Here is a 139,169-nt window from a genome sequence, read left to right as displayed (position 1 = left end):
CACCTCCGCAGCTATAATTAATGTCGCCGTGGATTTCTGGCTGATAATAAATTGTGCTAAGTGGTCTGGGCGCATTGTTAGTGCGAGCTGCGCTCCTTCATAAATCCCGCTTGCATAATTACCACGGACGGGCTCGCGGAGCTCAGGGCCACGGCGAGCCCAGCCAGGGAATCACGGTCTGCATCAATCACAGCAACAAGCCCCAGAGGGACTGGGGGACTTGGACCTGTCCCTGCAAATCAAAACCAGGCCAGCTCGGTGTCTGCTGCTTGGCTTCCCTGCAGGGAAGGGCTTATCAGATGCCTTTAAGAAGCCCTGTCTGCATGCCCTTGGGGCTAGGGGTCGGATCAGGAGACTCCACGGTGAAAAGCCTGCCCTTCCGTGGCTTGGAGGGGGGAGGCAGACCCTGTCCCCGGCTGCTGCCAGCTCCCAGTTTCTCCAGGGATGAAGTAGGTGACAATACAGTGCACCTCCCTGTCAGTCCGGTTCCCATGTGGCAGGATGGGAGGGGGATCCCAATTCCCTAGGCCATTTCAGGAGGCAAGGACTCACCCCTGGCCTCCCTCATGGCTCAGTCTGCCAGCGACCGAAAGGGTGCTGCTGCAGCCTGGTTCTGCATTTGCCCAGCATGCGGCACTCGGGCACTGGCGGTTCCCGGGTGCCGTGGGGAATAGAATAAGAAACAGTGATGGCGACAACACTCAAACCCCGTGCAAGGTCCCATGGCTGAGGCACCGCACGCTGCAACAGGGACGCAACGGCAATGCGATGATACTCCTGACCGCTCCTATATGGGGTGGGGGAGGTCTGGGGGTGACTGAGATGGCAGGATGCCATGGGTACCCGACACTACTTTGAGAAGCTTGGAAGCTCTTGCAGGTTGTGGTAGGGGCTGAGCGCCTCCCCGGCCACTGGACAGACTGGGAAGGCAATAGGGTAATCATGCAGCCAGCTCTTATCTCTTCCCCTTCAGCCTGTCTCTTCCCCCGTACCTCGGGGCCCTCCAGGTCGCTGCAGCTTGCAGAACATAAGGCAGGGAAATGTCTACGCTAAAAACGGGTGCAACCCATGGGCACACAGCAGCCGTGACACACGCCTGCACCAATAAACCAGACGCACCGTTTGCCAGGACCGCAGTTAGCCCGGGGGCCCTCAGTAGCCATCTCTTAACACCATCCCTGGCATCACCAGCATGACAGTCAGGCCCTCAGCACCGCAAAGACCTGAACTGGTGGCCACAGACTCAGCCCAGCCCTTCCAGCTGCCCTGCACCCCTGGCACTTCCCCTCTGGTTTCACGAGCCGCATCCCGCCCAGCCCCAGGGACCCACTCCGTGCCAGCCGGACCGTGGGCAGAGGCCAGCCCGCACTGCCAGCTGCCTATCCCTCCCCAGCAAACGTTAACAAGCCAAGCACTTGGGATACCTGCAACATAATTACACCCGAGATGAAGTGGGAAATATACCTTACATTTAATTAATAACTCCGCGCAGTTAAAAGTCCCCTGAACGCGCTTTCCCTGACGGCGAGAACACTGTGTGCTGTACCGTCAGCTTAATTACTAGCTGTCTCCCGTAGGGCAGAACAATAAGGGACAAGACAGTTTCCTTCCAAGTATAACCCGGCTCACCTCTGTCACGGCGCTTCGGCTAGCCGGTCACCAGGGCTCCACCGCGCAGCAGCCTCACTGCGCAAAACAAGCCTTGGGTCCTCCCGTCTCCCCTCACCTGGCTCCGGGCTCGCGGGTGCACCCTAGGAGGGAAGGTGGAGACGAGGGGTGGGTTTTGTTCAGAGGAAAGGGCACGAAGTGGGGAGCGGAGGAGTGACAGGCTGCCAGGATGAAGGGCAGGCCTGGGCTCCCGTGCTGCACAGGGCAGGATGGGAGGCCGTGGGGTCATACTGCAGCAAAGCAGAGCAAGCTCAGACCAGGAAAGCGTCTAAGGGCAGCAGGGCAGCTCCACCGGGGAGGTGGGGAGGCTTCATTGCTGGAGATGCCCAGCAGAGCCTGGCTGGTCGTCCCTCTGGGCTGGGGTGGGAACCCCGAAGCCTACACAGGAGCAAGGGGTTGGACTGGGGGTCCCGGAGGTCCATGGCTGCACCCACTGCTCTCCCCTCCTGGCCATCAACCCCCAGCACTCCCCCACCCCGAGTATCAGTCCCCCCAAGCAATGAGCCTTGCTATTGCCCTAAAAAGGCCTTGGAGGACTGTGCACCAGGGCTGCTGTGCAACACGTATCACCCCACCTCCAAGGCTCCTGTTCACCCCTATTTCCTCGATGGTGCAATGCACTTTCCCTTCTCACTAGCGTGTCTGCTCACCAGTGCTGCTGAACTGACTGGCACGACCGACCCGATACCCAAAGCCTGAAGTGTTACCAACAGGCATTGGAATTGAAACACAAACCGCTCTAAATTAAAAAATAAAAAAAGGTATTGCTGCTTTTTTTTTTTGGTCAGCAGCAACAAGACTCAGCGAGATGGCTTCTACGTCCGGATGGATAATTAGATCTAGGCTGAAATGATGAAAAGATATTTGGAAGCTTTGAGGCAGAACCCTTTGAAGCCGTAAATCCTGTGAAGATAGCATCACTGCGAGGGTCTACTGAGAGATATTTACTGAGGCCCGGCCTCCCAGCCCATGCTGAGCAAAGACTATAAATAAATAGGTTAGCAGGCACCATGGATTAACGTGTCCCCATAGAGGAGTCAAGGCCCCAGCTCCTGGGGAGCAGGGTTAGGGTTTAGGCATCATCATTATGTTGTTTCTTGGGTTGTGATCATGTGCGTGTGCAAGATGGGGTGGGGAACACATGTGTGTGAGGAAGCAGGAGCTGGGTGGGTGCTATCTGTTAAGACATGCTTCCAGCTGGTGTGGTGGGTGTGCGATAGCGCACGTGCATCTATGGTGCCGTATGCGTTCAGGTCTTGGTGCCTGTGCTGCGAGGCTCTGTTGGGATGTCTGAGCGCAGGGAGGCAAACGCAGCAACCCCAGGCGCACGTTTGTGCGTGGTCTGTGTGCACTGGTGCCGTGGGGGGGCTCGGAGCGCGTGCTGTGGGGCAGAAGGGGTGGTGGGGCTGTGGGCGTGACTGCAAGTGCCCGTGTATGCATGCATACGTGTGTGCACACGCGTGTATATACTTTCAGACACCATCATGCTGTTTGTGAGCACTAGTCAGGCTCCTTCCACCACACCAGTAGCGACAGGCACTGCTCCTTCAGGCCCAGCGCTGTCCCATGCCTGCCCTGTTACCCACAAAGGGGACGCGAATCCTGGTTTCAAACACCAGCACCTGGCTTCAGAGCCAAGCCAGGGAGCAAAGGCAGCCGCAGCCCTCTCCCACACTGCTTGAAGCAAATCGTCCACCTGCTCTGTCCTCCTTTCCTCTCTCTCGCTCTCTGACTGCTTCCCCCTCCCCTTCTCCTCCTGGGTTGTTGCAGCCTCCATACTGAGCAGCAGATTCACATGCTAATTGGAAATCGCCCTGAAGACAGACCAGAGCTCAGGCTGAGCCTGAGCAGGGGGTAGGGAGGGAGGAAGTCTCCGTGCACCCGGAGCTAAGGCAGCATCCAGGGTTCTCCCATTGCCCCTGGACAGCCCAGAGCACCAACAACCCTGTGGCATCCAGCCCTGACCTCTCCTTGGCCTGGGGTCTCACTCGGTCTTGAACCTCTGCATCTTGGAAAAGCCATTCCCTACACCCTCAGTGACCCCCCTCCACACTGCAACACCCCTCCCTCACTGCTTCACACCCACCCTACTGCACTGCACTCCCTCACTGCCAGGTCACCCCTTGCATCCAGGACGCCTCCACTGCAGTCCCCCCCTTTCACTGCAGTGCTCCTGATCCCCCTTGCCCCCCACACTGCCATGTCCCAGGCCGCCTCCTCCGTATCACTCCCTCTGCATGGCTGCAGAGACAGGCAAAGGCCCATCAGGTCTGCAGGAGGAGAGGTGCAGGAGGGCTCAGGGCAAGCAGCAGAGGCCCCTCAAAAATACCTGGATACTTTACTGGAGGTATGGAGCTGGGGGGCGGGGGAGTCAGGGATGCACGAGGAGACGCCGTGCCCACCAGGCAGGGGTCCCAGCCCCAGGGCCGGGCCCTGCAGGGGACCTGGCTTTGCAGAGGTGCCAGGGAGTGGAAAGGGGGCTTCGTGTGCCTGGATGCCTGTGATGGGCAGGCCGGTGGGATACAGAGGAGCACAGCTGTCTGGGACAGATATAGGGATGGACGAAGAGCTGCGGGCAGACGACGGGCACTAGGGGTAGAGGGAATGGTGCTACGAAGCAGGGTGTGGTAGACACTAGCTCTTGGGTTGGGGGCTTGCAGATCTAGGGGGATCCAACTCTAGGGTCCTGTTCATTCCCTGAGAGGAGGGCTGTTCACTCTCAGTGCAGGGGGCCAGGGTCTGGCTCCCTTCGGGCAGGGACCTCAGCACTGAAGGGCCTCTGTCCTGGGGTGGAGGCACTTTTCTTCCCCAGTGCTTTGAATCTGGCCACAGGTCCCATCTCTATCAATGAAAAGCCTTGTTCCACGTGAATCATCCCATCCTTATCGCTCTGGCAAAGAGCCTGAGCAGACAGTGCCCGTGCAGGGCAGGAAGGTAAGGGGGCAACCAGATGGGCTCAGGAATCGACAGAGCATGGCAGGCTGGCCAGGGGGATGCGGGGAGGTCATGGGTAAGAGATGCCCAAGGGAGTTTGGTCCAACAGGCCCCCCCTGCCAGGCCTGACCAGCCCTTTAGAAAGCCTTTTTACTCCATACCCCCTTTGAAAGTGGGGAACAAGGCTCGTACATCATGCATTTGACCCTTCCAGAGCCAAGCCGCATTCTGGCTGGGGGTGTCCCTTACAAAGGGGGGTGCAGTGGAGGTCTTGCCACTATGGAAACAACAACACAGAGGGCCTGGGCTCTAGGCCTGGCTTGTTTGCTGAAGACCCGAGGCCAGTCACTTCAGCACCCCGTGCCTCAGTTTCCCCTTTGCTCTCCAGATGACAGAATGAAACACGCTCAGCTTGGAGTCTGCCCCCATCACCCACCCCCTTGCTTTGCACTAAGGGCTGAGACCAGCCACCAGCCTGCTTTGGGCTGCGTCATCTAGTAAGACTCAGAGGGGCCCTGCGGGGCTGGAGGGTTATCACCACTATTTATCAGCCTTTGGCTTAACGTCCTGGTGTGAGCTGGGGGAAAGAAGCAGGCGCTGAGGCAGGAGGGGGAGAAGGGAAGCACAGTGACGGCAGAGCCTGATGCGGAGTCAGCCGCCCGCACCCATGCACAAGCCCACGCTGGAGGGATGAGCCCAGGGGTTGCTGGTGATTCAGGAGGGCTGCTCCCGATCCCTCGTGGGCCTCTGGGTGGGCCACTTGTATCCTCTCCCCACTTCTCTAGCAAACTGGGGGCAGCAGCTGTCTCTCTGGCCACGCTGAGACCGCACAGCTTTGAGGATGAAGAATAACTGCAGGGAGGACTCAGGAGACCTGGATTCACGGCTCTGCCACTGCCCTATTAAGGGCCCCTTGGTCAAGTCACTCCACCTCTCCGCAGGGGCAACAATCCTGCCCTCCTTGGCCAAGTGCTTCACAGGTGCAAAGTGCCCGGGAGGAGCTAACAACAATAACTGCCCAGCATTTAGGAGGATGGGGCTCAGCCTCTGCCAGGCCAGACAGGGGCTGCATTGATACCGACAGCTCCTTTCTACTCCATGCCCAGCAGCCAACTGGGGCTTTTCTCGTTTGCTCGAAAGGTTTGGCCTGGGATGGGAATTTCATCCACTTGACATAAAAGGGGAAGAAAAGCGGCTCGGCCCCCAGCAACAGCAGTCACTTACTATTCTTGAGAAGATGCCCTTCTCTCTCTCCAGCTTCCCTTTGCCATTCTCCTCACTAATGCCCCATAACTACCCCCTTGGAAACAGCCCGGCATGGCCAGGCTGGGACTGCAGAATCAAACGCTGCGGTTCAGCCGCTGCCGGCTGCTCCGCTTTAATTGACAGTTGAGCTCCAGCTATTTTTAATGGAAGCAGCCAGGGAATTTTATCCCCCCCCTTCCCTCCCCTTCCAGCTCCTCTTGCCGAAGCTGCGTGTGTTTGACAAAGCTTTCCCTATCGGCGGTGGGGGTGTGATTAATTTCAGCCTGTAACCGCACAGAATCTCAGGGCTTTCAGCCTCGGAGGCGCTGACTGCTCGTTTTTTGTAAGGCTCCCCAACCTCCACTAGTCCCAAAGATCCCTGGCTCAGCCACACTTTAGAGTTGCTGGTTGCAGCCGTGTTGGTCTAAGGACATTTGAGTAGATGCAATACCTTTTTTAAGACCAGCTAAATGGGTGTCTGTGCCCAAAAAGCTTACGGAGAACAATTTCCCCAACTATTTAGTTGGGCTGATGAAAGAGATCGCATCTACCCGAAGAACCTCGTCTGGCTTGGCCAGGAACTTTTCCAGGTCCCCTCCCCACCACCACACAGCACTTTCTTGATGCAGCCTGATTGCCAGCCAGGCCATTTTCATCCCTGCTGGGAGAGTTTGCGCTGATGCCCCGTCTGCTTGGATTGACAGCCCAGCCATTCCTAATAGCCTAGTGCTTCACTTTGAAAGGAGGCAGCTGGAGAAGTGCCCTCCGGGAGACAGCCCTTGTTTGCAGAACGGGTAACTAACCAGGTAATGGGATGTCTCTACAGTCTGGTGCAACTAGTTCAGCCAAAGGTTAATCCTCTACCTAGCACTTGGCTTCCCTCTCGGGCTGCCGGTCACAGGGACGGCGCTGGCCTCCTGGCCCACCCAGCTGCAAGCATCTGGAAGGGATTCCTCTGGAGGCCGAAATTAAATCAATTAGTATTGGCAGTTGTGGGATTAACTAAAAGGCCTTAGTTAAAATGAGGTGATAAATGACTTAAGAGAGATGTAAAGTCTGGGCTGGGGGAGGGCAGCACAGGGACCCGAGGTCACGGAGACCAGCGGCCGGGTCCTTGCTTGTACATGTGTATACACACACACACACACAGATCCATGTGCACACCCCTGGACTACCAGCCTTAATACAGGAGCTTACACTTGCAAAGATATAGGCAGACTCTCTGCATATATACAGAGATGCCCACACACGCCCCACCCCGGTTTCTCTAGTTAAAAAAACCAAACCAACACATTGCCATTAGTCTCAGTTCCCTGGGCACTTCCAGTACCCAGACACAGAAGCACAGTCACTTTTGCTATTCTTAACCATTCAGCATTTCCCAGCTCACATCAACTGGAGGAAGCCAAACCCCCGCCCCACCCCACCCCCAATCCCCCAATCTCTCCTGGTGCTGTACTTAATAACCGTGGGGAGCTGATGGGAAATGACAGCTCTGAATGGTGAGTCCTGCACAATGGACCAAGCCTGATAATAGCCAGGGCTGCATTTTGCTCCCAGTTACACTGAGCTGGATTGACTCTGTGGAAGTCCCAGGGCCCCTTGGAAATGAGGCCCTTTTGCACTGGCACACGGGCTTGGGCGGACACTGTTGGCCTGAGGGACATGCCCGGTGTCACACCAGCGAGGCATCGGTGGAGGCAGGAGCATCTTCTGACTGCAGGGAGCCGAAAAAGATGCGCAACCCCAGACCTGGGTGGGATCCAGTCTAAAGGAGAGGGCAGTGCTACCGAATCCAGAGCCCCGGGCACTGGGGCAGGGTTGGGACTGGACCCCTGCTTCTGGGACAAGCAGAGGCCAATAAGCCTGCCACTGGGACACAGGAAGATGGGTCGCAGGCAGCATGGAGAGCCTCATCCTGCCTTCCCTCCTCTCCAGTAGGGCCTTGCGTGCAATTCTCCACACACCTTCTCTCCCCCTCGCCCCGTTTATTGGCCAACAACCACCCTCCGGTTTCCAAAGCTCCTGGTATCCATCAGCGTTCCCAGGTGCTCCATTCTCTGCAGACAAAAGCTGGAGGGGGCGGGGGCGGGGGGTCTGTGCCGGGAGGCCGAGATTTGGCACAAATGCTGCGTCTCACGCCCGGCTCTTGTTGGAAATCCATCCCTCTCCCGGCGGAGAGGTCGGCCTTGCATTCCAGAGGCACAAAGACAGGGAGCTGGCAAGAAGAGCAGCTCAGCTGCAAGTGGGTGTTGGGGAGTGCGATGTGCAAGGGGGGGTGCAGCGATGTTTTCGCTCTTCAATGAAATCAGAAGAGCAGAGCCCAGGAGAAGGGGTGGGGGCAGGACGGGGTGATCGGACAATGGGATTAGAGAAGCAGCCGCTCAACATGGGAGTAATTAGCACTTCTCAGATTAAAGATATTCAATAAGGCTTTGGTGCCCCCCTCCCAGCCAGCACCCCCCCTGGTTTTAGTCATCACCAGCCTCCTTGCAATTAGTCGCTAAGTAACACATGGATATTTATACTGGAACAACCAATCCGGGGCTATTGGGCTGTGAGCGCTGCTCGGAGATGCCTGGACGGGCGCTACGCAGTGGCCTTGCTACTGGCTCTGACAGCGTCCCCAAGGCAGGGGATAGGGTCCCAGCTGGGGCCACTAGCACCCACCGCATCCTCTGCCTGCCTCCAGCAGGGATGGAGAGCATCAGGGGATGGCAGCAAGTTGGTGCCCCTCTTGCACGGCTGCAAGCTGGACCTGGTGGCACCTGCCACCTCTGCAGAGGCAGAGGGCAGCCTAGAGCCCTGCTAGCAGCAGAAGGGGGACACAGCCCAGCTACGGGGTGCTGAGGGAGCTAGTGCCCTGCGATTCACTGCCCTTTCCTGGACGGACGCTGAGAGCAGGATTCAGCCGCTGTGACCCCACAGCGGGGCAGGGCGGGTGCATCACCTGTAGAGGCATTGCAGGAGGAGATGGAGGGAGGGCATGTTCCCGAAGCTGGAGGGGCCCAGCTGAGCTCTGGGGAAGCAGGCTGCAGCTCTGCCACGGCCCAAGGTGCCCAGTCACCCTGGGAGCCAGGCTGGGGGAGGCAGGGAGCTGCCAATCCAGGTCGCTGCAGAGGAGAGTCAGCTCAGAACTAGGTCACTCAAGCACCAAGGCGACAGGTACCTGCTTCCCCTGTTCACATGCACTGCACCCTCCCATGTGCTCACACATGCGTGGACGCACCCCCATGCCCAGGCCTGCTCACGTGGGCTCACTCGCACACACAGACCAGCATGCTCCCATGCACACTCACCCCCAGCGAGCAGAGAAAGAGGGTGGGGGTGAGCCAACTTCAAAAACACATGCACCCCCTTATATCCCTCCCACCCCCCCAGGCTCCCCATTGCTCTACCATGCAGAGCTGATGAGGACATCTACCATCATAGGAGCTGGCAAGGGTGGGGAGCTGCCTTCTGGAGCAGCATCCTCTCCCCATGGCTGAATGAGAGGACTCAGACAGTAGCAGTATGCAAGAGCAGGAGTCAGAGACATCAGCACAGCCTGCTTAGCCACTCTGTGAAGCAGGGAGGGCCAAAGTCCTTGCACGCTTTGAGCAGGCCACCAAGAGGCAGCATGCCCCTGGGACCACTTCCACTGGGAAGGAGCCCCTGCTAGCACTGCTAAAAGGATACTCCTGTTCTCAGGGAACCTGGCTGAGAAAGTGAGGGCACTGCTGTAGAGAAGCTCACAGCATCCACCAGTCCTGTCCCTACCAGGGCACTGCTGTGAGAAAGCTCCCACCTTGGCCACCTAACCAAGGCATTTAAGAGAGCAGTTACCCCTGCCAGGATCCTCAGCTCCAAGAGCCATTTCCCTAGGAAAACCTTTCATCTTCCCTCTCACCCCACCCTAATTAATTGTTTTAATTAAGGAACTGCCACTTCCACTCTAGACTGCCATTTGCCTGCAGAAATGCTGCTAATTACAGTGAGGGAAACGCGCTGTGGCTCGTTATGTTTGTTAAACTTGCTCTCAGGCAGCTGGGGAAAAAAGTGTGGGTTTTGGCTTAAACATACAGAGAAAAGGGAAGGAAGAAATAGCTAAACCTGGGTCCGAGGAGGAAGTAGGGGGGGCAGGAGGGACAGGTTGGAGTCTGAGACCTCAACCCGTTAGAGCCACCCCATCTTCCCCAGCCCTGAGAGAGCAGACAGGCCTTGTGCTTGTGTTGTGAACAAGGGCCCCTCCTAAATGCAGGACAGAGCACCCCCCTGCTGTACAGGCCATGAGAGCATCCCTGGCCCCCACAGCTCACCAACCAAGAGGGGAAACTGAGAAAAAAGCCTTCCCCCAGAGGCCGTCACAGGTGGGTAACACGGATAGGAACAGACCTGAACTGAGATCTCCTGGCTCCCAGCCCGGTGCGCTGTCTCCTGAGTCATGCTGCCCTGTTTGCACATGCCTTCTGCATCTCCCTGTGCCCCCACTGGCGGCACGCAGTCCCTGCAGCCTGTCCCCGGCAGGCATCCTTGCCCTTCCACCCCCTCCATCCAAGAGCTCCGAACACCAGCCCCTCTCAGCTACTGACAGCAGAGGCTCAGCCCAGTCGGCGGGGAGTGGGGAAGACAGGACACTGGGGCTGGGGAATACCTTGTTTCCCCAAGCAAAGACAAATTCCACCCTGCCCCCTGCTCAGCTATACAACCGGGCAGCTTGAGCCATGCTGTGGCTGTGAATACCGCATCACCCCAGGATCACAGAGAGCCCTCTCCCTGCCAGGATCGGGGCCCCCCCAAGCCCTGCCTCTCCCCCACCCGTCTCCCTTGCCCTATCTGCTGTCCAGCACTGGGAGAGTTAAACCCCTCTTTCCCATGTCACCCAGATGGAGCATCCGGATAATGGTGATTTACACACAAAATTTGCAAATGTATTGAGCTGTAATGAATACCTAATTCCCCAGCTTTGTCACCAGCCCCAACCGGCACATTACTTTATGTTTGCTGTTAACAGGTTTCATGAATTTTAATGGGCAATTGCTTTTTTTTTTTTTTTTATCAGCAGAATTAAGTTGCTTTCTCCCCTCCTGGCTGCGGGTCTCAGCATCCCACAGGGTCTCAGCATCCCACACAAATCGCAACTCAGCCCAGTGCACCCCCCTCTCCATGTGCATCTACCCCAAAAGAGAGGACCCTCCCCCTGCCCTCCAAGCCAGAGCTGGGCTGCGGGTGCCGGCCTTGTCTCTTCGGCTGATCATCCCGGCAGGCAGACATGATGGACCGATAAGCCTGTGACACTGGTTTAGAAGGCCCAAACTGGGGTCCCCATCCTGGTTCTGCTATGGGAGCCACTGCCCTCTGCTCTCCATCCCCTGTGCAGCACTTGTCACCGTGACCCACCAAGTGCTTGGAGAAGCATGGAGGGAAAGGGCCTGGGAAAGAGCAGCAGGTCTTGTATCTGGAAGTGGGGGGACGACCCCAGAAATCCAGGACCGTCCCAAATCTCAGCTCAAGGGCAGAGGAGAGGGTCTGATCAGGCCAGGGCTACATGGAAGTTGGGAAGAAGAGGAGGGTTGGTAGGGGCAGGGCATTGCCATCTACCCTTTCAGGGCCCAACAGCCTCCTCTCAGCCCTGCCCACCCCCAGTGACCTCCTTTGAGCCAGGCAACCCCAGCCACCAAGGAGACACGGCTCCTTGCCGCATCCCGGAGTCAGCACCGGTGCCAGCCAGGCCAGGATTGTCCCCCTCTGTCCACTGACTCGCACAAAGCAAATGAAGCCAAGCCCTGCTGCATCTGCCGTTCTCCCACCGACTGGCCGTCCCCCAAACCTGGCCTTGATAGTCCAAGTGGCTCTTCATTACTCTGGAGGACCAAGGTCCTGGGGCCAGGGGGAGACAGGAGGGTCAGTGGGGATCCCTGTTTAAGTTCATAATCATTCAGGCTGGCTGGGCAAGATAAAATGTAATTCCAGCCACATCATGTCGGCTGAAGCTTGTTCCGATGTTATTTAATCCATTTGAAGCCTGCTCTTCTGCGACCGCGTCCATGTTAACGATAATAAATCATCACAGGCTGGAGCCAAATCACATTGTTTTCTTCAGACTATTAAAGGCCCCTCTTGACTGCTTCCTCTTATTAAAGAAGATAGATGGGGCTGGAGACGGAGGCACTCATACACACGGGGTGAGGGTTCACTCAGCAGGATGTGGAAAGGGCCAGGTGTCCCCTACAGTCACCTTCCTGAGCTGGGTTTGCTGCTTTCTTCCTTCCCATGATTTCAGCTGCTGGAAAATGCCTTGGAGCTAACGCACGGAGCTGCTTCCCAGCAAGGGAGGCCAGGTGGGGGGGTCTGACCATGCTGCTACAAGCTGCAAAGTCTCCTTGCAGAGGAGACTGAGCAGGTGTTAAGATGGGGCCAGGGCTCCCAGCCTGGATGAGAGGGGTACAGCAGCCCCAGCCCTGTCCTCTTTGGTGCTACAGGCACCCTGATCCCAGTATGCTTTGCTTTCTACATCCCTGGGAAGCCATGGAAATGTGGCCTCCACAAGGCAAAGCATAGGCAGAGCAGGAAACTTGGCCCATGTGCCTCTCCCCATGCCCAGCTGAAGCCCTGAGGATTGCCTGTGTTAAGTGCATCCATCTCAAGCAGAGCAAGGTGCTGCATGCATGCATCCATCTGCACAGGTAGGCGGTGAGGTGGCTGGCCAGCCAGCAAGGCAGGGGAGAGAGAGGAGAAAGGGGGTCTGTATCCAGCAGCCCCACACATCCAGGGCAGGAGACTGAGGTTAGGAGCCCCAAGAGCGGGAACTCCTGAGTCAAAGAGCTCAGTCGATACAGGCCAGGCAAAGCCCTGAGATGAGGGAATGGGGTGGGAGAGGGGCAAGGCTAGGGGGTAAGTGTGGCAGAGGCTTCACTCATGAGCTCCCCGCTGCCTGTGCATAATGAACTTTGCTAATTGCCATGGTAAATCACCAAAAGCCAAGGGAGACATGAGCAACTGGTGCCACCTGAGTTGGGGGGGGGCTTTGATGCTGGCCTCAGTGCCTGTCAGCTCTTTGCACCGTGCTCCAGCACACTCCAGAAGCCCTGTCTTGTCTTTCTAGCCAGTCCTGTTCCCACCATGCAACCCTCCAGCTACCTGCCGTAGCCAGTCCCAATCAAGCACCGTCCCCCGCAGATGAGCCAGGTCCTCCAACGGCACGCGGATAGGAGGGAGCAGACTGTGCCTCGATGTTGTGTTGGCAGCTGGCTTTTGCACAAACCCACTACAGCTGCTGCTGCTCGAGGTCCCAGTGCAGGCCCGGAGAGGAGGGGTCGCTTTTTCAGCACCTTGTAAAATACAATCCATGAGACAGCGCCCACATTGCGGCCAACTCCATGCCTGCGCACGCATGCACCAAGCCACAAGCATCTCGCACTTCATCCCAGATGCCCGGAGCAGCACCCCCCATCGCGGCAGATCATCCCAGATACACGTCGAGCACCAGACAACACTGATTCCCACACAAACACGCACACAGCACCAGACACAATGCTACGAATCCCGCACACGCACGTCACGCCACAGATGCAACACTGCTAGCCCCTGACAGACACGCGTGCCACTGTGAACACGTGCACACATACCAGTAGATACATCACCGCTAACCTCAGCCGCGCAAAAAGCAAAAGACTCAGTGCACTTCCCAGACAACTCAGGAGGCAGCAGAAGCATTGCATTTAGCTCTAACACTGCTGATGCCCGGGAGAGCCGTGGGAACCAGCTTCCCTGGGACACTCAGTCTAGCCCGTCCCTGCCCGTAAGTGCCATGCCTGGAAAGGTACAGCCCCCTTTTTTCCTCTTTTGTATTTCATGCCAGAGCCAAATCAGTTCTGAATTAAGTTGCAAATTTTGACTGAGCTTTGCATGATGCTACCACCAGCAATTCTCCTCTGTCCTTAGCCTGGGGCTTCAGATACTCCCAAATCCAGGGCAGGCATCCTACGTGCAGGCCTCAAACCTGGAGGCCTTCGAGTACAGATGCCCACTCATCTCACTCGCCCCCAGCCGAAAGGCCGAAGGTGCAAGTTAGAGGGAAAGCCCAACACCAATCCCACTGAGATCCTCCCACTGGGAGGCATTTGTAGACTCTCACAGGGGTCAGCCTGCCCATGGCACAAGGGACAGGCCTTCACCCTCTAACTACACGGAGTCATTCAAGGCTGAGAAGATCGTGGTATTCAGTGTCATGAGTGGTTTCCATCTGCGATGAAGACTGAGTTGGGCCGCATGACAACCCTGGGTGTAAACCCCTGGACCAGCCTCCAGCTCACGCCTCAACCCCTGCCACAGGCTGAGCTGGACCTGGGTTCAAACCACAGAGCTGCAAGTGACCCCTTTATCTCAGAGTTATGTGAAATCTGGGGCCCCTTGGCGCCCTGCAGGCTGCATCAGGACCACCGTGGTGCAACTGGCCATGACATTTGAGTCAAGGTCTTTTCCCAGCCGCTAACAGGAAAGCAGGGCTTGGCGCGGGCTGTGTCATTAGGCATGTAATTGAGCTTAAATAACATCGTCTGAAATTTCAGTTTCATCAGTCAGTGCTTCGCAGGGCACTGGGGACTCAGGTGAGCTGCAGAGCCTTTCACCTTGAGAGCAGATCTAGCACTCGAAAGGCGTTGATGCCTGCTGGGCTGGCTCATGGGATGGGGCTGTCCCCACTGAGTGACGCTGCCAGGACCCTTCCCTGCCAGCTCCTTTGGAAAGGGGACTTCAGAGACCGGACGTGCCTATAGATGCTCCATCTAGGCCACTGCAGGGACATCCTTGCAGCTGCCTGCTTTGTCTCTTCTAAAAAAAAAAAATGTGTCCCCTAGACCTGGCGAGAGACACAGGTGAGCCCAGCATGACCTGGGCTGCCCCTATAAAAAAGCACAGCCCCTCTCTTGCCTGGCTGGACCCCCTCAATCTCTGCACCACGGGCTCCCATTGCCATTATTCAGTGTGGATAATACCACCGCGCCAGCTGCTCGCAGGCCTGAAAGGTCAGCACATTATCTCGCTCTCCTCTGTCATGGGTATTAATCCATATCTGACTGTCAGAGAAAGGCACTCAGTCGGAAAATACCTGCTCAGAACTGGCCAGCTCCGACCGGTGGGGGGAATATTCTGAATCCTAATTTTGTGCAGGAAAGAGGAGGCGAAGGTGGGGAGTTTCCGGAGAGGGGGAGAAGGGACTGTCTGGCAGCTCCTGCCTCTCGGGAGACCAGGGCGGCAGGTCTCCTAGAAGCAGTGAAATGGCAGCTTTGACTTGGAAAGGCTTTCCCCAATGTAGGCAGCTCCCACGCTGCTTGGATGAGAAGATTTCACTCCACCCCAGTTCATTCTGCCTATCGCTACCTATGCCTAAACCTTCCATCTATCTATCTATCCCCCTACACACCCGTCTACCTACCCCTATATATGCCCATCTCTCTGTCTGTCTCTCCCCACCATTTCCACACCATCCTTGTACTCAAGTTTATAGGTGAAATCCATGTTCCCGCCAGCCCAGACCTGAGCTGCAGGGTGGAGGGGAGAAGGGTTGCCTGAGCAAGGGTCTCCAGATAGGATTCACTTCTTTGTTACTCTTCCGTGTCGGACCAGTGCCCCTGCCCCTTGGACCCGGCTGCTGCTCTGCCCCTGCCTGGGCCCGGTAGCCAGTGGTCCTCCAACCAGGTGTGAACAGCCACAGACAAGTAGGACGTTAACCTTTTAACCAGTGGGTAAAAACAAGGCAACAAGCCAGACTGGAGATGGTGGCAAACAGCCTGGTCTTCAAGGGGGGCTGCCCAGTTAGACCTGTGGTGTGAGGCTCTAACAGGCTCCTGCCGTTGCGGTGCTGATCTGAGCTGATCCCTGGGTCTTGGGAGCCCCCTCACCCAAAGGTCCTGCTTTCCAGTCATGCCCAAAGAGCCTCCTTGGCCTGGCTGTTCTGCTAAGGGAGTGGAAGAGCTGGGGGCATGTGCCTCCACGTCTAGACGGGTGCATGTGTGTTTATGCCCATCTGCACCCGGGCAGGCAGCGCTTGCATGCGTGAGCATCCGTTTGTGTGCACGCGTGTTCATGGCAGCAGGGAGCAGCAGCGCCAGGCCAGTCCCGTCTCCGGCTGCTTGCTGGCTGGGGCTGGCCCCGTGCAAGGGAGAGCCAGAGCCCAGCCACCCCCAGCACGGGCCTCGGCTCCAGCCTCCACACGTGCTGAGCTTTTGTGTTGCCACGCGGCCCGCAGTGCTGGGGACGGCGGCTGGGCCCGTCACGACCCATGGCACAGCTCCCGCAGCCATGACTGGCCCACGGCAGCCTGGGGACCCTGCCCAGCTGAAGGACACCTAACCCCAGCTCCATCCGTGACTGCCGTGGGAGGGGAGCCCCTTCCCTCTCCGTGCTTTCCCCCAGTCTCTCGTGGAAGGGAGGACACGGGGGTACAAGAAGCTATAGGGCAGGGCCCAGGGAGGCAGGCGATGGAAGAGGGAGGTGGCGGGGCTGGGTCTCCCAGGTGGGGCCAGGGGGAGTGGAGTACATGCACCGCTGGCCCCAGCGAGGGGTCCGGGAAGAGCCCGGCTTCCTGCCCCCGGGCTACTGTCCACTTTGCTGTCCGCTCGCCTAGCAACATGCCTAGCAACCTCACAGCTGGCTCCACGGAAACAAAGCAGTGCAACATCCCCAAATCACCAGGGGCTGGGGCAGAGGCGGGGGAGTGACACAGGCCTTGTGCCCCTGACGGCGCGCGGCACTGTGCGTTCCTGGAGACATCGCAGGCGCTCGAGCCTCGCTTCTCCCTCTGGCAGCGAAGGAAGCCAAGGAGCGCAGCAGGTGTTGGCTGCACCCGTACACGTGTGCACATGCGTGTAACACGCCCGTCATGGCGAGGAACGCCAGCCCTGATGCTGAGAGGTCACTGCGGGGGCAGGATGGGGTCTGTGCGAGATCCCTGCAGTGGAGCAGGCTCCTTCAGTGGCAGGGAAGGAAACACAGAGGGACCTGATCCTGAGAGCTGCTGAGCCAGGGTGGAAAGGCAGCGGGTGCTCAGTAGCTGGCAGAACGGGGCGCGCGGGCGCAAAGGAGGAAGGGGTCCCGAGGGGCAGCACGGGTGTGGGGGGCACCGGGTGCTCACGGCCCATCTGCACCCCTGTCCCTGAGCTGCGCCCCCTCCCCTCGCTGCCTGCGCGCTCGAGCCTCGCCCAGCCCCTCGCACGGAGCATCTGGAGCCGGCAGCAGCACCAGATTCTTGGCAAGGGAGACGGGGAGGGAAGGGAGGAGCAGAAACAACAACAGACCCGGCCCGGGGAGCTGGGCCAGAGCCCAGTGCTGGCTGCTTCTGCCTGCGGGGGGAGGGGGCTCCGTGGACACCCCCAGTCACACTCACGTGCACCCCCAAACACACATTTGCAAGCACCAACACAGACACACACACACACTCATAGGCCCGCACTCATTCCCTTGCAGACACACACACACACAAACCTTCAAAGGCCCAGTACATCCCCCTCAACAGGCACGGACACACCCTTGTACACACATGCACACGTATACACACGCACGTACACCCACCCTCACAGAGGTGTGCGTGCGCGCACACACACACACAAACCTTCACGGGCACAGCACACCCGCCAACTCACAAGCACGGAGACGTGCTTGTACACATTCCTATACGCACACCTATATACACATCCTGACACGCACACGCACACCTCCAGACATGCATGCATGCACACACACAAACACGCATGCACACACGGGCATGCACATACATACACACAGACACGCACATGCATGCACGCACACAGCTGTTTTGGGGACAGCCTGGTTGTTATGAGGGCAGTGAATGCCAGCGAGCAGTGGCTGCCTGCCCTGGCCTTGGGGAGGGGAGGCCGGGGGACACGTCCCGGTGGGTCACCATCACTAGGCCTAAGGGAAGCAGCGGGTGGTGGACTCCCCGGTGGGTGCTGGGGCACCAACGAGCGAACATCCCAGTGGGGAGGCGAGAGGCCCGGAGAGGCCTCTCATCCCCTGCAGCGGCGTGATGCGTTGGGCTGCTGTTATTTATTAGCGGGTGCCAAATTAATCATCGCTAATCAGTACATGACAAGCAGGCTGGATCCCAAGGCCCTTCCCTGCCTGGGCTGCAGCACAGCTCCCACTGGCGTCGGCAGGAGCTGCCCTTGTCCAGCACCCGAGGCCTGGAGGTGGGCGTCGGACCTCAGGCCTGCCAGGCCCTCCTAGGTGCCCCGATGCGGGGCACAGACCAAGGCTGAGATAAAGGGGCTGGAGGGCTGGGCGGGGGGTGGTTGCCCTCACCTTTACACGGGTATGCAAGCACACGAACACATGGACATGCACACAGCCAGCCTCAGCTGCCAACACACACCGCCTCAGGTGCATATACACCCTCCCTTGCACACCTGTGTGGGCACAGGCACACACCTGGCAAAGCATGTCCAGGGTGCATTCTCCTGAAGAGCTGCATTCATTGCTTTGCTTTTTGCAGGCTGAGGCCTCTGCACCGCAGCCTGCTTCCAAAGGGCCCCATTGCTGGGAAGAGAGAGAGATGGGGCAGCGGGGGGAATGGAGAGAGAGATCCCAAGGAAGAAGCGCAAAGGGGGAAGGAAGAAGGGAGTGCATGGAGGAGATGTCGCCAAGCAGAAGGGTCAAGGCGCCCCTCTCGTGGGACCTCTCTGCAGCTCGCAGTGCCTGCAGCACCAGTGGAGGGGCCTTGTCACCGCGCTTCCTCCTCGCCTGACAGCTCGGCGGCGAAGGATCCCTGGGGGTTGTGTCCAAATATCAGCCCCCAGCAGCAGCAAGGCTGACCCCGTGTCTGCAGACAGCCCTCAAGCTCCAATGCAGGGCAGTTAGCAGGTGCCAAGAGCCCAAAGGAGGAAGAGAGTCCCCCTCGGGCAGGCACGATGACTGCGATGCATCGGGGCTCCGACCAACAAGGGGAAAAGGAGACTCAGCGGGGTGCCCCTGCACCCCTTCCAGAGAAGGCTCTGTCCCTGCTAATGTCCTTGGTAAACAGCTTCTGCCGACTGCAGTATCCCTGCGTGCCCCAGCCCGTGGCCCCACTCCCTCGGCCGGACACGGCACGCAGGCACTGCCCTGTCACAGTGATTAGCACGGCAGGTGCGGGCAGATCGGGCTCCAACAGGCGGCTAATCACTGGCCTGGCAAGAGCGAGAGGAACCTGCCAATCTCCATCAGAAACGCTGCCCCCAGGAAATGAGGAACGGCACGTGGAGATTAAACATGACAGGTGGGCTGCGGGCGACCAAGTGCCGCACGCTGCCTGGGGCACGCCGGGCATCAGCACAGGCAGCGTGCAGCTGGCACATGCTCTGTGTGACACATGCTAATGCGGGGCGCACACTCGTGCTCCTGCTGCCCGTGCCATGGATGAGCTCTCCGCAATGCCTGCACCCCATGTAACATGGGCCCGGAAGGTGAGCTATGCAGCCCTCCAGCAATGGGCCCCAGGGAGCACACGTGATGCACGCGTGCACAAGCATGCAATACACACCGCTGCTGTGCCTGGCGACAGCCACATGCATGGGGTGATGCGCCACACAAAGGCACACACCAGCCGCACACAAGCCCATCGGGCATCCAGCCCTCATGCCAAGTGGAGGCTTATTTGTTCACCGAGGCATGGCTGCAGCACCCCCTCCCCAGTGCCTATGAGGTGGGAACTGGCACACACAGCGCCCCGTTGGCCTCCAGGAGGCTGGGGTTGGCAGAAGCAATGATGCCATCTTAGGGTCCTTCTGCTTCCTACTGCAAGAGAAAGGCAGGAGCTCAGGTCAGCCCCCAGCCCCTCTACTCGCCGCCTAAACAAGGAGAGAATGGATCAATCAGGCAACATCATTCACAATCACCGACAGATCATCTGGGATGGCAGGCTGCCGGCGCTGCTGGATCGATGAGCATGGAAAACATCCCCAGCTCCTGCCTGACAGCCAGGGCCCCGCCAAGACGGTCGCCGCAGCAGGCTCCACATCCGACAAAGCAGGAGGCCGGTCCCCCCACAATGGCGGAGCCCTGCGGAGGGGCTGAGAAGTGGGAGCGGATGCGAGCAAAGGCGGCTGGACTTGTAGCAGGGAAGGGAGGTCTGGGCCCGGGGGGCTGTGACCAGTGCCGTGGCCCCCTCTGCAAGTGTGTCGGGTGGGGACAGGGCTGGCATAATGCTCGCAACATCAGATAGGGGCTGGGGAAACCCAGCCTGACTTTACAGTGCCCTTGCAGGAGACAAGTACGTGAGGCACAACAGTTCATGGCTGCAGGCTCCCAGGAGCACACGCATTTGTACACCCTTCCACGTGCACCCATATATGTACTCACTTACAGACTCCTGTAGCTGCAGGCACTCACACCTGCTCCCAGACTCACACACACATATGCCTACACACATATACCCCTCCATATGGCTTCCACACACCACATATGCATGTGCATATACCCTCTCCGTATTCGTGCACGCTCCCCCTCCATGCATACATGGATCCAGGCTCTGCCCTACTCCAAAACTGACGTGCACACATATGTACATGCACAACCATGCACACATACACACACACACAGGACCCCACCTATGCTCCACACCCCCCCTCAGCTGCTCCCAGCGTCACACACACGCACAACTCTGCATGCGCAGCTATGCACCTGGCTCCCAACTGCATGCACCCGCACCTGTGCACATGCTCCCATTCACATGACGTTGCCATATTGGCCCATACCCACACGCACAGCCCCACGGATGGGCTTGCTCACACCTGCTCCCTCGCAGACTCGGAAGAACATATGGGCTGCCGGGGATTTCTGGGGACACTGCTGCTGCCCACAACCACGTCACGGCATCCCATTCACGAAGCCGACACACTCCATCTTCTCACACTGCTGCCCCCCCATAACAGTCACACAGACAGGCCAGCAATTTCCCCTCACTGCTTCATGCCTGTATGTACTCCACTCCCTGTCCAGCCTCGCACACACACGTGCACATACACTCCTCTCTCACTTGCCCTTGGAGGCTTCCTCTCACTGCCCGCAGCCCCATCCCAGCACCTCCCCTGAGCATAAATATTTGACTGCCTTGTTTTTGCACAGCAGAGGCACAGCCAGCTGCCTCCTGCAGAGGGGCTGTTCAGCAAATTGAGCAATGTGTAGGGAGCCAGTTTCTTTGGGGAAAATCTATCCCTCAGCGCCTGCAGCCCCAGGCTGGGAGATTGCCCTGAAGCTCAGAGATGTGCTGGTGCAGGCATCTGACTCATGGGTTTGATCTGCAGCAGAAAGGCAAAATGCCTGGGCTTTATCCCTGACATTTGGAGAGTAATGTCATGGACTGCACAGAGACTTGGATTTATGTGTGGGTGTGTGTACACATGTGTGTGTGAGGGAGAGAGAGACAGACAGAGAAAGTCTGACAGTGTGCCCGTAGTGGAGTGAAAATGGAAGTAAGGCTGCATGAGGTGAGAGTGTAGATGTGTGCAATGGTGTGGCTGGGATTGTGTGTCTCTGTTGCTTGCATGTGCATGTACGTGGTGTGCACAAGGGGCTGTGTGTGGTAGCGTGTGCAAATGTGCCTCTGGAAAGCTATGCATGTGGCTGTGACTGCTTGCGTGACTGTACGCAGGTGTTTGAGAGACTGCTGGTTGTCAGTTGTGGGTGCGCTGTGCAACGGATCGTGGACGTGAGCATGGGTGTGTGGCACCGCTAGAATGCCTGCGAGTTGTGCGCGTCAATATGACACCAATGTCTTTGGGTGACTGTTGTGCGTCTGTGTGTGACGATGCTGGCGCGGCTGTGAGTTCCTGTGCATCAGTGGGTCAACATGACGCAGATCTGTGAGTGGGGGCACGGTGTGACTGTGCATGGCAGGGCTAGATAGCCTCTGATTTTGTGCCCAAACGATGGCTGCCTGTGACTTCCCGTGCATCAACACTGCCCCGATGGTACAATGCCTGCGCGTGCCAGTGGCTGATTGCAGCCCCTGCGCTGGCATGATGGCGCCTGATTGTGAATGGGACCTGGCGTGTGCGCGTGGCGCTGATTGTCAGTGATTTGGGGCTGACCGTCTCCACCGAAGCGCACGCGCGGCCCCATTTCCACGCATGCACTGGCAGGCTCAGAGCCCTCCCCACACCCAGCAGTGACAGCATCACACCTGCCACATGCACGGGGTGGGGGGGAACTCAGGCTCCTAATCCCCTGACAGCCCTCAGCCTCTGGCAACCAGTTCCTTCTTCCACTGCCTGCAGACTGATAGCAATAACCATCCCTTATCCAACAGCTCCAAGCAGGGATGTGTTTGTCCCCCGCCCACCAGCCCTTGTGAGCTTCTCCAGCGTTCGGTGTGGCAAATTGCTCCATCTATGCTAGGACAGCCGTTTCCAGCGGCTCTGCGACCTGTCTCTTAAATCACAGCTCACTGGGCAGCCCCGGAGTTCAATTTTTCTGTGGTGATTACAATTTAAAAAGCAGCTCCCCTGACCATTAAATCAAAAGGAAATTGATTGGAGGGAGAAGGAATTTTCTCCTCCAGCCGCTGCTCTTCACTCTGTCCTCACCACCCTCCATTTAGTTATGCTAAAGGCAGCCCAGGATGCAGCGGGAGAGGGCAGCTGCCTGCTTGCGGGGGGTGGGGAGGGGCTGGGCAGGGAAAGGGGCATCAATAAATGCCGCCCGGTGCCCGGTGCAGAGGCAGGGCCTGGTGAACGGACGCGGAGCAGCACGGAGTTTCGACGCATCCCTGGTGAGCTGGGTAGGAAGGACCCGCTGCATGGCAGGGTGGCTCTGAGCCGTGCAGAGGTCAAAACAGTTACAAGGGAGGCCACAGCCCCATCTCGGTTACTCCTGAATGCAGGAGGATCAAACCCTGAAAATACGCTCCCACTCCCAATCCCTTGAGTAAGGAACTGATCAGCGGGGTGGGAAGGTGGCAGCTAGAGCCCATGGGAGGCCCTTGTGTAAGTCAGAGCAGCCTCGGGGCTGCCTTGACTTCTACCAGCAGGACTCCTATATTGTCCCAGAGCACAAGGAGTATGAAGACAGCTCATAGCACCATCGCCTTACCCTCTCCACCCCCTTCAGCACAGGGTAAGGAATCAGGACCTGGGTGTCCGTGCAGCTGGGGGAACAGCTGTCTGGAGGGTCATAGGAGAGCGTTGCTGTGGAGGGTGCGGGCAGGGGGAGCTGCTTCATGCAGTCTTTTGTGGCCTTAGTGGGCAAACCCCGTTTGGTCATGGAAGAGCCGCTTGGTGGTTGAGTTGTGTAATGCACGTTTCCTTATGGGGAGCTCTTGCAAACAGCAGGGGAGTTTGTCCTCTGCCTAAATCTGTCTGCATTGAGCCTGGTCCTGGGGCACAGTTGCTTCTGGAAAATGGATGCTGCCACAAGAACTGAGAGTGCTGGGTGCTGCCTGCGACCTGCTCTGATCCACCGCCAGCCGGTCAGCATAAATGTGCCAAGAACACATCCCACGGGCGCATCGCTGGTTTCTCCTCCAATGGGAAACTGGCCTGCAGACCCTCACCAGCTGCTGGTAATATGCTTTGCATGGAGGCTTATTTATACTGGGCAAGTGTGCATGCCCTGACTCACGCTGGGGAAGGCTGATTCCCTCCTGACGTCAGCCTTGGGGGCTGGGTGCTATTCCGCATGAGTCAGTGTGGCCAGATGAGGCTGCAAGTTATTCAACAGCAAGCTCCCAGCTTTACGGGTTGGGTGATGGCAGAAATATGGTCCGGCAGCAGGGACAGAGCAAAACGTGTGGCAGTAGAGGGAAAGACTGGGAGATCACCCAGCCCGAGAGGGCAGAGGGGCCTGCGGGACCTCCATCTGTCCATCCCAGTTGCACTCGACTGCCTGTCCTCTCTGGAGGCCCCATGGCAAGCACTTAACTGCCTTGCTCCCTGAGCTGGTACAGCCAGGCTGGCTGCCACACGCCCATGCCCTACTCACAGCTCCCACCCGAAGATGCCACCTCGCATTAAGCTTCACTCTGTTGCTGCTGAGATTGTGGCTGCTTGGCTCTGCGGCCTCAGGTCACCGTGGGAGCCAGGCACCAGGGATGCGCCAAACTAAGCGAGCATAATCCACTCAACGGAGACCTGCGGCAGGGCACGGCCTGGGGATCTCCTGACCCGTTAACCCCACCAGTAGCAGAGCAGTGGGTGACGGGGCCATCTGGCGCAGTGCAACGTAGCATGGGGGGATGGTTAGAGCTGCTCGGTAAATGCATCAGTCGTGCTTCAGCAATGCGCTTAGTGCCCAGGAGGCCTGGGCTGCGCTGGGAAGGTGCCAGCTCCGAGTCGGTGCCAGGAGCTCAGCGTGAGTCACTGTGGTTTGCATCCTCCCCACGGCGGGGAGTGTGGGCACCGCAGCCACCCTGTTGGGCCTCAGGGGCCACGGTGCCACAAAGGAGGATGCCCCACTGCCCCAGGAGCATAGACATGAGGCAGCGGGGCTGGTTGGGCATGACCCTGAGCCACTCTCAGACACAGGCCTGGTCCAGGCTGCTGTAAGCAGCCTGCTTTCTAAAGCACAGTCATTGGTACTGGTGTGTGCAGGGTGGGCATGAAGGGGCAGGGCTCATGACCAGCCCCAGGGGAGCAACACTTTGCCTACACAGGGCCGTAGCCACTGCACTGCAAGGAGCTCAGGGGGACTCTCCTTCAGCTCAAGAAGGAAACCAGAGGCTGTAGCTATGGCATGCACTGGAGAACCAGGGGCCTCAAAGCCATTTGAGCCCACTTGCTGCACCAGGGGTTCATCCCCTTGCTGATGATCCCCCTTCCACAGGCTCAGACCAGCGTTTTCAGCTCCATCCTCCCCTCGCTCACCTCCAGGGGCTCCCAAATCCCTGTTCCCTTTCCTAGGAGCATCACCCTCCCGCTGCAGCTCCCCTGGGCTCCCCCTCAACGAAGCAAACGCAGCCAAGCTCTCTCCGGCAGTTACAGCCGGAGCACAGACCTCAGCCACATAAAAGGGCAGGAAAGTTCAGGGCTGTTACCCAGCGGTAATTAATGACGCTATGCAAGCCGGAAAAGCAAAGAGCACCCACACAGCTAAACGAGCTCGCAGAGTAACTCCGGGGCTAATATTATTACTTACTTCACTGAACTAAGTAATATTCCAGAATTACCCATTAGGGTCTTATATTTCTGGGCACAATAGGAAGCCATGCGCAATTAGACAGACACCTTGGATCTCTAGCATCAGTCAGCTCGGCGCAGGCTGGCACATGGCAGTCAGCAGCGGAGTGATTAGCAGAAGCGTGGGAAGGCCTGTTTCTAATGGAGAACGTTTTAGGGCCATGGGAGTTGTGGGATCTAGAACCCACTGGAGCCTGGGATCTTCTGGGATCTAGAACCTTTAAGGACATCACGATGGTCCTTCCCGCCCCCTTGCTCTGTTATTCTGGAATGTATAACCCCTCTTCCTAGAAAGTGGAGCCCCTTTCGAACCCGCCTGCCCCTGGATCCACAACCCACTTTGCTCTAGATGCTGGAGTCCCATGAAGACCCCTGTAGGCTCTGGAATTGGGAACTTTTTAGGATTTTTAGGTTTGGAACTAGGCAAATCAAAGAGTTTTTGGTTCAACAGCAGGACCAAAGCACAGGGCAGCAGTTCTGCACTTTTTGTAAGCTCAGTGCACCCCTCTGGAAAATGCCAGCTCTTTGCTTTCTCTTGTTTCTTGACCCCCTCCAAAATGCTAGAGCAGCTCTTCTTTTGCAAAGAGACCATGGCAGGCCACAATGGGTTTTGATGCTACAGATTCCAGTTGGAAAGCTCTGGGTTTATCTTGTGAATCTTGTGTCAGTCTTGGCAGACCACCCTGTGCTAGCTTTCCACAGCACCCTTAAAAGGACCCACCCCGACTGAGAATCACTGGAAGAATGGGAATGACTGGAGCAGGATGAAGCAAGACTTTAAGGGGGGCAGGGGATGATAAAAGGAGGAAAAAAAAAAAAAAAGTTTCATTTGGAGTCAGCCTGGGGAGCTTAATTCAACCCAAAATGGAACATCCAGTTTTGTTTTCAGGGTATTTTACCCCTTTTCAATTATTTTTTTTTAAATGTTGGTCGATATTTCAACGACAAGTCCTGCTATAACCACAAAACCCCACTCTGGAAATGTCTGCACCAAGCACCTCAGCATTGCCAGGCATACACCAACATGTAGCATTTCGCTGAGAAAACATCAGTAAATTTACTGGTTTGTCCCCCCAAAAATCCCACCCCTCCTCTGGGTAATTTTGCAACATGCAGGAGCTGGTGGGGTCTGGGCTACGGCCAAGACCTGGGTTAGGGGGCGAGGGCTGGAGGGGAGGTTGGGACCTGCGGCGGGAGAGGGTTTCCGAATGGCTCCCTGCCTTTCCAGCCCGCCCCCCAGCCCATGAGGCCGAGGGCAGGGGCTGTGCAGCGCTCTCTGAGCCAGCTCCACTGTTTGTGCTAATCGAGCAGCATCCCGCTCTGTTTGAGCAGCCCCTGACAACCAGGCAATTTGTAAAGAGCAAGACTTTTAAACCCGGTGAGCAGGAGGAAAAGCAAACAGAGAGCGTGAGGCCTGTCGTGCCCCTTCCACTGGGATCCTGTAGCCTGGCAGGGCCGTGCGAGGCTGTTAGCAGCTCTGAAAGGCACCGGGTCCCAGGCTTGGGGGCACAGGCAGGATGGGGGGAAGCAGCCTGAGGGCCCTGGTGGGTAGCCACAGGCTGACAAGGGGGCCTCTAGGATGAGCAGAAGAGTGGGACTAACCCCCTTGGCTCATGCTACTGCAGTCTCTCCTCCTGGCCCACCCAGGATCAGCCCCATTGTGCGAGGCGCTGTACATACATGAAGGGAGAGACCGTCCCTCTTGCAAACAGCTTGCAGGCTAGAGAGACAAGCAGGCGAAGGGGAAACTGAGGCAGCCCCGCAGCAGGACTCCATTCCCAGCTGAGACATTGCCCTGAGTCCCAGTATTGGCACTGGGGCCTCTGCCCTGTCCCCAACCCTGAGCCCTCAAGCGGAGGCCCTTTGAGTTGGGTCTCAGCATTGCTTTCTCAGAGCAGCCTGAGGGGCAGGGGCACTAGCTCACTGAGGAAGCTCCCATCCCACTAAGCGTGCACACGCGCACACACACGCACGCACACACTCCTGCCCCTAAATACTGACCTGAAAGCTTGCCTGTCTCATCTCCCTCCCACTCTCCACTGCTCTGCAGATGCCTTCCAGCCCCTCCCCGTACCCTCTTTGATCCCCCACCCGCCCAGGCCAGGGCTCAGGGAGCTGAGCCCAGCACCCATGGGCCCATCTCCCTGTCTTTCCACCTCCGGATGCAGAAGCGAGGGAGCTGGGAAGTCGGTCAGAGGAAGATCAAGAGTGCAAGGATCAAAGAGCAGCCGTGTTGGAGAGCCGGGAGCAAACATTTGGGCTAATGGCATGCTGGTTGCTTCCTCGGAGATGGTCATGGCCGGGGCAGGTTCATTAAGGGGAGCTGGCTCCGTAACGCAGTTCCCAGCCCGCACACAAGAAGATGCCATGCTCTAGACTGGTGGCTCCCAAACTTTTCCGCAGCGTGACCCCATTTATTGGCCCCGTTTCCTCAGCGCGGCCCCTCACTCCCAACCCACAGCCCTGACGCTGTAACACCTTTTGGGGTTGCGACCCACAGTTTGGGAACCGCTGCTCTAGACGTTGCCCTGCCAGCCCCACTCACCGGTGGCGGTGGAGAAGAGGGGTGCTTGGGTTACCGAACCCTAGAGCAGCCCCACGGGCGTCCAGGGTGCTTTGCGCTTGACGCTGGGCCTGCATGCAACAAGACAGGCCCTCGGTGCACAGCTGGGCAAAGGGTCCAAAACAAGGCGCCCCCAGTCCCAGCTGTTTGCATGGGACCTCATTCCCCCTCCAACTCCATCCTCATTTCCCATCCCCCTCCCTCTCACTCCCTGTTCTCAGCCTCTGCGGCTGCCCCCCTCTCCCCACGCCCCAGGGCTCGCTGAGCAGATCATTCAGGTTTATAGGGCAGATTAACATCCTTCCAAATCTTGCAATAAAACTGGAGAGCTACAGCATGCAGCAGGAAGCCATCAGGGGTTGGGGGTGAGCCCAGGGGCAGCTCCCGCTTCTATTCTCTTCGTCTTTCTAGCCATCTCTCCCTTGCTCGGTTCCCTGCCCTCCCCAGCTCCTTCCCCTGCTCGTCTGCGCTGGGCAGCGAGCTGCAAAACAAAGGAATTCCAGAAGCAGGTGAGCGCAGAGGGTTTCTCCCTGCCGCAGCCAGCGCTCGAGGGCCTGTCCTGCACTCAGCGCTTCCCCCGGGAGGCCGACGTGCAAGGAGCTCCCATACGATTGCACTTCCATGCACGTGCAGGCGATGCAGCGCTGGGGTCTCACACGGGTCCGTGGGATGGGTCCCTGCACAAGCCACCACCTGCACAGGGAGGAGCGGGGTCACTAGAGAGCCACAGGGAATAGGAGAGGCAGAAGCTTCTTGTGCCGTGACAGACACGAGGCCTGGACCCCCAGCGGTCTGCTGTACCCCACCTTGAGCTGAGGAACATCCTCCGGCCATTCCCGCCTTACAGATGGTGCGCAGAGCAATCCCAGTGGGCCGGCGAAGGCTCCTTTCACCAGCAGCACGTTCCCAATTGCAAAAAGGCCCCAAGTTCCCCTCCAAGCCCTTGCAAAACCCAAGGCAGCAAGGGAGCCAGTGGGGCTGGCCCTTGGTCAAACGAGGCCTGAAAACACAGGCAGACACAAGCCAAACGGGGTTGGGAGGCGCTTTGCCTCGATCTGCCGTCAGCTTTGGGTAAATCGCTTCCCCTCCCAGCGCCTCTCTCTCTCCGCCAGTAATCCCTTCCCTGCCTCCCCCGGGAGCCGCAGAAGTTGCGCGGCTTCTGTTTGTCACCGTTTGCAAGGTGCTTTGAAATTCCCTGGCAAAGGCAGCGGCAAGAGGACAAAGAGATGTTTCATGGTACAGGAGCGACGCGAGGCCCCAGCTGAGATCACAACCCCGTTGCGCCGGGCGTTTTCCACGCACGCCGGCGAGCGGCAGTGCGGAAGAGCCGCGGGAGCACCCAGGAGACGCAGCATCTCCCCATTGCAGCAGCTGTGGGTGCCGAGCTCTTGAAAGCCTGGTCTGCGGTGACTTGTGGCCGCTGTGATCTGTTCCCTGGGACATCTTGCCATCACGACGCCTTCCAGCGTGTTTCCCTGCGACGCTCGGAGGAGGAAAGGCTTGAGCACATGCCGCAAGACTTTCCCACTGCGAGAGGGATGTTCGCAGCACCCATGGTCGACCCTACCCCGAACCTGATTCTGCCCCCACTTCAAAAGGAGCGACCAGGAACTCCTCAAACCCACGGGCGACTTGACACCCGCTACTGATTCTTCCTGGATGAAACCCTCCGACGGGGAGAAAACCCTGCACAGAAAGCATGCCTTTGCCCCAGTTAGAAACATGAGAGTCACACTCCCTCCTCGCTGATCTCGGTGCCAGTTTCCCCCTCATCTCACATCATCCAGGGGGTGATGCTTTCCATCCCTCTTCCCCCCACCCGGCTCCATCCCAACCCTTTCTTGCCGGGAATCTGGAGATGATTGGCCCCCGGCAGCGGCTGCCAGGGAATTTACAGCGCACTTCGTAAACTTAAGTGGTTTCTTCGACAGCTGTTCGTAAACATCGCAAATTATTCTGTCTCATCCGAGCGCAGATCGCGCTTATTGTCTGGGGACAGCCCGGGCCACGCTGCACGCGCCGTCAGCGGAGGGGACTCTAGTCGTCTCCGCGCCCTCTTCAGCCCTGGGGCTGCGACGGTGGAGGGTTTTCCATGCACCCGCGGGAAGGGGAGACGCGGGGGATTAGCCGATGGGGAGGTTGGAGCGAGATGGGGAGGAACACCCCTGTCTTACACAAGAGGAAGGAGCTGGGGGCTCCTGACTCGGGGCAAGGCCTGAATTTGTCCTCGAAACATCTTCCAAAATGAGATCTGATCCCATAGGCCTACGGTTTCCTCCAGTGAAGCAAGAGACCCCCTCCACCTCTGAAAATGAGGCCTGCTGCACCCAAAATCACCCATCTCTCCTGACAGCCGGGATCTTATTCAGTCTGGGTCTCCGTTCCCAACACCTTAAGCCAGGATAACCGTGCTCCCCTGCCTCGGTGCAACGAGGCACCAACAAAGGGGGCCGAAGAAGTATTACAGACATGGGGTAGACGGAGTGATGAGCAGATCAGCCGCGAGGCGGCAGGGAGGAGGGGGGCGGCTGGGGCGGTAACAGATCAGCCTAGGAGTGGGGACAGGGTGGGCATCCCCGCGACACCAAGGGGGGCCGCATCCGATCACGCACAACGACGTGAGCTGCCCCTCGGCCCAGCCGGAGCCCCGTGCAAAGCAGCAGCAGATGCTGTCCGCATCGAGCCCGGTCCTGGGGCAGGTCCAGGGCGCCGGCGCGCAGATGGGGAAGCTGCAAGCACCTGGTCGAACCAGGTGATTTATTTTTAAACACCCAGGTCTAATTTTATCTCACGTGCTCCCCAGAGCAAACGTTAAAGTGATTGCTCCAGATTCCCGCATGAGGGCAGGTGCATTACCTCTCTCTTACCCAGAGGTGGTGGGATCTCCATCCTCAGAGGTGTTGAACACCCGGCTGGACAAAGCCCTGGCTGGGACGATATAGTTGGGGCTGGCTCTGCTTTGAGCAGGGGGGTGGACTAGATGTGACCTCCTGAGGTCCCCTCAGCCCTCATTTTCTATGATTCATTAGCTGTCTGACTCCCCCTATGCCAGGCCCTGCCCATCTCAGGCTTCTGGGAGGGTTCGGTGAGATCGGGTAGGGAGGAAGCAGCAAGCGTTAGGTAGAAGAGGGCAGCAAACACCACCCCCTGACCTCAGGTTTGAGCTGGGGGTTGTAGCCCCGGGAGCTGTGTTTTACCTGAACCAACTTGAGCAAGTCAGAGCAGTCCATAAAGGGTCAGATCAGCCCTCTCCCAGTAAGGTCTGGGAGAGGGCAGTGTCTGTGGGAAGAGAAGGACCATTGCTGCAAGCGTGGGAGCTGGGGCACCTGTGCTTGAGCAAAGGCACACACGAGTATAAACCTAGGGCTTGGTGTGTGTAAGGGGGATGCAGCGGGGACAGGGAACATGAGAGTGTGAGCAAAGCGGATGCAGGCTTGGGCCTTTGGGCAGCTGTACCCCTGTGCCCGTGGCAGGCGGGGGCCCAGCAGATGCATCACTAGCAGAGGGTCAGTGCAGCTGCCGCGCAGGCTGCAGCCCTGCTCCCCTTCCCCGCAAGAGGATGCTGCATCCCTTTGTCCAAGGGGCACTGCCGGCACTGGAGACAGCAGGGTAGGGAGGAGGCGCGAGAAGAGAAGTGTGCATGCACAGCAGCTGAACGGGGCCTTTCCGGGTGACAGTGGCCCAGCTGCTTCCCTCCCCTGCCATCCCCAGTGTGACCCAGCAGGTGACTGTGGCAGGGAGCACCCGTGGGGGGAGGTCTGAGTGTATGCATCTGCATGTCAGCAGGCACGGCTGACTTCGTTAACGCCTGCGTGTATCAGGACACGGGCAGACACGGCTCTGCAAGGCCGCGTGAAGGAACATGCAAGCCCACCACTGACCACGTCACCCTTTGTGCGTGCGTGCGATGCGTCACCCTGTACGTACATACTGGAGGGTGCTATTGTGTCTCCGCGCTTACATATCACTGCATGCAGTTGGGTCCCTGTCTGTGCAAATTCACGTTGGAGAAAAGACTGCACGCATCCATGGGCCCATATACATGCAGCGCTGGCCACATGCATGCGTGCATCCCCATGTGTGCACACAACTTGCAAGTACACCTGGGTGCATCGGCAGATGGGACGTTTTGCTGCATACATATATGGGCAAGCACACACCAGTGCACGCAAGCCCACATGCGTACCAGTGAGTCCATACATGTTAAGGCACCCACGCTTGCATCCACACGCGTGAACTCCTGCTGGCCTCGGGAAAGCTAATTAAATAATGCAAAAGGAACGCGAGCCAGCCCCGAAGCCCTGGAAAAGTCTTTTTAATTATTGAGGGAGCCACACGGCGTATCCACGGCCCCGTTCCGGCAAGCCCGGATCGCCAAAGTGACAAGTTAGCTGAAGTAATGATAACTAACTTACTGTCTGGCCTCCTGTTAAAGGAACGCGACATAATTGGAGTGACATGGAGGAAAATCAATCTGAATGAATGAGGTCACCTGCTTTATAAATAATTCATCAAACACGCGTGTTAATACATATTTCCACTGTGTGCCTGTCAAGGGGAGACGGAGTGAAAGACAGAGAGGGAGAGGGGATGGAGGGGAGGCAGAGAGGTGACTGGTGCTGGGGGGAAAGGGGATGCCAGTGTGGGCAGAGTCCTGCTTTAGGGGCGGAGCCTTCCCAGGGTAGATGCTGGGCGACGGGGCATTTCTGCTCCCCGCCAAAAGGAGCGCAGGAAATACAGCGCTGGAGCCACCCCAGCAATGGGGCATGGCCACTGGGTCCTGAGGAGCACAGTGATAGCCGGGGGAGGGGGGGCATTATCCTGGATGCACTGGGACCCCCCACTCCCTGGCCCAGCCTGTGGCTCCCCAGGCTTCTTAGTTGGGGGGTGAGGTGGTGATGCCTAGGCTGAGACCCCACAAATTCGTGTCGCACAGGTGTGACTGCCCCCCCTCCTACCTGTCAAGTGCCTGGACAGGGTACGGGGGACACACCAGAGGTGGATGCCCCCACCCCCAGCCTATGCTCCCCCTAACCTGGAGGGCTGGGCTGGGCAGAGCACGGCATTGCCAGAGGAGCATCATCGGAGCAGCAATTATCTTGGAAAACACCTCTCCCGTGGCTCTTCCGGGAGGCAGATGCGCTGCGGAGCCCTGGCCTCCTCTGCAGCACCCGTGCAGCTGCCGGAAGAGGTAATGAAGCCTCTTAACAATGCGCGCTGGGACCCCGGCCTGACCTCTCCAGCTGTCTGCTGCGTGGAGCTGCGCTGGCACTTTGCTGAGACACCGTTCCTGCCCGCCGAGCTGCGGGACCCTGCTGCAGCCTTGTCCTTGCCCCTCTGCCTCAGCCTTGGCACCACGTCTGGGGCACTGGGAGCGGGGAAGCATCTGTGCCTGGGAAGAATCATCCCTGCCCAGCCAAGCGCCCTGCTCTGGGCAGAGCGAGCTAGCCCTGTCTTGCAAGCACTGATTAACGTGGAGTGTGCCAACATCTGGCCAGTGAGCAACATCTGGCTGAGATGCTGCTGCTGCTGTGGTGGCTGAGCTGAAGGAGAGAAAGACCTCACCTAGGGAAAGGAAAGCTGCAAGGTGGCTGGGGTCCAGAGCGGGGTGCGGGGGGTCCTTCCTAGGCCGAGAGCATGTTACCTGCTCCCTAGCTCTGCTGGCATCCTGGATGCTGCCACCTCGGCTCCACGGCTGCCTCAGCAATGCCAGGTGCCCATCCCTGGCAGCACATGACCACCCTCATGACCAAGTGAGGGGTCAGTGCAAATCCCAGGCCTCGTCATGAAAGTGCATGTCCCCTTTCATAAAGCATCGCATGCTGTTAGCAGCTCCTGGCCCTCACACCCACCCCGGCACCCAGCAGGTGACTACGCCACCCTAGAGGTGGCTGCATTTATACCTTCACCCAGCCCATGAGCCCCCACTTTACAAGGTCTGTCAAGAGCTTTGGGGTCTTCCTGGGCTCTGTGCAGCATTACTTACTTAGGATAAGGGTCAGGCAGGGGCTAAAAGGACTGTAAGGGATGCTGATCGAGGCCGACCTGACAAACTGCAGGAGCCCGATCTGAGCTCTGGCATCAAGGCTTACCAGGTTACATGCACAGGTGGCCCCGCACTGCTGGGCCCTCCGGGCTCTGCTCTAAGTTCAATGAGGAGCAAGATGAGAGTGGAGAGCATGCAGCCTCCTCACCCCAGGCTGCCCCAGGGAAACAGGGCTAACAGGAGCCAGGGGCACTGAAGAGGGATGATGCTGGCAGCAATCGTGCTGCCTTGCTGGTGGGTGCCCTGGTGCCAAGGCAAGAGTCTCTGTATTTGGTCCATCTCTAGACAGCCCTGGCACCTGGAGTCCAACAGGGCCAGAAAAAAATCAGAGTGTTTGTTTCAAAGGAGAAAAGAGCGCTCATGTTCCTCCCTTGGGCTGGGGAGAAAGGCAGGAAATTGGACCCCAGAGAGATGCAAAGGCTCCAAATGCAGGCAAGGAAGCAGCCGCCCCCCCTACAGGAAAACTCCCGTAGGGGTTATAAGCCGACCCCTCAAGGCCCAGCCTCTGGGGCTGGCCTCGCTCCAGCCACGGCTAAGCCACGACCTGGCCACATCTGACTGGGGTGTCCTCGAACACGCTGCCCTGTCCTGCCAGGGCTGCCCTCCCGGAGCAGCAGAGCCGCCTCCACACAGCATGGCAGGAGGCTGACTGGCACAGGGCTGACTAACCGGCCTGTCTCTTTGCTAATTAGCCTGTACTCCATGCCCAAATGTGGCAGCCTTGCTGCCAGCTTAGGAGCCAGCCCTGCTCAGAGCAGTGTGGCATGGGTGAGGGCACTGCCCGCCACCGCCCTGCGAGTCCAGGCCTGAGCCAGGGCAATGCCAGGGTGTTCAGCCCCATGGCTGCACCCCGTCCCTTGATGCACCCCCCACCCCAGGCACAGAGCTGTGCTCAGCCACTTGCCTCTGTCCACCAGCACTGCCCCCCCACTGTACCAGTCATTATGCCTACCAGCACCCCCTGCCCCTGCTGCACCAGGGCCCTGCCCCCAGCTGCTCCCCACACATGTTGCCCCGCGTCAGGTGGATGCATCAACAGGAGGGTTTGTTCCCCGCCTGCCCGGGGCCTGAGAGCCAAGTGCAACAACAGCGGGGGGGCTGGGAGGGGACCAGGAGCTAGGCAGGGCTTAGAGCAGGAAGAAAGTTGTAATTCCCAACACATGTTTTAATTCCCCAGCTGGGGTCTGGGCACAGGGCTGGCAGGCTGCACAGCTGCAGGGGGCACCCGCACCACCGAGCCTGCCAGGACCCCTCTGGAGCAGCTGCGGGGCTCCTGTCTTCACCCCACCTTGCTCTCTACACTGGGGATTGCACCCAAGGGACCAGGGACTGGAGGCACAACTAGTGCCCCACTTGTGTGCGGCAGGAGGGAGGGGGGGCATCAGCTCCTCACAGGAACCACTGAATCCCAGGTGCACCCCGCCCCCCCCTCTGCTATCACCAAGGCACCAGCTGAACTGCTTAAACCTTCCCAGGGTGGGGATTAGGCACAGATCCTCCTGCTCCCAGTAGGCTGAAGCCAACGGAGAATCTCCTTCACCTATTAGCAGTATAGGGCTCAGGACGTGCAACTCTGACGCTGTCCAGCAGGGAGCAGCCGCATGTATGCCCGCTAGCCAGTAAATGGCAACGGGGTGCGTCAGCAGCACCCCAAGTTCTCCCAGCCCTTCACAGCTGTCAGCTCATTCATCCAGCCTCCCCAGACGTCACAGGTGACGGGCAAGTGAACCAGGGCTCCGGGAAGCAATGCGACTTGACCAAGGTCACTTTGCAAGACGGTGGCAGCTGGGAACGGCACCCCAGAGCCCCAACTCCCAGCCCTGCCCCAACCACTGAACAACCCTCTACTAGGCTCCATCTTCATCAGTGAAACAGGTCAGCTCCCACCTCTCCCCCTCCCCAGCCTGCTGTGCAGGGGAGTCCCCCTGCTCCCTGAACACCTGCTTTATTAAACCCCCCATGGGGAAAACTGCAGCTTTTGGGGCAGACACAGCATCACCTGGGGCATTCGACAAGCCCTTTAGACCCAGAAACTGCCAGCGGACATCTACCCAACACAGAACGACACAACGCATGCTCCCGATGCACCCAGCACATGGGCGCCCATGCACGTATCCTAGCCCCGATCCTGCCCAGGCTCTGGGGGCGACACAAACCAGGCAGCCAGGCTGGAGGGGAGACGCACTCCACATGGGGTCTGGCTCCCTGCAGCTCCATTCACAAAGCACCTTGGAGCAGAGGATGCAGACACCTCGGGTCATTGCCAAGACCTGACAGCCACTTCCAGCCAGCACCGCCCGCCGAGACCTCCTGGGATGACCATCCCTATCCGTCCTCCTCCTCGCCTCCCACTGCCCGGTCCCATCCTCCCCTCCTTCCTTTTGCACCTTATTAAGTTGTTCTGCAAAAGAGACCCGGCAGCACTGCTTCAAAAGAACATCTTGAAGCCAGGCCGCCATCTGTTGTGTTTTCAGGGTAATTAAGCAGGCAGCATCCATGCAAGGCATCCCACACCCCAGTACTACCAGCTAAGATTGCAACCCCCCTCCACCCCACATCCTCCCCATGGCACCCTGCCTGAGAGTGACAGGTCTGGGTGAGCCGAGCAGCGGTGGGGGAAGGGGCCTGCTTGGCAATGCTTCCCGTGGAGTCGCTGAGCGTCACACGGTAATCAGGCAGCTGCAGGAGCCGAACCGTGGATGCTGGGGCAGGATGGCTGAGGCCTGTTACAGAAGCCAGTGCCTGGAGGGCCTCCTCCTCCCTCCTGCTTTCACCGGCCCGGCTGAGCTCCCTGGATTCCCCGTCAGCCTCTGCACCAAGGCGGCACGTGTCCATCACTCCCTGCTCCCGCTGGACGGATCGATGCTGGCTGCCAAGTGCCTGGCGGACACCGCTGATTGCTTTATTAGACCAGGGGGTAGGGGCTGGGGTAGGGGCCCCTTCCCTGCTACCAGCAAAGGGCTCCAAGCAGGCAGCTCTGCTCAAAGGGAGCAAGGGCCTGGTACCTGGCAGGTTACTGCTTTTCAGCCCCTCTGCTGCGCCTGCCTCTGGGGAGGAGTATTTCGAGAGCAGCCCTTTGGATCGGCCCGAGAGCCCGCTGGGAGCAAAGCAGAGTCCCACAGCTGCCCTGCTCCAGAGCCAGCCAGTGCGCCCCCTCCCTGGCTTACTCCATGCACCCATCCACCTCGACCGCAGCAATGATGGAGAGAAAAGGCCAGAGCCTAGTCCAGCCCTTGCATGCAGCAGCTTCTACCTGCATCCTGGGAGATGCAATACCCACTGGGCACTGCTGCCACCAGCTTGCCCCTAGGACCTTCTCCTGACAGACCAGAGAGCTGCCTGCACCAGCCCATGTTAGGGCGCCCCTCTCAGCAGCTGGCAGCTGTGGCCCCCACGCTCACACCGGGGCAGGCGGCCCATACACATGCACACGAGTGTGCGAGCACACACGCCTACGCAGCAGTGCCGTGTTGCTGGGGGAACAGAGCCGGGGCATGAGCAGGTGGATCTCCTTGTGGCTGCCAAAGTCGCTCTCATCAGAATCCCCCCTCATTTGTTGCTGCTGTTGTTAATGTGCAGGGGAACATGGCTCTCTCCCCTTGATCTTGACAGGAAGGAGGCAGCCGGGGAGCATCCCTGGGGATCAGCGCTGCACGCGCAGAGCTGTAATTAGGCTGTGAAGCCTCCCACAGACAGCAGCGCTGCCGAGCCAGGGCACAGTGACACTGCTCCCAGCCTGGGGGACGACAAGCTGCCATGCAAGGAGACTCACCGTGGGCCCAGGTGTTGTTCGTAGTGGTGCTGGAAAGGGCTCGGGGCTGCTGCAACTCCAAACAGGGAAGCAGGAAGGTCCCGCCTGGCTTTGAAACCTCCCAGCCGCTTCCCCAGCTGTGGGCAAGGAGCATGGGGCATTGGTCCCTGGAAGCCAAGGGGAGATTCTCATGGGCAGCAGCTGTGGCTCCATCACACCAGGAGCTATGATTGCTGCCCTCACCCAAAGCCCCTGTGCAGAGTCCTCTGCTTCCCCAGCTGGGACCTGGCCCCTTGTGCAAAGTGCAAAGTGCAAAGTGCAAAGCAGAGGGGTTTCCAGAGGGAAGGAGGGGCTGAGCAAAGGGTGCTGGAGCAGTGGGGGAGCTCTGTTCCCCAGGGACCCTCCTCTGTCCCCACTGATGTTCCAGGGGCCACGTGGGTTTCCAGCTATGTCTCCAGGCCCTGTGCTGTGCTCACACACCTGCCTGTGCCTTCCTGCCCCCAGACGATGCAGCTCGTGACCGCAGCGATGACCTAAATTACTCTGATCTGCTTTGGAGAAAAAAAAAGTGCTGGCGTGGAATGATGTGCAATATTAATAATCCGTGGCCTGGGAAGAGGCCTCCGTCAGCAGAAAAAAGTGCTGTGCCCAGGCAGGTCAGTGGGGAAGCAGCCTCACGTGCCAGCTGGTCCATGAGCCAAGGAGAGGCAGCAGGGAAGGGGATCCAGGCCAGCCGGTGTTGGGGGATCTCCCAGAGTCTCCTGCCCATGGACAGAGCGGCTTTGCCTTACTGCAGACTGACCCACCCAGCATCAGCACCCACAAAGGGAAACTGAGACAGGGAGAGGAGGAGGGATGGGCCTCGCGAGCCCTTGGCCCAGCTGGGACCAAGAACCAGGTCCCCTCCGCAGTGCCACGGTTTGAAGCATAGGGAAACCTGGTCCCAGACTTGCAAGGAGGCTGCGTGGGGATGCGGGACCCCCGTCGCTGCCTGCCCGGCCATTCCCACCGGGGCAGGGCACCCGGCTGGCTCTTCCGCCTCCCACTGCTTTCTCCCACCGGTGGCTCCGTGCATCAAGGAGCTGCCATGGCAACGGGAAGAGATGTCTTCCCTCCTGACAGCCCGGCTCCTGGGGAGAGCACCTACACAAGCCGGGACACCTGGGTCCCGCTCACTTCCTCCCACGCTGATGGAACAGCCGGGAGCCGGGGGCATTCGCTGCTCCCCCGGCGGGGGTGGACTGGGACCGTGGATCCATCCTGCCCTGGGAGGGAGATGGATGGGGGCTGAGGAAGCAGCAGACAAGCCTTGTGCCAGCAAGGAAAACAGTCCTGCCCTGAGCCGGCTGGGAGGGCCAGGGCCAGCCTGCGATGCCATCCCGCACAGCCCCCAGGTGCCAGGGCCCCTGAAAGCTGGACCCCAGCCTGGGGAGGTCTGCCGTCTTCCTGGGTACAGCCTCCTCCAGCAGCAGAGCCTCCCTGTCCAGCAGGCTGGCATCCAGGGGACATGAGGGTCGCGGCTGGCACGTGCCCTTTGCAAGGACTGGCTGGAGGCAATGCAGTGCCAGGCCTCCCCCGGGCATGAGGGTGACCCCAGAGGAGGTGCCAGGCATCCTGCCCCACCTCCGCTCCACGCCACAGAGGAGCAGGTCCCAGCTGCCAGGGGAGGGACCTCATCCATCTGCTGGGGGGGACTGTGCCTATAGACATGCATACATGACACGCACACGCCTGCATGCCCACACCCCCATCCCTCTGTGTGCAAGTATGCACACACATACCTGTTCTTACACACACCTCCAGCAGACCACCCACCCTCCAGTACACAAGGCCTTTGCTCTTGCTCCTATGGCTCATGCATGGCCATGACCCAGGGGGCTGGGGCAGCATCCTCCATGCCAGGCCAGCGCCCCCGGCATGGTCGGTAGTGCCTGGCGGCTGGCGGGAGCTGGCAGGAGCCCGTGCATTGGTACCCGTGCTTCCTTCCCAGCCACGAGCCCGTGGGAGCAGCGCAGTGTTTTGCACACAGACGCGCAGTCGGCTTAAACAAACATTCCCAGCTGATTACATCTGCAATTACACATCTCCTCGCTCTTGTCAGCGCCGGCCTCCACTAGTGACGGGGGAGCGATAACAGGCCCCATTAGCATCGTCTCCCAGCCCCAGCAACAGGGGGAGGATTCTGGAGCCACGTCCTCTGCTAATTAATAATCCACTTAACTAAGGCAGGCTGGTCAGTACGTCCACCGTCACAGGGCCGGCCTGGGCAACTGGGGAGAGGGCACTGCCCTCTGGCCACACGTGGCAGTGGCCGTGGTAGCATGCCGGTAATGTGGCTCTGCTTGGGGCCATGCTATCTGCTGTCTCCCATGCCACGTGCCACTCTGTGCCCACCTGGCACCAAGCGATGTCATGGCAGGGGATAACCGACAGGCAAGTGTACAGGAGACACTGCTGTGCCTCCGCCTGCTCCTCTGGGGACGTTTGCCCAGAGACGAACCCCCAAACGGTGCCCTGCTCCCCCATTGCTGGACCATCCTGGGCTTCAGCAGCATGAAAATAGCTGGAGGCGGAGAGAGCGAATCTGAGCCAGCGTCTGGGATCTGCTCCATCTGCAAGGAGCAAATGCCAGAGGGGTCAAGACCAGATCCAGGCTCTAATAACACAAGAGCAGCCAACCTGGATCAGGCTCCCAGATTCCCCTCCTACCTGCCAGGCCCAGCATCCTGCTCCAACTTTGGCATAGGAGAAGAGTGGCGGGGGGGGGGGAGCATCTTGTCCCTGCATCACCCACAGGACAGCAGATCCCTGCCTGTTGCAGCTCCAAGCCCCACCATGGACTGACCCTTCACCAGGGATCTCCTCCCTCATGCTTGGGAGGCCAAGTCCCTGGGGAGGATGCACTTGCCATGAAGTCCTTTGCAGCTGCTTGGGGTGAGGGCACAGGCTGGGAGTCAGGATCTTCCTGGGCAGGCACCACTGTGCCAGCCCGTGTTGCTCCGGGCCCCTGGGAGCAGCTGGGGTGGCTGTTGCTGCCAAGGCTGGCTCTGCCCAGCAGCATAGCCCCGTTGGCTCTGGGGCAGCTGCACTGACTCCCCGGGATGAAGAGGCCCCAAGCCACGACAGCAAAGCACAACTCGGTGACAGGTGATGTCACGGTGAATCAGGCCCCCCTCGGCGTGCAGTGGGGATGTCACAGCACATTGGCCCCTTCCCGTCTCCAGCCTTTGCTGGCAGATGAGTCAGCTTCTGTGCCTCAGTTTCCCCATCAGTAAAAGGGGAACTTTAGGGTTCCAGCCACCAGGACTTCAGCTCACTTGGCTCGTATAGTTAGAGCCGGCTCCCAGGACTCCTGGGTTCTTCCCCTAGCTCTGGAGGAGCAGTGTGACCCACTGTTTCCCCTGGGACACCGGGAACCAAGAGGCCTGGGTTCAGTTCCTGGATCTGCTGCCCAATTCAGGCCCATCACATCCACTCTCTGCCCCGCATTTCCCCACTTGTGAGAAACTCCCACTGCACATCATCATATGGGTTTCCTATGGCAGCCTTGGAGGCTTCCTTCACGGCCGTGCTGCTCCGTGTGAAGAGGAAGCCCCTCAGACACCTCAGAGATGCTGATCACTCCAAGGTTTCCAAGGAATGATGCCCCCAGCCCTAAGGCTACCCAGAGGGAAACTGAGGCGGGGAAAAGGAAGCAACTTGGCTATGGTGGTGAGGAGGTCGGTGACATGACCGGGAGCAGAACCCAGGCGTCCTGTGCTGCAGTCCCTGAGCTACCTCGCTGCTTCTGCTAGGTCATTTGCTACAAATAGGACATTACTGTTCCCTCCCCGTGAGTCACCCGCTTCCAGCTTCCCAGCTGGGGCAGGTGTTACCTCCTGCCGGCTCCTTCCCGCGGCCTCGCCGCAGCCACCTCGGTTCATCACCAGGGTGTGATGTTCCAGGGCCCATCGGGGCTGTTCCTGCTCCCTGACTGCACAAGTCTGCAGCACTCCTATTTCTGGTGCAAAAACTTGTGAGCACAAGCTCAAAATCCCCTCCACTGAAACCGCCCCCCTCCTCCCCCTGGGTTCCCAGAGCATCCTGCCAGCTTGGACCAAGGGGGTGGAGGCTCCGACCAAAGACTGAGCCAGGTCCCTTGCGGTCGGCTGTTTGCGGCAGCTCACAGAGCTCACCTAACACCAGCCTCCCCGGGCAGGCGTTCCTCAGCTCCAGCAAAACAAGCCTCCTTCCTTCTCCCTCCAGCGCCTGGCTTGCTCCGTGGTACAAGTCGGCTGGGGAGCAGGGGATGAATGCAGAGATGGGGGCACAGGGAGATATCCCAAGCCAGGAAATACAAGTGACAAGGAGTGTAAACAGTAGCAAACATTGCCCCCCAAACACTTCCCAGTGACAGTGGCCTTAGCCGCCTTACATGATAAACGCCGCGTGATAGCCCAATCTGCTAGGAACACCACAAACTGCACCACAAATCACTGATGGGGGCAGCATGGACCCGCACATCCCCAGTGCTCTCCTCCAGACTTTGTCTCATCTCTCAGGTGTGAGGACCCAGGCCCGGAAGAGATGTCACCTCCACGTGCAGAGCCACGGCTCCTCGCAACACAGGCACGCGGGCCCTTGCCCTTCATTAGCCCAGCTCCAAATCAGGAGGGACGAGCAAATCTGCCACTGCCTCAGGCACCTCCCTGAGGCATCCAGCCCCGCGGCGCTGTCAGGCTGCGGCTGCACGTGGAGCCCACCCGAGATCTCCTGGGCACGGCACAGGGAGAGGATTCAGAGCCACCCACCTGAGCCACAGGAGAATCCCCGCTGGCTGTGGTGGCGGAGAGGCGAGGACACACGGTATGGCAGTTCTGATTCTGCCTCGTAGCGGGCACAGAGTCACAGGGCTATGACGGGAGAGAGACTGGAGCAGCAGATCATCAACTCGGCAAAGACTATGGAGGGGGTTCAGCAGTGAAAGCACCCTAAGAATTGCTCTAGGCCTTCACCCACGACTAGGCTCCTAGGGGAAGGTTTCCGTCTGGGATCGGTGCCCTGGGTTCTGTGTAGGACTAGAAAGAGAGCGCCCCTGCTGCATCAGGAAAGGCTGCACCTGGGGGCTTTCCCATCCCAGGATGTGGTGGTGGGTTTAGGCTCTTCAAGCAGTTCTTGGAAGCCAGTGGACTTGCCCACGCTGAGGGGCTCCCACTATTCAATGTCGGAGGGGCCCACAGTTATAGAAATAGATAATGAGGGTTGGAAGGGACCTCAGGAGGTCACATCTAGTTCAAACCCTGATCAGAGCTGGACCAGCCCCAGCTACATCATCCTAGCCAAGGCTTTGTCTAGCTGGGTTTTGAAAACCTCCATGGATGGAGCTTCCCCCATCTCCATGGGGAACCTGTTCCAGTGTTTTACCACCCTCCTAGTGAGAAAATTCTTCCTAATCTCTAACCAAAGCTTCACTTGATACAACTTGAGCCCACTGCTCCTTGTCCTGTCATCTGCCACCACTGAGAACAGCCCAGCTCCGTCCTTTTTGCAACCCCCCTTCAGGTAGCTGAAGGCTACTATTAAATCCCCTCTCAGTCGTCTCTTCTCTAGACTAAATAAGCCCAGCTCTCTCAGTCCTTCCTCATAATTCACAAGCCCCAGCCCCTGAACCACTTTTGTCACCCTCAGCTGGACTCTAATTTGTCCACGTCTTTTCTGCAGTAGGGGAGGCCAAAACTGGACACAGTACTCCATCCAGATGGGGCCTCACCAGTGCTGAATATTCACTTCCCTGGACCTACTGGCAGCACTCCTACCAATGCAGCCCAGGATGCCATTAGCCTTCTTGGCAACAAGGGCACTCTGTTGACTCATATTCAGCTTATTGTCCCCTGTCCCCCCCAGGTCCTTGTCTGCAGAGCTGCTGCCCAGCCTGTCCCAGTGCACGGGGATTGCTCTGTCCTAAGTGCAGGACTTCGCACTTGCCCTTGTTGAACCTCATGAGATTTCTTGTGGCCCAATCCTCCGATATGTGTGGGTCACTCTGAATCCTAGCCCTGCCCTCCAGCATACGACCCTATGACCCCAGCTGACTTCCTGCCCCTCGGGCAGGGGGCTGGACTCGATGATCTTCCGAGGTCCCTTCCAGCCCGAATGTCTATGAAATCTATGAAATATCTACTACTCCCTGCAGCATGGTGTCATCTGCTTGGTCCTCAGCCTCAGATCCCAACCTTTTGGACCTGAACCCAAACTCCCCCTAAGAGTTCAATCCAGCCAACATCCCCAGCCCGGTCAGGGTGGATTTCTCAGAAGGTTTCAGCCACGATGATCTGAACCAGAATCAGTTCTGGACCCCATGCCTGGGCACGGCAGGTTTCCAGCCTGGCGGATCCTTCATCAGTCCCATCCACATCTCCAGCACGTGCCACCCAAAGCGCTGCACAAGAACCACTTCATCTCCGGCCTCCTCCGAGGTGGAACATGACAGACCCTCTGCTCCAGCGACACTCTGGTGTTCTTAGCCCGGGAAGTGAAGAATAACTTATTTGATTGAAACTGCAGGGGGAATTGAAGGTAGCGGGAGTATAATTATCCCTGCTGGAATTTGGCCAGGACACTAACAGCTCCACTCCTGTGAAAAGTGCCATGGGACATTTAATGATTGCAAGTCGTCAAGGCTTCAGTTTTATGTCTCATCCAAAGATGGCACCTTATCAGCTCCATGCTGATGAAGGACTGACCTTGGGAAGGAGAGAGTGCCATCTACTGAGCTCCCAGCCCCGCATCGGAGCTTTCCTGGAAAGCCTCCCCTCCAACGCTGACCGGAGCCAACCTCACGGACACGGCCCACGTTGCAAACTGAGATGCCACTGATGGACCGGGCTGGGTTATCAAATTCCACCTGGAACATCTCCACCCTGCCAGCCCCACCAACAGCCAGCCTCCAGCAAAATCCTTCTTCCATGATAAGTGCCTGTGTGCATGCTCTTCCCCCATGTTGCGTGGAAGCCCGACTACAGCAGCTCACCCCTCCATTACTGCTGGCCTTACATCAGATCAGCTTGTGCTCACCCTGGGATAAGTGTGCACACACGAGCATTGCTGCAGGGAAGCTCCTTGCCCAGTCTGCACCAGGACTCAGAGGAGGGAGTTGGGACAGGGCTGGTGTGGAGATGCAGGGGGGGCATCTCTTCCTGGTCCCTGGCTTGTGCGTGCCACTGTAGGATGCAGCCTGGGAGGCCCAAGAGCTGAGCTCCCCTGGCAGCCAGGTCCCTGGAGCGAGGAGAGAACGGGACCAGCTCAGGACAGCGTGCGGCAGAGTGCAGATGCCATGCAGGAAGCACAGATCTGCTCTCCTCAGCCTACAACATGCCCTGTCACCAGCAGGCACCAGCACCCGTCAGCAATGGGCGTTACGGACCTGTATCATCTGGCACTGACTTGAAGGAAAGCAGCGGGATCAAAGCAGCCGCTTCTGAAGTGGTGCCTGCACTGGAGGGCCTGCACCCCTCCACCCCCCATGAGCATCCTGGGGGTGCCACGGGGGCTCTGGCAGGCCTGGGAGACACGAGACTCTGACTGCACGTCACATCGAGACCTCAATTCCCTCCGCAAGCACCCTGCTGGTCCTTGCCTGAGCCCACCGCCCCTCACATGGGCATTCGCACTAGTGCAAATCAGTGCAACACATGGCCCAATCACAGCTACAGCACACTGCCCCCTCTTCCCCACTGGCACCATGGGAAACAGCTGTGCAGCGCAGAGTAGTGAAGCAGCAGCACCCAGGCCTGCAGAGGGGCTGGCAGCTGCCCCAGCCACAGCCTGCCCCCCCTCCCCAAGAGGGCAGGAGACACGTGCGGAGCCAGTGCTCGCAGCCCCTTGAGGAACGATGCTTCCCGCCGCCGACAGCTTCTCTCGTGGTTTAATTACCTAATGATTCCCAACATTTGAAACCGCTGCACTGTGAACAAACAAACAGAGACAGCAGGAGTGGGAGCCAGATGTGGCGGCGGGGCGGGTGGGCCGGCAGAGCCAGATGTGGCAGAGAAAGGCTGCTGGGGAGAGAAAAGAGCAATTGCAAGCAATCAAGAGCTTGGCTGCAATAAACCCAGAGCTGAGCCAAAATCGACGTGGCTTGGGAAGAGCGTGGTACAGCTGGCATCCAGCCAGCCAGCCCCAGGGGCTCGATGCTGCAAGTCTCTCCCAGCAGAAAAGAAGTCTCTGGGGAGCTGGACTGTCACACAGCTCAGAGGAAGAGATTCCCTGACATGTCCTGGGTGTAGTGAGGGCTGGGAGCCCCCTGGGCTGATCCCAGGAAGGAGGGGAGGGCTGAACAGTGGCTCTGGGGTATGCAATCCTAATCTTCTTGCCAGTACAGCATCTGGGCGGACAAGTAACATGCTGAGACACACTGAGCCATGTCCCGGCCCCCTCCCCATACTGGGGTCCACAGCAGCAGGGAAAGCAGGGCACCGGGGTGCTCCTAGAACAACGCTTGCTCTACGTAGTGTCATCCACAGGCCACTGAAGGCTGAGGATCACAGCTCTGCTGGCTGGATTCATGGAGGATAGCAGCCAACTGCTGCTCACAGCCAAGAGGGGCCATGCTGAGCCATGGGGTTGGTCTCTGCAATGAACCACGGCAGGGGGGTGTTCATACACATGCCTCCCAATCTCTCCAGCTCTGCTCTGGGCTCTGTGTTCACCACCATTTGCCCCCACTGTGCCTCTCTCCATTCAAGCCAACACTTCCTATCAGGCCTGGTCGCCCCCCACCCCCAACCTGCCAAGCTGGCACCCAGGCTTGTACCTGGGACAGCACTCTGGCTTTTTCCTGGGCACTGTCCTAGGGCAGCAAGCAACACATATCTCCAGTGGGACTCTGGCATCTAACTCCCACTAGCTCCACTCTGCAGGGCATGCATGAGTCCTTCCCACCAAGAGGTAGTCCAGTCTTTCTGCGGAAGGCAATAAAGAAGTGTTCCCTGGCTCCTTGCCTCCCCAGCAGCAGCATGGTGCCAGGTTAAACCAACCCCAGGGAGATCTCCTTGCATCTGCCTCACATCCCCAGAGAGTGACACTGGCTCACACTGGGCCTGGATGCAAGCCTCACCCGTGTGCTGTGCAGACAAAGGCATGTGGGTGTCTGGAGCAGCGCCTCCTCCTAGCACTGCAGCGGTACCCTGGGGATCGCAGCCCTCTCGCTGCAGCCTGCCACTAGGAAGAGAGGAGCCTATTTTTGTCTGCACTTGCTGGTTTGCTTCCCTCCCTGGAGGGTTTTAATAACAGCGGAGAAGATCCGCAATCTTTCATTAGGGGCTGCGCTGCGATGCCCCGGCTTTATGTAACTGCGCGCCCGGCAGCAGACCAGCGTGTCAGAAGGCATCAAGGAAGGAGCAAGTGAGCCCAGAGCTCCTAATGAGCCTCCTCCAGCACAGGCAGGGATTCAGGGACCTGCTGGGGGAGGAGACGCCAGATCGCTCTGGCAGAAAAAAGGACCTGCCCCCTCCTTCCCCAGCAGCATCCATGCCAGCGTGCCATGCATCCATGTGCCCCCATGGCTGCAGGTGGAGTGATGTGATGCCCCGAGTCCCCATCCCTGCCCTCTGTGCCCTCTGATTTCAGCCAGCTCCGGCCCAGTGGCCTGCATGCGTGTCAGGTCAAGGAGTGCTCCTGGCTCCGGTGCTGCCAGGCAGGGGGTGGGGCTGGGACACTCTCACAAGGGCCCCGTCTCTGTGACAGCCTTTGCAAGGCAAAGCCAGGCAGGCAGTTGCAATTGCTGAGACAGGCAGGACCTGGGGCTGGGACCTGCCTGGAGCTTTGCCTGGGAGGTAGTTGTGCCACGCGTGACGCTCACTTGAAACAGCTTCCTGGCTCCCAGTGCCTTTCAGAAGGTCACTCTGCCCAGAGCCTCAGAGGTGCCCGATTTCCATGGGATTTCTCTTCCCCAGTCTCATCCTTCATGCCCGGATATGCTGGGCCTCTGGATCCTGCTGCTGCAGCTCAAGTGCCCATGGGTTTACACACACGAGCCACTAAGGCACAGGGAGGTCCATGCCACACGCACGCTGGTTGTGGCATCTCCCTCCACTCCCCTAGCCCAGATGCTGCATTGCTGCTAGATACAGTTCCCTGCCCCTGCCCCATCTGTGGGACCCGCTGTCCCACTCCATGACTCCAAGGTTACGGGCAACAGGACATGGCTGAAGTCCATTGGGCGTTGCTGACTTGCCAGCTGCGCTGGGCACAGGGAATCCATCCCAGCCTGCTGGTGGGTGGGGGAGACCAGTCTTGGAGTGACCACACTGGAAGGGGACTCAGGAGAGCCAAGATGAATCCCACATTCTGCCACTGCCTTCCTTGGTGACCTTGCCCCTGGCACTTAACCCATTACACACCATCTCCCACCCCCTGCCTTGTTTATGGAAGCTGTTTGGGTGCTCAGCCCAGCAAAGGTCTGTTCTGGCAGGGACCCTCAAGTCCCCCTGTGCTATTTGCTGGGTGCAGTCAGCCCAGGCTTGGCTCCTCTTAAACACAGCGAGGCTGTGCCTAATGCCTGATGGAGCACGTTACTGTTCCAGGGCCTTTACTTTCTCCCTTCAACTCTGTGCAGAGAGCGAGTCCGTGTCTGTCTCCAATTAAGCAGCCTCACTGGGCTCCCAGGGTCCTTAGACGGAGCGCATTCTCCTTGCCCCCCCAAGACAGCTGCTGAGGCCCGTCGGCTGCAGCGATTGCACGTGCAGCCCCGTCTGCCGGCTCCTTGACTCCGTGTCAAGAACGAATTCTTCCTGCCCCAGCCCCCGGCCCCTGCTGGGCTGCTCCTTCCAGCTCCTGGCAAACTCGGCCAGGAAAGCAGCCACCAGGGAATCCCGTGACCTTGAGCTGCATGTGCTCGTACCTCCAGCAAGAAAGCTCCATTGTGCTCCCGTCTGGCAGCTGCGGCACGGGCTGGAGGAAGGGGATGTGCATGGGGTCGGGGAAGTGGAGGCAGCCCACAAGATGTGAAACCAGATCCTCATGGGGTTTGCACAAGCCTCTCGCACCAGGGCCAAGCGTGCAATGCCCCTGCCCGCAGCAGGGCCTGGTGACAATAGGGGCGTTGATAGCGGGGGCAGGCCCATCGGTGCAGCGCTGGGGGGTGGGGGAAGAGATCACGGGTCACCAACTGTTCCGGAAAACACTTGGCTGGAGCTGACAGGTGTCCTGTGACAGGGCCAGGAGGGGGGTTCAGGGCACGGGATGGAGACATGGGACCCTAGGGAGGTAGCCAGGCCCAGAAGCCGTGACACCAGTGGCTGATGCGAGAGGTGTCACTGCCATCCTCGACCACCTGGACGGACCCCCCTCAGCACAAGTTCTCTTTGCCTCTGGGATAGGTTGGCATCTGGCATGTACCAACCTGCACCTTGGTGCCTGTCCAGGCAGCAAGAGCCAGTGCTGGCCCTTATGAAATGTTCCACCACAGAAAGAAAGTCCTTCTCAGATGAATACCACCCCCCGACTCCCGAGGCCTGGTATAATGTCAGGGAAAGGAAGGCAAAGGGACTTACCCAAGGCCACCAGACAAGTCAGTGTCAGAGACAGCAGGAGGGACCTGGCACCTCTGTCCCTGTGCCCAGCCCCTGACTGGGAAAAGGAGAGCAACGGGATGAGAGCACAGGGCCGGGACGGCAGATGCAGCCCTGTTTGGGATGGTACCTGCTGGCCTGGCTTCTGTCAACGCACGGACCTGTCCGCCTGTCTACTGTCAGCTGCCCGTTTACTGCTAATCACACAGAGTCTGTCCGTTTGTCTATCCATCCATCCGTGTGCAGCCATACCACGTCCCTCTGTCTAGCATCAATCATACTGGGTCTGTCTACTCTCGCTCACAGCACTGTCCGTCTGTCTGGGCTCATCACCAGGGAACCTCCCTTGCTCCTGTCCTGACTAAATGTTCCAAATACTAGTGACCAAACAAGGGGGGGACACATGGGGCCTGCCTGGCTCGGGCACAGACTCCGTCCCATGCCAAAGGCTTCCCCTGTAGCCGTGGCCAGGGTCCCACAGCAGTGAAGTCGGGGAAGGTGCCCTTGCAAAAGGACCCGGTAGCTGGCCACATGGATCTCGCTGGGCTTGTCCCAGGCCCCTGTAATGCCCTCACTCCCTTGCTGTGTGGATGTGGGGAAGGGACGAGCAGGGCTAGCACAGAGCTGGCACAGCACAGAGCTGGCACAGGGGCACCCCAGACCAGCACTGTCCAGCTGATGCTCCCCTGGCCCCTGACACCATCCATCAAAGTCTCCTAAGCCCCGCACCACACACACATCTGCACCGCTACATCTCCAGCCCCTGTTCTGTCTCTGATCCCTGCAAATGGCCAAAAGCAACAGATGAGCCCGTGCGGGTGATTTATGCAGCGCAGGTTGGCGCAGCAACTGCTCGCGAGCTCGGCAGCAGCTGTCTCTCCTGTTACTGTGCAATGTTGTTTGTGGAGGCAGCGGCCTCTGCTCGGTGGGCTCCGCACGGCAGCGGGGAACAGGGCTCTGGGCTGCTCGTGATGCCCAGACAAGACGTGGCTCAGGAACAAGGCACTTGCCTGCAGGCTGGGAGGGCTCTGGGCGGCCACCTCTGCTCGAGAGGCAAGGTCACTGCAAGCTGCAGCCGGCTCAGCCCAGCCAGGCCCCTTTGTGCTTTCCCAACCTCAGCTCCCCCAGCCCATCCGTCTGCCCCGAGATATGATGAGGGCTGGTAAGGCTGAGGCCATGTGTCTCCCTGCTGCACTTCTTTGCCAGATCCGGGGTGACTGGCTCATTGCAGGGACTCTCCGGGGGGCCAGAGACAGAGCGACGGAGCGCACTACAGCCATGCTGGGGCATGGAGGACCCCCCATCCCAGCAGAACCAGCCCAGTTCCAGCCTGGGAGCCACTCACTCTCTGCTGGTCCCAAACAACTCTGAAGCACGGGGAGTTTGTGCCAACGCTGCTCCTGTGAAGCCCCTGCTCTGAAGGGGCCGGGTGCTGTGCTAGCAGGTGTGGGCACCCTCGGCCTAGAGTCCTGCCCCGCCACCAGCAAGGGCACCCAAGAGCAGGGAGCAGCACAAAGCAGCCACACGCCACCCCTGGAGACAGCAGCCTCCCGCCTGCCCTGCCCTGTGCAGTCACTCACCCACACTGATGCTTCCAGAGCAGCGCATCGCACCGGTGCCAAAGAGCAACGCAGGGCAGGGCAGGGGTGAACGGGGCTGAGCCACCCCTCCCGGGAGCAGCAGTCAGCCTATGATTAATGCAATTAATCATCAGAACAGACACCCAAGGAGATCGGGAGAGACCCTGTCTCAATGGCCTCAGCTCAACCCCAGGCACCTTCTCAAATGATGCGCGTTAGCCAGATGCCAGTTATCGGGCTTAGCTTTAGGCTGCCTGAAACGCAACGGCCCGAGATACAGGGGAGGAAGCACTGTGCCGTACTGTGCAGCCCCGATATTACACGGCCATGGGAGCGAAGCAGCGTGGGGCCTGGGTGAGAGACAGGACTCTGGCACATTTGTACCCAGGGGTCCCGTTGGGCACCTGCCGGAACCCAGGCAGGAAAACAGGAATTCAGGCAGCCCCCTCGCAGCCGCACCCCTGCGACTCTAGGGCAGGACCAGCACCGGCCCTTGCACGCAGTCATGCCATCCAGTGCTGGGGGCCTTCCTGGGAGCATCCCCTGCAGCAGCATCACCTCCACGATGCCAGCCAGGGGCTGAGGCAGCGCTGACTCGGAGGTGAAAAGCCGAGGTGCGGCCTGGCCTAGCCTTGCTGAGGCAGCCAGCGTGGGACACCTGCGCCGCACCTGCACGCCTGCCGGGGGGTTACCCACGTGGCGGGCCCCAGCATCACCCCCTACCCCCACCCGCACAGCCGTGGCTCTGAATTCTGCCTCCTTCCCCCCAGAATTAAGGTGCAGCCGTGGATTCTGAAGAGCCAGGGGAAGGTCTGGATTAAATCGATAGCGAGATGGTGGTAGGGGAGCAAGGGAGGGGATCACGGCACTCGAATTCAGGACCCACTTCTCCTCTGCCACCCCCCGCGCTCTCCAAGTGCAGGGGAAGGGCACCCCCTGCTGGAAGCAGCAGACTGCTGTGAAGCGCAACCGCGGGGGGCCGAGGCAAAGCAGCAGGTGGGAGGTTGTGGGGGTCGTGCCCCTGCGTGCTGGACCCCCACGCAGAGGCCTGCCAGTTTCCCTGCAGCCACGCGAGGCCGAGCTTCCAGCCCAGGCTGTGTTTAATCCAGACTTTAATCCACTCTAAATCCCGACGCTAATCCCTTTAATGCCACCTTTTAGAATTAGGCTCTTGCATCGCGGCGCCTTCCTGAGGGCAGCTATGGGTGGGGTGGGGCACCGAGATCACTGGCATTTTGCTCCATCCTGCCAGGCGAGGCAAGAGCAGGGGATAAGGGCCCCCGACTCACAAGCCCGTGGAAGGGCATGCCGGCTCACTCAGCCCCATCCTACCCTGCCCCGCTGAGAGCCTCAGATGTCCAGGGTGGGGTTGGGGTCCTCCAGAGCCGCTGCAGTGTGGACGCACAGTGAGATCACGGTGTCACTAGAGACGGGCACAACAGCAATGTCAGAGCGAGGGCCAGCACAGGATCTCATGGAGCCCTGGGACACTTCATGCCACATTGCGATGCCATGCCAGGGCAGGATGCTGTGGGCCTTCGGTCAGAAGGAACTGCACGGTGCTTGTTCTGTTACTCATGGGACATACCCAGGCTATGACCTGCCCGGAGCCAGAGCCGCACGCACCCTGGGGTAGATGCTGGAGGGCAGCAGTGTGCACAACCACTCTCATCTGTCTGTGGGCACCTCCCTATTCCAGCTGTGCTCACTGTGGGGGCTGGAAGAGGCCGTGCCCCAGGCTGAGAGGTGGTGTAGGGTATCTGCATGGGCACCTGCTTTCCCAGGTAGGTGAGGACCAGCAGGGCCAGGCCTTAGCTGGGCTCTAAGGAGCCACCCACAGCTTCCCACGAAGGGAGCTCAGCCGCTGTCTGCAGCCTGAGCTAGCAGTGAAGCTTTCAGCCCTCCCTTGGGTCCGTGCCAGCCAGCAGCCTCTGCCTAGCTCCCCACTCAGGATGGCAAAGGCTTCCTGGCTCCAGGAGCCACAGAGCAGCCGCAGCAGCTTGAGCTCTGCCCCCCTGAGCTGCAGGGCCCGTGCCCAACCCAGCTGCTGGTTAGCTCCTGATGTGCACCCTGACCTGCAGCTCCTCCTGCCCCGCCTCCCCCGGTCCCAGCAATGCTGAAGCTGCCCCAGGACCTCTCCATCCCTCCGAGACAGGCTAGCACCAGGGGCTCCAGCTCCCTGGGGAGAGCATCCCCTGCATGGGAGGGGTGCAGGGAACAGGGCCACCCACCACCCTCATCACCCGAGCTGGGGGAAACGGCCCCAAAACCGCTCTACAAGGGCGACATCTGCTGGTGGGAGATGGTCTTGGCAGGGGCCTGGCACAGCGGGCAAGTGCCAGCTGGTTGATGACCCCCCACTACCTGCACTGCTCCTGGATTCAGGGGACTGCTTGGCTTTTCGGGGAGCCCAGGCTAGGGCTGGTGATCACACTGCACTGCTCCTGCTCTTCATCTGCCGGGAAGGCAGTGCCCACTTGCCTGGCTCACTTATTCCCTGGCGTTGATCTGTCCTGGTGCCGCCTGGGCCAGGTGCCCATGCTCTGTGCAGTGCATAAACACAGGAGCAAGTGCCAGGCACATTTTGGAGCTGCACTGCACCACTGCCCAGGACCTGGCTGGGGACCAGGCTACAGCCCTCCCTGTATATCCGTACCCACTGTGTTAGGCCCCAGACCTGCTTGTGCTGGATATGTAGGACTGCTGAGTGCCTGGCACTGCTCCCCTGCCTGGTACTGTCTAGACTGCTTTCAGGGGGGCACTCCCTGCCAGCCTGGGCAGTGGTGAGAGCAAAGGATGGAGAGCAATCAGCAGGAGCTCTCATCTCCCAATGCAGCTGGACTGGGCCAGGGGCTCTTTACACATAGAGACAGCAGAGGATTACCTACCCACTATTACCTACCCCTTTTTTCCTGCCATCTCCCAAAGCTGCTGCACGAGGCTGGGGACCCAGCTGACTCATGCTTTGCAGCTTCGTCCAGGTGCTGGAAAGAGCTGGAGGAACCAGCCGTGTCCTATGGGTGCTGCTTTAAAGTGCTCCCAGGAAAGGTGAGCAGTGGAGGCAATGCCTGGCCTGGGACCTTGATGAGATGCACCCGCCATGGGTCAGGTAACCTCACCGCAGAGGGGGACGGAGACAGGCTGCTTAAGCTGCTGCTTCCTTGATGCAACAGTGACAGTGGTGATTGGCAATGCCTCCTATTAGCAAGGCAGCCCAGCTTTGGAGAGCAATCAATATTCAGCAAAGTACCCAGCCCTGCCAGGCCCCAGTCACTTAAAGATCAGGCAAATCAAACAGGACCATTACAAGGCAACCACACCAGGTTAAGCTACTTTGTAGCTGCAATATTCCCTGCACTTATCCTGAATACCTAAGCAAGGGGCTGGAAGAGCTTAGAGACCAGCCCATCCCCTTGCCCAAGTCTTGGGGCTTTGGCTGTAGTAGCAGAAGCAGGAGTCTCAGGTGGGAAAGCTGCAGGATTAACTATAGTGTAGACAGGCTCTGGTGCTCTTTAACTATACAGAACAAGGCCTGCACAACACAGCCTCCGCTGCTGCTGTTGCCTGGACAAGGAATTACTGTGTTTGCCAACACAGGAGCTAAGCAATTGCAGACTGGCTCAGCCCCGCGATCCGTTTAGTTTATATCCTGTCTCCGACAGCAGCCAGGCTGAGAAGCAACAGGGGAGAACAGGTCTCTACTTAATGCCAAACCAAAGCCCATTAGTTACTGCACCTGAAGACAGGCATAAAAGTTGGCAGCGTGAAAGGAGGCATTGGACTCTAGCAGGAGACAGAGCAGCTCCTGCTCACACTCAGTTGGATCTGCTGGCTGCCAGGCTGTCCCCCCGGGGCTGCAGCAGGGAGCCCAGCCCCGCTGGTCTGCAAGAATGAAGGTGGTAGCTGAGATGCAGAAACCTCTCGTGGGTGGAGGGGAAATGCTGGCAGGCTGCTCCCTCTGAACACGATGACACTGCTGGTCGGAAGGAGACTCCAGAGGGCAGTGAGAGCTCGTGCTCGAGCTCGCTCCCTCCCTGCAGTGGAGGAAGCCGACACTGCAGAGCAGCCAGCCCTGTTTGCCTCTCGTGGTGGCATGCGGCTGGGGCCTCTGTTGCTGGCGTGGCCAGCTGTAGCTGCAGCTGCAGCCATCCCCCAGAAGCCATTCAGCATCACCCCGGGTCTGTTGCTCCGTGGGGCCAGATGGCAGCGTGCTAGCTGAGCACCTGGCTAACAATGCGACTGGGTCACGCTGACCTCTGCTAACAATGGCAGCGCTGAAGCTGGCTCCTGATGTGTCTGGGTGTGAACAAAGCCTCCCACTGGCCGAAAGGACGTGCACCAGGAATAGCACCTGCGGAGAGGACGCAGCAACCCTCTGCAGAGCCATGGTCCAGCCCCATGTGCCCACATTCACACCGCAGGGCCTGCCCCTCCTGCAGATATCCCTGAGCTGTGGGGGTGGATAGCTGTCCGGCGTCTTGGATGGGTCTAACAGGTTGCATAAGCTCTGTGCTGCGGTGACTCGGGCCCCCACGCTCCCACCCACTGGCAGGGCACCAAAGGGGCAAACAGGACAAAGGAGAGGGATGGGAAAGGCAGGTGGTGCCACTGGCAAGTGTCTTCTGCCTGAGAGCCCCGCTAGGTTGCAAGAAGCTTCCCAAGCGAGGAGGGTGCCATTGCCTGAGATACCCAAGGACAGGCCAGGCAAGGCACTAGGGATGCACTGGAGGAACAATCCTGCCTCCTCTGAATAGACTAAACAGGTCTGCTGAGGCTCTGCACTGCCCCAGAGCCAGGGAGCAGCACCAGTGCCAGGTGGGACTGTTCTTGGACCCAGGGGCTGTAGATGCCATGACCGCACCTGGAAGTACCCTGCCAGGGCTAGAAGAGTCTATCTCCCTCCCTCCCTGCCGTCACATAAGATAGAGACTCCTCCTCAGACCCAGCACACCGGGAAAGGATAGGCTTGCCCTTGTCCTCCACGGCCTCTACTCAGCTCGGCTGCAGCTACTAGCATGAAGGGAGTGAGGCTGAGCATGTAGCTTCAGGCCCGCGGGTCAGTCTTGGCCATGTTGGTGCAAGGTGTGCAATGCCCTAGCTGTTCGAGTACAAGGAGGCTGGAGGGAAACCGTAGGCGAGAGCACTACCAGTCACCTAGCAACCCAGCAGGCTTGGGAAGTGAAAGGCATTGATGTCTTTTGTCTTTGTGAGGGCTGGATATGGAGAAAAGGGTGAGTGCGGGCCAGATGGACAGACGGACAGGTCTGCAAGGGACAGAAACGCCAAGCAGGAAACAAAAACACAAAGGGTTTCTGATCAGATGGGAGCAGCCGGTGCGGAGCCCTGCGCAAGGAGCCGGAGCCGCGCTGGGGATTGCGTCTCTCCTCTGAAGTTCAGTGAAGTCTCAGCGCGTCCCTTTCAGAGGCGTTTCATCTCACGGCTGTCCTCTCCCTGATAACAGGCCGGGGTTTTCTTATCTAGTCTTGCTCATGGCTCCGGCGTCTCGTCTCAGAGGCTGGTCCTCGGCTCTGAGCCAGCGTTGCAGCTGACAATATCACCTCTCTCATATGGCTTGTCAGCGAGGAGGACATGTGAACAGGGGCTGCTCTGTGCAGGACTCCGAGCTGCGGTGACATTTGCGGCTCGGTTGTACAGGCCTCGGTTAGCTGCTGGTGTGCGCCCTGCAGGCAGGCCCTCCATGCAGCCCCGTTCCACGTGCCTCTGAGAGTCCGACAGAGGGAGAGACCCGGCCCTGCCGGCTCTGGATCCTTTGGGTGCTGCCCAGATGAATAAGCCTCTGCGTACGAGCTGGACGGAAAGGGGCCCAGGAAGAGCGAGCAGGTTAGTCTGACAGCCAGGAGCGCCTGGGTGCCATCCTGCGAGAAAGAGGCAGAAAGGCCCATCGCCCCCACAGCCCCACGTACCCCTTCTGCACATGTACACGCCTGCATGTAGGCGCATATACGCATGCCCGCCTAGACTCTACAGTATACTACAGAAACTTCCTTGGCACAGCTACGCATGCGCTAGACAAACGCGCAAGCTTGGATCTATCCAGATACACACACGAATACCTCCTATCCACCCCCAGAACGTAATCACATGTACATGGGTCGCTACACACCTATACTTCATTCAAACAGCCTTGCATACCCCTACGAACATGCACTCCTTCACCCTCAGACCTACGCCCCCCCACATAAATTCACACCCCCTCTAGTCACAAGCACACACGTGTCAGCAGCTTCCAACCTGCTCAGGCCCCAAACACAAGACCCGGTTGTGCGCCAACACCAGGGAACAGTGTCTTGCCACCTGGGGTGACTGGTCCAGAACTGGATGCCGTCAGAGCCGGGGAATACTGTTATTCTGGAAGCTTCCCAAACAGGAGAGAACATGGTCTACAGCTGTTGTTCTAACTTTTGCAGCTGTATCCTCCTCACAGGCCAGAGCAACCAAGCCCCTGGCTCTGGGTTTGACGCAGCGGCAGACCTGGCTTCTTGGCGCCGCCTGCTTTGACGGAGTCCTTCCGAGTGGTAAAACAAGCAGACGAAAGGTGAATCGAGTCATAGAAAACGAGGGTGGAAGGGGCCTCAGGGAGTCACAGCTAGTCCAACCCCCTGCTCGAAGCAGGGCCAGCCCCAGCTACATCGTCCCACCCAAGGCTTTGTCTCCTTGGGTCTTAAAAACCTCCAAGGATGGAGACTCCCCCACCTCTCTGGGGAACCTGCTCCAGTGCTTCACCACCCTCCTTGTGAGAAAGTTTTTCTTAATATCTAACCTAACCTTCCCTTGCTGCAGCTTGAGCCTGTTGCTCCTTCTGACGTCTGCCCCCGCTGAGAGCAGCCCAGCTCCATCCTCTCTGCAGGGAGTTGAAGGCTGCTACTCAATCCCCCCTCGGTCTCCTCTTGTCCAGACTGAACAAGCCCAGTTCCCTCAGCCTCTCCTCAGTGTGCCCCAGCCCCCAAATTATTTTTACTGCCCTCCACTGGACTCTCTCCAATTTGTCCACATCCTTTCTGTAGTGCGGAGGCCCAGACTGGGCGCAGGACTCCAGATGTGGCCTCATCAATGCTGAATAGAGGAAAATAATCACTCACCACCCTTGACCTACTGCCAATGCTCCTACCACTGCCGCTGGGTATACCACCAGCCCTCCTGGCTCATACTCATCGCAATGTCCACTGTCCCCCCCAGGTCCTTGTCTGCAGAGCTGCTGCCCAGCCAGGCGCATGGGACTGCTCTGTCCTAAGTGCAGGACTTTGCACCTGTCCCTGCTGAACCTCAAATAAATGCTTGGAGGTCGTGGCCGACAACAGAGACCAGAGTCTATTTTCTAAGTGACGACTGCTCCGGGGTGAGAGGGGGCAGGAGCAGGGTCACCCAGCCGGGTGACACAGGGCCGTGGGGCGGCGAGGCAGCTGTCAGTGTGGCCAGGCAGGTTACAGGAGATGGAGGGCAGGCGCGGGGCAGCAGGGGCTGCCAAGGCCACAGCGCAGGGCAGGGTTGGTCTCCCGGGTGCTTCCAGCGGCCAGCCCGCCCCGCCGAGGCATGTCCTGCAGCAGCAGCCCACCCGCTTGGCACCGGACAGCCCGGCGGAGGCCTGGCGCACTCCTGGAAGCAGAGCGGACGGAGGCCCCGCGGCTTTTGCAGCCCGCCGCTGGAAGCCAGGACTCCCGCGGCTCCGCCCCGCCCCCTCCCGCTGGCAAGGCGGCCGGCGGCCGGGCGACGCGGGCCGGGAGTCAGCGCCCCGCCCCGCCGCGCTCCCCGGGGAGCGTTCTAGCCCGCCCGCCCCCTCGAGGGCGGCGCCCATTGGCTGCTTCGTAGATGGCCCCGCGCCGCCATTGGCTGGCGCCGCCGGCCCCGCCCCCCGGAGCCCCGCCGCCGCCGGAGTTCGAGCCCGGGCCGGGATGGGGCGCGGGGTGCGGCGGCGCCTGCTGCGGGCCGGCAGGTAAGCGCGGTGACGCCGCACGGCGGGCTGGGTCTCCGGGCACGTGTGACACGGGGGCGGGAGGTCCGTCCCGTCGGGGCCCGCGGAGCGCCTCCAGGGGCGGCGTCTCCCCCCGGCTGGTTTGGACAGCGGCTCCCCTCCAGCTCTAGGATTTGCAGCCGCCGGCAGGGCAGAGCTCCGCTGCCTTCCCCCTGGGCTGCGCCGTGTCGCCCATATGCCACCGGGGCTCCCGCTGGACCAGGTGCTGGTATGTCCACCCCCAAAGAGCAGCTCCCGAAGGGCGTGAGACTCGGAGGGCAGCAAGCCCCTCCGCGGTGCAAGAGGGCGCCTTGGCCCGCCTTCCCCGTGCCCCGGTTCCGCATCAGCTCAGGGCGCCCCGGGGGCTCCTGCCGTTCCCTGGGGCAGCGGGGCGCGCTCCGGGTACGTAAAGCCTCCGCCCGTCCAGGAGAGCTGGCTCCGGAGTTTGTTTTCCTCGTGGCCTCATGCAAAAACAAGGCGGCGCTGAGCGAAAGGTGGTAAAATCACAACCGAGAAGAGGAAACCCTTGTTCGCACCACACCTAATGAGTTTGTGCGACTCCCTGCCACAGGAAGTCGTTGAGGCCAAGAGCTCTGCAAGCTGTCCAGCGAGACTGGCTGCTCGTTTGGGTGACGAGGATAATCAGGGCAACAGTTCCCGCTCGTAAAAGCTTGGGAGGAGCCATTTGGTCTCATGCTTCAGAACAGGCCCAGTTCGTCCCCCGTCTGTCTGCTCTGGGGTTTGTACATCTCCCTCCAGAGCTGGTCGGGGCAATGCTGGCCTGCTGCGACAGAAGGACTGTGGGATGACTCCCATCCAAGAAGCGGTGACTGGCCCCAGCGGGTCCGCAACTCGGGTGCCTCGAGTCACAGAGCCGCAAAACCCTGTACTGGCACGGAAGCAAATCGATAACTGTTACAAGAGCAGCAGCCTGTAAGGGATGTTGTTGCCATGCAATATGAGATCTCCCAGAGGCCCTGCGCAGGGATCGGGGCCCCGTCTGGAAGTGCGCGTGCAATGTTGTGTCCAGCAATGGAAGACGCCAAAATGAATGGGGAGGAGAGATGGGAAACGGCGAAAGGAGTAAGAAGTGCAGGAAGAAGTGGCTACCGCAGCCCGATACAGCTGCCACGGCCTAGGGAGGAGAACGTGGACATGCTCCTGGGGCTCCCTGCTCCACAGGGTCTGGCAAAGGCAGCGCTGAAGACAGGGATGATTAGCACTGTCTCACTGGTTAGCACTGAGAGGCACCCCTGGCCTGCAGGCCCCAGCATGAGACCGTGGCTCAGGAGGTCACTCGCAACTTGGGGACAGCAGCGCCACACATCCATGGCACCCAGTGGCCCTGGGTGGTCCCAGCAGCAGGACCAGGATGTGGGTATCTTCTGGGGGTCCGTGCAGCGGTTCTGTATGCACCACATCCCTGCTGAGGACAGCCACAAGACACGCCAGGCACTGGGCAGCGCGCAGCTTGGTGCCCCGTACAATTGCCTTTCCCTAACCCTGGCCCAAAGCAGGATGCACCGGTCTGGGACCATGCTGCAAATTCAGACCCAGAGTCCCATTGCAAGGGGTCCCTGGGGACCCAGCCCTGCAACTGGACACAACTGGGGGTGACTGTAACAGCAGCGCCTCTCTCCTTCCTCCCCCCAGCGCCCCTGGGATCCTCCTTGGCTTCTAGCATGGCCGAGTCCTCACAATGATCCTTTCAAAGACTCCAGCCCCTCCAGCAGGAAGCGGGTGATGTGCCAGTCAGCTGAGGTCCCAGTCCTGGATGGGGAAGCGGGGAGAGAAAGAACTCCTCCTTCCCAGTGCCTCTCCTGAGCCAGGCATGAAGGAGGTTCCTAAGAGAGGAAAACCCCTCTGATCTCAGCTCTGTAAAAAAGAGAGGAAACGGATGCTCAGGGCTGCTCCCCATCCCCCTCCGTCCTGGAGCACAGCAGGCAGCTTCCCAGCCCAGGCTCCTGCCTCCTGCACTGGAGCATGTCCAAGGCCAGAGGCCCCTGCTGCAGTGGCAGCAGGTACTTGGGGCCTGGCTGCCAGTAGGAAGGGACCTTACGGTTGGAGTGAAGACTGTTTTGCCTGCCCCCATGCAGGGGGCTTCCCTGGCTGGAGTGGAGCCGATGGAGGGGCTCTGTAGGGGCAGAGGGGAGTACTGGGGGCATGGCCCAGTGCCCTGTGCTGCAGCTGTTCTCTGCTCCACACCGGGAGGTAGGAAGGAGAACAGGAATGACAGCAGCTCCAAGCCTCCTCTCCCTCACCCCAGGAGCTGGGCAGGGCTCTGCATGTTCCAAAGCGGCCCCTGGATGGCTTAAAATGCGCCCATCTCTATGCCAAGCACATGTACAGAATAACTTGAGGATCAGGCCCGGATGGATTTCGTATCCCAAGCCCGGCCCTGCAGAATCAAGTCCGTCACTGGGGTGGCTTGTCTTGTCACAGCCCCGGCCTGAGTCCACAGCCTTTTGGCTCAACTCCATCCCCACCTTTCAGCTGTGACCCCGGAGCAAGCTTATCGGTAACTGCGAACTGGTTTTGAAGAAGCTTCATCAGCTCTCGCAGGCAGATTGTGGCTTCCGCCGGCTGTCTCGGCTTCCTGCCGCTCCTAATCAGTTCCACGGCTGGGCGTGGTGAGGGGCCCGTGCTGCGGAGAACCGCCCTGCGGTGGGTTGGGGGAGGTGAGTCGGTGCGTTCGCGGTCCTGTCCCCACCAGCCAGGCGTCCAACTCGCAGCGACTGGAACTGAGTTAACTTCCCCCGTGCTGCTGAATCCAGAAATGGACTCAGCACTAAGAATGTCCCTGCGGCGTGCTAGTGGCAGGGACCAGGAGGGAAGCCAGCACCTCTGCAGCTGGGTGGGCATTAAAAGAACCGAGTCCTCGATGCTGTCTGTGCCCTACCCAGCCTCTGCGTCTGCTTCAGAAAGCATCTGGGCATGCACGCACCTCGGTTAGCTGGTGCCTGCACAGGGGATGGCAGGGACACTGTAGACATAGGGGCAAACAGAAGGCCTGGCCAGTTTCTCCCTGGCTTAGTGTCCAAGCAGAGGACCTGGCTCTTAGGTAATAGGCTGAGACCTCACCAGCTTATCTCATACGCCTCACAATAGGGTGATTCTCAGCCCACACTTGCCCCAGCTGGCAACGCACATCTGTAGACAGAGGTGCCATGAGTCCTCTTCCCCTCAGTCCCACTGGTGGCACAGCCCTTAGACAGAAATTCAGGGGCAGTGCTCTGTGTTTGTACAGCACCGAGCACATGGCGATCCTGGTTCACGATTGCAGCTTCTCGTCTCATACAGACAGAAACAAGGACAATGAGTCAGAGCCATCTGCTGTGTTACCAGTAAGCTGGGCCATAACTTTGTGGGTGGGATGGGCTGTCCCTTCGGCTTCCTGCTCCCTACCGGGAGGAGGGCTCTGTTCTGCAAGGTGTTTGCCCAGCAGCGTTGGACTCGCCCGCTCTGTACACACAGGCCTGGTGCCCCCAGCAAGGTTGCTCAGCTACTGATCAGTGGATCCGTTGGCTGCTCGGGGAGGGCTCCTGCTCAGACTTGTTTCTGGAACCGTCGGTAGATGTGCAAGGTGGGGCTGCTGAGAAGGTGTAGCTGGCAGCACTGTTTGCACCTATGGCAACGGGGAAAAGCAGCTGGTGGAGACGGATGAAAGGCCTCTTTAATTATTCACCTCACCCCACACGCCAGCAAAAGTCAGGCCCAGAGGCAGGGGGCAGGAAGAGGGTGAGAGATTGCAGCAGGCACTAAGAGTGCTGCAAAAGGGCATCGTAAAGCGGGCAGCGAGTGAGTGGCGGCAGGGGCTCGTGGTTCTGCCCCTTCGTTGCAAGGCCATGCAGATAGTGCCCAGATCCTGCCCTGCTGTGGCTGGGAGGCATGATTCATTAATGATCATTGGATAGTGAGCCGGGGGTGGAAGGTGATACTAGGAGGTGGAGCCAGGCAGCTCCAAGGGCAGCTGTTTAATGTCTCGGATTCCTGCCTTGACCCAGGCTGGGTCCCTGCCTCCGCATCCCTCAGCAGGGGGTTGAGTGCAGATTTGGACCAGAGCATAGGCCTTGGAGCCACATGAATGTGTGTGTCCTGAGAAGCAGAAGAGAACCGCAGGGCACGACTCTCCAGGCACGCCCCTGCTGTACCTGGCAAGCTGGGGCAGAGCCCTCTGCCATTTCCACACTCCTGTCAAAGGCCTCGTATGCAGGGAGTCTTCTCTTCCACTCACTCAGAGGCCCAGAGGGTGCATGAAACATGAAGCACTGATCCTGAGTCCGTTTCCTCTTTGCCTTGGGTTGACAGGAGCATGATGTGGGATGGTGCAGGGAGCCCGCACACTGCTACCGGTCTGTCTTGGAGACTAAGCACCCTTGTGCAGCTGACTTTGGCTCAAGGCATGAGTTGGGGGGGAGGTCTCAGCCACAGCAGGGAAAACCTACCAGTTCCCCAAAAGCTCAAAGTGCATCTGATCCCACTAAGCTTTCACCCACAGCTCCAATGGCGGCTGCTGCAGCCACTGATTTTTGCGTGCCCTTGGAGCTGAGAACTTTTGCACCAAAGGAAACTTTTTATGGCAGGTTACATGTTCAGGCAGCAAGGAGCGGGGAGTGGGGTGAGGGCAGGAACGCTCCTGCCGCCATACCCAGCGCGGTGGGGGATGGAGAAGGCACCTCCCTGCTCTTGGCTCTTGGGCTTCGCGGGAGCTCCTTGTTCTGCACGTCGCCTGCTCCCTCCATGCCGACCCATAAATAATTCAAGCGCCTTTGTGTTGCTGTATGAAATATTCATCCTGCCATCAAGGGAGCCATGGGTGTGCGTGCAGCGGTGGGAAGGAGGAGAGGCTGACAGTTGCTCTGGTAATTGAGACCAAGATAATCACCGGTGGAAGTGCACAGGTGGGGAAGGGAGGAAATCACCTTCCAGGAGGTAAAAAGAAGCGCCTGGCAAGGAGGGAGGTGTGAGCTGGGACCCCCAGCCCCAGTGCCGATCACAGCCGCCAGCAAAGGCCCCTTGGAGCAGGCATCGCTGGAGTCAGGTCGGCTGGCGCAGACGGGCTGCCAGTGACCACTCACATGTCAGGCTGGCCTTATCTGTCACGTCACCGGCTCGGCAGACTGTCATGGGGTGACCGGGTTTCAAATTCTGCCCGTCTCTGTCATCGGGTGAAGCTGAACTCCCGGGCTTGGTACTTCTCTCATTTCATGCCAGCAGCTGCCTAGGCTTTGGTGGCATTGCTCCTGATTTACACTTGTTGTCGTGTGGGGGAGTCAGGCCGCATCCCTGATAGACTTGTGTCTGCCCAGAGATGTCATCTCATTAGCAGGGACGAGGAAAAGAGCTGAAGGCACCTGGGAAAGCGTCAGTCCACGCACAAAGGTTCCCACGCAGTGTTTGCTGGTGACCCGAAATGCTTCGGTTTTGCTGAGCCCCACCTGCCTGTGTCACCCCCAGGAAAGGTTTAAAGCCCCCACCTGGGTGCAGCCCTGCCGGGGACATGTCCCCGTGTCACATTCTCGGTGTACGATCAGCCAATGACAGCTGGTTCGGACGATGTCGCTGTTGAAACTTGGCGTTCTGTTGCGCAGGTGCCCCGTCGCTTCTGGGGCAGAGATGGCTGCAGCGGGGGGGCGGGGGTCGTTCTCTCTGTCACAAACCCTACAGTGCAAACAGCCCCGCTGCCAGCTGGGGCAGGGAGGAAGGCACCACCCACGGGGTGGAGTTAATCCAGGAAGTTTGCTGCCCCGGGCTACCCCTTCCCCCCCCCACAAGCCAGTGCAGATCTGCCATCTCCCCTCCAGGCCTTGGCAGGACACCACGTCCTCCATACCTCTGCCGTCACTTCTCTGCTCCCGTTGCTCTGCCAGGGAATCCTACCTCACCGTTCCCTCCCAGCCCTCCTCCACCTCCGACCTGTCCCCTCATCCTGTGCTGCCCCACCATCCTTCAAGTTGCATCAGTGAAACCTAGTGCATTGCAGTCGAAGCCAGCCCCTGGACCAGCCTTCCTGAACTGAGACTAACAGCTCACGCCGCACAGCACGGCAAGGTAGGCAGCTCCCTACAGTGCTCTGTGGATAGAGGTATGCCGGATCCAGAACCTGGCTGGGGTTCAGACATGCCCCCACCTTCTCTGGGAAAAGCCAGCTTCATGGTGCTTCCCTGGGCTCCTCCACCGCAGCTTGCAACACTGCTGTGAGTCAGGGAAGTGCTATTTCCTCACTGAGCATGAACCAGGGCAAACACAGACCAACTGGCCCGAGGTCACAGGAAGCCTGCAGCCAGGCTGGGAATTGACCCTCAATCCCCTGGGAATTGACTCTCAGAGTCCCCTCAGAGTGACCCCCACACTCCCCTTTCTTACAGTCACTTGAACTTTTACAGTTCCCTCTCAGACGTTTTAGCTCTCGGGACGGATCCAGGGGCACTTCAGCTTGCTGGAAAATGAATGAAGCCAGGGAAGTCGCCCCCACCTCAGCTTCGAAGCCCCCATCCTGTATCCTGAACAGCTGGCCTGACCTCCGTCCAGAAGCCAAGACCAGCCCCATTGTGCGTCTCTCATCGCCACAGCACTGAGGTGCACCGACAATGGAAGAAGCTGGTTTTTTTCTGCATGGTTTTTCTTCCCCCCTCTTCTTTTCTTAAAGGAACTCGAGCGGAGCTGGAAGCCCGAGCGACAGGAAGGAAACCTGCCGGTTTATTTTGGGCTCGAAACTGCACTGGGGCAAAGCTGCCTCTTCCGTGCGCTGATAAAGCAGCGCCCCCGCAAACAATGGAGCGAGGCAGCCACGCAGGCCAACGGGGCCGTCCATGCAGGAAAAGGCCTCGTTGAAGCCCAGTTTCCAGCCCCTTGTTAATCAGTAGCATCGGCCCATCTGGAAGTGGGAGATGGGGGGAGGGACGTGTGGTTAAGGGGGGTGGCGGGCAACGACTGGAGGAAATAAGGATGAATTAATTCCCTTGTGACTCACACTGGGGGAAGTGCTTCCCAGTCACATACCACGGAGCCACGCGGAGTGAGGTTCGGAGCTGAACGTGAATCAGCACAGCCCAATCCAGAGGGAATGAGATCGCTTCAAAGGACCTGGGCTCCTGTGAGTGACCTGGAGCAAGCTGCTTTAGCTGCCCTGGCTCTCAGCTCCTCCATCTGGGAGGGATCCCGGCATCCTGTCTAAAACCCAGCTCAGGTCTGTTATTAAATTAATAGCACAAGGGAGCGGCGGGTGGAGCCTGCTCTTTGGGGCTGCTTACGGAGAGGCTTGGGCAGGGCAGCAGAGGTTTCTTTAGCTGGGCATTTCCCGTCTTTCAAGGATGGTGTAGGTGGAGTCTGCAATTGGGCAACCTCAGCTGCAAAGCAAGAGGGTGAGAACCTGCCATCACACAGGACCCAAGGCACTTGGCAAAGGACGAACCTGCGGCAGCACTGATACGTGGCCGCTCTGGGATGCAGTCTCCAGTGGGATGTACAAGGTGCTGACAGATGGGAGCGACTGCCAATCCCAGGGCAAGGACGTGGGAGCTAAGCCGCCTGGGCAGCACCCTGGGAGCAACACCCAGGCCGGGTGGACAAGGTCCCTGGCTTGAAGGTCACGGATTCTAAACAGCACAAGACGCAGGTTGGCTTCTGGGGCCTGCATTTGGCTTCTCCACAGGGGTCAGATGAGACTCCCTTGAACAGTCCCTTCTGGCATAGCAATCTCTGCTTTGTGGGGACAATGGGGTGAGCCAGCCCCAAGCCTCTTGGGCGTCTTGGAGGCCTCGTATTCTCAGTGTTGGATTTGAGATGCCCTGAAGTAGCAGCTTCCAGGGTTCTCCTGTGGCCACCTCGCTTCCAGGCTCACGGCCCCGTTTCTGGTTCAACCCCAGTCGCTATCACTGAATATCAGTGGCTCCCCTCTCCACTCATTAAAGGTCATGACCTCACTTGGGGTCATGACACTTAGTTTGGGAATGGCTGCCTTAAAGAGTCCTGGTTTTCCAATGCTCACTAGAGGAAATCAGTGGGTGCTGGGGATGCTCACTGTCTCCAGAAACTGGGACAAAGGGATGTTAAGATTCGACTCCTCTCAACCCAGCAAGCACCTTGGAGGGGAAAGGCCTTGAGGTTTGTGGGCCTCAGTTTCCCCACCTGTAAAATGGGGACAGGCTTAGTGTCAGAGGTATTTCTGCCATACGGAAATAGCTGTTCCCAAGCTGGTTCCCCACTTCCATCTGCCTTAACACGCCGCTGTACAGCCACGCTCCACAGCCCAAAGAGACTCGGTGTCAGTGCCCAGGGCCCCTCACAACACTAGCACAATGCCATAACATGGCAAATTCCCCCTTGAGCAGGGGAGGCTAAGCAAGTGCTAAATCGCTAACCTGAGCACTGTGGTATGCTCGCCTGATGAAGCAGATCTGTCTCGCTTTCCCTCGGTAACGACTTCTCCCACGTGCGTCTGTCGGGCAGAAAATGAGCCTGTCCAGTCCAGAGGATGCCTGCAGCTCCGGAATAGCTGGCTGTATATTTTCATTGCTTTATTAGCAAAGCCGGCAAGCGCTAGCTCCGGGCTCATGCTGTTAAAATCAATGTTTTCACATAAAAGGAAATACTTACAAACCTTTGTGTTTCCAAAGGGCTGTAAATAACACTGCGTGGAACATCTTGCACGGTGCAGTTTTTGACTGCTCCATTACTGCTTGCTTAATTTATAGCCTGCTTACAGCGTGGGCCAGCCTTTCCGTTATTACCCCTTAGTCATAACAGAAAATTCCCTGGCAGCTGAAGCCCACTGCGCAGGCATTTTCCTGCACCCTCCCTGATTCTGCTAGGGCATTTCTTCTCCTTACCTGTGTCCACCCCTGCCGATCCAACGTAATCACTTCCACCAGCTGGATTCAGGTTCCAGATCTCCTAAAAAGCCAAGGAGGATGGCGATCTTGTGCCATCATACGTAGCCTCTTCCATTGCCAGTTCTCAAAGCACTTTGTGAGTGTTGCCTCACTGTTCCCCCTTCTACGCATGTAGATGCAAGGAAAGTGATTATCATTAGGTCTATTTTACAGATGAGCAAGCTAAGGAGCGGGCTGGTAAAGCACGTCAGCACTGGGACTCGACTTGTGTTACAGCATCCTGCGTGGGAGTCCCCATAGATACCTCACCATGTAGTACTGGAGCCCGCTGAGAACAAGGCCACTGAACACGTCGCACAAAGCGCCACATCCCTGGACCCGTCACTTCCTTATGCCAGTGCCTTGAAACACGTCTTTTTATTTGTACTATTACTTGTACCAACCAAAACCCAGGTCCCGTTGGGACAGGCACTGTATGAGTATGTAGATGAAACTGGCAGGGACCTGCCGGGTTGCCCAGTCCTGCTGCTGCGGACAGGCACGTCCTCCAATCCCGCTCATCTGCTCCTCTGACTCCAGCTCAAAACTAGCTAGGTTTCTCCATTACTTCTCCTCCTGGGGGAGGCTACTGCAGATGCTCAGAAATGTCCCTCCTTTCTATCCCATCTGTTCCTGGGCAGTTTATGCTTATTTCTTCCTATGCCAACACCACCCTGTGGCTTCATGACCTCCTTCCCCTTCCCAGCGCTCGGTCCCGTGATGTGTTTGTATAGAACAGGCAGTCCCCTCTCTGCCTTCCTTCTGTGAGGCTAAACAAGCCACGTACAACTAACCAGCCTGTTTCTTCCCCATCCACCCTCATGCGTGGGCTCGTAGTTATATCACCACATGGTTACATCACAGCAGTAGCCCGAGGCAGGACAGACCTCAGCGCCCATGCAGCTTCAGTCACTTGCTTTTATCTTTAAAGCAGTAACCAGACCAAGTGGATTGGCGTGTAAAGGGGGACCTTGGCAGGGCTCATAACCTGTCTCTGGGGCTTGAAATAGCTCCTTTGACTCATGGGGGTGTTGGTTGTAGCCGCGTTGGTCTAAGAACATAGGCAGACAAGGTTCTTTGGGTAAATGTAAATTGATATCTTCTGACTTGCTGCATTTGCTCTTTTGCAGTCTTCAAAGAAGCTGATAGCCCTGCTCACCCGGAGGCGACCTGCTGCCAGCTTCATCCAGCTGCTCCCTATCCCCCCCCACGCGAGACCCAAGCCCTCTGAAAGCACACGTGGGGCACAGCGAGCGCAGTGGGGCCCAGGGACCTGCGAGCTCAGCTTATCAGCCAGCCAGGTAATCAAGTAAGATGTGCAATCTAATCCCTCTGGGCGTAACAAGAAGCTACAAAAAGAAAAGGAGATAGGCTCCAAAGGAGTCTGACAGAAGGGAGGGAAGGAGGCAGGTGGGGCACTGGAGCTGGACAGAGTTACAGTGGCAAACATGACTGCTGCTGCTCCGCTGGAGGTGGAGCTGTGCTGGGCTTACAGAGCTTCTCCCTTGCCCTCGAGGAAATATGCCAGCTGCTGAGAAGGGCACGTTAGTGCACCTGGGTGAAAACACACAGGTAGCAATACAGACCCCACATGGGAAGAGGGGAATCCATGTGTAACAGGCCCTTCCAAGATAGTGATCTGCCCGCCGTTTTTGTCAGAGGAGTGTCTCTCTCCATATTGCATGACCACTAGATGACAGTTTGGTCCCAGAACTAGGGAAGGAACTCAGGAGTCCCCAGCTGCCAAGTCCTCTGCTCCCTTCCACAGCTGGAAACAGAACAAAGGAGTCCCGATTCCCAAACTCCCTCTGTTCTGATCCCAAACTACACTCCCACACCCCAAATTGGAAGTGGAACCCAGGAGACCTGACCCCCAGGCCACCCTGCTCCAATCACAAGACCATAATGCTTTTCCTATCCAGAAATGTATGCGTTGTTATGGGGAAGGGACAGAATAATCACTCCAGGACAAGGACTGACTCATGCATGTGCCCTTTTGCCCCTTACAGAGAAGATGGACACCTTCAGCACCAAGAGCCTTGCCCTGCAGGCTCAGAAGAAGCTCCTGAGCAAGATGGCCTCCAAGACCATGGCAAATGTCTTCATCGATGACACAAGCAGTGAGGTCCTGGATGAGCTGTACCGCGTCACCAAGGAGTTCACCCGCAACCGCAAGGAAGCCCAAAAGATCATCAAGAACCTGATCAAGATAGTCATGAAGCTGGGAGTCCTGTACCGTAACGGGCAGTTCAATGCTGAGGAGCTGCTGCTGATGGAGCGCTTCCGCAAGAAGGTGCATACCTTGGCCATGACTGCTGTCAGCTTCTACCAAATAGACTTCACCTTTGACCGGAGGGTCATGTCCAGTGTGCTGAATGAGTGTCGTGACCTGCTCCACCAGGCTGTCAACACTCACCTGACAGCCAAGTCCCACTCCAGGATCAACCACGTCTTCAACCACTTTGCGGACTACGAGTTCCTGTCAGCGCTGTACGGCCCCTCTGAGCCCTACCGCACCCACCTGCAGAGGATCTGCGAAGGGGTCAACAAAATGCTGGATGAGGGTAACATATGACTGAGCAAAGCAAGGCATGGGAGTGACTGTCCAACTTTTGGCCCTGCTTTCTTCCAGCCAAACCCTCCAGGCTGAATGCTTGTCAATGGCAAGGCATCCATGGATTTCAATGGCATCAGGCTATATGACTGTCTTTCTCGGTGGTGCTAAATATCTTGCTTCTTCCCTTTTCTTCGTTATAAAGACCAAGAGGTGTTCCCTTTCTATGTGAATTTTGCAATGTTCTGCTTACCCTGGTGCCCAGAATCTGTCTGCCTCATTCTGCCTCCCAGAAAGGGAAAAATGCTGTAGCTAGCATCAATCTCTCCCTTAACTCAAGCACGGCCCCACCAAGGTGAGACTGACAAGATGCTGTACTTCGCATCGTGCTCGATATCTCAGCATTTGAACCCAGTTCACTGTGCATATAACCCTATGAGCCTGGACCTCCAGGCCCTAGCCTGAGTGACGAGCTATCCTGTATTTTACAGCTTTTAGTCACACGGTATACGTTGTTACCCATAAAGTGCTCCAGACCTCATCACTCGGAGGCCAAGAAGACCTGCTGTGGCAAAACTTCTGTTGCCTTTAAAGCTATTTTAAGATGTCAGTCAGGAAAAGAATCCACTGCTTTTTGGTGTGTGACTCTCTTCCTAAGGCTCGTTCCAGCAGAGATGTGACCAGCAGTGCCTCTCGGGTCCTGTACAAGGGTCAGGACACAGGGCTGTCTGTACCAGAGCTCAAACAATACTGGCCACATTTAAATCCAGGTTTTCCTAGCGTGTGTGGAAAGACTGAGCCAGCCTCTGAACTGCTGTACAAAGCTACAGAGCTGCCAAAGCCAGGGAGCATGTATTAGCCTCTTGCATGTAAGCACTGGCAGGTGGTGTTTATCTAGCTTTAGCCTTCTCTGAGAACAAGATGACTGTAGTGGGGGCACCTCCCAAGGTCATGTACTGTCTTTGGAAGTATGAGGATCACATCCCCACAGGAACCCTTGAATAGGAAAGAGGCTTCAGCCAGGGCAGTCAGCCTGGGGTCTGACCAGCTGGGACCACTGTGATTACAGTCAGAAGTCCACAACAGGCAAGACCTAAAACAGAGTGGCAGCAAATGGCCACACTCTAGAGCCCACCTATATGTCCCTATTATCTTCAGTGACCCCATAACTACTTTGGGTAAGTCACAGAGAGAAACACATGTCTCCATCCTCTCTATAAGGACATGGACCCTTTTTTTTCTGTTTGTGTTTCCTCTCTCTTGGTTCCTAGAGAATAGGACATGCTGCTCCTACAGACATCAAACAAGCACTTTTCTTCCTTCTCCTTGGAAACCCAACCTGAATTCCTCTGTCCTCAGCCCCTTCAGCCGATTGTATCTGTGTAACGGTGTTGAGGTGTCCCTGGGTAGCTGGCCAGAGCCAATGAAGTAGGTTGTAGGTTTTAGACTTCTTAGAGTGAATTAAAAAAAAAAAGAACCCAGCCTGTGTCCTGGCAAGCTGCTTCCACATGCTGATATTGTTTGTGCTTTGGGGATCGCTTGCAAATGCTGTGATGGAACAGGGTGTGTGGTTAGCAGAGCCTCTCCTTGCCTTTGCTTTCCAAACTAACCTGATCATACAGCCTGAGAGCATTCCTCTGCTTGTGAACCCAGGGGTACAGCACAGAGCCTAGGATGTAGCAGGAGAGGCAGGTCCCAGGGGATTCCGCGCAGCTCCCACCAAACTGCCCCTTGCCAGGCTGCACCCACAGTAGCTCAGCTTAGGCCCTTCGGGGGGTCACTTCTGTCCCCCCTTGCATCTTAAAACACATACAAAGATCAGGTCCAGTCCTGCACCCACAGGCTTTGTTCAGCTGTAGAGTGCAATGTGCTTCAAAAAGAAGGGAGGCCTCCTTGCTGCTGTTTTACAGCTGGAGAATCCAGTTCATGGAAACAGAAGGGGACTTGCCCAGCAGGCCAACGGCTAAAGCAGGGCAGAACCCAAGGCTGGCCAGTGCTCTGCCCATTATCCTACACTACCTCCCATTAACAGCCACACTAGCATCCAGTTTCAGCTGTAGAGCAGGCAACCTGCTCTGCCTTGTCCAGCATCCCTCACCCCTTACAGCAAAAGCTGGAGCCTGAGGGTGAGAGGATGGCTGGGTCTCCAGCCCCACTAAGCTCTTACACTTCCTAGAAGGGCACCAGTATGTGCTGTTGTGATTTAATAGGATCCGGAGACTGGTTATGGGGAAATGTGACTCAAAACCAGCTAATATGGTAAAGGCTGCTAAGATAGTAGCAGGGTTTCAGTGGCTCCAGCCCTGCCGGCCATTTGAGCCCTCCAGGCCCGCAGCTAAAACTCTCTCCACTCCTGACTGCTTTGCTGCACTGCCAGCATTCAAACAGGAGTGAAATTCAGCACAACCAAGAACCAAGCAGCTGTGTGGAGGGGGCTCCGGGGCACCTGTCTCCACCCTGGCACACGTGCCTGCGTACTCCGTTCTTCAGAAGCGTTCCTGGCGTTCCCTTGCTGCACTGCAGGAGAGATAAAGCGCTGACCCTGATAACGGACCATGAAGCCAAAGGGAAGCTTTAAGAACTAAAGAAAGGCACGTTGCTGAAGTGCCTTGGTCTCAGAGCACGATCTTAACAGGATGCACCATCCGTGGCCCATCTCCAGCACTGTGCATTGTATTCTGAAAATTGCCCTTTTAGCATACGAGGCTCTTCACAGACTCAGCCTGCCTTATCTCAGTGACCTTCTTGTGCCTCCTGTTCCAGGGGATGTTTCCAGGCACGACGTCCCCAGCCTTCATGAGATTGCTAGAACTGTAGATTTAGAGCAGAGAGCTGCTGAGTCTCAGACATACAGTGCCCTTCCTGCTGCTGGTTCCTAGCCCTGATAACTACCAGGCTTTTAAAATCTTTCAGCCCCTGGTCTCTCATTTAATTTGGTTTATTCCAAAATATCACAGTTAATTTAATTGTGCGGCGCAGCTGGGGAAAAGTGTGGCTACAGGTGTAGGAGAAAGCACAGGCAAGCAGCAAGTACAGTTGCTCTCCGCCTGTAGAGTGCAGTTCACATTGACCTTTGTCTGTGGGAGGTTGAAAATGAACATCCAGTCCCTGTTACCTGACCACGCTGCGGTTGTCAGCCTCTGCTGAGAATAGGCCCAGACTGGGAACTGCCCATCAGCGCTCAGCTGGAGTATTGGCAGATGTGTTCAGAGAAACCGAAGCAGAACGTGTCTGATGGATGCCGCGGCAAAGGGCTGGCACAGTGACAGGCAGAGATGCTTCGCTGCTCTCTTCTGAGGTGCATTTGTCAGCACCAACTGCGCGATGCTCCTTAATTATGTGAAACATCCCTGCTGTGACAGTTCTCTGGATCCAGCACAACTCCTCAGTCACGAGGGTCACCTCGTGCGCAACGCAGCACGGCCTAGACCTCGCTGCGAAGGTGACAGTGGAACAACAGTACAAAGAGGTTCCTTCACATGCGCCCCTCATCTGGTACCACTCATCTCCCCTCAAAAACCTACCCCTTAGGGTACACAGTGCAACACCTATCCCTCTGTCAGAGCACGTGGTCTGCAGAATTCAGCTGAAACAGCCTCTAACAACTGACAAGGCATCTGTGGCCAAGAGAATGCCTTACATGACAAAATGCTCTGCCGTTATGTCGGCTGAGCAAATCTACAGTTCTAGTTATCTTTCCGGCCTGGCTGAAGACTATGAGAGAAGAATATCTGATAAAGAAGCTTCTAGGAAGAGAATGATTCAGCAATATAATAGACCCTTTGCACTCCTAACTTCTAGTTTCCCTAAACAGACACGACGCATTTCTTCTTACTGACCTTCTTTTGTCTCATGACATCACCTCTTTCCAACCAAGGAGACACAGCATAAGAACCTGCCGGCGCCTGCTGAGGGGACAAGAACCTGAGAGCCAAAAGGTTAGTGCCCACAAAGCCAAATAAGTTGTGTGAAGACCGAGAGGATGGAAGACCCAGCGTCGGATCAAAACAAACCTGGAGACATGTTCTGCTTTATTTATTTAATTTGCTGTATTTACACATGAAGGGAATGCTGGATTCCTTCACAGTTATTCATCTAAATAAGAAAAATCATTTCAGCTTGTAAGAAAATAGTCCTGGAATTGTGTCGGATAGCGAAAGCGTAACTTAATGGATCTCTGTGTTGTATCAGAATAAGCAAGGCCTGTGTGTGCTCCACAGTGCTGTTTCCTATGCCAGGGTACCGCCCCCACTCTGTACACTGAGGCAGCGATGTAGGGTCCTCTCCTGCCCGCTGAGAGATGGTCTTTGGATACTACCCACTGGACAGGATATCAAATGGGCTGGGCCAACTGTCTCAGCCACTGCTCCCTCCCTTCCCGCCACCTGCTCCCCATTTGAATAGGTTCATCTTTTGCTGCTTCTCCAGAGAAATCCCATTCCCCCTCCAGAGACTAGAGAGTTAACGACTTTTCTTTAGCAAACCTTGTTCAAATCCGGCCCCTTATCTTTCTGCGTTGCTCTTCCTTGCCAAAAAGATAAGGAGTCCCCGTTCCAGGGGAGCTTTACCATATTCAGCAGATCACTGAAGCAGAAAGCAGGCAGTAGAATGGCTGGCTGCAGATCAAGAATCCAAGAGGCCAGTTCTAGCTGCAAAAGGTCTCTTGTCCCTCAAGCACATTGTTACTCTGACACAAGACAGCATGGATCTGTCTTAACATCCCCGAGTCCCGCTCGTATCGGACCCCATATATTTCTATGTGGAAAACAGGAAAGATTTGGCCACTTGAGAAAAATCCAGGGAGAAACCAAATATCCCCTTTATCTGCCACGCTGCTCCAGCCAAGAAACACGACCCGTCCAGGAGCCTCCAGATCACAGCTCATCGTGGGGCGTTTTTGCTACAATCACTAGTTTGGACAGCTCGGAATGGAACTTGCCGTCCTTGTGAGCCACTGGAACGAGAATACACAATGAACGAATGGGCAAGGAGGCTGCAATGCCTGGCCCTTTCCTAGAGAACACAATGCCAAGGCCAAGCACTGAGCTCCACATCAGACCTACAGAGAGCACAAACCAGCTAGTTACAAAGTCACTGTTTAGCTCCTGGTAGCATCTACATGTTCTAGAGAGGGAACGTGCCCCCAGTCTGTGGGGAGGGGCTGTATAGGACAGCAAGAGAGATGGTCCCCATCCTAAGGAGTGCACAACCCACTGCTGTCACAAATATACCAGCTCCAACACTCAAGCAGCTAGGTGTCAGATACCTTTCCAGCAGTGTCCTACCTTGCTTCTAATCATTTGCAATAGACCAAAATATGCCACAGCCCTCCACTTGGAGAATCATAGAAAAATCCTGCCCCAGGAGAACCCCAAATGGTGGGTGCACCACACACACACACTCCAGACCCTTCTGGTTGGCAAAAAGGATTCCAGGTCGCGGGAACACTCCAGACTTCTGTTTCTCACCCTTGTGTTTAGTGTAAATACCTCTTGCCCACAGATCTCTCTCATTTTGAATAACTGACCCCATCCCCCATGTAAGCCCCTCTCTTTAGATAGCAACAGACCTGTTGTTTCAGCGATTTCAAATTCCTCTTCCTTTAAAGGGATGTCACTCTGTCCGGCCACCGCTGCTTTAGACTGAAATGACAATGAAGGGGTTTTATCATTTAAGCAAATCAAAAGAGCTTCCAGATTAAGTAAGCAAACAGCAAAAACCCCAACAGGTCTTTTACACAAAGATGGTTGCAGCTCCTACTGATAAGAGTAACTGGGGCAAATATTTTTCTGCTGGAGCAGGGGTCTCCATAGGGGATAAACTGGGAACCATTGGTCTAAGGGAACTAAAAGGTCTTTTCTCTCCCTAGTTCCTATGCTTTTTTGGAAGGTCTCTGGCTCTTTAAACCAAGATTAAATCCTCTGCACTACAAATGACTTAATGGATCAAGCCAAAAACACCCCTCCTTCCCCCAGCAACATTGCTTCTTCAGAACTGACCAGAGTAGTGAGTGGCATCTTTAAAACCAGCAGCCAGGCAAAGACTTCCAGGGAGCAGGCATGGTGGTCTGCAAAGGGGTCCATTTGTTGCTACTTCCCTGCCCATAACCGCACTTTAATTAAGGGCACAGTGGAATAATGATTTCAATGAAGCCGCCAAGTAATGCAGCTGTTTGATTGCTCTCATTGTCCAGCCAGCCCCCACATGACCATTCAGAAGAATCATATGGGACTTACATAAGCCATGGCATATTCTATCTTCGCTCCTTTCACTTCAGCTTTAAACTGGGTAAAGAAGAGATAAGACTTCCCCTGGGGCCTGAAAAGAAAGAAAAGAATCTTTGACTTTGAAAGAAGGGAGAGGTTATATGGCAGAAAACACTAGGAACAAGAGCATGCTGAGGGCAAAGGATCAGAACAGCTCCCTGCCGGGCAGGAAAAGCAGGGTCTTGATTTTGAGTTGGTTCACTGCAATGAGGAAGGGCTGGGAGCTTTCAAGGCATCATGCTCTGGATGCTCAGAGGAGGAGGAAGTGAAGTGTACGCCCCTAGGAGCCAACCCAGGTGGGAGACAGTGCTCTGAAAGGGAGCAAGTCCCTGCTGTAGGCCTTGGAATGCCCCAAGGAAGGACAGAGATACCCCAGATGCAGGCTTGGGTACAGGTCCTTCAAATAGCCCTGTGTTTTCTCCTGTAGCTCCCCCTAGTGTCAGCAGAGTTTATCAACAACCCACCTGAGAACTAGAGCTGGATCCAGGGCAAAATCCCTTTAATGAGACGCATATGCATCTTGCCCAAAGCCAGAAACAAACCTGTGACCAAGGACTCCAGCAGGCTGATGCTGTAAACCAGCTAGCATTGCAGCTGTCGTGTGGAGAGGTTCTCTTCTAAGGGTTTCCCAACTCACAGGAGGAAGGGATTGCCAAGGGAAAGCCCTGTCTACTATGAATGCTTGAGGTGGTTTAATCCAGGGGTAGGCAACCCCCAGCATGGGTGCCAGAGCATGGCATGTCAAGGCATTTTGCTTGGCATGCGCACCTCGGGGCAGATAGTGGAGAAGAGGCCGGGGCTCCTCTGCCACAACAAGTATAAGGTCCCTTGTGGCTCTCCTGCCATCCACCCCTGGCATGCCAGCATCTTATAAGTTGAGGTTACGGGTGATTTTGGCACTCTGCCCAAAAGAGTTGCCCCCTCTCCCCAGTTTAATCTTTGGGCTGATTTATCTACACCCTGGAGCCTTGTTTTCCACAAAGTTGCAGGAGAGAAGATGGCAGCGGGAGGGGGAAATTCACAGGAGGAAGAAAAGGGGCCATGATTTGGGCAAAAAGGAACAGCAGGCTGCGAGTATCAAGTGGGAGAAGCGGGACTATGTGGAGACCCAAATTCTGAGGGCAGAGGAGGTTCACGGGAACAGGGACAGGGAACATCTTACACTCTTAGGGTTAAAAAGTCTCAACACACCTCCAGACTGAGCAAGAGAAGAGCAGGTTGTCTTCGCTGACTCCAACACTCATCTGCCATTGCTATGGGAAGGAAAGGGATGAACAGTGAATCCTCGCAGCATTCAGCCTCACTCACTGCCTGGTGCCATTCCAGGTCTTTGCAACCAGCTGCACACATCACACATTTCAGCCACAACAACCCTTCCTGAGTAGGGACCTCACTAGCCAGTGGTATTTATACTGTGGCAATGGTATACTTGTGCAGAGAGCTCGAGAATGGCCATACAAGTCTCAAAGGGTGACTAAAACGTCACGTTTAACTGGAACACAGTTGCCAGCCAACTACCAACAACCCTTTTTTAATTACTGCTTTTCTTTGGGGTGGGGCACAAGCACTACACTTCCTCCCCACTAATAAAGTGGTGGAGGGAAAAGCCTTGCTCCTGCCTGTGTTATAAAAACAAACATAACTCTTCCCCAAAGGAAGCTGTTTCAGGTGTGTGAGAGGGTCACGTCTTTATGTCGTGTGTTTGTGCAGCATCTAGTGAAAGGAGCCCATGCCACAACTCCCGAGTGTTACTGCAACACCAGCAAGAAAAGCCACTTCTTCAAGAGAATAAGAGCTGCAGGTTACTTCCTTGTGGAGATAAGCATTTTGAAAACCCCTCAGTTATAGGAGAGGCAACATCTGCTTGCCAAAAAAAGCCCCAAGTGAACTGCAAACCTCAAGCTTTGCAGGTGTCAGGGCCTTGCTGAACTCAGCCTCACTGGAGTATACAAGCAACTCTTTTCTGCAGCTGAAGCAAATGCAGGCAGTTTGCTTTTGTGATTGTGAAACACTGCAAATTCATGGGTTTTTTTTTTTTACCTTTCACAAAGCCCAGGTCTGTAGTCAGAGGATTATTCTCACGCTTCATTTAAAAAAAAAAAAATGGTATGACTGTAGTTGCAGAGACAAATGTGGTTTATGTTCATTCCCCACCAGTTAAAGATTCAGAAGGGAAATAAGGACCTGTCACTTACTCACATCTGAGCGTATGATCAGTTCTGAAATGCTTTCTGCATGGTTTTGTGGTGCATTTGTTTAGTGGTGATGGTTGTGTGTCTTTTTATGCTTTAGGTGGATGCAGCTGTGAAATTCTCTTAGGATTTCCAGCTGTACCCAGGAAGAGAGAGATGTACTTGCTCCTTATTGCAGCACTGGAGCACTTCAGAATCTAAATGCCCCTTTATTGCCCACACTCGCACACCCCCACATACGTCTGAGGATCAAGGTAATTAGCTACTCTTGTTAAAACACACAGACTTCTCCAGAAGCTTCTTTTATACGGGCTCTGGAGCCATGCGTGGCACTGCCGAAATCAAATGCCCAGACGCTTGGAAACCTTACCTCGTTCGTCCCTCCCTGGGCGGCGTACGTGAACGTGCAGGTGTAATCCCCCTTGAAAAGAGAAGGCAAGGATCAGCACTCTCTCACAGCAGGATGAGCTATTTGTTGGGCCTCAGCAATTTGCCTGGCCTTGCACAGCGTCTCTATATCTCGGAAAGGCACTGAAGGGATTTCTGGCAAGTCCCGACACTTAAACTGTTTCTCTGCAAGCTTGAGAGGACGCAAAGAACTAACAGTCGCTGTCCCCACGTCCCTGGAGCACGCTGCCTCCTCTGGCTGCCTGCACCCGCAGTGACAGGCGACATAGCAGCTTGCTCCCGAGCTCAGGGGCTGTCAGCTATGAGGACACCCAACGAAGGCACCCCCCGGCCCTGCCCTGAACTCACGCACGCTCCCAGCGGGCGGTTCGGTTCGTCCCTCGCAGGGGCAGGACAAGGGGTGTCACAGGAGATGCCTGCCCTGTCTGTGTATGGAGGGAGGTTTGTAGGGCACCCAGCTGGGTCTGCCTCATGGGGTGCCAGAGCCCCCTGCACTGACACCCCCCGCCCACCGCAGGGGGCGCTGAAGGGTCGGGAGGGCGCGGTCTCGACGGCAGCCCCGCCCCGGCCCCGCCCTCTGGCTCGCGGCCAACCCGAGTGCCAGGAGGTGCGGCTCAGCCAATCCGCGCGCGCCGTGTCTGCAGCCGCCTCACCAGGGTCCGCGAGAAAGAATGCACCATGCCGCCGGGCCTCACGTCGAACTCGGCCGTGCTGGGCCCCTCCCCCTCCCCCGCCCCGCCGAGCACGAACGGGAGGACGGCGGCGAACAGCGCGAACCAGAGCCGCCCGCAACTCCCTCCGCTGGGCGCCGCCATCTTAGCCAGAAAGCCTCCCTACGGCACGCCGGAGGGGTCAATCCAAAACGCCGCTGAGCCGGACCGCGGGAAGGGGCGGGGGCGCTTTGGCGGCCATCTTGGAGACGGGCAGCGAGTCCAGCATGCCAGGGTTAACCCTTTCGAGACCACATCTGGAACCAGGAGCCTGGCAGCTCTTCCAATTAGGGAGCAGCAAGGGGGGGGAGGCAATTAAAGTCATGGCTCATTAAATTTTGGCAAGTGGGAAGTTAAATTCATGGCTCACTACCTGATCCCTTTCCAAACTCCCCTTGAATAGGTGATGCACGCTTCATGCCACCACCACCATTGATGTCACAGAGGGACCAAGGATTTGGCCCCCGGAGCTGACCTCCGCCAGTTAGGGGAGGGCAAACCAAGCGACCACGCTTTATCAAAATAAAAATGAACTACACTGAATATTTGTATTGTCAATATGGTATTAAGATCCTTTCATTGCAGTTTCATGCAGAGGGCAAAGTGCAATTGAAATAAAGAATGTCTGACTTGCTTATAGGTCATCCAAATTAAGCCTCCCCAAATGACCCCCTTGCCCAGGGCCCTGACAACCCTAAGGCCACCACTGCCTCCATTCAGGGCCAAGCTGAGACCCTTCCTCCTCCCTGCATGCCTGGCCCAGCCCATCTGGGGTGGGCACCGCAAGCAGGATGGACCCATGGGTTAGGGTTAGCAGAGTCCTTGACCGGGCAGAGGAGACTTGGATCCAGCCTGGGAGGAGGAGGGAGCTGTCTGTGGATCCCCTGCGTGCCAGACCTGGCACCTGCTCTGGCCCCACAGTGTCCTGATGGGTGGGAGTGGGGCGGCCTGTGGGGCTGATCCGGCCCAGGGTCCAGTCCCACCCCACTCCTCTGGCCTCTGGGACGGATCCCTGACATAGCAGATGCCTACTGCTATGTGTAAGAACACGGCATTTGAGGTGCTGATGGACTACACAGGTCCTTTCCCCCACTGGAGGTCAATGCACTGGCTGGACAGCATCTGACACCCTGCTCGTTCCCTGCAGTGTCTGGAGGTTTTCAGTCTCCAGGGCTGTGGAGCAGGCCAGCCCCTTCCAGCAGCAATAAATCCTCAAAGCCATTTTGGAAGAAAGCGGGGTCAAGGGAAGAAATCTATTGGGTCATCACGGCCATCGGGCCTGGGCTGCAGGCATGCTGAATGAGCTACAAAAAGCAAGGTCCAGCTGCTCACCACTGCTGGGGCTGCCATTACTCAGGACTCCTGTGTCTCAGCACCAAAATCAATCTCCTGAACGTACCTGAACCTAGCTGTGAAATGCTTGATTTATACCGTGCCTCCAGCTCATGAAGGCACAGAGAGGGGAAATAAAGCTGGAGGACCGCCGGTTCTCTCATAAATCTCCAGAGGCTTAGCTTGAAGGACGCCAGACGAGCCCGGTGCTGTGCTACAAAGCAAATTGCCCAACTGGCCGTCCCAGGCTGCAGGTGGCTGTGCTGCAGCATCCTGGGACTAGACGAGCTGTGGTTGCAAAAAGGGTGCAGAGAGAAGAGCTTAGGATCCCCTCGCCTTTCGCGTGTGGCGGCACTTGCAAAACCTGGCTGAGATAGCCAGACGGTGGCAACTTGCAAGAGCAGGGGGTCTGCAGGGGAGACCTCAGGATGACCTAGTGTGTGGGGTCTTTTGGGGGTTGCCTATTAGTAGACCTGTGTGGGCCCAGATCAATAGCTCCCCTCACTCCCCTGAGCTCCTAGGAAGCTTTGCTCCTTGGGTCCAAAATAGGTGGAAAGTTGTCCCTCTTGCCCACACAGACCCCCCACTTGCTTCTGAGGATCAGGTGAAGATTAGAGCCCTTCCCATGGACACCAGCTTTTGGGAACTCAGCACAACATTGCAACAATAGTGAAAACCTATGAGGCCGCTGTGTGCAAGCTCAAGCCTTTTTCCAGACGGGCTCAAAGGGTTTCAGACCCACGCAGAGACTCCAAACCCACGTTGAGGGTGTAGTCAATGTCAGGCTGTGATGTGGGAAGAGGCATAAGGAGGGGGAGGTCACACAGCAGCTTGGGGAAGCGCGAGTGTGCAGTTCTTCTGCCTCGCACTTGAAACCACTCTTCCTCTACCTTCCTGCCAGAAGTACTTTTTATACACCGTGTAGTTAACTTGTGGAACTCATGGCCACAGGAGGGGGTGGAGGCAGATGCTACAAGCCAGGTTCATAAAGGGACTGGATCAGTGAATGGATGATCGATCTATTAATGGCTATGGAACAGAACGGCTGGAGATGTTTCCTCTAGCGTCTGTCCCCCAGTACTGGGAGATGCCAAGGAGGATTCTCAATAAGGGAAAGATCACTGGAGATGTCCGGTTCAGTGCTCTCTCTCTACAGCATCCATTTCTGCCGCTGTTGGACACAGGGTACTGGGCTAGACGGACCATTGCTCTGAGCCAGTATGGCACGGCTTATGTTCTTACGTTGTAGGAAGGCAGGGGTCTAGAAGTTGTCTTTGCCTTTTGCTACAGCTCTCTGAGGGACTCCCTGTCTGAATGCAGGGCACCCGGGCTCTGCCAACTGTATCCCACCAGCATGCTTGGCTCCGTAAGCACATTGCTCTCCACGAACGACCTTTGGGGGGCAGAAAGCAAGTCAACATACAGTGCACAGACAGGGCAAAAATAAGGCAGGAGCATGTCCCGAGTGCTTTCCCCCCATTCTCCTTAGCTTGGCTGCCACCCAGCCTGGAACAGTTTCGGCCAGCTTCGGAGCACGAGCTACAAAGGCTGAAGGAAATGCCAGGCTTGTCGTACACAGAGAGCTCCTGTGGAGAAGCTTCTTTAATCTCATCTCCACCCAACAAAGAGCTTGCTTTGCACAGTTGTCTTGGGAAGGCGTTAGGCAGAGAACACCCCATCTCGCTCGGCGTGGATGGGACACTGCGCATCCCGATTAGAAGAGCAGTTTGCTACACGACTTAATTGCTACTAAAGGCAAGTGAAATTTGAAGCTGTGGCAACAAAGAAACGGCCCTGAAATCCTGGCTGGGGGCCCGAAGGAGTGGTGTTTGGAGGAGAAAAATCCAGACTTGAAGGCAATCAAGGGGAAAGGATCCCAGTGGGATGAACGCTCTTCTAGCATAGAGGCCCCTTGGCAGGTCCGAGGGGTTACAAGACGGGAAAGCTGGCTTGATTGGCAACCCCGCAGTGGTTGTCTCCTTTCCACAGCCGGATGTAGCCTTGTTCACCCCAGTACTCAGACCAACTGTGGGAAGAGAAGGAGAAGAGTGAGCGTGTCGCTGTGCGGGAACACAGGGGAGCAAGGCGGGGGGCTGTAGGACGTGCCCCCCTTGTCATGAGAAGGGTCTGCGGCACAGAAGCTCCCTAACAAGCAAATGGCTGCACTGGAGGCTGCACTGAGCAGCTGAGAGAGAGCTGGTGTCGAGACCCCCATACCCTCCCAGCAAGGAACCGGGCACTTCTTTATGGCCACGCTCTGGCTTCCCATCTCCCTCTGATTGCTGCGTCTTGGCAGCTGCAGCCAGGCTGCCTCCCCGAACATGCCATCTGCTAACAAGCTCAGCCAGCTGAAAGGAGCAGCCCTGAAGTATCACACTGGGCTACCAAGGCAGAAGGAGGCTTGCTCAGCTCTTGCTCCCAGCCCTAGGTGACAGGACAGGAGGAAGACGCCCTGGGAGGTAGAGCGCAGGTTTGTGTCTGCGCAATCTGCCCTGCAAGGGAAGGGGGTACCGGGCTGGATGCGGGCAGGGGGTGACAGATGAATGCACAGCCACATCCCCAAAGGTGCTTTCTCTCCTGGCCGTTCCCCACCCCATCACCTGTTCTTTAGGATCCAGTAGTCCTTGCTTTTCCCATCCTCCTGGGTCGTGCCATAGCCAACAGCAAGCATCGCGTGGTTCACTGTCCGGCTGCAGTGACTGTCATTGAAGACTCCTGGAATGAGCAAAGCTGAATCAGAGCCGAGGTGTGTTAGCAGGGACAGGGCGGCTCCCACCAGCACTGCTGGCTCTGCGGTTCGGGAGAGGGGTCCTGGCAGGTCACTGGAGAGAGAATCTGCCCTGGCGCGGTGGGCTGGACCCCCGGGCGCAGCACAGAGGGGCAAAGCCTCTGCCCTCACAGGCTACTGTAAAATGAGACAGGGTGTGAGAGAGCAGACACAGCCCTGGGCCCCTGCACCCCAATCCGGGAGAGCTTCATTTAGGGGCCCCCGGCCCAAGCGCCTGGTACCTTTCCGATAGAAGCGAAACTTAAAGCTCCTAGCATCCACCGCCACCGAGACTGGGCCCACGGCAGCCACCGCCTGTTCCAGGGCTGCCTCGCTGCCCTGCTTGACCAGCCGGAAGGAGGTGCAGTTGGCCGCTTTGTCCCGGGTGTTGTAGCGGCAGTGCCAGTCGTCCTGCAGGGGCGCGATGCAGAATGGGTGCTCAAGCCCTGCTCCCGCTGCCCGGCCACCCAGCTGTCTCCCCTCTCCGTCGTTACCTGTCCCAGGTAGGGGTAGACGTGCTCCGAGTTGATGCCCCCGTTGTCACGCACGTACTGGAAGGCCCTTGTGATGTACCCCCCATGGCAGCCACTGTTCCCCAGCTTCCAGGAGCAGTCCATGAGGTTCTGCTCACTCAGCTGCACCAGCTTGCCTGTCTTGTTGAAGACCAACCCCTCCAGGGCCCCAGTGGCACTGAAAGCCCAGCATGACCCACATAAGCCCTGAGGAAGACAAAGAAAGGGGATTCTAGCTCAGTCCCAGATTGCAGAAAGCCCCAGTGGGGCTCACTGGCCCTGGGAGATGCAGGTGGTCAGGCCGTGTAATTGCAGCGGGTCCCCTGGCGTTACAGAGAGGCTGAGACCTACCCGGGACCTGGGCAGCACATGCACTGTGCAGGACACCTCTCCCCACACCCCAGCTGCTCTGTTTGGCTGCCCATCGCTGGGGAAGAACCACAATTGATGTGGCTGGGGGCTGCTCCCTGTTGTAACAGCTTTAAAGCAGACGGGAACAGGGGGAAAGAAACGTGTACCCTCAGCCAAGCCATCCCCACCAGAGGAAGGTGGCAACAGGGACACGACTGCACCCAGTTCCACCCAGTTGGGTCTGGATTGCACCCACACTGCAGGCTGAGGCCTTGGGTATTTGAATAGGGTCACCTGAACCTGGGCAGGACCCGGAGCTGTGATCAGGTGCAGGCCCCCAGCATCCCCGAGGCCCCTTCCCTGGAACATCATGAGCAGCAGCAGACCCTGGGGCTGGGTATCAGGTCCTCTCTGAATTCCCAGCCCGGGGGCTGCAGCTGCAGCCTCAGCCCACCTGGTCCTTCACGGGGGTGACATAGCCCTTCACTCGCCAGTCCACCTCTTTCGGGGTCGCAGGAGAAGCCAGCTCCTGGAAGAGGAACTCCATCCCACCGGGCTGCTGGGCGGTGTCGGGAATGAAGCCATTCAGAACCTGGTTGAACTCTTCATCCGTCTGCAAGGAAAGGAGACGTCTTGAGAAGACATCACCACCTGAGCCCCGCAGCCTGTAGACCTGGGTTTCCCCAGCGGATCCTAAACATCAGCTGCGTGGGAAGCCAGGAGGGGCGGGAGGGATGGAGGAAGCGAGTGCTGGGGATGGGAAGCTGGTCCCTGCAGGGCCCCTTGGCGTTGGGGTGAAGGAGGAGGATGTGGTCATGCTGTCGTTGAAGGGAGAAGAGCCTCTGTGGCGTGCAGGGGAAGAGGGGGGCCATGGTGCTGGGATTTTGAGGGCTGAAAGAGGAGGATGGAGAGGAGATGGGAGAAGGGAAGAGGGTTCCAGATAGCCAGGGGGGCACCTCGCTCTCCCACCCGCCCCCACAAGCCAAGCGAGGCCAAGACAGGGCATGTACCAGGTCCCCAAAGTGGTTCATTTCCAGGTGGTAGCTGTGCTTCCCCTGAGATGCCTCCAGGTTGTGCTGCTTGATCCGCCGCAGGTTCTTCGCCCAGGTCTCCTTCCGGAAACCTTCATCCTCCTGCCAAGGGACAGAGAGCAGTTACAGTCGGCCAGGCTCCTGGTCTGGAAGCAAAGGAGCTGGGCAGGGGAAACTCAGGGGACAGGTCCGATGAGATGGGCCTGAGTCAGGGAAGCTGAGGTGCTGGGGCTGCACAGGGGCGGGCTACTGAATTGAGACAGCAGAAGGGACCCCGCTGTGCAGGCGCGTGCATGTGCGTGTGCATGCATGTGCATGCGTCCAGCAGTTCCCCACGGGCCCTCGGCTGCACCATGAGGGCTGGACCATGTCCTCCAGGTCTGTCCCCTTCAAAATCAGTGGGCATTATGCATGACCCCCCACAAGGGGAAGTCTCTATTTGGCCAATGGACCCGTCCTCCCCCACCCCGAACAACTCGGAGCCCCTCCATGCTCTGGACTTACCTCGGGATACTCCTTAGCATGGAAGCTTTTCCATCCCCTCCATCCATCTTCCAGGGCTGGGTCCAGAGCAAGAGCCCAGCCCAGCAGCGCCACGAGGAGCCCTGGCAGGACCAGCATGGCGCAGGCTGTGGGTGCGGAGCGAGGAACACCCCGGTTAGCAGTGAATCGTGGCTGCTCCCAGCATCCGTCAAGTTAATTTTGATGGATAAAAAGAGCCAGAGCAAAAGCGTTCGCGTGACCCCGTCACAGCGCAACATGAAAGCACTAAGCCTGGCTCAGGGTTTCTAGGACGGAGACACTGGCCTGCTGAGACCCGTGAAACAAATCCCCATTAAAACCCTCATTAAAGACAGCAAGGAAGAAAGAAATCTGGTGGAAGTGTTTGAAATGAAAAGCAAGGCTTTCATTTTAACAGCCTCTTTTCCTCCCGGTCCCTGTGGCTGGAGAGAGTTGGGTGGGGGGTGTTTTACACAAAACCCTTTGTTTCAACAGGGTTTATAAAGGTCCCAGCTGCCTTTGAGATGCAATTTCACTGTCCTTTTTATGGAAGGGGGAAAAGAGCTGAGATGGGCTGAAGATCCCACTCCCTTGAAGGCAAAACGGGAGGTGTGGTGCAGGAGGAGAGAGGGGGAAGAGCAGCCAGCCGAGCACAGGCAACGGAGCCGACTTTTCCACCGACCCCGCTGCCCGAGAGGCAGGCGGCCATGCCAAGGCCTGGCAAAATATACCAGAATTGGGGCTTCAATTCTGCCCAGCTGCCCAGTCAGGGATTTAGAGGCTGGGGAAAGCCAGATGACTTGTTCTGACTAAAGGCAAAAAAGAAGGAAATAGGGAAGGGAGGAAATAAGGCGGAGAAGGAAAAATCGGGTCTCAAGCAGGAGGCTGATGGCCAGAGCACAAGGCTCGAGTTGCGGACACCGCGTAGGACGCGGCTGCAGCTGGAGGAGGGCAGTGTCACTTGGGTCCTTCTCTTTAGCCCAACATCTGCAGCCCCCGAAGGCTCCCGGGAATCAGCTGGGGGCACTCAGTACCGTTTATAGCTGCCAGCTGATTTCCGCTCATAGACCAGCATTGCCCAGGCTCTTTTTTTGTTCCTGTCTGGGCAGGAGACTTGCTGGGTAAAACCAAACTCCAGCTCAGCCTTGGGTGGTGTTGCTGCTGCCTGTGCAATCTCAGCAGATCGTCAGTCGGAGGGTGATCACCTGGGCATGGCTTCCCCCAGCTCCCCACCCTCCGGCCAGGGTATTTAAATATTTATTTAGGAAGCAGCACAGCTGTGCTCTGAGGATTGGCCCTTGCCATGCTACTTCCCAGCTGCCATGAGCAAACAGTCACCGCAAGCAAGGGACAGTGTCTACTCGACTGGTTTTCTACCCACACCACACACGCTGCTAGCGTTACAGCTACAGTCGGCCTAATGGAGGCAGCCACTAGCAGTACCTTTTGCATGAGGACAAAAACCACCTTTATTACTGGAAATGAGTCAGACTTCCTCTCTGCTGGGCAGAGATGTTACAACGTGCTGAAGGGACGCTCATCTTGTGCGTGCGCTGTATGCATCAGATGACTGCAATCATGGGGTCGGGGGAGAGAGTTGCTTCTGCTTGTAGCCAAATATTTAGCAAGATTCAAGTGGGACTGGGGGTCTGTACAGGTGGACAGACCAGCCAGCGGGTGGGAGGTAGACTTTCCCACGTGGGGACTTTGGTGGAGTCCTACTGAGGTCAACGTTGCGACTTTTGGGACGGAGGACGGTCTCATGACCGTCAGCCTCGGGTTTCTTGCTCTGCTTTCTGTGCCCTCTGGCTCTGCCCGTAGTCAGACCTCCCCATGCAGCTCCCACATCCCAGCCAGGTTTCTGGCTTCTGTCTTTCTGGCCCTTTTCTATAAGGCCCTGCGGGGTATAGCACTGGCAGGCGCTTTGCCGATACCCGAGGTGCCGCTCCTCTGCTCAGCAGTCAGCCCCTCTTCTGCCTGCAAAGTCTTTTGCTAAGGATCTCCTTCCTGTCCTGCCTCCAGAAGGGACCGTCACCAGGGACACCACTGCTGGCTCATGACCAAGGTACTTGGGGCAAAGACCTACTTGTCCAGTGCTGACAATCGCAGAGGGTGATGCAGAAAGTGCCTTTAAGCCCTGCACTGAGAAGCAGAGGATGCCATCCAGCAAGGTACTGCACGCCCAGCAAGGCAGGCAAACCAAGGAGAAGTCCTGCTGAGGCCAAGCCCGTGTTTAAATACCAGGCTGCACTGGGGCCAGGGCACCCAGCAGGATGAGCCCCAAGTGCCGGTAAAAGCTCAGGCAGGGTCAGAAGTCAGCATCGCATATGCACAGCTCTGGGAAAGCTGCTTTTCCAGCTGGCCAGAGCCCAGCCTGGCACAAAAGAGCAGTGTGACAACTGGCACTAGAGGAAACATGGGGGATGCTTTTTAACAGCCTAGATGGTCCCAGGTTGTGGCTTTGGCAGCGGATCACACGTCCGCCCGCAGCGCCGATAAGCGGAGCCATTTGCGAACAGGAGGCAGAAATAGCACTGAGAAGGTCAGAGGAAGCTGCAGGGGAGGCGGGCAGGCTTTTGCTTCACATTGAGGTCTAGCAGCAGAGCTGCGTGTGGGGGGCAGGGGATTGGGGGAAGGATGCCCTGGGAGCTGCCTGATCTCCCCTTCCCAGGACAGCACCCCTACGCTTGCAGGCCCTGAAAGCAGTTGCCTGACCCCCAAGGCCAGGACTGCTGCTGTGCTCCCAGCCTCTACAGCTCCTTGGGTCCAGCCCCATATGAAACTGCTACACTCAGATGCAACAGCCCCAAATCAGGTCCCACTTCACAGAGGGAGAGAAACTGAGGCACGGCCTGAACGCACTGGAAACAAAACCCAGGCTCTTCAGTAGCAATCTCGTGTCTTCCCCCAGATCCACCTCCGCTCAGCAGTACCCTAGCAGCGGATGGAGGGCGTCCCCAAGGAGACTACATCAGCTTCCCAGCAAGCTATTTCCCCCTCGCTCCCTCCCCGAGAGAGGAAACGGGGCTGGCTGCATAGCTCAGACATCCCGAGTCTGGCACTGAAGGACGATGCAACTTAAGCAAGTGCAGGCAACCGAATGCTCTGCTTTGAAAAGCGTGCCCTGCTTCTGAGCATGCACCTCACTCCACTGTACCAGGGCAGGAGGGCAATGGATTGGTGCCTGCCTTGGCCTGGAAGAAATGAGCAGACCTGGGGCTTGGCCGTGAGTGCCCAGTCCAGCTCAAACCTACCCAAGCACTGCACTTTTTCAAGCCCCACAGGCTGCTGCGGACACTATTACGGGGCAAGGACACTCGACCCACCATTGGGCTTGCAACCCAACCGCAGCTGCCAGTTGAAGACACAAGTCCTGTCCCCCCCGCATCCCTTCCTTTGATACAGCTCAGCTATAATTTTTCACAGATGCTGAAGTGCATTAGCTAACTAGGGCGATGCCCAACACACTACATAGGGGACACCTCCAAGCAACTCGTTACTGGGACAGCACCACAGAACTTGTTCATTTTTGCTTTTGCTTCCTAAACTGGATGGGGAAATAGTGCAGCAGGATGAACTGGATTTACTGGATGCTTAGGAGCTGATCAAGGATTTCAGTGCAATCTCGTAGTGCATTTTAGGCTCTTCCTCCAACTTGGTTATAGCAGAGCATCCACTGGGGCACAGAAACTGCCCACCCCACGCTGACCCACAGAAATTACTTTACCTTGCACATAATGCTGAGACCATGTGCATGTGTGTACACACACACACACACACACACACACACGTGTGCACATACTTCTAGAAGACCCACAGTATTTTAAACGGCACAACATGCAATATGCCATCATGTGGCAATCCTCTTCCAAAGTGGCTCACATTTTCTCTTTCTGTTTCTCTCTGACTCAGGGTTTCCTGCTGGTTTTAGCTACTACGAGATTACGAGAATGCCAGAGCTTGCTAAAAAAATGATGTATTTGGACAAAGAGTCATTTTCTGGTCAAACTTTTTGAGGTCTGTCCAAGGTAAAAATACAAGAGCAAATCTGAGATGTTTTAAAGCAAGCGTTCTCCTACCAAAAAGCAGAGCATTTACTTTGAAGGCCACCCCTACCACTAAGAAAAACCTTAATTGAACTCCCTGCCCTCCCAAAGCTTTGCAATCCATCCAATGCTCAGGGAACAGCAATTTTTCATGCTCACTCGCACTGATCCCACTAAGGCTGTTCACTTCCAAAAGTGCAGTTCGTTCCTTTAGGAAATGAGTTCAATTGTGCTTTGGCTCCAAATAAAGGGTTTGCAGTAATAAGAGGTGCCTTGAACCTGACTTAAGTAGAGGTAAATTGGAGTACAAGGCAAGAGGCAGTAGAGAGGGATAAGACAGAGGTTTCTTTGCATTTCTCCTTCGGCCCCCAGTAAGCCTGCTGCACAGCGAAAGAGGTCAGGATTGAGATCGACTGATTTCCAAGCTAATGATTTTGAGGCTCTCAAACCCCACCTGGCCCTGCATCCTACAGTCCAGGGGACAGCTTGAGGGATCCAACATTTTAAGTTCAAGACTGCGTCAGTATATATTGCAGCGCAATTCAACTGCACACTCCCAGTGCAACAGCCTGCCTTAGACCTGCAGATCCAAACAGGCTGAGCAGCAGCTGGCCACCTCCCACCTAGACCGCCTTGCCTGGAAGAAAGCATTGAGGAGTCAGGAGGTAAAGGAAAGGCGAAGCCGGCAGGCTGGGAAGAGAAGCCCTACTCATTGCTCTTTCAGAACTGAAGCAGCTGTGAAGACTTGACAGGGAGAGGAACAAACCTCACGAAACACAGAAGTTCTGCTGTCCCCGGCGCGGTCCCCTGCGTCTCCAGAGGCAGCGGGGAGGAAGGCAGGCGGCTCCTCTCTCTAAAGGCCGCGGGGACGCTAGTGTCTCCTCTTGGGGAGCTTCAGAGACTTAGAGACATGCAACTTCCTGCCAGACCCCTCTCCGTCCCTCCCCCGCCAGCCCTGGTGCTCAGCCACTTGCTCAACAGGGCTTCCTGAAGCAGCTAAAACAAGCGCGCAGCCCCATCAGGCTAAGGCTAGCGTGCATAGTCTGAGCACAAACAGCTTGTACCTGGCTTCCAAGTTGGAGCACTGGCTGCACCTGAGCAGACCCTCCTGCTCCACATCTCAAAGCACTCAGCAGGTTTAACTAATGCACTGTTTCTTCACCCAGAGAGGAAACCAAGATGCTATGCCCAAGTCTCCAACCTTTAGACCCTGAGTCTTCCACGAGACAGTTTCATAGTTAGTCGGGTCGGAAGGGACCTGAGCAGATGGAGTCTGACCCCCTGCCATGGCAGGAAGGAGTACTGGGGTCAAACGACCCCAGCAAGGTGTTCATCTAACCTCCTCTTAAAGACCCCCAGGGTAGAAGCCTGCACCACTTCTCTTGGAAGCTGGTCCCAGACCCTAGCCGCCCTGACTGTGAAGTCGCGCCTCCTGATATCCAGCCTAAATCTACCCACTGCCAGCTTGTGATTGTTATTTCTAGTCACTCCTGGCGGTGCTCGGGGAAACAGGGACTCCCCAGTGCCTGCTGGTCCCCTCTGACTAGTTTGTAACAGGCCACTAGATCCCCCTCAGCCTTCTCTTGCGGAGGCTGAACAGGTTCAGGGCCCGTCGCCTCTCCTCGTAGGGCCTGCCCCGCTGTCCCCTGACCATGTGAGTGGCCTCCTCTGGACCCTCTCCATGCTGTCCACATCCCTCCTGAAGTGCGGCGCCCAGAACTGGATGCAGTCCTCCAGCTGTGGCCTGACCAGTGCCGCATAGAGGGGGAGGGTCACCTCCTTGGCCCTGCTCGAGATGCATCTGTGGATGCACGACAAGGTGCGGGTGGCCTTCCTGACCGCGTCCCCACACTGCCGGCCCATGTTCATCTTGGCATCAACGATGACTCCAAGATCCTTTTCTGCCTCTGCCCTGATGAGAAGGGAGTTCCCCAGCCTGTAGGTATGGTGCTGGCTCTTCCTCCCCAGGTACAGCACCTTGCACTTGTCGGCGTTGAATCCCATCCTGTTCTCATCCGCCCACCCGTAACCTGCCTAGGTCCAATTGCAGCCTATTTCTCCCTTCTAGCGTACCCACATCCCCGCACATCTTAGTGTCATCAGTGAATTTGAACAGGTGCTTTTTACCCCCTTGTCCAAGTCACTGATGAAGATGTTGAACAGTGCGGGCCCGAGGACCAAGCCCTGGGGGACCCCACTGCCCACCTCCCTCCAGGTCAAACATGACCCGTCACCACCCTCTCGGGGTGCGGCCCTCCAGCCGGTTGGCGACACATCTGACTGTGCGGGTGTCGACACCACAGCCCCCAGTAATGAGAACGGGGTGAGAGACAGTGTCGAAGGCCTTCCGAAAGTCCAGGAAGACGATGTCCACTGCTACCCCTGCGTCTACGGATTTGGTGACCTGGGCGTAGAAGGCCACCGGGTTGGTCTGACAGGACCCTCCACTAATGAACCTGTGTTGGTTGCCCCTAAGCATGATCTCTCCTGCTGGCCCCTCCTGGACATGTGCCAGGATAATTTTCTCAAAAAGCTTAACCAGGATCGAGGTAAGACTAACTGGCCTATAGTTCCCCAGGTCCTCCTTCCTCCCTTTTTTGAAGATGGGAACATTGACCCTCTTCCAGTCCTCTGGCACCACACCAGAGCACCACGAGGGCTCGTACAGCCGTGCCAGGAGTCCCGCAATGACCACAGCTAATTCCCTCAGTACTCAGGGGTGGAGATCATCCGGACCAGCTGATTTGAATATATTCAGACCCTCCACAAGTTCCCTGACTAGTTCCTCCCTGACCCTTGGCCTGGGTGCACGCCCTGGGGGCCTGAAGGGGGGCTGATCTGGTCCCTGCTCAGGAAAATGGAGGCAAAGAAATCGTTAAATAGGTTAGCTTTGTCGTCTGGTGTGACAACCAAATTTCCTAGCATACCTCGTAGGGGCCCCATGTTACCCAGTACCTTCTTTTTGCCCCCTATGCATTTAAAAAAGGACTTCTTGTTGTCCTTGAACAAATGACAAATGCAGGCAGCCCCAGCAGTCACATGCACAGAGCAGCTCTGTACCTTACTACAGGGTCAGGACCTCAGGTGCCAAATTTGGGTGCCCATGTGCCCTGAACTCCAGTGACTGAGTGCCCCCAAACTCCCACCTGCTGGCAGCTCAGCACCCCCTGGAAGAATCAGGCTGCTGGCTGCAGCTGCTGAACAGATTGGACGCCAACACCCATACACCCCCAAGGCTACACAGTCAGCAGACAATCTGGGAACATGACAGGAGTTCCCAAACCCTGAAGCTTCCGCTGCTTAGATCTGGCCTCTCTGGAGGAATATTAAAAGCATAACGTAGTTGTCAACACCCAACAAGAAAGAATCGCCTGCTGTGCCACCAACCCTGCGAGTGACCGCAGCGACCCTGGAGACCAATGCAAGTGCCATGGCATCCGTTTCCAATATTTTAATGAGTCGCTACATCTTACACTCAATTATAAAAGAATAAGAATCCATAAAAATATTTTCTTTTCATAATACGCACTTAAAATACTCGGGGCAAGTTGATGTGGTTCATTTGGGTGGGTTGCTCTTGTTCATTTTTGCCCCTGACAAACCCTTGGCTTTGGGGGCAGAAGGGTGGGTGCTCCCCTGAGGTGCAAGTGTCTACGCCCCCCCCCCACCCCCAAACTGCAGTTCATGGTGACCAGGTAAATAAAAACCAGAAGAGAGCGAGTGTTTGCCAAGTAGATGGGCGAGGAGACCAGTCACTGACCCGCAGAGAACTGAAGCGCAGCCAATTTCAGTGCATGTCCGAAAGCTCAGGGCATTGGGGGCAAGAGGGTGGTGAGGAAGGGTGCACTGGGGGTAGGACACAGCAAAGAGAGGGGCAGAGTGGGGAGGGAAGGAGGGAATATTTGCATAAATATCCATCTCATGTTGCAAAACCCAGATGCTACTGCAGTTTCTGGGAAGGCGAATGCCAGTTGGGGTGTAGCCAGCTGCTACCATGCTACCTGTTGGCACAGTTTGCCCGTGAGCAGCAAGTTGGGGTAAGGGGGCTGAGGACACTGTCGCCAACCCAGCTGCTTTCCCCCCTCTGCTCTGCAAAATTAACTTAAAAAAACTAAAAAGAAAAAGGAAAACAAAGGAAAAAAGGAAGCCTCATGTCACATGCTTCTGCGGAGCTGCCCAGGCTCCAGCCTTTGCACGTTCCAAAGCAACAGCAGCAGCAATCGACTCCTGTGGGACTCAGGGCGGCTGCTCCTCTCCCTCTCTTGACCTCCTGGCTTAAGGCAGCATGCCGATTCAGCTCTTCCATTTCCAATGCAGGCTCTGACTTCTCGCAGGTAAGAGCATGGGGCCTGCTGAGGTGCAGTGGAAGGAGACAGGAGAGAGAGCGAGCGAGAGATGCACATGCACCTCAGCCTCTGGAGCTGGACCCCTGTCACTGGTTCCCAGCAGAGAGGGAGTAGCAGCAAAACAAAGCATTAACAGCCAGGGCAGAGTCAAGGTGAGCAGCTGAGCAGAGGCAGAGCTCTAGCTTAGGAAGCGTAGGAAGGCAACACTGTCCAGAGGAAACAGGAGCGGTATTTCCCCCGGCCCTTGGTCAGGGTAGCCCCCCAGCAACTTGTGCTCTGGCTTCAAAGGCGGTCGAGGGAAGGAGGAGGTGGCAGCAGGGGCAGAGGTGAGCTGTCAGTGTCCAGCGGTTTGCAGAGGCCCGTGCTCTCAGAGGTATTCTTGTAGAAAGTGCAGCAGCGTGATTTCATAGTGCTCGCCCGACTCGGGGCACCGAATACTGTGTCTCTCGTTGGGGTAGATCTACATGGAAGCAAAGAGATGGCCATTAGCTGGGAATGGCTGCGTCACGCCCATAGCTCCTCCCATGGACTTGCCTCTGGCCCCATATGGCTGAATGCATTTTAGGGGAGCCAATGAGTTCTATGCAATATATCCGCTCTGGCACCCCCTGCACATGTCAACATGTCTGCTAGTCAACACATCCTTTCACAGCATCTGGTGAAGTGAGCTGTAGCCCACAAGAGCTTGTGCTCTCTCAACAGATCTTATTTAGTTAATCTATAAGGAGTATATCACCCTGTCTTCTGCTAGTCAAATGTCAGAGCAGGCCACCAAATGGCTTGAGGTCACCTGGGCAAGTCAACTGATAACCGTAGAGTGCAAGGGGAGAAGGCAGGCAGCAGGGGCGAAATACTGTGTGGGAAAGACTTGTATACTGTCGCTGTTCTGCAAAGCAGTAGAGCAGCAATCGAGTGCCACCTTCTGGTCACATTTGTGCAGTTGGCTGAAATTAAGCTAGGCTGGAATCACCTCTGCTTCTCCAGACATGGGAGCTCTTATACTACTTCCCTTTGAAGAAAGGAGGAGGAAGAAGGTATTCCACTGCCTCCTGGTGCACAGGGACCATCCGACCTCACTCCAGTTCCTCTTACCTGCAGCTGATAAGGTTTTCCAGCCCGGATTAGCTGGGAGACCAGGAAGTTGGTATGAAAAAAGTGCACATTTTCATCCAGAAACCCATGGAGGATCAGCAAGCGGTTTGGCCTGGAGATGGGGTGAGAGAGAATGAGTCTGAGGGCAAAGCCTGGCCAGAGACCTGAGCAGAGCCACCAGCCAGCACATCAGCACCTAGCTACGTGGGAGGGAAACAGGTCCTCCTCCGCCACCCCAGGGCATGGCATTGCTGACCTCAGGCTCACCTTAGCTGAAGCAAGCTGGGTCACAGCACCCTGCCCTTGCCCACCACAGACAGCAGTGTCAAACAGTGTGAATTAGGGCAGAAGATCACCCAAAGTTTCAGCACTCTCCACAGCAATCTTCTTAAAGCTTCTGCCAGTGAACTGACTTTCCCCAGCCAGCTGGTTTTATCTAATCTACCCCAGCTTCCCCCTGCTCCTCTTCCCTTGAAGCAGCTGAGCCCAGAAGAAAGTCAAGTGACAGTTAGATGTGCTCTGCTCTGGCCAGGTGCACACAGGCCAATGCCAGCTGATGACCTGCGGATAGAGGTCAGCTTTAGGAGATAAGGACGAGCACCCAAGGTAAGAGGGATTACTGCAAGCTTATCAGAAACAGCAAGCCCTCAGCAGTCAGCAGCAAATACCCCGTTGCATGGTACTTACTCATTGGGGAGTTTTTCTACATGCAGTGCCACAGAGCCGGCTTCGTAACCCTGCTGGTTGTTCTCTGGGACATCCATGTACCGTTCTGTGTACCCGGTGTCATACGCCATCCAGACTGTGACGGGGGCACCTGCTATGGCAATCTGGCAGACAAATACGGAGCAGGGGGCAGAGAGAGGGTTTCAATGACCCAGCGCTATAATACACTGCCTTATCCTTCCTGGGGAGGTCAGAGACCCACAGCTGTAAACATGTGCTTCCTCATTCCAGAGCAGCCCAGCTCCTGCAGCTGAAGTCAGTGCTGCACCACCCTCTGGTGCTGCCTTAACCAGGAGCTACAGGCATCACTGGGAAAACTCCAGCCTGTTCTACAAACCAGTCTAAGTGAGCACAAGGACCCCTTCTGCTCTGAAGAGCTATTCAGCAATAGCACTTCTTCAGGCCCACAAATCTCAAAGGGCTACACAAGCACTAGACTTTGACCCCCCGCATTATGTCAGGTGCCTTCCAGGTGGAGGGAACACTGGCCCCAACAGGCACACACAATCTGAGCAAAGGTTAATTAGGGGATATTTATAGGAATTGCTTTATCTGTTGCCAAGGAGCAGCCACCTATGGAGTAGAACAGTTGCTGAGGAAGCAAAAGGGACTGCTGAAACCACTGGGGAAATTCAGTTGTGGGAAAACGTAAGGGTCCCAGATGGAACTTGACCAGAGACTGGTTTTATTAGGGAAAGCACCAGGGAATCTGTTCAGAAAGTTTATTGTTGCCTGAGAAAGCACCGTACCCTCTAACGCTGTGTGGGTTTTACTGGCTCGAAAGCCCCGTAATGCGATTCACAGCAGTGCAGGGGCCAGTGAGGCAGCGTATCCCCTAAAGCAGCAGCCGGTCTCAGTCCACCCACCCATGCAGCTGGAGCCTGGAGGCAGAGGACGGGATGGTGACAGGGCTGCAGCTCTAACCCAGGGAAGGTGCATTTGGCGTGTCCTTTTCCAGGACTGAGGCTGATGACAGCCCATCCCCTGCCAGGGGGCATTCTCCCCAGCCAAAATGCACCAGGCCAACTCTCAGCCAGGAGTCAGGGGCAGGAACGGTTGGGGCACATCCCCCATTCTCCGTGCTCCTTCCTGTACAGAAGCTGTGGTCCAAGGCAGCCACTCTCTCACAGGACAAGCCAGTGCTCTGTAACCAGCAGCCAGAGAACTTGATAGCGACTTCACCTGTACGTTGCTTTCCACTGCTGGCTCAGAACTCTGCTGTTCCTTCCAGATGGTGCTCACAGCCCACTAGCTCAGGGTCCCAGCCCAAATCTGGTCTCAAACAGATGCTAAATGCAAAAGTGCAATGTTGACAACCTGCTTGATTCTAGGCAGCTGTTCCATCAAACCAGCCAATGCCTGAGCCAAGGGGGCAACTTTCACATTTCTCTGTAGCCCAGATCCAAGGGCAGCAAATAGGAAAAGCCAGCTACAGGCATGGAGCACTTGGAGCTTGTCATCCCATAACATCACTCCTAAACATCAGAGGCACTTGGCATGCCATTCTTCCCCAGCCACACTCACCTTGAACACACTGGGCTTGCAGATAAGGCCCATGAGAGAGAGGAAGCCCCCGTATGACCAGCCGTGGATGGCCACCCGAGTCAAGTCAACGAATCCGTATTTCTCTGCTACATAATGTAAACCTTCAACCTGGTCCTCAATCTCCACCTGGCCCTGGAAGAAGAGCTCAAGTCAGCTTATTTTCTGAGTGACAGGGGGGAGGCCACTGTAGGAGGAGAGATAATGCAGTAAACAGAGTTACCATTTGGTTTTTAAGGGCCCCTTCAAACTTGAGTCCTCGCTGACAGGAGCCCCTCCCATCGATTACCACCACAGCATAGCCTAGGGATGCTAGTGTGTTGAGCCGCAGGTACTTGATACCTTTGAAGGAATTATTCACTAATTGCACCTAGAGTAGGAGAAAAGACAAATCACGTGAGCAGCCCTCTGAAATCTTCTCCCCATCTTTGCAAGGGGTCAACAGTCACTACTTGGTGTATGAGGCTCTACGCCACCCCTCAGAGTTTATCAAGGCCTGAGCTAGGCTACAGCCACTAGCAAAGAAAGTTATTTGGCTCATAGCAACTGGACTGGGCAGGTGAAATCATCTGCAACTCCCAATTCTAATCAGAGGGCAAATTCCCAGGCAGCTCTGGAGAATTCCCTTACATGGGAGAGAAGCAAGAAAGGAGCTCAAGAAAGAGATGGAAAGTGCTGGGTCGGGTTATTACCTGAGGACCTCCATACACGAACAAGACTGTAGGATGCTTCTTTCCCGGTTGGACGTCATGAGGTTTGTAGACCATCCCGTAGAGCTCAATGTCTGACTGGGTCCGGAAATGAAAGATTTCTGGAGGCATGTAGTCTGGAGGGCAGCCTGTGAAGAGCAGTCCAGACACTAGCTACAGGTTTAAGACAATAGGCTCATCATCCTACCTGAGCCAATGGGTTTAACTTGTATCCTACATGCCTCTTAACCTGCGGTTGAGCCCATGTCCTTTTCCAAGATGTCGGTCACACCCTATCAAAAAGAAGCTTAGGGTCTGTCTCACCAAGAGATACCTGGCCCAGCCCACACATGGCAATGGGTTTCACCAGCCTGCAGAGACCACCAATGACAAATGCCACCAACTGTGCACACAATCCTGTGTGATCCTGGCAGGCAAGTGGAAGGAAGAAGCCTTCCCAGCAGGATGCAGCAGCTGCTGGGAACCAAAAATACTCCTTCAAAGTCTGCAGAATCACGGCTACACAAAGTGGCAGAAGCTACGCACATTCCTTGAGTGCAAGAGGCGTTAAATCCCCATCCATCTGCCTTTCCCTAGACCACCTCTGTGAAGAAACATCTACTAAACCATGCAGGCATGGTTAATCTGGCATCCTCATACAATTTCTCTTGCTCAGAGAGCAAGGAACTAGCATAAGAAGTGCATTAGGTCCCCCTGGGCCCCAGCAATACCACACCCCTTCCTGTACAGAGCTATCCAGTAAAGAGATCTACTCCCGGAGGCAAACAGTGGGTAGGAAGATTCACTTCCCAGCCAATGCCCTTGCCTGGCTCCCTTCCACCTCTCCAGTTTGCATCAGCACTGCCCTCCTGCCTAGACAGAGCATTAGGGGGGTGGGGGGAAGGAGTGAAAGGAGACGTACTGGCTGCCTCCATCATGCTGGCCCAGAACTTGGGCTGCTTGTGAAGTGGGTCCTCATCGGGGCCACTCATCTTGTAAACGTGCACACAGGGCGGGGTGCTGACACTGCTGTAGTGGCTGATGAACATGTCAAAGTTCTGTGGGAGAGAAGACGATCATTCTCCTGCATTCCTAAGACGAATTACTCACGCCCCCACTCCCCACAACAGGACTGCCTTCTGTACCATCACGCTACTCTGTTAGAGCAGGAACTACAGAGCAAGGCATTTGCAAGGAACGCTGGCACTGGCTGATAGTGCCTATGAAGTCTCCTCAGGAAAGCCTGGGCAGGAATCAGTTTGCTCCCGTTACAAACTAAGCATGGGCTGCATGGTTGTCACATGCAGTCCACGTGTTATTACAGGGTTGAGGCAAACTCACCTGGCTCATTGAGCAGCTGTGAGAGAAGCCTAGAGTGGTGAGCCGTACGATTTCGCTCGGAGACTCATAGCCGACCACATAGAGATGGTGCTCCAAGGGGGTATCTTTTGTGCCTTGGAAATACACCAGCTTTGTTGCCTCATTCACCCAGATCTGCACAGAAGACAGAGGACTCGGAATCAAAAGGTGACAGCTTGCTCTTCCCTCCCTGACTTAAACTGACGCATCAGGCAAAAGCCAGCCTCCATAAAATAGACCATAGCAGAACAATGCTCGTTGCATTAATGATTGGTGCCCCGGGCCTGTGGACATGCACACAACGCTTGTGCAGGGCTGGATGGAGACCAGCTTAGAGGAATGCCAGAGGAGAAGACAGCCAGCTCTCTAGGTGCCTCGCTATGTTCACAAGCTAAAAGAGCATGAAGCCAGGAAAAAGGATATTCAAAACCATGTTTTTAAGAGAAGGAGCTTCCAGCAATGTTTCTGCATGGCTGCCCTGGTAGCAAGGATGCACAGGTTTCTTTCCAGCAACCTACAAACTTCATAGGTGGGATAGAACTGACTGACTGTTCCCGTTACAGCCATTTCTACACCTGCGCTCTGCTGAACCAAAGCTCCAGACAAAGCAGTTTCTAAAAGCTACCTGGCTCAGCAGCGGAGAGGCCAAAACTGCATTAAACATCCATTTTAAATATAGTTTTAGCAGAGGTTAGCAAAACTGTTTTCCGTCCAAAGTGGTTTCTACACATTGAAAGCTATTCCAAGCCCAGCCTGGTTGGAACCTACAGGACAATTTGGATAACACAACTCTTTATGGAGGGGGAGGAAGGGGGGGGGGGACGGGACACGTGGGACTAGCCAGTTAAATTGGTCAAGAACACTGTGACAGAACCCTGCAGGGCAACAAATGAAATTGAAATAATTGCTGCTAGCATGATTTCAGCTGTAACGTGTAAAGGGCAATGCTCTGGCCAAAAAGAACAGCCTGAACTGTAAGAATTCACCTGGGGAGGGACAGAAGGTTAACTGTGGAGTGAGGAAAGGCAGCAGTAATTGTATGTGTGAAACTAGATGCCCTCAAAGAGAGAGTGGAATGACAATCCAGATTAAATGGGACTGAACAGACAAGGCTTCTGTTCATTGAAACAGTCTGGGATGCACAAAGATTAGATATTAAGTAGCCCTGAGCCTAAAGCAAAACAGAATGGGCTTTGACTAGCTAGTAGTAGGGCTTTAAAACTCCTATTTGGCTACTGTGCTAGGAACAGCTACCACCCCCTCCCAACACAATTACATCAAGCTCGCCAGCCAAACTCCTCCTAAGAGCTCTGCAGAGGGATCAGCTGGATGATAACAGATCATTCCAAGCACCAGTGCACATTCCTAATTCCCAAATGCACCCTGGGGTTAAAATGCTGCGACCCAGTGGCAAGCCTGAGCTTTTCAGAGAATGCCTATTTGTTACTGTTGGATCTCAGCCTCTAGTACCGTTTTATGGTCGGACTCATTCACGTGGTTTCCCAGAAAGAGCAATAAGGCGCCTGATTAAAAAGACAATCAGCTTGCTGTATGCCAGGCTACAGCGCTCCTGGGGAAAGCAAAGGCAGCAATAAAAAAAAAAAGCTAGAAACAAAATGAAGCTTAAGTAGTTCTAGCTGGTCCCAGGCGTCTGGAACAACAGGAGCAAGCCAGGTTTGCGGGCAGCAAGTGTAAAACCAGAGCACGGCAAGAGAATGCAAGAATAACCTGTACCTTTGAGCCATGTCGTGCCAAGACCTCCCACTCCCCACTGGTCAGGGCGATCTCCTCTTTGATAGGGCATTTGAAGTCATCTAGCAAGGAGGAAGGGCAAGAATGAGAGCCTTATCTAGCTAATTTCTGAGAGAACAATTCAAAGAGGAGAGGGAACATTCTGAAATGAGACAACCACACAGGGAGGTTTGCTCCAACCTTCGTTGTGGACGTATGGCTGGGTCCAATCGTAGCTGCCCTGCTTTAGAAGGACCATGACTCTGTACAAGTGACAGAAGCCTGTCTTGCACTCATTGGCTCGGATAAAAACCAGCTCCTCCTCCTCTCCCTCCGGTTGGATAAAAGGATAAAAGATGTCATGAACCTACCAGACAACAGAAAAGGACACTGTGAGCAAAGAGGCATGGCCATGCAGCTTCAGACAGGAAGGGAAATAAAAACACAGTAGAGAAAGGCTGACCTTGGCTTTCCATTGTCACCAGAGGACAACCCTATGCCCATGTGGCAAGGTAAGCCCCTCAAGATACCATACAAGCCCACAACCCAGCCTGGCACCACTGTGAATGGGTGCAGGTGGAAAAGTAGTGTCCTAGCACAACATGGGCCTGACAAGCCATTCAAAAGCTCAGATGAGCTGAGCATGCTGACAGCCCTGGGGCCTACAACCCTGTTTATGCCACAACAGACATTGTTTTAACACTACTCATGGCCTCCATCATACTGATGAGCTCCCCAAATCCTGAGCAACAAACCAAGTCTAAGGTTAAGGATGGTTCATCCCCCAGAGCTTACTCCATCCTTGGTTTCTCTGCCAAGACTCCCATCAAGAAGTTCATTAGTACCATGTCAAATGAAACCAGGGATGGAGATGTGTCAGTTAAGGAACAGACCCACTAGCTCATTTCACTGTGGCTACCAACCCATGGAGAAATGGCAACTTTCAGTCTCTTCTTATCTAAACTAGAACTGGCAACAGAGGAAGTCCTTCACTGCTACATTGTTGGCTTTGTGGGCTACCTAATGTCTTACACCTGAAAAGATTTTCAAAGGGCATGGACACACCATCAGTCTGATAGGGTAACCAGTCTGGGCAAGGGCAGCAGAGCTGGACGCATGCCCCACATACTGAAGAAGATGGGGAGGAACTTGGAAGGCTTGCCTCTACTAGGCCCAGCCCTACACCCTTACATTTATCCACACATCAGTGGTTTCTTCATATATCACAAAGGGTTGGACATTTTCTGGCACAGCTTTGGCAAATTCAGTGCGCTGCTCCTCGTTTTCTGGTACTGGGATGAACAGCGCTGGAGGCAGGAGGACTAGCTGGAGCCGCTGCTGAGGACGATCTAGGAACATGGCCCAGGCACTGTGAGAGGAAGGAGTGAGTAAAGGTGAAACAGTCTGCCCCCACAGAACTAACACTCTCTCCTTCCCTCCACTGGAAGGCAGGAAGAAGGCTTCCAAAGCAAAGAACATGCAGGCGAGCCGCCTGCCAGACCTGCGAGTGTGTCCGTTTACAAGGAAGCACAATCAGCAAGATGTCATTTAACTGGTCGTGACAGTGTTCTTCTCCTTGGAAAAGGAAGTGGTGTTTCTAATACAACAAGGTCTTGAAGCAAAAAAAACCCCAAAAAACAAAACAGTCAGCAGTCTGCAGTGAGCAAACAGAAGGAGTTACTTTCATCTACACCACAGCTCTTGCAAGGGAGACTCTCCAAAGTGGAGCTCTACTGCAGCCCTCCTGGCTTGCAGGGAGGCATGTTGATTGCTGCTTGACTTGGATACACTTAGGGCTAAATATGCAGCAGCAGAGATTTTACATGGTAGAAATGATACCACCTGCCTGAAGGAACAACCCCCCTATACCATAATGACCACATCATGGGCTTCATGAATTAATACCCCCCCACTAGCCCAGCAGAGCCCTTGTGCAAGCACCATGTACCACCTGAAAGGCATCTTGGGGCTTTGCATAAGGTGATATAAACCAAGCACCAAGGCACTGAGAGCAGTAATCAAAGATAAAGAATGGGCCAGAGGAAAGTGCAGCCTCACACTCCAGTTACCGATTGGTCACAGAAATCAAATCTTCTAAAAACAGATATTGTTAACTAGCCATAACAAACATGATCCGGACTGAAACAGCCAAAATCTAAGTTAACCTTTGAATCAAAATTTATGAAAGTCCAGCTATTCTGAAATGACTGGAACCACATGAAAAGTTATTTTTAGATGTTCTTTTGGGTCCTGTAACTACCTGAAACTTAAATAAGCCAGCACAGGAAGTAGAAGCATCCATGTTTGCTGGAGCGTTCAGGGAAAGGCAAGTGAAAACTGCACAGTCCTTGTTTGCAGATAAATCAACCCTTTCCTTCCTGAGGTCTTAAGTGTTTTCCTGAATTTCAAAACTGGGATATGCTGTCAAGAAAAAGCAGTGAGTTGTGTTGCTAAATCCTCCAAGCACTCTCCGGGAAAATTAGCATTCCCCAACAGAAGAGGCTCCCCCCACCATCTATCCAAAAGCTAAGAATTCCCACAATAGGATTCATGCATTGATCCTTAACAGCCAGCTGTTATGGCTTTGCCAAGATAACCCACGGGTCTAAACAGAGTACCTACAGAGGCTCCCAAAGAAACCCTCTCTCTGTACAGAACTGCACAGAAGGCAGGGTATATTACAGGAGTTTTTCAATTTCCTCCAACCATGACCAACACCAAATACACCACAGACAAGACAAAGCATTACAGTGTACTGTGATATAACTGCTTACAGTTATCCCGATTTCTTACCACAACAATTTTGTCTACGTATCTATACTCAACTGCTCTGGTAACAGGATTAAAAATGAATTCTCTGGGATTGCACACTTGACATACATTGTGTACAGTGCCACAGTTTTGGTTTAAAACTCAAAGTTCACCACTCTCTTTGCCATTTGGTCAGTTATAATATAGACTAAGATAATAGGATTATCTTAGTGAGTCAAGCACCACAGAGACTTATGGTTTTTGTGGGTTTAAGCCTGGCCCATAACAGTAAACTGTAAAGTAAATTAAATGGCTGCAACAGATCAATTAACTGGATGGATAGTGGGGTTCTCCTGGTAAAAAAAAAGCCTACGTACTATTTGCCATCCCTGGTCCATCCAGCACGTGCAATGTACTCCACAGAAGGGAATAACGTGGCAAAGGGCTGCACCAGCTCCTTGTCCTGAGCACATACAATCTGCAAGAAAAGAAAGAACATAAAACCAGCAAGTTCCACTTTACTCTGAAGTTTGGTGGAACAGGGGAAGTGGCAGGCAGTGCCTAACAGCATCAGTGAACCAGGACTGCAGACGCGGGGCTTTACTTCTGTGGTGGGAAGAGAACAAGGCGGGTATCTTGAGACCCTTGTAGTATAATGGCTTTGGCATCCACTCCCAGGGGATGCAAGCATAGGACTGCATCTGGGTTCTACCCTTGCTGTGCTGTTCACCCACTCAAAGCCCTGCTCCTCACTTCTCCAAGAGGTGAATAACATCTTCCCAGTATGGTAAAGTAATTCATGTTCCTTGATCAAAAGATCAATAGAAAGAGCAGTGAGAGGGGTGTCAGGCACAAAGACTTTTGTCTTTTGCTTTCAAAGTGCCAACAGCAACTGCACAATCTGCCCAGCTTCAGCAGCAGTCACCCTTCACGTGCTACGCCCCTGAACCTCCTTCTCCAGAGACTAGAGATGACTTACCTTCCCCTGACTGTCTGTTTGAAATTCTGCCAGCTTTAGTGTTATCTTGGGGTTTTTGCTGCCTGGAAGGGAAGCAGCAAGGAGAGAATGCCACGATCAGATAAGACAAGCAATCTGGGCACCCCCCCTAGCTTGCACAACAGACATTTTTTAGATAACAAGAGAAAAGTTCAATGCTGCTAGCTGTGCATGAATGTACATCTAGTGAATGGCTATGCCGAGATTTCTGTTGTGAATGCATGGAGAAGTATATCTGCCTGTGCAGGCAGGTGTGTGCACAGTCATTTCTTGTCAAAGCAGATATAAATTCCCTGTGTATTCAGGGCTATGCCCGAAGGGACAGCTTCCCACTCAACCATAGTCCCCTTTGTTAAGACAGATTTGGCCATTTCTTTCTGCAGTGAGCTGTGCATTCAAAGACTGAGATCGCCCTTAATATTTATGAGATTCTCTCATATCCTGGTAAGCATCTAAATTAATAATGCAAAGCTGATAGGACAGATGCTGCGGCTTTGGCCTACAGAAGCTGGAAGTAACATCAGATGCTCTGCAGCACCCCATTCACCTGTCCTGGGATATCGATAGGAGTCTGTTTTTCTCTCTTCCAGAGCAGGAGAAGGAACATGAATTATCTCCACCTCCGACTCATCTACTTCCTCATACAAGATCCGCAGCGTTTTTAAATCTTCTGAGCCTAGAAACAGACACAGTAGGTTTGCCATTAACATCCTCAACTGCCTTTCTTCACTAGGACGGAGCACTACTGTAGTAGGTCTAGCAATTCTCCACACACACTTCCCTTAAAGCCCTGCAACTTCTGGTAAGTATTCACATGAAAATTCTACTAGTTTACAGCTCATAAGCTCTAAGCAAATGACCTGGAACTCAGATCTTCAAAAGCAATCAGTAAGTTACTGACACAGTTTAATCTCTCTAAGGCTAAGAGGGAACACTGACCTTCTACCGAACCTGTGGGGCACCACCAGTAGCCTGTGAAACGATCAAACTCCTCCTGGATGACAAATGTGGCTACTCCTGCTGACTTGGGATCATCTAGAACATTGGATAAGCCTGTAAAGGGAGAAAAATTGGGGTTGAATCAGGAAGAGCAATGCAGGAGTAAAGCTTCCTGATCAGAATCTTGCAAGAAGAAAGGACTCGTCTCTTGATGGTTAGAGGGAACTCTGAGTACCTTTATGGCAGTATGTCATCCGTCTCTCCTCTCCAGTCTCAATATTCGCTACCCACAGGTCATTGTTATTGATGAAAGAAAAGAAGGCAGGGTCAGCAGGGCAGATCTTGGGGTCCATTCGAGGTCCCGAGCATTGGGTCTTGATCTCCAGTGGCTTCATAGGAGACACCTGTGATAAGAAGGCACGTGCTATGTACTAGCTCTGCTTTCAACTCTGAGCTGAACAAAGGCCCAAGAGATGGTTCCAGCCGACCCATGATGGAACCAGGGCTCAAAAGCGTGCCTCAATGGGAAGCCAGAGGCAGGACCCAACCCAAGAGGTATCCACCATGTGATCATTCACCATAAGAACATTGTGCTGGCCTGCCATCTCTCAAACCATGCCCAGTTGTTAGCAGACTCACCATGAAGCCATTCTTGCCCCCATCTCGACAGTGAAAGAGGCTGTTGCTGGCCTGAAAGAGGAAAAGGCCACTCTCGCTGTGGAAGTCATATGAAGTGATTCCAAAGACCCCAAGACGCTTGCGCTCCCTCAGCAGTTCCTCTTCCCTAGAGTACATCCCGTGGTGAGGGGTTGCCTGATAGTGAATGAAAGAAAGAGAATTTGCAGGTCTGAAGGGGCAGCAATGCTTTATTAATGAGATGGGCTAATCCATGAGTGGCTGAAACGTGACCCATCAGCTAAATGCAGCCAACAAGCCTATAATGCAACTCAGACCACTGATGTTTAAACACAGGTGGGACTCTAAAGACCATACACCCCCCTCTCCCAGACAATGCTTTCTTCTAGATCAAAGCCAAAGGCTTGGATATACAGACTGAGTGGCATTTCCACCTTAAGCACAAGACAGCTGCCACTTACTCTATTTATGCAAACCAGGTGCAGTCAATTAACCTAACACCACCTACATCCTCTCACAAAGAGTTTCCATGTCAGACACTGCAAATGATCACTATTTCAGGAATCTTGCATTCGCTTCCAGGGCACTCAGAGATCCATATATGATTCTAAGCCCCTTAAATCTGCTTAACAGAACCCTTGGAAAGAGGAAAGCAAGACCAATGTGACCCCCTCCTACCAGGCCCTGCCACCCCCCAACACCCTCTCACTATAAATTACAGCCCAGTACCAGGCAACCATGTGTTTCCCTTCCTGAATGAATTACTTGAAACAAACTGGCAATGGAAGCATACAACAGAGCTAGCACTTGGAGCCCTACTGCATCCCTGTTATAAAGGCAGTTATTAAATACAGACATTCAAATGGAGTGGGAGGGAGGGAGGCCAAGTAGGGAGCCTAGGCAAGAAACCCAGAGCGACAATCTGTCATCCCATCTTAACTGGAGGTAGAACACTGAGTACAGGCAAACATATTCTGATACCACCAGCTGATCCACGGCTGGCAGACCAACACTATCCCATATTATAGTTGATACACCTGCTCCCATTCTGCTTGGTGTGGTACAACCAGGCTGCTGCACTCCAACAGTTGAAAAGAGCGGTACACACCATATTAGCTGTCTCTTCGGTGTCAGACTATCAGCCGGCATCCTCCACAAGGACTACCATGGCACAGAACCTCCTCCATCTCCTCTCACCTGAAAGTGATCCAGCATCTGTTTCCATGACAAGAGCAGCAGGGCCTCCTTCCGTACCTTTTTGGGAATCTCTGAGTAGAGGAGGGAATTCTCCCGGCTACCATATGGCATCCCTGTTGGAAGAACAAAAAAACAGTTCACTGTGGGCATTTCACCAGAGCTAGGTGTGCCCAAGACAGGTAATAATTAAGGCCATTTTATTAACTACTTAGAACCAGATGTTTTGGGTGATATTAATCAGGCACCTTTTCCAACCTGCTCCCCACAATCCACTCACTAGGTAGTACCCAAAACGCTTTAGCTTTATTAAGCAAAGCTTTCTTCGGCAAGGTATTGGTTCACCTTGGCTGCTTCTTTACTTGCTGCTCAGCTCACACCTTAGCTCAGTGGTTCTCAACTGGGTGCCTTGACATCCTTTCAAGGATGCCATGAGTTACCACACAACATAAGCAGGTAGGTGTGCCAACACGATTCACACAATAAACCCAGAGATCTCAAATAGGAACCCACAGCGTCAGAAACATTCTAACTTGTTTTGGACTTTTTGTGTTCTTTGCAACAGAAGAACTATTCTGTTCTTTTTCTGTAGACAGAAAAGAGTGGAAGAGCTGGCATTTTCTGATGGAGGCCTCGAGTCTGAAAAGGTTGAGAACCATTTCTCTAGATGAACTCTCTCTGGAGAGCTTCTGCCCTTACCTATGCAACTCAGTGGGTGGAACCCTCCAAACATTCCTCAGCATGACAATGTCTTGCTAAAAGAACAGGCTGTTCAAACAAACCCTGCCAGTCTGCGATTGGGATATAATGCCTTCCGGCTCTTGTGTGGGCAGAGGCACAGCCTGGGTAATAGCAGTTGGGGCCTCCTGCTCCTCAATCTAAAAGAGGAGGGACAACTTATGCACACAACCATGTCAATCAGTCCTTGACCTCTTTGGAGTGGCACCTGTGGTGCCAGCCATGCTGCCTCGTCAGCTACTTCACAAAAAGGTGCAGAGCCACCACAGTGAGCAGCCAAGGTCAAACAAGTTACCAGAGCTGGCCCAGATGCCAGCAGCAACATTAGCCCTGGGGCTGGCTCCGTCAGTGGTGTCACTGAGCCAACAAATTTGCCTTGCACCCTTCCAGATGGGAACTTATTACAATCAAGACTCAATATTGTCCCAGGACAACAGGGAGGGACACCTGCCCTGCTACTGCCAATGCTGCAGCTGTTCTACACAGGAAAGGATTACTGCAGCCTCTGAGCCTGTTAACCTGGTGCTGCACTCGCTTTAGCGAAATGAAAATTGAAATATTAATAAGCACCCGAGAAGCAGAGCAACACGCGAGCACACAGTCCTCAGAGACACAGAAACACTGAAGTGCTGAGCATGTGGTGTTTAATATAAGCAGCATCTGCCATGACACAACATGAGAGCCTACAGGGACCTTCCTCGGGAATGATATAAGATGTCCAAGCTGGCTGTAGTTAGGAACACCAAGATATGACTACAGATGCATTTTAAATGGCTGGGACTGCAGTAACATGTGAATCTCCAGGTGCCCTTAAAGTTCTTATACTGCATTAGCAGCATCTAGGATGACTCTGCACTATCTATCATTGATAGTTGCAAAAGAACTGCCTACAAATCTGAGAACCCGAGCTTTGGTCCTTCTGTGATGTATAGAACTGCTCAGCTCTGATAACAAATGTGTCCAAAGAAAAAACAGCAGAAATGTACTCTTCCCCTCCTCAGCGTATGCACATCAAAATCCATGCTAAATCTTAAAGCAACACTTATGCCAGACTGGGGACAATACTTATAGACTCCCTTTAAGCCTATCAGTAGTGACACCTTGTAGCCTCAGAGACATAACAAGCCGAGCTGGTGCCAGGAGCAAGCTCTGATGGAGAGTGGCTGTGGGGCACGCACAGGTTCAAGACCAAGTCTAACCCGTGCTGGGAACTCATAAAAGTCCCTGGCTGAGCTGCTGCTGCCACTGCATGCTGTGCCCACCCTGACTTTGCTGCTTTTAAAGCAGCAGCAACTGGGGATTGTTTTGGACAGGGTGCAGACTCTGAGGGGATGGGGGGCAATTCTAGTGCCCCTCCTAACTTGGTGCCCAGGTGCACTTCTTGCCCACCCATAGTTATGCTGCTGTGTAGCCCAGAACCAAGCTTTCTAATGATACCTTATTCAGTAATAAAGTGGTCAATTTAACACCTGCTCATTAAGGCTGTGAAAGTAAGAAGCTTTTATCCTGTGCTGTGAGAAGGCTTCAAAAAGATAAGAGATTTTGCCATCATATTAATAACTGGCCAACAATCCAACATGCTCTTGTGCTCCATAAACTTCTTGAGGAACAACGAATGTTAAATGTCAAAGTTCAGCACTACGTCATCTAAGCCCAACTACTTGAACTGTCACAGTCATTTCACTGCAGGGCCCCAGCTGGATTCCAACAGGAAGATGGACTGCAAATTGTTCACACCATGGGAAAATGCTAACACCAAATACAACTTGTAAGCCAGTCATCTAGATAAGTGTCTAACTTTCATCACTTTCACCAGTACCACAGGGGTCTCAAAGCCAATTCGGTGTTGATGTCTGGACAAAAGGAAGCCCTTGTGGTTTTCACTTCCCACAAGGAATCCATCTGTTGTTCTAACACATCTATTCAATTTTGTTTGCAGGGTGCCTGCTCTGTTAGTATTTCTCAATGAAAATTTGCTGGGGACTACAATAAACCAGTTCACTTGAGCTGCCATGAGAGATCAGACTACTCTTCCATCAAACCCAGTATCATGCTGGCAGCAGTGGCTAACACCCAATGCTTGAAAGAGAAGTGGCATCATTGCAAGACAGCACAGCCGGCTGCATAGAGCACACGTTACTGACCATAACATTATCCAGCCTTTCTAAAAGTCTACCCACTGTATTTAACTGTTGCTAAATTAGCTGCAACTCTAGACTGGTGTAGCTCAAAGATCTACCTTCTCCCAAATCTTCGAAAACAAGAGAGAGTTCAGTGGAAAATACTATTAATACCTTAGTCTTATTTAACAGATTCATTCTCCTCCTAAAAGCACTTTACAATTGCCTCATCTCTGAAACACACCCACAATGTCAATGCCTTCCACCTCATGAAGCAGCGAGAAAAACAATTTACTGTTTCTGTGAAATAAACTGATATCACTTCCTCAAATCAGTGAAATGCATGGAGTTTGCTCCCAATCGTTTCAGTGTTTTTTGCAATCTGAAAAGTCAACTGGACAGTCAATCAAACACCCCATAGCCATGACTCATGACCGAGCCATGTCCACCTAAAAGATGAAGGGAAGGATCTTATGATTATGTATATTACAGCAGCACACAGAGGGCCAGAGTAGAACTCTCTTATGCCAAGCATTGGGCATAAATAAATAAGGAAGTCCCTGACTTGAACAGCTTCCAGTCAAAATAGACAGAGAAAATGTAGGTGAGAGTAAGTATGAGGAACTGAAATGCTTGTCCAGCTCTGGACAGGAAGTTCACAGCAGAGCTAGAAACTACTTCTAGATGCACTGAGTCCCAGTCAAGTACTCTAAACCCAAGACCATCACCCCCTCTTAGAGCCAAGCTCCTCCAGGACAAAGAAGGGGACTGGCCAGCCACAATTATCTGGGTGATAGACACACAAATACTGAGCAACATGAAACCAGACTGAACAAGACAGAGGGATAGCTGAAGCCAGACTTACCTAGGTAATACAGCCGATGAGAATGTGGGCTGGATTCTTCAGTTTTCCGGACAAACTGGAAATCATGGGGAGCCTTGTTCACAATCATGCCCGAATACTTCCTGCTGCCATGAATAATGTCACGCAGGCCATCCCACGAATGCTTCTGCACCTGGAACTGGGAAGGCACATCCTCCATCTCAACAACTTCGGTACTGTCCGACAGTGCATCCACTGCAGTCATCCTCTCTTCCCCTTCGGAACTGCTCAAGAAACTGAGGAAAAAAGCAGGGGAGATCATTAGCTGGAAGGGATGCAGCACACTCCATCTACTTACAGGGGCCAACTAATTGCAAAGGCCATGTGCCCCTTGAGAATCTTTGGCTCTTAAAATTACTTCTGTAGTCACATACTAAACAGGGCCACGTGAAAACGAGTAATCCATCTCCCACACACAGGCAAGACTCAACTCCAGGACTTCCTCCAGAAACAAATCACTGCTTAAAAAACAATCAGGGCAGGAGAACACCTGCTGCAGCAAATGTTTACTCAGTTTGACTGAACTGAAATATATTCTAGCCATATCATTGGGACAGATCATGTCAAATTTGATGTACAGATATAGAGACTACAACATCTGACCTGAGCATACAAAACTTAAGTCCTAATCCTGACCCGAATGAGGCATAATGCTTGGCTTCCTTGCAGTGCTCTTGTAATCAGAAGTGAAGTGGGACAGCTGTCAAAACAGGAGCGTAAAAGAGCAACTGACTGGGCTGCAGGATGAAGAAACAGCAGGCATTGCAGACTCTCGGCACAGTCTGCACAATGCAGCACAACCAGTCCACCGGTTTCCAAAGAAGCAGTTATCACTTTAGATAAAACCCAGCCCTGCTCCTCTAGTCATTAGGAACTTCGAGATCTGCATTGTCAAGCCTTTGCTTATAAAGGAGGGCGTGATCAACCTTACACCAAGCATGGCTGGAGACTGTGTGCCAGAGGAGGCTCAGTGAGGAGGAACCTCCAAACTTTACTGAGGTCCAGTGAGCAGAACCAGATAGCCTAAGAGCAAGCTGACTTGCCAGACTTCTTCCAAGGGACAGATTCATTCCCCAAATGACATGGCCATACACCACTCCAACACCAGCCCCACATCTCCCTTCTTAGCCCTTCTTAGTTATTCACATGTTGGCATAAGGGTAGAAAACTTTCTAGGAGTAAGTTTCATGGAGAATAGAAGAAAGATTGGGTTCTAAACAACCCTGACTGAAATGAAAGTCTGTTCCAAGCCACACGTTTCTTTCACAAATGAATGCAGCCTGCTGCTTACAGAGATTTGGCAGCATCCTGACAGAGAACAGATTCCACAAAGCAACTGCCACACTTGAGTGTTACACTAGTACAAAACAGACACCAAATCCTAAAAAATACAATGCAGCTCCATACAAAATGTCTGTACACTCTCTCTCAATAAGGGGATTTGCAGGTAGTTCTCATTCAGAAACCACACACACACACAACAAACCCCAGAACAAAAGAAGAATTTGTTTTGGTTCTTTCTGTATTATGAACCAATCTTCCACTTTCCAGGATCCTTTCTAAAGGAATGTTCTCACTTGTACCTTCGTCACATTTGACTGGATCATCAATTCTGCTCTACCCAACACAGTGATAGCTCAATTGTCACCTGCTCAAAAACCTCTTGATGTCAAGCAAGACTGAAAAAGAAAGCCTGTAAAATCCCTCCTCAAATCTCTTCTGAAGAGACTAACCTAAGATTAGACAGGCAGTCATGCAAAACATACCATCTACTGCAGTGGTCATCCACCAAGTAGTAGATTCTGCATGACCACCAGGCCAGATTACTCTTCTCACTGAAAAAACATACCTGAAATAAGCTGGGCTTCCTTGTAGGTGACAGACAGAATATAAGGCAACAAATATCGTAACAGCTTCCCAAGTCCCTGACTACTGCATTATGAGCACATATGATGTGAAACCATTACAAAGAAGCTCTGGAAAAAAAACCCTCCCCCACTCCTGATACCAACCACCCAGCAGAAAAACAACAAAATCAGAGCTTGAAAACAAATGAAGTGCAGGACCCTGCAAAGAGAGCATGACAAGCAGTTCAGGTAAATCCACAGTGGAGAACACTGAATCAAGCTTTAACAAACTCTCCCCCATAAACCTTGCATAATATCAACAGCCTCAAGTCTGTCAGCTTCACATACCCTGGGTGTGGCAGGAGCAATTCGAGTCAGTCTCCTGGCCTCTTTCAGAACAAAAAGCCAAGCCTGAAAACAAAATGCCACCTATCAGAAACACAGCGGGGACAGCACAAGGATTTAAAAGCAGATGCAGCAATATAGCAGTTACACTCCTCTTCCCAGATCCCACTACAGTTTGGGCCAAGTCTGCTCAGCTGATAAATCAAAAGGGTTTTCAGGACACTAATAACATTCCACAAGACAGCTCTTCCCACCCAGCTGGCAAAACCCCTTCAAAGACAGTGATGGTAGGATTCAAACAACTCTGCTCTGCACAAGAGGAGTTTTCAAGGCCAGCTCAGGTTTCAGCGACTTAACTTGAACACAGTTCATTCACATCCCTAAAACTCATCCTTGCAACCAGCCACCCCACAGGAAGCTAGTGCTAACAATTAGACGAGAGGACAAGAGAGTCCTGGTATCTTGTCCTGCTGGTGCATTTTGCATCAAGAATATACTCATCAAGACATAAAAGCAGTCACTCTTTAATTATTTCCACATGTCACGGCAAAGAGGCCAGAAGATGCTATTGTACATTCTCACAGTCCATCCAAGAGTCTGAGATCTACGCAAAGATTAGGCTAAGAAGTAAACAGGAAGGGATCATGGAGTCAACAATGAAATGCAGCCATTTGGTGGGGCAAAATGAAGCACATGGCTCTAGGAAAGGAGGGGGAAGTATAACTCCTATAAATTGGGACAGCAGTGGGAATTTTTGGATGAATCTACCTGGACTGGAGTCTGGCCAAAACACCAGACTTAAACAATTTGCTGGTAAAAACCAAGCTCTGGAACTGTTGGCAGCTACACAATACAACTCGCGTGCCTTGCAACATCAGATGTAAAACTGTGGAGGTCCTTTATTGTGCTGAGACTGACTCGGTACTGACTCAGAGGGACAAGTCATTCTGACTATGCTACTCAACCCATTCTCTCTCACTACTTACATCTTCTTTGGGAGTCTCCAAACATACCAGCCAGCCACGTTTATTCTGCCAGATCTGACAAGGCAAGGTGGCTGCAGGCAGAGATGACCAGAGCAAGGTGCAGGGCCTGGGACAAATCAGCCTGTGTAGGGCCCCACCCCTGGATGCAAGGAAGCTGGTGGCAGATTCAGCAGGGGGCGAAGGGGGGTGCCAAGTGGCTGGACATGAAGCCAGCGGCAGTGTGGAGTCACCATGGCCACTTGGGGGACCCGGGGCAGTCGCCCTGATTCACACCCTCCCTTGGGAACGGCCCTGGCTGTAGGCTTACATCCAAGTCTCATTTCAAAGTCAGGGGTGGGAAAAAATGTAATAAAGCTACAGAAGAGAGAGAGAAGGGAAAGGCTGACAAGTGCAGGGTACTGCACCTGGGGAGGAAGAACCAGCACCATACCTACAAGTTGGGGAACTCCCTTCTCGGCAGTGCAGAGGCAGAAAAGGATCTTGGAGTCATCACTGATGCCAAGATGAACATGGGCCGACAGTGTGGGGATGCGGTCAGGAAGGCCAACCGTACCTTATCATGCATCCACAGATGCATCTCAAGCAGGTCCAAGGAGGTGATCCTCCCCCTCTATGTGGCACTGATCAGGCAACAGTTGGAGTACTGCGTCCAGGTCCGGGCGCCACACTTCAGGAGGGATGTGGACAACATGGAGAGGGTCCAGAGGAGGGCCACTCGCATGGTCAGGGAGCAGCAGGGTAGTCCCTACGAGGAGAGGCTGCGGGACCTGAACCTGTTCAGCTTCCACAAGAGAAGACTGAGGGGGAACCTAGTGGCCATTTACAAACTAGTCAGGGGGGACCAACAGGCACTGGGAGAGTCCCTGCTCCCCTGAGCACGGCCAGGCGTGACTAGGAATAACGGTCACAAGCTGGCAGAGGGTAGATTTAAGCTAGATATCAGGAGGCGCTACTTCACAGTCAGGGTGGCTAGGATCTGGAACCAATTTCCAAGAGAAGTGGTGCTGGCTCCTACCCTGGGGGTCTTTAAAAGAAGGCTGGATGAACACCTTGCCAGGGTATTCTTTCCTGCCATGGCAGGGGGTCGGACTTGATGACCTGCTCAGGTCCCTTCCGACCCTACCAACTATGAAACTATGGAAAAGGAAGGGTACATGCATAAACAGAAGCACATAAAGCCTGCCACCTGGAAAGGGTTGATCTTTGCAAGCTTTCAGGCACTAAAAGGACATTTAGACAAAGGCTCCATGGGCACAATGAGCAGGCTGACGTTTATATCCAGCAGTCAACCAATGATGGGTCCATCCTGCTAGATCCCGAAGACCAGAAAAGTTACCTTCTCCAACTTCCTGCAGTCTCGTTTTCCAGACGCACCCTCTTTATCTTCTGCATTAACTACTCAGCGAGCCTCGGACGGGACAGGAAACTAGATGAGAAGAGAGAAAAGCAACAGATCAGCCCCATGGGACCCTCCTCCATTACACCTGTCGCTCGGGGGGCTTTCTGGGGATCTCTTTGCTTCCTTCCATTCAGCAAATAGATGTGGGACGTTTGTGCCCCCAAAATCTTTCCAAGTGGAACTCGACCGATTGTACCGGTAACGTTGCGACCTTCTCGCCTGCCAAAGCCTCACTTTCAACTCTCTCTGTCATGCTCCAAAATCGAGATCCTCAGCAGGACGGAGCCCAAGAGGAAGTGACCCGACAGGAGCCCCACCGAAGGTGGCCACGGCCTGGCCGGTGTCACCGTGGCGGGGGGACACCAGCCCCTCTGGTCCCGGGGGAAGGTCGTTGCCTCCCCTCAGCAGCCCCCTGACGGGACTCCAGGCCGGATTTCAGCCGCTCCCGACCCTGACGGGATGCAGGGACGCGGGGCCGGGGTCTCTCCCCCACCTCGCCGGCCTACAGCAGCTGCGCTGTCAACGCCCCCCACTCACCCGGGCTCGGAGTCCTCCCGGGCCGCTGGGGGGGGAGGGGGGAGAGGGCGGCGCCTCACGCCAGCGCCATGGCCCGCGCCTCGGCAGCCCCGGAAGCGGGGAGGAAGGGGGGGCCACGGCCTGCCCAGCGCGACCCATCCCCCGGAAGCGGAAGCCTCGCCATGCGCCGGAGGAATAGGGGCGGGGCCAAAGCTTCGAGGGTGTGGAGGGAAGGCGGTTCGAAGTGGGCGGCACCGTTCTCCGGCCGAGAGGGGGAGTGCACAGTGAGAGAGCAAGAGAGAGAGGCAGACGAGCTGCTTCGTTTCGAGTCTGGGAGAGAGTTTCGCGTCTCTCAGAATGGTTTCCCTCAGAAAAAGGGGAATTTGTGGTTTCCCTCTCCCTCCCCCCACTCATATCATAATGGTACAGCCCATAGTCAGGCGTAACCTCCTGTAGGCCGGCGGCAAAGGCTTGCTCAACGCCGCGTTGGTGGTATAGTGGTTAGCATAGCTGCCTTCCAAGCAGTTGACCCGGGTTCGATTCCCGGCCAACGCAAGGAGTTGCTTTTTCTTCTTGCCCTCCGCCCTTCCTTTTACTCCGCGCGGGGGCGGGCGCGGCCCCCTCCCCTCCCCTCCCCTTCCCGGGCCGCTCGGGACAGGAAACAACACACTCGGAAGAAATAAAGAAAAAAAAAAGGGATGTGTTTCCGCCCGGGATCGAACCGGGGACCTTTCGCGTGTGAGGCGAACGTGATAACCGCTACACTACGGAAACCGACGGCTGAGAGATGCTACCGCGCCGTTTTGCAGCGCTCCTGGACGGTCTCGTGGCGGGGCTGCCGCGCGCCCGGGGCTGCTTGCACGGGAGCGGGGGGAATTGAGGTCCAAAGGGTCGGGTCTACCCCTGCTGTCCCACCCCAGCCCCTCTGGGAGAGATCGGCTGTGGGGGGACCCCCTTCCAAGCTGGTCCGACTGGTCGCAGGGGGGGCATGTTCCCCCCCTGGCTAAGGCGGCACCAGTCTCTCATGCCTCCTGATTCAGAAATGATACCTTTTATTAGACCAATTACATATCTAATGAATGTATAGACCAGTGTTTCCCAACCTTTTCCAGCCCAAGACACACTCACTTTAATAAAAATGTTCTGCAGCACACCTGTTCAGGCATTCCCCATCCTCATACCGAAAGTAGCTCATTACCATGGCAAAATTTTGCAGCACACCTTTTCATTTTTGACGGCATGCTTTTGCGCCAGGACACACTGGTTGGGAAACGCTGGTGTAAGCATACCGCGGGTTGCCTGGTTTACCGTCCTCCTAGCAAGAAAGATCTGGTCACAGTCACACCCAGGGGCAGGGTCCAAGGGCCCTTTGACCGCATGCATCCAAAGGTAAGACCTGACCCCAGCTTGCAGCTCTGAATCCTGGACAACCCGACCCTAAGAAGCCTGGCCTCCAAGCCAGGCAGCATCAAGGGGCCACAGTGGGATGAAGGCAGCAGGCAGCCCTGGTGCAAAGCCCTGTTGCTGCCACAGCTTGGATCCTAGGTGTGCAGCCATGGCCTAGCCTCATCCTTGCATTGTTCCCGCTGCACACAGATCCTGCAGCCAGGGCCCCTCTCCTGGATGCAGCTGCCACCAGGTGTCGGTAGAAGAGCAAGGATGGAAGGAGAGCCTCTGGCTGAGCTCAGGGAGAGCTTTGGCCTTGGGCTCCTGAGCAGCCACCAAAGGCCAAAGCCTCAGAGAGGGAAGCAAGGTTCTTTGGGTAGATGTGATTTCTTTTCTTAGACCAATGGAGTAATCTAATAAAAGAGATCACATCTACCCTAGGAACCTTGCCTGCCTACATCCTTAGACTAACACGGCTACAACCAAAAACTCGGATGCACAGGGCCATTGAGGCCCCTGCAGCCCAGTGCAGGGAAAGGAGCTTGGGAGGCTGTGAAAAGCAGCTGCTGGCTTGGATGGAGAGGGCGAGAGGAGCCTGCTGCTGTTGGAAAGCCACAAGAGGACCAGTTCTGGGCAGGTTGCAAGGCCAGACTCTGGAGCAGCAAGAAGGACCTTCGGCGCTGTGGTCCAGCAGCTCTTCCCTGTGCCTGCATCAGAGTCTGTCCAACTGCCACGTAAACCAGCCCTCAAGCAGATGATGCTGCACCAGCTTGCCCGAAGGCTTCACTTGCTACCAGCTGGGCTGGAGAGTTCTCAGTCATTCTAAACTTGAGCCTGAATTGGGGGTTACAAGTCGAAGCCAGATCCCAGGGTAAGCCGCAGCTCACGGAGCTGCTCCGAGTCAAGCCCCTCTGATCTCTGCGCAAAACACCTACCGATGGGAAGAGATCCAGGGATCCGGCTTGGGGCTGGTGTGAGTGGAGGCGGCACCACACTGACATCAATAGCCATGGTGCTGGCTTGGCCCAGGGCTGAGCTGGGGCTTTGATGTGCTAACTCTGATACACGGCATAAGGAACCTGGGTCGGTGCTTTCCAACCATCCTCCTGCCAGCTTGACCCAGCCCGGGTACACACACAAAGTCCATCCTTGGGCAGCAGTTGATAAGCAAGATCTGAGGAAAAGGCAATCAGGGCTTCCTTCAGGAGTGTAAAGTGTGCGTGTGCGTGTATGTACATAAGTGCATGACAGTGTCTATGTGCACGTAGGCAGCTCTTACTGAGAAACAATCACGAGATGAAGGATCTGTTTGAATTCCTTCCAGCATATGGCAAAGTGAACCAAGTCCCAGGGATGTCTGTTCAGGGAGGTCACCATGAGAATGGAGCAGGGACTCTCTCAGTGGCTTTATGCTCCTCAAGGACACATCACAATACGTGCAGGAATTCAGTGTGCTTTTAAAATAGAAAAGCATAGCTGGAGAATGACTCATCAGAGAGCTACACTAAATGAATCACCGACTCTCTAGGTTTAAGCCTCACTCACTACTGCAGTACCCAGGCGGGCTCCCTACAAAGCTACATCTGTCCCAGGCCCCTGATTGTGGAAAACACTTGTACAGGAATGACTCGAAGCATGTGAGCAATCCTTTTGATTCACAGGGAGCTATGAATTTTGGGTGGAGGAGGAAATAAAATCATGTGTTAAAGTTATGTGTTTGCCCAAGTGTCTCGCTGGACATGAGTGAGAGTGAGTCAGTAAGACACAGGATGAGCCACAGCATTTTGCAGCCCCGCAGGACATGATCCTCAGCTGCTTTTCCTTTCTTGTCTGGGCACCTCCTTACCCAGTTGGTTCCTTTGACTTCATGCTGCAAAATGTCTGCCTTTTGTCCGGAGGGCTGCAGGAAAATATTTGAACACATGAAGCCAGGGCCCCTCAAAGGCTCTGAGACCTGGAAAGGACATCTAAAAAGCCCACCTGAACATGCTGTTGTTGGCGCTTGGTAGTCTCATGATTTTAAAGCTGATCTCATGATTTTGGGGGCCTGGCTCATGTGTTGCATTATTTTAATCCTGGGGTTTGACAGTGGAGCTGGACTGTTCTCAGTGGGGGCAGGTGACAGATCAAGGAGCAACTGTCTCAAGTTGCAGCAAGGGAGGTTTAGGTTGGACATTAGGAAGAACTTTCTCACTAGGAGGGTGGTGAAGCACTAGCATGGGTTACCCAGAGGGGTGAGGAATCTGCATCCTTGGAGGTTTTTAAGGCCCGACTCAACAAAGCCCTGGCTGAAATGATCTAGATGGGGCTGGTCCTGCTTTGAGCAGGGGGTTGGACCAGATGGCCTCCTGCGGTCCCTTCCAACCTCATTTTCTGTAATACCCCAAAGGAGATTCTTAACTGCAGCACAACCTGCATCTTAATTAAGATCCTGAACCAGACTCATCTGTGTTAGCATGTTTTGTTAATTCCTTCCAATGTTGTTCCCCTGCAGCCAGCAACAGGGTGCTCGCACAGCTTGTCCACCGGCCGTCTTAGCCCGCGTGGTCCTCTGAGCACAGCCCGAGGCGCATCTGCAAGACACAGTATTGAGAAGGCCGGCGGCCAGTCTACAAGAGAACATCCACTGTTGCAAGCACCGGGGAAGCTGCAGCAGTGGTAGAGCCAGGGCTGCAAAACACGGGTGGGGACAGAGCCAGAGAGTGTGAAATGCTTTGTTTCTCCCCAAGACCTCTTTAACACCAATGGCCTGGGAGCCCTCCGGGGAAAGGGTACGGCTGGGCTCTGTTCTGGGCCTGGCACAGAAGACAGAGCCCAGCTGAGACCAGGGCACTGAGCAGATGCCTGCAGCAGTGTGCGAGCGGAGCCTCGATAACAGACTTCACTGCTGGCCTCCCCAGAACAACCCAGGCACAACCGAGACACAGGGTACCCCAAGGACCACAGCAGGTTGTGGACGGGGGGTCCCTAGCCCTGCCTGTTCAAACATGATCCATGACAAGTGTCAGTGGGGAGCCCAACGAGAAGGGGGAAGGAGCCATACCAAGAGAGGCAGTGGTGCTAAATAGGTAGAGCAATGGCATAGGAAACAGGACACCTGTGTTCTGCTCCCAGGTCTGTTGTGTGACATCGGGTAAGTCACACTCGTTTCCAGGTGTCCCTGCTTCCCATTGATTGGTACTGGCCATGGATACCATGAGCCATCTGAATCCTTCCTGCTGTGTCCCTGAGGGCACGCACAAAGCTGCTGACAAGAATGGCCAAGTCCAGGTGTTACCTCTTTTACAAGGACAGGTTGTGCATCTACCATGTGACCCCCTTCCTGGTGGACCAGCCTACTGCTTTCAGGCTGGGCCCTACTCCATAAGGTCTCCTTCCCCAACTTGGCTGATCCCACCAGGGTTCAAAACTGCTGCCAGCCCAGCTCCCAGGGCCCCTGGAAAACACCAGCCTTTGTATCATAGCCTCCCAGGGGCATCCCCCAGGGAAAGCTCTTGTGGTAATGCATATGCTGTGAATCTCCCTCTCACGGCAGTCACTGCACCGGTGAATCAGGCCTTTCATTAGTGTAACGAGCAGTGCAGGGCATTGCTTCCTGTGCTCGACAGATCCAGGAGAGCTCCCAAATCTTCCCCAAAACAGCCTGCGTGCTTGTTACAAGAGAAGGGGGAACATGGAGGCCCCTGCAGGAGGGAAGTTGACAGCCTGGGAGACAAAGCTCTCTGCACAATGCCGTAATTAGCCATTCATTTGGGCTGCCCGCGAACCAGGAGAACATCCCTTGTGCTGGGAGATAAAACACAAACGGATTCAATGGCACTGATTCAAATTAGGTCAGGCCAGCTTTTGTGTCGCGGGGGCTGCACAAAAGCAGTCACACGACCGCAGAGGGGGGCAGACAAAGGAAAGGAGGCCAGGCAAGTGGCACAGGCGCTGGCGGTGGGTGGGTGCAGAGAGCAGGGAGGGAGAGAGCGCAACAAAATAAACGACGCCGTTAACTCAAATGAAAAGGGGCCGCAGAACCTGCATGGAACAGGCTGGTCAGGCTTCCTCACCAAGGAGACTCACTCTTTCCTCTGCCAGATCAGGGCTACTGGGTCAAAAGAGATGGCAGCACCTCTGTCCCCAGGCTCAAGGAGCTGGGTCTTTCCTTGTGACTAGCAATTAATGGAGGGAGAGGGGCAATGCTGATAGCAAAGACCTTTGCTGCTTTGGTGTCAGTGGCCCCTGGGACAAGCTTCTAAATCACTTAGGGCTTAAGGGGAACCAGGGTCTTTTCCCTGGCCCCTCTGCAGTAGGCTGAATCCCACCCTGATAGCACCAATCCTCTGAGCATCTCATATCTTCAGACCTGCATGAGTTAATGGCTTCTCCCATCCTGCCTTAGTCAACGCAAGTCTTGTACTCCTGAAGAGATAGGGACAGAGATGTTGCCCAAGGTCACTCAGCAAGTCAGTGGCTGGGGCAGGATCAGACCCAGGTTTGCAGTCCCAGGTCTTAAGCAGAGTATACACAACTCCTTTCCTGGTGCCTAACTCCTAGGGTGCATGGGTCTCAAAGACTAGAGTCCCAATGAGTTAGGCACCTAATCGCTTTGAGAATAGTGGACTCTGAGTCTGTGGCCCCAGCTCTGGCCATAGTGCAGACTTTCAAATAATTAGTAGTGTAGCAGCAGTATTTCATGTATTTGTGTCTTTCTATGTGACAGTGAGAGAACATAAGAACAGGTCACTAGCTGTGGAGAAAACAGAGCAGAGAGAGTTATTTATAAGTACCTGACCTTTGAATGCTTCACAGGTTTGGATGAGTTGTTGTAATGATCTGACATCTGAACACTAAGCATGTGCAGCCAGGTGAATCCATTTGCTGGAAAAATCAGGGAAGATTTAAAGGCAAGAACTCACCATTCAAGGCTCTCTCCTGGATTGGAATAATGCAGGTGGCTTGCATGGCTGGAAGACCAAAGAAACATCCATGGGAGAAAATGTGTGTGTGGACATAACACTGTCTTCAGAGGAAGCTCAGCTCTAATCATCCAACATACAGGAGGCCTTTCATCCATGTGTGCTAACGCCACTACTGGACAAACACAGACTAAAAATAAGCTACGTCTGTCTAGCAGAGAGAGGAATTAACCACCGGACAACAAACCCAGAGCTGCAATAGACTCTACATCACTGGATTTTTCTTAAACCTGTGGCAGGGCACTAGGTGTGCCTGCCACTTTAAGGCCCCGGAGCTGGCAGCCTCCAGGTGCCTGCGGAGGGCAGCCATTTTGGGCTCAGGGCTGCCTATATAAACAAGGCATTTTGGCTGCTGGAGGAGAGGCAACAACATTGTCTGGTTTGAGGGTTGTTGAGTTTCCTCTGGTGGTGAGGGAGGAGCTGTAGGGGATGGCAGGAGGCTCCTGGTCCTGGATACAACCAGAAACTACACCCTGCTGAGACTGGTTAGCCTGGTGGGGCACCCAGTGGCACAGGAGCCCCCAGGAAATGCCAGGCTATTGATCTGCCTGGTGAAAGGTAGGTTGGGGCACCTTAACCCCTAAGCCCCCACCCTAGGGTGGGTTGTGTACACCAGAAGTAGTTGTGGGGGTGCAAGCCCCAAGGAGGAGAGTTGGAGACCAGATATGGCCAAGGCCGCCTGAGCCCTGTGTGGGTTCTAGACCCCAAGGAGGAGAGTTAGGGCCAGGCATGGCTATGGGGCTTCCCTTTATAGGTGGGCTCAGGTGGCCAAGATCCTGAGTAAAGGGGGTGTTATGAGCAGTGTGGAGCCCCCAGTGTCCATGGGGGAGGGGCAGTGTGTGGAGCCCCCAGTGTGTGTGGGGGGGGGCAGTCAGAGAGAGAGAGAGAGAGAGAGAGAGAGAGAGAGCTGAGTCCTGACCCTAGTAAGTCCTCCAATGTGAGGAGGCAGAGTTTGGGTGGAATATAACATCTGAGCCCCAGCTGAGAGGGGGTAGTGCTGAGGATCCCCAGCTGAAGGCAATGTGGAGCCCAGTGAAGGGAGAGGGGGCTCAACCAGAGAGAACTGAGTCCTGACCCCAGTAAGTCCTCCAAGGCAGGGAGGCAGAGTTTGGGTCGAATGCTACACCAGTAATAGCACCACGACGTCCTGCCCAGGGAGGGGAGTAAGAGTCCCCTGTGAGACCCTGAGGCACCAGTTGTGGAGTGGGGTAACCCCAGCTCCCCATGTCTCTGGAGGAGGACCTAGAGATGGGGACCCCAGGATAAGAGTATGGGTCATAGAGGTTCCCCTGACTAGCCCAGGCAGGGGCCAGGACCTGGAGGGTCAGAAGGGCAAGGAGGCCCACTGAGAGGGATGCCCAGGGGCCTGGGGCCCCAACTGGCCTGGAGGTGGGACCTTTGGCTCACACTAGCCCTGGCCCAGTGAAGGGATTGCACCCAAAGAGGAACTGGTGGCAGGGAGATGTGGCCCAGCATGATGGCAGCAGAGTCTGCCTGGAGGGAGGAACCCAGGTGGGGTCCTACAGTAGGATACTGAGCCCCATTGTGGGGGACTGGTGTGTATGATAACATCATTATGTCATCAGTGAGGGTTGGGCTGCAGTGTAGGGGAGGAATGGAGCTGCAGATAGTGGCCCCTAGCAGTGGGGTAAAAAGTGGGCAGCCTCCTGCCTAATTGCGTCTATTAATTAATCAATTAAGACCAAGGTGCAGCAGGTGAGAAGGCAGGCTGTTGCACCAAGAACAGGTAGGCAGGCCTGGTGGAGATCAGCCTGGGTAGCCCCCCTGTTACAAAAACAATGTGAAGTTTTTCTCCAGGGTATGCTATGTTGCAGCACCACGCTAAGAGCTTGATTCATGAACTGCATTCTGGCCTGTCAGGTAGGACATCAGAGCAGCTGACTGTCCCCATTCCTTCTGGCCCTAAATGCTAGGACTCTGACTCCATGAAGTTGCCAGGTTTCAAGGTTTTATCACGGATCTTGCAATATTTAGAGAGTCTTCAAATCCTAGTGTCGTGAGAGCATGACAAAATGCCAGCTTCCCTCTTCAGATAAAAACCAGGCATGTTTATATGGTCCATAACAGGGCATGGGAGAGGTACCTGAGCCCCATCTTGAGGAGCTAGGTCAGGTACCAGGACCAGAAAGCCACATGGTGTAATCTTTCTGCTGTCTGGTTCTAAATGGAGACTTCACTTTGCAGCATGGGGTATAGATAGAGCTGTGTTTCTAGCCCTCATGGTGCTTGAGGAGAAAAGACTTGCAAACCTGAACTGTAGGGATCCCTAAAACAGAAATCCAATTAAAAAGAACCCTTTCCAGGTCTAGTTTTAAGCCGATCGCATGGTGGGTTTCTGACTCGTGCCTTTTGAACTCATGGGGTGGGCAAGACTGAAGCTGTATCATGGCTTTGAAAGATGTATCCCAGCATCAAACCAGCCCACTATATAAATAGGATATGTTTTGAAGATGACAGATTTATTCCCTGAATGATTATTTGCTCTGTGTGTGTGTGTGTGTGTGTGTGTGTGTGTGTGTGTGTGTGTTTAGTTTAGTTCTTCTTTTTATCAGCTCCAGCTGAGATGGGAGGAGGTGGAGGATAACTTTATTCCTCTCTGTAGATAAGGGGAGGCTGTGTCTGTGCAGCCATGGTGACGAGATCCAGGGTGCTTTCTGGCTCCCAAGCTGCTTGCTCCCCACTCCTGGCTCCCAAGTGCAAGTGGGGCAGAGGAGAGACAAAAGCTCCTCTCTCTCTCCCAAGTGCTTCAGCTGTCTCTGCTAATTAAGCAGAGAGCTTTAGACCTAACACGACTCTCTTTAAGCAGGGTGGGGGATGCACTGAAGATGGTCAAGAGGCAGTGTTGGTCTATGGGAAGGGCAGGGCCTGGAGAGGTAGGAGGACTCCTGGGTCCCATCTCTCACTGTGCTGCTGTCTTGCTATGTGACCTATGGCTTGCTCTGGGCCTCAGCTTCCCCAGCTGTGCTGGGGAAGTTAATAGTATAAACCTCATTCAGCAGGGAGCCACAGAGAAGATGCCTCCCAGCTGCTCCAGGTGTTATTACTGCTTTAGAGTATCGTGTCCCCAGACTCAGTGACTAGCCATCAGACTGCTCTTTTCCCTTCCCAGCCTCCCTTCTCACTTCACTCCTTTCTGCTGTCCTTTTCACGGATGCTCTTCTTCCTTCCTCGTGCTCTTGTTTCCCTGTTCTGTCCCAGCCCTGGCTGACCCATCACCTTGGAAGTTGAACCCAACCCTCACTGAGCCCTTCCTGGCATTACCGGGGCACAGAGGAGCTGGAGGAGTACTGAAGGGCCCTGTGAGGCAAGAGGCTCTGGCAAATGATCCTTCAGCAGGGCACTAGCGCTTTCCAGAGGAAAGGAGAGTGAGCAGAGAAGGAGGGGGGGGGGGGAATTGGTGGGAAGTGGTTGAGCTATGAAGGAAGAGAAGAGAAGGGGTGAGTAAAGAGAGAAGGGGAGGTCAGGAGACTGGGGACCCTTGTGGTTCACTGTGCCTCAGTTTGCAAGGCAAGGGGCTCAATCTTGCAGGGCTCGGAGTAGCTCCATGTGCCCTATTTCCACTGACTCCGACTAGCCCCTTTCAGGGTCTGACCTTCCAGCCTCCCACCTGCATTGAAGTCCCTGGGCCTTCCAGGAAGAGGCCCCAGCTGGCCCTGGGAACAGATGGCCTCTCTCCGGGCCCATCTGCCAGGCAACACCAGAGCTGTCGGTCTCCACAGAGCAGAGCAAAACCTTGTTTACTCTGCCCCTTGTGTCAGCAAGGTGACATGTGGGGACAATGCCGAGCTCTGGTGCCACCTACCCAGCTTCTCGGAGGTAACAAGACACCAGACCCCTTCCCAAAGGCCTGTCACCCCTAACCCCAAGGTAGTTTGCAAGGAGTCAGGCATGCACCTGACTCTCACCAAGAATGAAGGGAGAGATGGGGCACAGGTTGCACCCCACCATGTGCCTGCTCTGGCAGGCAGCCAGCATGGGAGCTTCCCAACTGGTATCTCTCTGCCCCTGGCACTTCCCAAGCCCTGGATTTGCTTAGCTGTCAGGTTGAGGCTGAATTTGGGGGTTTGTATGCAAGGAGGCTGATACCAGCATTAATCGGTGTCCAGGAAGAAGGACCTGAGCAGCTCCTGGGGCAGGGGCGGGCAATTATTTTGGGTGGAGGGCTGCTTACTGAGTTTTGGCAAGCCATCGAGGGCCACGTGATGGGTGTCTGGGGCAGATTAATATTAATCTTCTAATTCTTTTAGGGGCCCCATGAGCCAGATAGAGTGGCCTGGGAGAGGCCTCCAAAATAAGCAGACACTCCAGAAAGGGGAATTCTTGGGCTCCCTGGGATGCACCTGCAGCTCAGTTGGAAGGTGGTGGCAAAACCTTAAAGCTCTTAATTGGGTCCAGGATTTGCTACTGGCTTCTTCACACTTCTGCCCAAATCAAAGCTTAGCAGGTATGGAGACATGCTCGAAGGACCGGATTCCTGCTGGTATCAGCTGGCCTCGCTTCTTTTACAGTCAGCTGATCTACAGCTGTGGAGATGTGCAAAAGATCGACAGTCTCCTTTGTGTTTGTGAGCTTTGCCTCTCAGAAAGCCAAGCTGGGCTTGCCATGACTGAAAGGTGGGACTGAGGACCAGAGGCCAAACTCGTCTAGTGTAGCTGTGCCAAGGCCAAATCTGGCCCAATAGCCTCTAAAGATTTACCATCTTCCAGACATGATATGAGATGTGCCATTCTGAGCCAGTCTCTGCTCTTGAGACCTACACAACACGGAAACCTCCAGAAAACAAAACTCCCTCTTTGAAACAGCACTCCGATCCCTTAAGTGGGAAGGGTCAGAAACTCCATGAAGTTTACTGGGATCTTTATGATTGCAGATACTGTTGTGGGAGGTGGCAGGATAAAGCCCCTAGGGAGGCAGATTGCTCTAAGGGTGTGTGCATATTTATGGACTCAAAGAATTGTGGTACTTGTCCAACCTGTACCTGGCTAGTGATGGAGATGCCACAGCCTCTCTGGATAACCTGCTCTGGTGGCTGACCACTCAAAATTAGAAAGTTCTTCCTAATAGCCTAACTTACTCTCCCTTGTGATTTAAGCTCATTACCTGCCCCCAGTAGCTATAGAGAACAATCGATCAACTGCAATTTCTCCCTCTGCTTCCATTTCTCTTTGTACCTCCTCTCTTGGTGTGTCTTTTGGCAGGGTACATTTGCAGGCTGCTCTGACCCTGTGAAGAGTGAATGGCATGATTGCATCCCTTGTTTGAGCTCTGTCTCTGTTGGAAGCAGCTAAATAGGGGGAGGGATGTGCCCCAGACACCTCTCCCAGCCATTGCTGGGATGTGAAGCAAAGGGCCACGGTTCATGGTCTGTGGGATCAGTGCTCCCCCTATTAACCGAGTGCCTATAGTACCAGCCTGGCACCAACACGTGGCACCCACTGCTGCAGCCTTACTGCCAATCTGTTTAACGGAGCTGGCTGCTGGACTCTTCCCTTGCCCAGAGCTGGGGAATCTGGGCAGTGACTATGGCAAGTATAGCTGGGAGGAGGTTGATCCTTGATGCTTGCACTGCTGCTCAGAGCCCTCTGCAGCCAGGAGCAGGTTGCAGAGTTCTCTCCTGATTGCTTTTCCTTAAAAATGGCTCTGCTCCCCATGCCTCTGCTTATTGGGGACCCCTCAAAGCCAAGCTTGAGGTGTGTTGGGCTGGACTTAAGAATGAGTTCCTCACTTCTACTTGCCCTGCAGCTGCCTCTTCTGTCTCTTCCAGAAAGTGTGGGTGGAGACCTGGGGCCAGTCCAACAGTCCTGCATTACCTTTGTTCTGGAGGAGAAGCTGCCAACTCCAAGGGTTATCACACAGCCGTGTGCTAGGGCATGTTTTCTGCATGTCCCAGTCCCAGAGCCAGGCCTGCAGGTCCCCTTTCCCCTCAGCCCCCAGGTTAGGCAAGCGGCGCTCTAATGGCACTTGGTGAGCAGAGGACACGGATCACTACCTGCCCCCCTCCCCTGAGGATTTTCATCCACTGGGGCTCAGGCTTAGGATGCTGCTTGTGCCGGCTCAGCAGTAATCAGCTGGGAGGCAGGAAGTGGAAACTTTCTTGTTGCAGCCACTTAGCTTCATTAGAGGCATCAAAAGAGAAAACAGGCCTCAGGTGGGGCAGGGAGAGGAGAGGCTGCAGAAGGGAGGGGAATTCATACTGCTGCCTTGCATGGGTGTCCATGGGCAAACTTTCAATAGATGGGGAAGGGAGCGGGGGAGAGATGCTGTGGCCAGGCATATCGGATTCACAGCTCGGGAGGAATAGGCAGGGACTCAGACTTTGCTCTAAGGGCGCTCTGATAACGCCTCCAGTTGCAATGCATCCCAGACAGAACCAAGGGCCAAATTCTCTGCTGCGTGAATCGCCTATTGATTTCCAAGGAGCCATCCCCCAATTGCTGGTAAGAACACCCCACGGCTGGAGTGGAAGCTAATGTCTCTGCCAGCCCCCTTCAGCTTTGCACCAGCTGTGCCCTGCTTGGCTTAGACAAAGAAAGACGGGTCAGAAACTGGCCACTGTGTTTCCTTCCTGCAGCAGGTACTTCATCAGCCTGCTCTCCCTTGGCAGCTTGTGTCGTGCCATGGCTCCAAAGTGGACTAGGGAAGAATAGTTTTTCTAGCAACTGCAATATTTTAGGGTCTGTTTTCTCACTCCTAAAAGCAGAGCCTCAGTCCCCCACATGGAGCAAAAGGGATCCATCCAGCAAAGGGAGTTATAAGGCCCCCCCCCCGTAACCATTATATCTGCAAACCTCCCACAAGGAGGAATTTTTTCCCCTGTTACAGATGGGGACAGAGGCCCAGAAAGGAGCCTATAACAAAGCAGGGAATCAAACCAACATCTACCAAGTCCTGGATTTGTGCCCTTCCCTGATCTACTGTCTTCCCTCTGTGCCCATGGCTGTTGGCAGCTGAAAAAGCAAGGAACCACAGCCCTCCCTTCTGGTCCTGCCTTGAGGCTTAGCTCTGGCACAGATGCTCATTCATTCTCCTGAGTCTCTCTCCTGCCTAGATTTGTCTCAAAGCCATCCCCAGTAAAGCAACTGGCACACTCCAGTTGGATGAGGAGTGGCACCCCAACAGCTGCGCACATCTGGTAGGCAGGTATTTGATCGGTGCTGGCTTGCGAACTGGATGCAGCAGCTGGGATGCATGTCTGAATGAGAGGGAGAAATCACTCAGGCTTATTAGAGGGAGGCTTCTCTGGGGGGTCATCTTTCTTTGCAGCAGCCGCGCAACTGGGTCCGGCGCCCAGCTCTCTCCAGCCCTGTATGCCTGACTCTCAGCAGCCCTACTCTTCTTTCCAGCTGAGGAGGGAATGGTTTTGGCCAGGAACTAGGCACAGGTGGTAACAAAGGAGTCCAGGCCCCCAAAGGCGAACATCTGCAGCATGTTCTTTTTGTCCCTGCTGTCCCGACAACAGCTTTGTGTCCCAAGGGACAGCGGGAGCTGTGGGGACAGCAAGAAGGTTCAGGGTAGAGCGAGTGGAGAAAGCAGGGGTGAAAGGGCCCCAGCAGGAGTGACTCCTGAGGGTCTGTTCTTGCCTCTGCTACTGACTTGCTGGGTGGCCTTGGCCAAGTCACTTCCACACTGTACCATATTTTCCCTTGTCTAGACCACAGCTCTTGTTCAGCCCATGTGGGTTTCCATAGCAAGTGAAGATCACTCGCCCCCTAAGACTCATTTCTCAGGCTCTTCTTTGGGAAGGGGCTGGCATTAAAGGAGAGTACTGGGAGCATCAATGCCAGGCTGACCCTAGCTGGATGGTTCTGAGCTTTGGAGCGCAAGGACCCCCTTCCTGGTGTCCAGACCTGGAGATGTACCACCCTCAGACTGGGGACAGTTAGATCTGGAGTTCAGACCCAAGTGCATTTTACCCCCTGAATTGCATAAGTACATAGAGGTCTCATCCAGCTGTGTGCCAGCTGCTGTAGCCTTATCTGGAGAGAGAGAAGTCTCTGCCTGAAACCCTTTCTTAAACCCATGTGGCAAGCAAGAGGGAGCCGGAAGCCAACTTCATAGGCCAGGCCAGAGCCAGGAGCCACAGACCTGGGTCTAGTGAGTCCTAGCCTTGCGCCTCATCCACTAGCCCACACTGTCTCCCATTGTTAGCCCATGCAGGTTGTGAAAAGATGTGTCATTCTTTCCTCAATTCTTTTTTTTTTCCCTCAGGACAGCCATCCCAGGCAATGAGCAGTATCTTGGGGTTATTAGAAGGGGATTATTGGCTGGAGTTGGAAATTTCAATGAAAAGCAAATGCCTATAGGCAGTGTCTGTCATGTGTGATGGCCCTGGCTCAGAGATGCAGGTTTGGGACAGACAGCCAGGACAATGAAGGCACTAGGCCTACATGGTGTGGCCTGGGCAGGGGTGAGTGGAGAGGGAATGAGGTCTCTTTCTTTGCAGATGTGGCTGCTCGTTCATGCTGGAGCTGCTGTGTGTTTAAAAAGAGCGGCCAGGCTGTGGATTTGTGGCTCTGAGCTGGGATATGAGGGCTTTCACTTCCTTCAAGGGCTCTCAAGGAAGGTCCCATTGTACCTGCTTGGAATTAATTCTTCCAACATCTCTGCATTTGATTCCCTGTCTCGTCAAGTGCTCACAGCTGCAGGGCCTCGTAGAGGAAGGGAGAGGGGGCTGTCCACCTGTGACCATCTGCATTTTGGGGACTGAGCCCCAGCCAGACCAGGGCAGAGGAGCTAGTATTCCACTGCTTAAGTCAAATCCTAATCTGGATTACACTGGAATAGCCTTACCTGCACACCTCCTCGGCTCCCTTGTTCCTTTAGCATCGGAGGTTCTACAGTGGCCAGATGTCAGCTGGAGTTAGTGGGCCAAAGCTGGTATCTGTGGACTCCTCGACTCAGTAGCTCTCCTTGCTTGTGAGAGAAGCAGTAAACTGGGTGGTTTGAGCTTAGACAATCCTGATAGATGGGGAAAGCTCGGTATGATGCCTTCCGGTAAAACTGGCCCCCTCCCAGCACTCCAGGCTGGCAGCTTGTGTCCCTGTGTTCATCCTTCTCAGGAGCTGCTGCAGCAGAACACAAGCAGCATCTTCATTCAGGCTCCAGATACAATAGGGACTTCAAGAAACCTTTGTTCACCCCACTGGGATCATAAACCTCTTCTTAGCAGGGCCCCTGACAATGCCAAGTGGGCCCCAGCACCATGAGCTGCTTCGGAGCTAGACCTGGGCATTGCCAACACAGCTTTGAGGGGGCCCATTTGGACACCCAGGTCTTCCAAATACTTGCCTTAGCTGCTTCCAGTGGTAAGGGTGGGGGACAGATGGGATGGCTGTGAGCCAGGGTGTGTACAAGGAGAGTGACAGAGTATTCTGTGCATGTGCAGCAGGTAGTACCATGTGCTCTTTAAATGGGATAGCCAGGCATTAGCACATCAAAAGTACTGTGATGACAGGTAGATGGATAGTGCCTGAGGCTGGCTGGCTGGCTGGCCGTTAACTCGCACTCAAGATCTGTCCTTCATTCTCTCTTTACAACCAGTTAAACCTTGAAGACGGTGAGCAGGGTGATACGGGCCGGGCCGGGCCGTGGGAGGCTAGAAGGGAGATATGAGGTCTTACCTCAGTACAATTCCAGAGACCCTCTCCCTTCCCCTTCCCTTTTAGCACAGAGACGGCGTGCCCTGCTTGGGGAGGGCCGTAACTCCTATACGACTGGCGCAGGGAAGCATTTGGGGTTTGGCTGAGCACCCGGCATCTGAGCTCTCGTGCAGTCGGAGTTCATCTTTTCCAAGAATGAAAACTGGATTAATGAGCTGCTCATGGCTAATGCGTAGGGTTTCTCAGAACCAGCGCTATTAGAGCCCGGCGTCATGTAGGAGTAAATGGCAGCACATGGTGAATAAAGCAGGGATATAATAGGTTTAAGTAGCCCATTTCCCTTTGGAGTGTTACTGATAACATGCCCAAATGCATACGAGACCATTACCTTAATGAACAAGACCGCTTTCTGGCACTGCACACGCTGACGCTCAGTACAAGGGCTTTATTTTTCATCATCTTATTCCAAAAAAAGGCTTTGGTGTTTGAGCTGGAGTGGGGTTGGGGAGGGGGAGAGAAGGGAGAGAGCGCAGCGCAGGAGAGAATAGGGACGAGAGGAAATTAGAACAGGACTGGAAAACAAGAAGGAAGAGAAGCCCAGGGTAAAATAGGAGGGGATCTGCATGTCAGGAGCTGGGGCAGAGAGGAAGCTGGTGAAGGCACCTACTGGCACCATTGTACCCCAGCCCACACACCCACAGGCAAGCATTGCCCCGTGCAGATGCATAGATATGTGACAAGGGGCGCACTGGCTTTCCTTGGAAGCAGCTGCCACTGCCAAGCGTGAGGCAGCAGAAAGCATCCAGGCAACAGCAGAGCCAGGTCTTGGTACCCATGATATGGGTGCCAGTGTGATGGAGAGGGAGGTGCCCTGCTGGGGTAAACCCTTTGGCTGCCATGGAGTTTCTCTGCATTTGCAGCAGGAGAGCTGAGATCAGGGCATGATCCTGCCATCGAGACTCTGCTTCTTGCCTGCTGGGGAGAGGATTGTGTATGCCGATGAGTTTGTGGCAGCTGCTGTGTGCTCACATGTGCCTGCTCTCCCCTCCAGGTCCTCACCTGGGCATGTCACTTTTTTTTTTTTTCTTGTAATTTTAACACCCTGCTCCTATGAGGTCACCTCCCTGAGGTAGTCATTCCTCCCAAGGAGCAGCACAGAAGTTTTATCCCATCCAGAGTGGAGTGGACCATTTGTGGGAAATCCTGGGCCAGAGCCATCAGGCAGCTTTCATGGCTTCCAGAAGGTTTGCCATCAGGCTGCACACACATTCTCCAACCAATATCGACATGAGTTTAGTGAACAGTTGACCCAGTCAGACTCCAAAGATGAGGTGCCAAAGCAGATGCATTTAGAAATAGAACAGTAGTCTTTGGCCTGAACTAGTAGGAGATGTAGGGCTAGTCTCTGCCTCTGCCACAGTCTCTTTGAATCACCTTGGTCAAGTCACTCCATCTTCCTGTGTCTTAAGTCCCCAGCTGGAAAACTGAGATTATAATTGACCCCTCCTCCTTCCCACTATTTCAGTGTTAAACTCTGGGCCCAGGACTCCCGCTGTGTGCATGCGTGCAGAACCTGGCACTCTGGCACCTCAAGGGACTCCTGGAATAGTAAGGACAAGTCTAATGGCGACCCAGGCTGTGTGGGCTTCTAGACCAACGATTCTCAACCGGGGTGGCTTGAGACGCTTTCAAGGGTGGTGCGGGATGCCACGCTACATTAGGTGTGCAAACAGGATTCACAAGATCAATCCAGAGATTTCAAATAGGAATCCAGAGTGTTAAAACCACCCTGATCTGTTGTGGCCTTTCTGTTGGATTCTTTGCAACAGAAGAATTGCTTGGATTTTTTTCTGTAGTAAAGAATGAGTGAAAACTAGGAGCTGGCATTTTCTGGGGAGTGCTGTGAGCCTGTTGAGGGGTGCTTTGAACATGAAATGTTGAGACAGCTGTTTTAAAGACTGAGTTGCTGTCCTGTGCCCCCCATCATGCCACGTTCACGGCTTGTAGGGAATTCCTTCACGGCCAGCCAAATTCTGCAGTTAGTTTAACTAGTGCAAATTCAGAGAAACTCTGTAGGACCCCCACACTAACATCCTTGCACGAGGGAGCAGAATCTGCCCTGATATTGTCCTCTGTATGTCGTTTGGTTTTCCCCAGGGAGGGGTAGTTGGAGAACAACGTGGCCTGAGAAAATCTCTCGCAAACAGTGACCAAGTGTTTCCTCCATTTGCTCCTTGTAATCATGGTGAGAACAGAATTAGCCTGTTCTATTATACAGCCAAGTGCTTTTGTCCGTGTTAAATAAGACCCTGGAAGAGTAGTCATGGCTTTGTCAGGCCTGGAGACAGCTCTGTGCTATGGATGCAATCACCTCCATACTCTTCCACACACGTACGCACCAGACGATGGGGCCCCTTCCAGATCCAGCGGCACCAGGAGCAGCTCCTAGTCTGGTGCTCACTGCAGAAGCAGCAAGGTGAAGTTGTTAGCGAGGCTGTCGCTGTAATGCGTTCAGACTCATTTAAAGCAGCGGCACTCGTCCCACACACTCTCTTACAACTCCCATTGATTTAGTAAGAGCAAGGCTGGATGCATCTGAAAATCTCCCTTCCAGTACAGACAGACTGTGCATCATGATTTCCATCCGTGTGGCTTAGGGCTGCTTGAAACGGCTTTTGTCTGTCTCTGCCAGGGCTCCCCACCCAGGTGGTGATAATGGGAGGAAATCCACTATAGGCAGAGCCTCAGATAACTGTGTGGTACTTGTTTCACCTCTCACTTATTACACGAGTCTCAGCGACGTGTGAGCCGTCCAGTCCCATAGTGTGACTCTTGATTTATATCAGCACCACAGACAGCTAAAGCCCAAAGGGAGTGTCAGAGGCATCTGGAGCCATCTCTGGAGCTGCTAACACAACCATGGGGAGGATGGTCCCAAGGCAGTCAGAAGTCAGGTCCATTGTACCACCTTGCCCAGGACCCTGCCCAGCTTTCTCCCCTTCTGGTGGTTCAGCAGAGTAGATGGCCTGAGCAGGTGCCCTCAGGCTGCTTTCCACCTCTCTGGCTCTTCCAGGACCCAGAGCAGCACTGGGGCATATGCCCAGGCCACCACTGCCAGGCTCGGGCACGCTCCAAATGGATGGGGCTCGGTCCTCTGCTGCAGTCCTAGGCTTGGCAGGGAGCCAGCAAGACGTGGCCTAAGGGACTCTGAATCCAAGGATTTGTTGAAAGTGAGTTGGGATTTGGCATTTAAGAGCCTCAGTCACTTTTGCAAAAAGAATTTAGGCTCCCAAGTCACTTAGACACTTCTGACAATGCTGCCCCATGTCCTGGTTTGCTCCTGATTTGTATTATTTTTCTTTAAGTTTAACCTCTGCTCAGAGGCTGTTCAAGCCTCCAGTGGATCCAGTTCTGGGATCACGAGAGGGCTTTCAATTTACTGGACAAGTGTGGGGGTTATTTTTCAAATCTTTTTTAACTGCATCGGCAGCTGTAAGAGTCTGGTACTTGAGCCATGAACAGAACCTTACCAAGGCCAGGCATGTTTGGCTGGGTGACTTCTTCCTGTTCATTATATTTCTGCTGCTCTTAATGTCACAAGTTCAAGTACACACACACAAGAGTTTGATACACCACAGAGACAAAGCTGCATCGATGTAGACTCCCACACATGCCCTCTAGGGACACACACTGCTGCTGCATCCTCACAACACACACGCTCTGGTTATAGATGCTCCCAGCACAAATGTGCTCCTACATCCTTCTGTAGATACACGTGAGCACAGACTCTTGCACTTAGACATTTGTCCCCCTAAGAGCTCAGTCCAACATGTTTTCTTTTGTTGTTCAGCCCTTGTATTGCTCTCTGGAGTAAATCTGCTTGCAGCAGCAGAGCTAACTTGGTGTAAAACTGATGTAAAACACAGGGGAGCCAGACTCCTTGGGTCATCCCGTCTCTGCCTGTTGGATATAATCAATCCCCATTGAAGCCAACAGAAGCTGCTCACATCTTGAATACTTATGGAGCCCCTGGACTGTCCCTCTTCACCTTGCTCTGAATGATTAAGAGGAAGAGCCTGACAGGGTATTCCCTGATAGCAAGCTGAAGGCCTGATCTAGAGTGGTTCTGTGGGCTTGTCTCCCTCCAGGGCAAGAAAGCATGGTTCTCACAGCATGTTGCATTAGTGTAACGCACTGCAAGCAGCTAAGGATCTGGTCGCTAGGATCCCATTTCCTTCTGCACTAGTGCTAGCAATAGGGTGTGAGCTTAGAGGCAGATTCATGGCATGATGGCGGTAACACCCGGTGTACCCTAATGCTTATCCTGTGGCAGCTGCCCATGGAATTGAACTGGTGGGGACAACCATGGGAAGTGGTTGCTAAATACATCTATTGTCGGGGACAAGGGACAGGAGAGAGAATAGTGCTGGAGGATGGAGTGTCGCCGGCTATGTGCATTTATAAGACAGCTCCAGCTCAGTAAGTTTATCAGCTTAGCCATGTTTGCAAGTTCAGAAGTTCATTATCACGGCCAAGATTTTGTTGGCTTGTATGGTGTGATAGATATGTCAGGTAGTGCCGGTAATAGTGCTAGGGCTGCAGGAAAGCAGGTAAGAATGTGGAGGGGGGGGGTTTGGGAGAGGTCTTCCTGGGTCTGTGCAGAGAGGTAATCACTGAGTGTGTATTATGGGGTGAGCAGGTGTGAAAGAGATTTTTGAGTGGATGTGTGTGCACTAGCGTTTGAGTGTCTGCACAGGCAGAGGACTGTGTGTGTGTGTCCAAAGGGTGGTCTCTGAACATGTATGTGCATGTGAGTGCCTGCACAGGCAGGGCTCCTGACTATGGAGGTGTGCACAGAGATGCTTTCTCGCTGTGAGCCCAGGTGCCCAGGGAGGGGGTCACTGAGCAAGCATGCATGCTGGCTCAGGGGAGAGGAGCTCTTCTGGGGGCATTTCTCTGTGGGGGATGTCCGAGGATGTGGTTGTGGGAGACGGTGTCTGTGTGTGTGGAAGTCTTCATGCCAGTATGTAGGCAAGCCTTTTTTAGCTGTTCATGAAGTGGAAGGATGCCTGGGTATGGTCAGGGGCACCATCTGCGTGGGCGCGTTCTGCGCCAGCCTGCATTGGTAGGCTGTGTTTGCGTGGGTGGGTGGGCGTTCTCTGCAGCAGAAGTTGGTGTGTGTAGTAGGAGCTCTCTATGTATGTCAGGGAAAGGGTCTTGTTTGCGCGCATGCATGCGTGTGTGTGTGTATGCGACAAAGAGAGAGAGATTCTCTCTAGGGAGGAGATGAAGATCTCTGTGTGGGTGAGAGGTTTGTGGGGGTCTCCGTTGTAGAAGACAACTGCCCCTGGGGGTATCAATGCGTGTGGTGTCTGTGGGAGGCAGAGCTGTGAGAACATGCAGGGAAGGCGTCTGTGTGTGTAGGAAGGGATTTTGGGTTGGGGGGGCACAGGGCTCTGCAGGAAGTGATCTCCGTGTGCCAGTCGGCATGTGCATGTGGAGGAGAAGGATTCTCTGTGTGCCAGTCGGCGTGTGCAGGGTGAAAGTATGCGTGTGTGCGTGTGCGGGGGGGTGAGGCAGCCTCTTTACAGAGCCTGGTGGAGGCTGGGTGTGTACCTGCATGGGTGTGAGTGCATGGGCAGTGGGGGTTTCAGCGTGCAGAGGCTGCTCTTAGCCTCCATGATCTCTTTGTGTGTCTGCGTCTCCCTGCATCAAATCTCTAACGGGGGGTCCCAGGCTTTGGCTGTCTGTTTTGGGGGTGTCTCGATAGAGGAGGGGCCTCCTTTGCTCAGCAGTGTTTACAGGGCCCTCTGAACTGCTGCTCTCCTTCACTTGTTGAGGAGCTTCTGCAGGAGAAGGAGCGGTTCCCTTGGAAACCTCTGGATGCCCAGCAACAAGTCGCTGGCAGCTGCCATGTGACCAGGTGCATTAATCAGACATGTTGTATGAATCAGGTCAGCTGGGGCCAAAGTCCGTCTTGCTCCCCCTCCTCCTCCCCCCCAGCTTTGGTTGCTAATTACCTGAACCACAAGGACTGGAGCAGGAGAGGTTGGAAAACAACCTGAAAGACTTAAATAAAACCACAACCTTTCCCGTGGTGGTTCTGGACTCCGTGCCAGACTTCCTCCTCAAAAACCAGTCTGTCCAGTCCCTACCCCCAGGGAAGTGGGCCTGAATGCAAAGGAGATATCACCTAGTGAAAACACTTGGAGAGAAGTGTGAATGTCCAGGGAGAAAGAGTCCGAGTCTCTGATGCAATAAGTTTCCAGGTCTCTGCGTGCACCAAGTCCTGCCTGTTGCAAAAACCCAGCTCAACATTTTCAAGAGCGGCTTTATGATTTGGGGTCCCTCAGTTACTGGTTTGAGGCAT

General features: G+C 55.2%; 4 protein-coding genes and 2 non-coding genes across 9 annotated transcripts; 2 read left to right on the top strand and 4 right to left on the bottom strand.

Moving 5' to 3' along the window:
• The first annotated feature begins 58,340 nt into the window (after positions 1–58,340).
• TIPE1 (TNF alpha induced protein 8 like 1) lies at positions 58,341–70,102 on the top strand. 2 transcript variants are annotated; one of them, XM_090027229.1, is made up of 3 exons: positions 58,341–58,432; positions 68,454–68,624; positions 69,333–70,102. In XM_090027229.1, the coding sequence occupies exon 3, from the start codon at positions 69,338–69,340 to the stop codon at positions 69,896–69,898; it is 561 nt and encodes a 186-aa protein (XP_089883355.1). In that variant the 5' UTR covers positions 58,341–58,432; positions 68,454–68,624; positions 69,333–69,337; the 3' UTR covers positions 69,899–70,102. The 2 variants fall into 2 exon arrangements, with proteins under 2 accessions (XP_089883355.1, XP_089883356.1); XM_090027230.1 differs by lacking the exon at positions 58,341–58,432 and adding an exon at positions 65,451–65,639.
• Positions 70,103–73,891: 3,789 nt separating this feature from the next.
• Positions 73,892–79,628, bottom strand: MYDGF (myeloid derived growth factor). Its single transcript, XM_090027231.1, has 6 exons — positions 79,397–79,628; positions 78,706–78,756; positions 77,335–77,396; positions 76,114–76,195; positions 75,447–75,519; positions 73,892–74,831 (listed from the first exon to the last, which is right to left on the bottom strand). Exons 1-6 carry the CDS (start codon positions 79,556–79,558, stop codon positions 74,752–74,754), a joined length of 510 nt encoding a protein of 169 aa, XP_089883357.1. The 5' UTR covers positions 79,559–79,628; the 3' UTR covers positions 73,892–74,751.
• A 394-nt stretch (positions 79,629–80,022) lies between these two features.
• LOC149853225 (cathepsin K-like) lies at positions 80,023–93,305 on the bottom strand. The gene is made up of 8 exons (XM_090026910.1): positions 90,760–93,305; positions 85,951–86,075; positions 85,426–85,548; positions 84,870–85,028; positions 84,047–84,271; positions 83,795–83,963; positions 83,386–83,500; positions 80,023–82,811 (listed from the first exon to the last, which is right to left on the bottom strand). The coding sequence occupies exons 2-8, from the start codon at positions 86,065–86,067 to the stop codon at positions 82,715–82,717; spliced, it is 1,005 nt and encodes a 334-aa protein (XP_089883036.1). The 5' UTR covers positions 86,068–86,075; positions 90,760–93,305; the 3' UTR covers positions 80,023–82,714.
• A 124-nt stretch (positions 93,306–93,429) lies between these two features.
• Positions 93,430–116,984, bottom strand: DPP9 (dipeptidyl peptidase 9). Of its 3 annotated transcripts, XM_090026908.1 has the most exons (23): positions 116,851–116,956; positions 116,251–116,340; positions 113,932–113,994; positions 113,503–113,571; positions 111,719–111,972; positions 107,999–108,111; positions 106,805–106,978; positions 106,401–106,569; positions 106,166–106,279; positions 105,774–105,902; positions 105,209–105,270; positions 104,607–104,707; positions 102,670–102,847; positions 101,680–101,845; positions 101,482–101,561; positions 99,730–99,882; positions 99,311–99,446; positions 98,392–98,537; positions 97,923–98,069; positions 97,682–97,834; positions 96,119–96,261; positions 95,432–95,543; positions 93,430–94,799 (listed from the first exon to the last, which is right to left on the bottom strand). In XM_090026908.1, exons 5-23 carry the CDS (start codon positions 111,939–111,941, stop codon positions 94,707–94,709), a joined length of 2,592 nt encoding a protein of 863 aa, XP_089883034.1. In that variant the 5' UTR covers positions 111,942–111,972; positions 113,503–113,571; positions 113,932–113,994; positions 116,251–116,340; positions 116,851–116,956; the 3' UTR covers positions 93,430–94,706. The 3 variants fall into 3 exon arrangements, with proteins under 3 accessions (XP_089883034.1, XP_089883035.1, XP_089883033.1); XM_090026909.1 differs by lacking the exon at positions 113,503–113,571; XM_090026907.1 differs by lacking the exons at positions 113,503–113,571; positions 113,932–113,994 and having other exon boundaries at positions 116,851–116,984.
• A 328-nt stretch (positions 116,985–117,312) lies between these two features.
• TRNAG-UCC (transfer RNA glycine (anticodon UCC)) lies at positions 117,313–117,384 on the top strand. Its single transcript has one exon. It is a non-coding gene; the product is annotated as a tRNA-Gly (tRNA).
• A 146-nt stretch (positions 117,385–117,530) lies between these two features.
• Positions 117,531–117,603, bottom strand: TRNAV-CAC (transfer RNA valine (anticodon CAC)). The gene has a single exon. It is a non-coding gene; the product is annotated as a tRNA-Val (tRNA).
• Positions 117,604–139,169: the final 21,566 nt, after the last annotated feature.

The sequence above is a fragment of the Crocodylus siamensis genome, chromosome 14 (genome assembly GCF_052110815.1).
Source record: "Crocodylus siamensis isolate JL-2025a chromosome 14, ASM5211081v1, whole genome shotgun sequence".
Taxonomy (NCBI): domain Eukaryota; kingdom Metazoa; phylum Chordata; order Crocodylia; family Crocodylidae; genus Crocodylus; species Crocodylus siamensis.
The sequence above is the reverse complement of the archived record's forward strand: the minus strand, read 5'-3'. Positions and strand labels throughout refer to the sequence as shown.

Bases quoted from the DNA above. Each gene is read 5' to 3' on its own strand.
- TIPE1 (XM_090027229.1), top strand. From the start codon at position 69,338: ATGGACACCTTCAGCACCAAGAGCCTTGCCCTGCAGGCTCAGAAGAAG.
- MYDGF (XM_090027231.1), bottom strand. From the start codon at position 79,558: ATGGCGGCGCCCAGCGGAGGGAGTTGCGGGCGGCTCTGGTTCGCGCTG. The intron at 77,397-78,705 runs GTAAGGTTTCCA...TCCTTCCCATAG, and splicing joins CCCAGGGAGGGACGAACGAG to CAATGGCAGATGAGTGTTGG. The intron at 76,196-77,334 runs GTGTGTTGAGAC...CTTTCTTTTCAG, and splicing joins TTCTCTTGCTCAGTCTGGAG to GCCCCAGGGGAAGTCTTATC.
- LOC149853225 (XM_090026910.1), bottom strand. From the start codon at position 86,067: ATGCTGGTCCTGCCAGGGCTCCTCGTGGCGCTGCTGGGCTGGGCTCTT. The intron at 84,272-84,869 runs GTGGGCTGAGGC...TGTCTTCCTCAG, and splicing joins TCACCCCCGTGAAGGACCAG to GGCTTATGTGGGTCATGCTG. The intron at 82,812-83,385 runs GTGATGGGGTGG...CTCTTCCCACAG, and splicing joins TACTGGATCCTAAAGAACAG to TTGGTCTGAGTACTGGGGTG.
- DPP9 (XM_090026907.1), bottom strand. From the start codon at position 116,306: ATGCAGAAGATAAAGAGGGTGCGTCTGGAAAACGAGACTGCAGGAAGT. The intron at 106,979-107,998 runs GTGAGAGGAGAT...ATTCACTATCAG, and splicing joins AGATGCTGGATCACTTTCAG to GCAACCCCTCACCACGGGAT. The intron at 94,800-95,431 runs GTAAGAGGAACT...GCTTCCATGTAG, and splicing joins GAAAACCTTATCAGCTGCAG to ATCTACCCCAACGAGAGACA.